This window comes from Myxine glutinosa, chromosome 14 (genome assembly GCF_964187855.1).
Source record: "Myxine glutinosa chromosome 14, kmMyxGlut1.1, whole genome shotgun sequence".
Classification (NCBI taxonomy): domain Eukaryota; kingdom Metazoa; phylum Chordata; class Myxini; order Myxiniformes; family Myxinidae; genus Myxine; species Myxine glutinosa.
In genome coordinates, this window is record NC_136274.1 from 48,529,985 (window position 1) to 48,651,880 (window position 121,896).

At 44.4% G+C, this 121,896-nt stretch overlaps 1 protein-coding gene across 5 annotated transcripts; it reads right to left on the reverse strand.

Annotated features, from left to right (window-relative positions):
• Positions 1-57,643: 57,643 nt before the first annotated feature.
• Positions 57,644-119,900, reverse strand: NUP62 (nucleoporin 62). 5 transcript variants are annotated; one of them, XM_078768423.1, is made up of 13 exons: positions 119,329-119,370; positions 119,135-119,178; positions 116,242-116,859; positions 112,038-112,156; positions 100,445-100,552; positions 96,334-96,573; positions 95,866-96,121; positions 94,630-94,771; positions 67,614-67,663; positions 67,387-67,521; positions 66,926-67,037; positions 58,510-58,576; positions 57,644-58,404 (listed from the first exon to the last, which is right to left on the reverse strand). In XM_078768423.1, the coding sequence occupies exons 3-13, from the start codon at positions 116,832-116,834 to the stop codon at positions 58,319-58,321; spliced, it is 1,908 nt and encodes a 635-aa protein (XP_078624549.1). In that variant the 5' UTR covers positions 116,835-116,859; positions 119,135-119,178; positions 119,329-119,370; the 3' UTR covers positions 57,644-58,318. The 5 variants fall into 5 exon arrangements, with proteins under 5 accessions (XP_078624549.1, XP_067991794.2, XP_067991796.2 ...); XM_068135693.2 differs by lacking the exons at positions 119,135-119,178; positions 119,329-119,370 and adding an exon at positions 119,806-119,900; XM_068135695.2 differs by lacking the exons at positions 119,135-119,178; positions 119,329-119,370 and adding an exon at positions 119,806-119,888 and having other exon boundaries at positions 100,445-100,549.
• Positions 119,901-121,896: the final 1,996 nt, after the last annotated feature.

Here is a 121,896-nt window from a genome sequence, read left to right on the forward strand (position 1 = left end):
ACTGGTACCCCTCGCTTCGTCCCTCATTACCCCCATTTGGCCCTCTAATCGCTCACCCTGAGCATCCATCCGGTTCCCCATTTGTCCCATACTGCTTTTCAAACCTCTAATTTGGTCTCCCAATTGCTCACCCATTTGTTCCATAAGGGCCCTCATTTGCAACATAAAAAGGTTCGGATCCACCAGGGGCGCTGCCACGGTCGCGGGCGTGGACGCCGTGGCCACCTCGTGCGTGACAACGCTATTTTGCGAACCTGCCGCCCTCACTGCTTCGCTCTCCTCTTGTCCCTCAATTTGGTCCTGGATCGACCCTACCTCACTCTCCTTTACCGGACCCCAGCCGTCTTGATCCGCCATAGCGCGACTTGCAAAATTCGAGTTTCGTAAAACAAAACAAATTTCGGCCGCTCCAAATTTTGACCAAATTTTTTTTTTTCTCTATTCGTTTTTTTTTTTTCTTCAAAATTTGGTCGGGCCTCGAATCTCACTCCCGACACCAATTGTTACAGACACGACTTTGATGTTAAAGTGGGCCGAGCGGAATGGCCGTCGTGTCCGCACAAATTACCCGACTATACTCGACGTTGACGAAGCCGCGCCACGCTGGCTCAATAAGAAAAAGAAGACACCCGGCTGGATTACAATCACACAATACGACACCAACGTTTCGATTCTCAAGTATATTCGTACGGAAAAAGGTTAGATTACAGGGGCTAGAGGTATATTACAGGAAGACAGGCACTTAGACACACTCTTATATTAACCCCGGACAGACGACAGACACACGGGACAAAATGCTGACTCACACGGGGGTTGATGAAAAGGAAAGGCAGGTCGCGATGGCTCAAGGTGCACTCTTGGCTCAAGGCAGAATCGACTCGGTCCGGTCCAGAGATGCGGGGAGGTATCGTCGCGCTGGGGGTGGCGGTGGCTTCTCTCTCCAGTCTCCAAGCTGAGGCGCATCTCACGTCACGTCCGGCAAGCGGCTGCGTATATCCGGCGGGGAGTGACACGCCCTCGGCTCGTTAGCTCCGCCTCGTGGAATCGGCACGTTGCTTCTCATTGGGTGCGTGCGGGGGGGGTTACTGGCTCCGCCCCTGACGAGGAGCTGACAGCCAGCCCCTTCGGGGTAACCCCGTGGAGCGCATGGTCTGGAGCTAATCGAGCCGGTGTGAGGACGCATCCTCCCCCGCTCCGCCGCCATCTCCTCTGTTGTTGTTGTAATTGTTGTTGTAGTTGTTGTTATTGTTGTTGTTTGGGGAAGAAGATGGGAGGAGGTATGGGAAAGGTCCTAAACTCACTACTGATGCCATATAATCACATTCTGGTGCAACGAAGAGTCATAATTAATGGAGACGAGGCCTTAACTGACATAGAATAAGAATAACTAGGAAGATGTCCGAAAGTTGTCTACGTGTGGTGCGGTGGACCTGGGCACGACATTTAATGGGGGAATAAGGGGAAGGTCGGCTCTACTGATTGTTATTTACATGCAATGGGACTAGGGAATGGGGGATCGGGGAAAGTTGGGGAGTATTGGAGAAAATAGGGGAATATTTACAAGCGGATATGGAGGCCAAATTCCATATTCGCAACAATATATATATATATATATATATATATATATATATATATATATATATATATATATATATATATATATATATATAGTGTGGTAACTGTCCAAGTTTCAACATTCTCAAATTTGTATGTAAAAAGTTATAAGGCTTCAAAGTTCTTTCATTTCAATGCGGACACCCTGTACTATAGCAAAGGGGAAGGTTATTGATGTTGTCGGTACAATGTGTCTCCAATTTTGAACGGTACTAAAGAGTCTCTTCGACCGCTAGGAGTACTAAACCACTTTTTGGGAAAAAAATTATTTAATACTATCGAAAGGACCCTTCGGTTAAGACCAGGGACCGCGGATGGACCAGAACGGATTTACTTGAGGTGACGACCAAACACGGATTCGGCTACAAAACGCGGGAGGAAGAAGGAAAGTGGAAGCTGTGGTAAAAGCGCTTACCTGGAGCGCGCTGACTGCAGCTTCGATCCTGCAGGGAATTAATGAGCTCACGAACGACAAGATTTAATGTACAAAAATAGCGATTTATTCACGGAACCCGAGACAATGAAACGCGACGGTAATCAAATAAAGGGCCTAAATTGGGATCCCACACACCTCACTTCAGAAACGAGACACAGGAATGTGAATTAACAAAATAAATCGTCATGTAAGTGTAAATGTGGGGCGTGAGTGCAGTCTTATCTTGTCTGTAGTGCAGTGTCCATTCAACGCGGCCCCGTCCGGCTCCATGCTCCAATCCACCCACACTCTGCTAGGCCCGAGCCAACGCCCTCTCCGTTCGCACACGAGGGCCCGCCCGTTCACAGCACCGAGCCCCGCTCCCGCACAGGCACCGAGCTCCACTCCAAGCACAAGCACCGCTCCAAGCACCACGCAGATGGCGAGCCAACGACCACCAGGACCTCTCAAGACCAAGAAGAAACGCCAGAGCTTCAAGCACGTCCAGACAGCCAGAGAGCCAGAGAGCACCAGGGCTAGAGCTGCTGAAGAGCGAAAATGTCGTTCGGCGCGCCCTTATATAACCTGGGTTACGAGTCAGCCTTGGCGCGCCACCCAATCAGCGCCTTCCACCGAACCTCCTTCTTAGTTGTGTCTTCGCACCTCCAATCACAGGCCTCCTGGGCATGTTGCTATGCAAGTTCGTGATGCGACTGGCGGCAGCCATCATCGGCGGTGACCTGGCCTGGTTTCCTGTCCGTTTTTTTCCAATGTCCTTGTCAGGGAAGGGAATTTAATTACTGTGTGCACTACGGGGCCTGTCTAAGTGTTTATATGGGTATGCATTGCCACAAGGGACAAAGATTTGGCTACCAGGTTTGACACACAGGGGTTTATCTTAATCCCTATACAATCTAACACCCGAACATCCTGGTATATTCACAGGTATATTCTTACCCGACAAACTGGACGAAACATGGAACTTACTACAGGTAGATTCCCTATCGCGACAGACGAAGCATGTTACCTATTCAGATCTACCTGACTCTAGATATTGCTCTACCCTACCGACAAAACAATACTGTACTTCTTTTATTTAATTTTTTCTTTCTGCACTCATCACTTCAAATTTCCAAACTGTATCAGTTTCTGAGCTATATCTTGGAGCCGATAGGGTCTTTTGGAATGAAATTTTGCGTCAATAATGTGAATAGAAAGAATGCGGGGTTGACCTAATATTTTTGACCTTGGCCTATTTTTAAGGTCAAGGCCTAATTATTGATATTTTAACATTTTTCACCAAAACTCGACTAAGGTTTGCCCGATCAGAACGGAATTGCCCTCTAGATCCGCTAGGTCGTAGTGCAAGGCGCATTTACACTTGATTTACATCATACCCTTCCAGGTTAAAGGTCAAGGTCAAATGGCGCTTTGAATAAATAATGCGTTTTTCGTCATCAAGCAATTTTGCCAATGCGCAATTATAAAGACCGCTTGCCCTTCCATGATGTTCTTGCATCATAATAGTATAGCTGAACTGATGTTGTGCACCTGCTATATGATTTGTGTGCTTGGCCTACTTATTTTGGATTGTGACATAATTAACAAAAAACACCTTTTTGATCATAATTTGAATGGCATATGGTGGTTCAAAAAAAACATGGCCAGCATGGGATCACGGGTCAATGGTAAGTCAGAGGCTTCCCCACTCATACCCTTGGCGACCGCTTTGTGATCGCAGATATCTAGCCTGAGTCGCAGCTGTGGTTGGTCAATTTCCTACTGAGTGCAGACATTTGAAAAATCTCGTTTGTAATTTTCCGGAGCTGCTCTCCACTTTGTCATCGCCCATCAATCGCTTGTACGAGCAAAAAAGTTTGACTAACGAGATACTTACAATAGTTCACGACACATCCAGAATAAGTGCATCTCATCTGTACAGAACATTTTGAATGCCCCTCATAGGTTGTCTTGGCACTTAAACCTTTCCACCCCTAACTCTTCTGCAATGTTATTGCAAGTTTTCTTGTGGATGACTCCACATCGGCCTGCATATTCCAGTTGGCTGAAACTATCAACAGTCCTTTGAAATCCTCATGACAGGCCATTATCTTTCATAAGTTACCATTTCATGCTCTCGGCAAAGAAGCAGGAACCACAAAGCACGTCATAACGTCGGATGGTAATACCAGGGGAAGGACCCACCTCAGTGTTGAAGGTATACGCATGGTAGGACCACAATTCCCATGACCTCTGCCATACCAAGGAATCATAATTTAGAGCTGCCGAGGGACAGGATAGCACTCTCGTCTCCGTGCTCATGATGTAGAGCTTTTTGTGGGTGTCCATGTGGTCTGGTAGTTTAGGAGTTCTAATAACAACCCGATCTATTAGCTCCAACATCAGCTAGTGAAAACCAAATGTCTTGTGAAAATCAAAGTACCTCTAATATGAGATTTTCGAGACTCCGAAACTTCGAAACTCACGAACCAATTGCATAATCAATCTCTGCATAAACTCACAACAAACATTCTCCCTCTTAAAAAATCCAGGTTGATCAATTTACTAAGAGGATGGAAGTTGCGGAGTATCTCAGGGGTCAGTACTTGGACCATTATTATTCATAATTTACATCAATGATTTGGATAGGGGGGGGGGGGGGGGGAAAGAGTGGGCTTTCCAAATTATCAGATGACACTAAACGTGAAGGTAAGGTGTAGAGAGGGTGGTGATCAGATTCAGGAAAGTATTGATACTTGCATAGATTGGGGAAAAAATTACATGATGCAAGGGCCAACTTGGAGCGTGTCACACAGGACAACAATCTGGGGTGAGGTAAGAGATACGAGGAGCTAAGCAGACAGGACAATGCCGGTTGCTGTCGGTAAACCAGAGGGTTTTAGGGTGTATTCACAGGGGGATGGATTATAAATCAAAAGAGGTGGTTTTAACGCTATACAGCAATTTAGTGAGGGCCTCAACTAGAATATTGTGTTCCGTTTTGGTCACCACAAATCAGGGAGGACAATAACTACCAATAGGGAGGGTTCAATAATGAGGAGCGGCTAAAGGAGACAGCGCTTTATACATTAGAAAGGAGGCAGTTACGAGGCGATATGATGGAGATGTTTCAGATAATGGAGGGTATAAATAAAATAAGTGAAGAATAATTATTTAGCACAATAGACATCGATAGGACCAGAGGACGTAGCCTGAGAGTAAAGAAGAAGAGTGTTAAGACGGTATTAAGGCATGGGTCTTTCACACAAATTAGTGAATGCAAGGAATTGTCCCCTTGAAAAGGTGGTGGCACCGAAAGGGGCCCGGTGATGACGCGCGCTGAAAGGGAGTACTCAGTAGTTTTCACTCCGGTTTCTTTCTTGTTTGTTTGTCCGGGCGATATCTCAGCCATCTTTTGCACGAGGAAGCTGAAATTTGGGCACAATAGTGAGCAAGTACTTTGGCAAAAACAGTAATTTTTGTTTTTTGATTAATCAATTAATTGATTAATTAAGCACTTATTTATTTCCTTTCTCTTCTGGGCATTATCTCAGGCACCTTTTGAGTTAGGAAGCCGATACTTGGACAAATCACAATAACCAAGTGATTTGGCTGAAAAGGCCATTTTTGATTTATTGATCAATTAATCTATGAATTATTTAATTATTTGATTAATGACTTAATAATTTATTTTTTTTAAGTTACATATTCGGATGAAACGGTGGTGGTTTAGGTATTCCATTAGCCATTTGATTAATTACTTAATCAATCTATGATCATTATTTATTTCTTTTCATTATTAATCATTTATTTATTTTCTTTCTCATCTGGGCAATATCTCAGGCACCTTTTGAGTTAGGAAGCTGATATTTGGACATGAGAGCGACCAAGTCATGTGGCTATGAAGCGTATTTTTTGATTTGATTCATCAATTGATCGATTGATTATGTGATCAATCAATTAATCAATTAGTTATAGATTTTTTTCGATTAATTCATTCTTTAGTTAATTTTTCAAAACGTTACAGTTTCAGACGAAACACTGGTGGTTTAGGTATGCTATTAGCCAATTGATTAACAAATTAATAATATTTCGATTAATTAATTATTTCGTTAATTCTTCAAAAAGTTAGTTTCAGACGAAATACTGGTGGTTTAGGTATGCTATTAGCCAATTGATTAACAAATTGATAATTTTGCGATTAATTATTTATTTATTTTACAATTAATCAATCAATTATTGTGCACCACTCCCTCCCAATACCGTATCTTATGTGCTGCACGGCAGCAATGCTGCGCGCTGGAGGATATGTTATTTATTAATTTGGCATGGGAGGGGAGGTGTACTTTGAATGTATCGCTACTTATGATATCTACTTAATGATTGGGGATTTCCAATATAAATTGCAGACCTAATGCAACTTTTAAACAGCAATAGGAAATCAACAGTACGCACCAATCATGAGACGGTATTTGTTAACGAGTCAGACCGGGCTGTGCCTCGTCCCCACACTTGTCTAATATCTCAGTTGAAAATATCACGTGATATGCACTAGATGAGTTTGAGGGAGGTATTAATATTTGAAGGACAAAGATTAAATGGTGTTATGCAGACGATACAACACTGTTAGGGATTACTAGTCTGGAACTCGAAAACCTCATTGAAAGAGCGACAGTGGCAAATTAAGAAGCAAGTCAATAATTGAATGTTAAGATAATTCATGGCAATTAGGAACCTCGGACAGATGACAGGCTGAGTGAACCCACCTGGTGTTAATTCAATGGCACAACAAGGCCTTGAACTGAAGACCCTAACATCTCAAGCCAGCCACCTAAGCTAACGGTTAAGCCAACACGGTACCCTGAACTAATCACATATTAATAACCAAGTCACCTTGAATAAAGCGTCAGGCCAGGAGAGCCGGTTCAAGAAAGACTGGGAGCAAAAATATTTCCTGGCCCATCCCACAAGAATGTGGGAATTATTGGGGCCAAAAAAGGTGGTAGTGGTGGGAGTAGTAGTAGTCCATTTAATGGTGTCGGCAGAAGAATTTCATGGAAGGGCTGGATTATTTGGCCGAAGGACCTTTAAGAGTATCCCTCAGAGTAAATTTATTGCAAGAACCTTTTTGGTAAAATATAACCAGGATCTCAGCAACAATTGTCTCCCAGTTTTTTTTTTTTTTTTTTGTTTTTTTTTGTATACAAGATCGAGGCTCGTGAAAGAGCGAACATTAATCACACAGAAAGACAAACAGACACATAAAACAAATAACATCGGGAGCGGTAGACAAGATGGGGAGAGAGGAGGAAGGACACAAACACAACATTTGAGAGCAGGGACCGAGAGACATGGAGACATCGAGAGATCTGTGGGAGGGAGAGGGCTTTGGGGGGGGAGGCATGTGAAAGGGGGGAGGCATGTGAAGGGGGGGAGGCATGTGAAGGGGGGGGGGGGGGGGTGGGAGAGGTATAAACATATGGACACTGCCAGGATTTCCAGGAAATAAGTTGGAATTTCAAACAAGGTGGATCTGGGGTGAATTAGTGGGGGTAGAAAAGATCAAGGTTATGGATGGGGGAAGATAAGAGATGGTGGTGAACAGCTGTTTTAAAGACCTGGAGGGAGGAGAGGGATTGAAGGGAGTGTGGGAGTTTGTTCCACAGGCGGGAGAAAAGAGGAATGAAAGAGTGAAGGTGAGCAGAGAGCCGAGATTTCGGCAGTTTAACCATCAGAGGGTTGCTGGCAGATCTTGTGCGACCTGTAGGAATATTTGGGGGACAGAGCACAGAGAGAGCTGGGGGAGCAAGGCTGGAGAGGAGTCGGTAGAAGACAGAAAGACCACCTACCTGCCTGCGGTGAGTGAGTGAAAGGCCCTCAGAGATAGCTTCATCGCGGGAGATTCCAATGATTTTGAAAGCTTTGGATTCAACAGCGTGAAGCCGAGCCAGGTGTGAGGCAGGAGCACCAGCCCATAGGGGAGAACAGTATTCCATTGAGCTGCGGATGAAAGCCTTGTAAGTGGTGAGGAGCTCAGGTGTGCCGAGGAAGGACTTCGCACGACGGAGGATGCCCAGTCGGCGACTGGCTTTGGAGGCCAGCTTGGAAATGTGGTTTTCCCAAGAAAGATCATGGCAGATAGTGAGACCCAAAAGCTTGAGTGACAGAACTTCTTGGAGAGGATTGTTGAGAAAGTAGATGGGAGGGTTGTCCAGTCGATCTTTTCGGAGAGACATAGTAAGAGAGTGAGATTTGGCAGGATTGAAAGACATGTTCCACTTGTTTGACCAGTCTGTGATTTTGTCCAGGTCTTCAGAGAGTGAGGAGGCTGCAGACTGCCGATCTGAGGGAAGAGGAATGGAGCGGCAGAGAGTGGAGTCATCAGCAAAGAGATGGTGGTTGTGCATTATATCGGCTTTTTAAATTATTTGCTGCGATTCATTTATTTTGGCCTGCGAGTTGCAACACAGCAGCTTTGTGGATGCAAATCATGCACAGTTCTCGATGTTTTGACTTCGCTCTCAAGCTTGGCACATCGACCTTGTCATCTTTCAGGAAAATAATTCTAGATACAAAATGGCAGCACCGTCAGCAATTACATATCTAAAACGGAATGGTTAAAATAAAGGAGTGCAACCTATGTATTTCCGGTGTCATTTGTAAATGTACGCAAGCCTCAATTTCACTCTTAATTTCACAATTTCATTCCTTGGTATTTAAAATTATTCTTACTTAAAAAGATAGGCCTTATGCTATCCTTAAGATAACTCGATTTTAAAAGACATCTTATATGTTAGAAAAGGGTTTTGTGACACTTAAAACAGAATAGACGAGAACAGCACTCAGTAGACCGCACACCTTCGCCAGGCTGAACAGTTTACGTTTTGTATCCACTGATAGGCCAGATCTGGATTCGGACCTGAACCAAAATCTGATGGGCTTGTTCTTGTCGCCAAAGCCATCCACAAAGTTTTGTCTTAGGTTGTCCATAACTTTTTGAAATATCATCCTATATATTTTTGGCCCCATCACTCAATAGTCAAGAATCACTTAAAAATAAAAATACAATTCTCATATCCGGATCCGTATTCGAATCTTCACCAAAACCGAATCGATTTGGCCTCGTCACACACCCAACCTGTCCACCAGGTTTCGTCCGAATCCATCCACAACTCTTGAGATATCCTGTTCACAGACAGACAAACCACATTTCCAAGCTGGCCTCCAAAGCCAGTCGCCGACTGGGCATCCTCCGTCGTGCGAAGTCCTTCCTTGGCACACCTGAACTCCTCACCACATACAAGGCTTTCATCCGCAGCTCAATTGAATACTGCTCTCCCCTCTGGGCTGGTGCTCCTGCCTCACACCTGGCCCGGCTTCACGCTGTTGAAACAAAAGCTTTCAGAATCATTGGAATCTCCCGCGATGAAGCCAACTCCGAGGGCCTTTCACTCACTCACCGCAGGCAGGTTCGTGGTCTTTCTGTCTTCTGCAGACTCATCTCCGGCCTTGCTCCTGCTGCTCTGTATGTGCTCTGCCCCCCAAATATTCCTACAGGTCGCACAAGATCTGCCAGCAACCTTCTTCTGGTGAAATTGCCAAAATCAAGACTCTCTGCTCACCTTCACTCCTTCATTCCCTCTTTACTCCCGCCTGTGGAATAAACTCCCTCACTCTCTACAATCCCACTCCTCCCTCCAGGTCTTTAAAACAGCTGTTCACCACCATCTCTTATCTTCCCCCATCCAAAACCTTGATCTTTTCTACCCCCGCTAATTCACCCCAGATCCACATCTTTAAATCTCCGACTTCATTCCTGAAATTCCTTGTAGTGTCAATTTCATTTGTACCATGAACCGTTCCCTTCCCCCCAACCTCCCCCACCCCCCAGCCCTCTCCTTTCAAACATATCTCCCGATGTCCCTGTTCTCTGTTGTTGTGCTTGTGTGCTTCCCTCTCTCTCCCCATCTGGTCTCCCCCTCACTTATTGTTTTATGTGTCCGTTTATGTTTTTTGTGTTTTATGTGCTCATATGTGTTTGCTGTGCTAGCTCTTACACGAGCCTCGATCTTGTATACACAAAAAAAGAAAAGGAAAAAAAGAAAAGACAAACACAGACAGGGGTGAAAACATAACCTTCGGTGGCGGTGGTAAAGAGATTGTAGCCGATAATGTGCGACTGACTCTATTCTCCGGATAATGCCAACAAAGAGGTTTTCTTGAGAACAATGTATTAGCACTTTGTGTGTAAATCTTCTTCTTAATCAAAATAGATTGATGCAGGAAATGCATTTGCCAATTGTTTTTTGTTTTTTTTACTTCCTTACAAGGAAAAAGCCATTAGGCCCATCAAGCCTGTGCAACAGTTATACCAACCTATCCTTTTCGATGGCTGAGCATCAAGCAGCACGTACGGTGCCAATTTTAAAGTTTTTGGTATGACTCGACCGGTTTATGCAATTGTATTTTTTTTATTGTATGATTTGTTGTTTTTTGGAATTTTTATTTTATTTTTTTGTAATTTATGTAATTATCTATTTATAATTAAATAAATTCATGTAATATAATTATGATTTATGTATTTATATTGTTGCAGTTTTTCGAACCTTCACATGAAATTTAGTATTAAATTTCCTTATTAAAAAACCCCTGTGTACATTTCCCCCTAATTGGCTGTTAATTGAAATGAGTGCACCTTAGTTAGTCCATCGCACCACGTAGCGAACCATAGGATCTCTCCATAGTTATATCATTATTCTGTGTTTCAGTTAAGGCTATGTTCCCACTAGTCGATCTTACGTTGCACCAAATCAAATAAGATAGATCCCCTTTTCAATAGCCCCAAAACTACATTGCCAGCAGCGTTCGCCTACATTACCAGCAGCATTCGCCGCCATTACGTACATGGTCAAGCCGGAGAAGAAGGGCGTGGCCCCCCACCTCGTCATCAAGGGTGGAGTCAGCCAGCCCTTGCCGACCAACCAAGGCTCAGTGGGTATGGCTTGAGAGGGCGTGAACAGAAAGATCGTGAAGGTTCCAAGGCGTGGCCATATAACCCGTCGCACCAGCAGATTCTGTGGAAGGAGGTGCTTGGAAGTGAGGAGTCCTCCTGTGGAGAGGTGAGCTTGCGGTTCTGTTGAGAGAGGACGCATGAGGCAGAGGACATACGAGGCCTGAGAGAGACGCGCAACCTGCAGAGGTACGGGGGAGAGACGCTGTTTCAAACAGCCCCTGCCACGTGAAGCCCTGACGCGCTGCTGCGAGCAAACCTGCTGTGTGAACCCGAGTGCGGGAAGTCGGCGGCCGCTCGCATCCAATCCTGCCGTCCTGCACGGACCCTTCTTCTCCCTCCAGCCATTCCTACCTGCAATTCCCTATTCGTGTGAGTCTGTTTGTGTTGTCCTGTGGGGTATAAGTAAGCCTGTATAAGTTAAGAATTGCCCTGTGTATCTGCTTCTTCCTCTTCAGTGTAAATTACCTTTGTTCCTTCTCTTCCTTTGGGTTTTCGTGCACATAATAATAAATCCCTGTTATTTCTTACCCATTTGGTTTCCTTCTCGTCCGATCGCTTTAGTGATTTCCCCATTGAGTTCCTGTGGTGCGATTTCAGCCAACGCTTAGAATCGGGTTAGTAATTGTTAATGGCTCGAACTTCGGGTTGCTAAAACCGCTCGGCAACTAATCCATCTAAAACCGTGGTTCGAGCAGAAGTTATTCCCTCGTTCCCGGCTGGCGGTAGTAATTAGGTAAGTAGCGAACCCCTAGGCCTAACAAACCCTACCTACCGTCGGTCCGAGAAGGATGTTGTAGCTTCGAGGACTCACGTCGGTCAGTGACAGACAAGGGGACCAACCCCCCTTGGTAAGGGGAAAAGGCCGACGTTGAGATCCGTAACAATATATCTATATATATAAAACACAGTTTGTGTGTGTGTGTGTGTGTGTGTGTGTGTGTGTGTGTGTGTGTGTAATGTTACCGATAGACTCCTAAACGGAAAGGCTCACGTGCTTGATATTTGGCAGACATGGCCATTGAGCCTGGGAAGAACATGGCCGACCTAAAAAAAATTATTTCATAATATTTTTTTACCATATTTTTACCTCAGCGCATTTCAGCGAGGGATATTATGCACGGAAGCTGAGGCGGTGGCAGAGCAGCGCGCTGATTTGCTCAGAGTGATCACATGATGTTCCTTGCCGCCATAAACTCAGTTACGCGTTCGCACGTATTTCAGAGCGAAAAGCAATTGCGTTTTTTCACATTTCAGCGAGGAACATTTCCATTCACACCACATAGGTTTTTTTTTCTTTCATCTTTACGAGATCCATATTTTTTATTCATATTTACCTCAGCGCATTTCAGCGAGGAATATTATACACGGAATCTGAGCAGGTGGCAGAGCAGCACGCTGATTCGCTCAGAGCGATCACGTGATGTTCCTTGCCACCATAAACTCACAGTTACGCGTTCGCACGTAATTCACACGTTCAAAACAAACGAGATCCGCGAAGCGAGTTGGTCGAGTCGTGCTAACCAAGATGGTGACACGGCGGCTTCACTTTTCACGGAGTATGAGCGTTCTATATATTTTCAATTCAGTGTGCCCGACTCGCTCACGTACTTGATTTGTGGCATAGACATGGCCATTGGGCCTTCACGGTGTAATTTGTGCGAGGCTTTTGTCCGAGTGAGCTTGAGTCGAGAGGGCGAATGTACGGGTTGGGAATGTATGGGTCTCCCTTCCCCCACCCGGCAACGCCGGTACTGGAGGGCGTCACAGGATCGGTGAGTCTCCAAAATCCGCTTCGTGCTGTTGCGAAGATGCAGGACGATGTCGCGATTGTTGTGCTGCTCTCCGACCATGAGAACTGCAACGTCATTGTTGACTGGCCCTCCCCTTCCCTCCCCCTTCCCCCCTCTGTCCTCCCTTCCCCCTCCACCCTACCCCTCCCCTCCCCTCCCCCTCCCGTTCCCCTCCCCCTCCCGTTCCCCTCCCCTCCCCTCTCTTCTCCCCTCCCCCCTCTTCTCCCCTCCCCCCCATTCCCCTCCCCTCCCCCTCCCCCCTCTTCTCCCCTCCCCCCCTCTTCTCCCCTCCCTCTTCTCCCCTCCCCACCTCTCCTCCCCTCCGTTCCCCTCCCCTCCCCTTCCCCCTCCCCGGCAATGCCGGGTACTTCTGCTAGTATTATATATATTTATTAATTGTATTATTTATTTTAATTATATTTATATTGTATAAATTCTTTTATTATTTATTCATTATATCTATTTTATTATTTATATTGTATATTTATATTGTATAAATTATTCTATTATTATTCATTATATTTTATAATTGCCGCTTTGCCTCCTCAACCTTGGCCTCGTGCTCATCTCTTCGCTCCTGTCTGCCCTCTGCATGGTCCCGGCTCTGCTCCTGGCTTCACCTGCTCGGCTCCTTCGCTGTTTCCTCGGGCCCACTCCCGTGGGTTGTGTCGATTGTTTCGCCTCCTCACCCTTGGCCTCGTGCTCGTCCCTTCGCTCCTGCTGGCATGGCTCTGCGGTACTCCGCCGCAAGGCTTCTCCTGCTTAAAACCCGCTCCACCCCATCATGCATCTCTGCAATCAAATCGAATGGACTCCTGCGTCGACCCAGGTACATTCACCGTGGCTCCGGTCGTAAGTTTGTTTATTTACAATCAGGTCACTCCATCCCCATCCTCTGGTCGGCTCAGCGCACTCCCACTCATCGTCCCAACACACCTGGTCACAACAACGCACAAAATCGCACCTCCTGTCTGCGAACCCTGGCCAAATCACCTGGATTCATACCCGCCGTACAAAACAACATCAAGCTCACCCTGTTCAATACCCGGTCCCTCAACAACAAATGCCTCATCCTGAACGACTACATCCTGGAAAATAAACTGGACTTTCTCTGTCTCACTGAGACCTGGCAACAACCACTGGACTACTACACGCTCAACCTCACCACACCCAATGGATATTCTTACATCAATAAACCACGCTCGGAGGGCCGAGGTGGTGGAATTGCCGTTATTCACCGACAAGACATCAAGACCAACCTCATCTCCATCTCATCTGCTCCATCATTTGAACACCTGGCTTTTAAACTCTCTGGTCACACACAGTCAGTCATGGCTGTTGTCTACCACCCTCCCAAACCACACCCATCATTCCTGTCTGACTTCTCCTACTTTCTGACCCAGCTATGTTCCCTCTCCCCCTCAATCCTCCTCCTTGGTGATTTCAATATCCACATGGACTCCACTGACTCCACGCTAACCACTGACTTCACTGATTTACTCACCTGCTTTAACCTCACTCAACATGTCAACTTTCCTACCCATAACCGTGGTCACATTTTGGACCTTGTCTGCTCTACTGGACTAATTTTGCACCATCTCTCTGGCTCCGACCTCACTTTCTCTGACCACCTAGCCATCACTCTGACCATCAACATCCCCACCCCAGCACCAAGGCATTATCGCACTATCAACTTCCGTAAGCTAAACGCTCTTTCACCTGCCTCATTCTCATCGACCCTCTCTGAAAAAATGTCCACTTCTCCCTTCGTTGACCTCCACACCCCTTCTGACCTCACTGACTACTACAACCACACTCTCTCCTCCTGCCTTGACCAACTTGCGCCTATAAAAACCAAAACAGTTTCTTTCACCCATTCTGCTCCCTGGTTTACCCCTGAACTCCGCCTGATGAAAACTCGTGCTCGCCAACTTGAAAGACTCCGCAATAAAACAGGTCTCACAGTTCACTCCCAGGCCTACAAGGACCACATACAACACTATAAAGATGCCCTCTCCCGCGCCCGCTCCGCCTACTACTCTCAAATTATCCACTCTGGCTCCGGAAACCCAAAAGCACTCTTCTCTACAATAAACAAACTCCTCAGCCCCCTGAACACCACCGCCCAGTCATTCACAATAGACAACTGCATCTCCTTCCTTTCATTCTTCCAACGCAAAATTGAAAACATCTACAACAGCTTGACCACCGCCGCACCCGCTCCCCCTCAAACCACCTGCCCCCCCTTATCCTGCCATCCCCTGTCTCAATTCTCCCCAGTCTCCCCTACTGACCTCTCTGAACTCCTCATCGGAATGAAAACTGCCACCTGCACTCTTGACCCCATCCCCTCCAGCTTTGTCAAGGCCTCCCTTCCTGCTCTCTCTCCACTTATCATTGCAACAATAAACTCCTCCCTGTCTACAGGCATCGTCCCACCATCCCTCAAAATTGCTGCTGTTACCCCCATTCTGAAAAAACCTGGACTAAACCCTGACACCCTAAATAACTTCAGACCCATCTCCAACCTACCCTTTCTGTCAAAGGTTTTGGAACGCGCTGTAGCCACTCAACTCAAACATCACCTCTCTGCCAATAACCTGTATGAAACATTCCAATCCGGATTCCGCTCCAACCACAGTACTGAAACTGCTCTCCTCAAAATCACCAACGACCTTCTCCTCTCCTCTGACGCTGGCAACCTCAACATTCTCATCCTCCTCGACCTCAGCGCCGCCTTTGACACCATCGATCACACCATCCTCCTCACCCGACTTGAAACCACCTTTAACATTACCGGCACTGCCCTCTCTTGGATTAAATCATACCTCTCTGACAGACGTCAGTTCATCTCCATCAATAACTGCAAATCCCCCACTGCTCCCCTCCCCCAAGGTGTCCCCCAAGGTTCAGTTCTTGGCCCCCTCCTCTTCATCCTTTACCTGTCCCCCCTCGGTCACTTAATCCGCCGTCATGGTCTCCAATTCCACTGCTTCGCCGATGACATCCAGCTTTTCATCTCCACCAAGTCCATCTCCACCGCCACCCACTCTATCCTGACAAACTGCATCACTGAAATAAAATCCTGGCTTCAAATCAACTTCCTCAAACTTAACTGTGATAAATCTGAAATAATCATCATTGGCCCAAAAACGCTCACCAAGTCCACCCATAACTTTGCCCTCAACATCGACGGTTTCCCAGTATCCACCTCCCCTCACATCCGGAATCTTGGCATCATCTTTGACCAAACCCTCTCCTTCGACAAATACACTAAACAGATCACAAAGACAGCCTTCTTTCACCTGAAAAACATCGCCCGTCTCCGTCCATCCCTCTCCTCCGTGGCTGCAGAAACCCTCATCCACGCCTTCATCACTTCCCGTCTGGACTACTGCAATAGCCTCCTTTATGGTTCACCCTCAACAATCACCAATAAACTCCAATACATTCAGAACTCCGCTGCCCGTCTACTCACCCATTCCCGGACCCGTGACCACATCACCCCCGTCCTTTACAAGCTTCACTGGCTCCCCATCTCCCAGAGAATCCAGTACAAAATCCTCCTCTTGACCTACAAAGCCCTCCATAACCTGGCCCCATCCTACCTGGCTGACCTCCTCTCCAGACACACTCCCACCCGCAACCTCCGCTCTGCTGGTACCAACCTCCTGACCCCCCCCATCCGGACCAAATTTAGATCCTGGGGGGACAGGGCCTTCTCCATCGCTGCTCCCACCCTCTGGAACTCGCTACCTCACACCATCAGAGACTCCTCCTCACTCACCACATTCAAAACATCACTCAAGACCCACCTGTTCAACACTGCATTCAACATTTAACCCACAGCATCTAACCCCTGACTATCTCCTCTCCTTCTCCCTCCTTTGTGCTTTGAATATTTCCCTATTGATTCTTCTTTTTTTGCAATTGTCTTTATGTTTTGCTATGCATTATGTTTTGCACTCTGTCAAAGCGTCTTTGGGCTTCCTGAAAAGCGCTATATAAAATAAATGCATTATTATTATTATTATTATTTATATTGTATGGCTTTTATTTATTTTATGATTTACATATTTATTTATTTTATTTGTTTTGTTTTTTTCTTTATGTAGAATTTATGTACTGTATTTATAAATTTCTATAATATAAATATTTATAATTATATTTATGTATATAATTTATGCATTTTTTATTATTTATTAATTTTTGTAATTTATGTAATTATATATTTATAATTAAATAAACTCATGTAATATAATTATGATTTATGTATTTATATTTATTATATATATTTATTAATTGTATTATTTATTTTAATTATATTTATATTGTATAAATTATTTTATTATTTATTCATGATATCTATTTTATCATTATATCTATTCATTCATGAATGATTGAATGGAATGATTGAATGGCCTTAAAACGATCATTCATTCATTTCATTCATTATATCTATTTTATTATTTATATTGTATATTTATATTGTATAAATTATTATATTATTATTCATTATATTATTTATATTGTATGGCTTTTATTTATTTTATGATTTAAATATTTATTTATTTTATTTGTTTTTTTTTTTTCTTTATGTAGAATTTATGTACTGTATTTATAAATTTCTATAATTTATATAATATAAATATTTATAATTATATTTATGTATATAATTTATGTAATTTTTATTATTTATGAATTTTTGTAATTTATGTAATTATATATTTATAATTAAATAAACTCATGTAATATAATTATGATTTATGTATTTATATTTATTATATATATTTATTAATTGTATTATTTATTTTAATTATATTTATATTGTATAAATTATTTTATTATTTATTCATTATATCTTTTTTATCATTATATCTATTTATTCATGAATGAATGAAATGATTGAATGGCCTTAAAACGATCATTCATTCATTTCATTCATTATATCTTTTATTATTTATATTGTATATTTATATTGTATAAATTATTATATTATTATTCATTATATTATTTATATTGTATGGCTTTTATTTATTTTATGATTTATATATATATATATATATATATATATATATATATTTCTTTAGTTTAGTTTCTTTAGTAGAAAAGCGGGAAGGCCGACGGGAGCTGTGGGAGATATGTTGAAGGCAGCAGGAAGTTGGGGTTTGAAGAGAATGACAGAGATCTGTAATCTGGTAGTGAAACAAGGCCGCATTCCAGTGGATTGGGAACTGAGTACCCTCGTCCCTCTATACAAGGGGAAAGGTGACCCTCTGGAGTGTGGCTCGTACCGAGCGATAAAGTTATTGGAGCATGGAATGAAGGTATTGGAAAGGGTGTTGGAGAGGAGGATAAGGAAGAAGGTGAAGATCGACGAAATGCAGTTTGGATTTATGCCAGGAGGAGGAACGACAGACGCGCTCTTTATTGTGAGGCAGTTGCAGGAGAAGTACATGGAGAGGAGGAAGAAGTTGTTTCTTGGGTTTGTTGATCTGGAGAAAGAATTCGATAGGGTTCCACGCGAAGTATTGACATGGGCATTGAGGAAGTTAGGAGTGGAGGAATGGTTGATCAGAGTAGTGATGGCAATGTACAAAAGAGCGCGCACAGCTGTAAGGACGAAGGACGGGAACAGTGGTGAGTTTGAGGTGAAGGTGGGAGTGCATCAGCGGTCGGTACTAAGTCCACGACTATTTGTAGCTGTGATGGAGGTGCTGGCTCAGAACGTAAAGGATGGGTTTACCGTGGGAGTTGTTGCATGCAGATGATCTGGTGTTGATTGTGGAAAGTATGGATGGACTGAAGGAAAAGATGAACAAGTGGAAGGAATGTATGGAGACAAAAGGTCTGAAGGTGAATATCGGAAAGACTAAGGTGATGGCAAGTGGTAAAGCATGTGGTGAGGTGGAAAGAACTGGGAAGTGGCCATGTGCTGTGTGCAGGAAGGGTGTCGGAGTGAACTCCATTCAATGTACAATGTGCGCTGAGTGGGTTCATCAAAAGAGCAGTGCTCTGAGAGGGTCATTAACCAGTGTGGCAGCTACATTCAAATGTAATGTGTGCACAGAGGGAGCTGCAGATGGAGGAAATGTTGAGTTGGATCATGGAGACGGCATGAAGCTGGAAGGTGTGAAAACATTTTGCTACCTCGGAGACATGCTGAATGGAGAAGGTGGATCAGACTCGGCAACGGTTGCTCGAGTGAGATGTGCATGGAAGAAGTTTCGGGAACTGAGTGGTGTGCTGATGTGGAGGGGAGTGTCGTTGAAGCTGAAGGGAAAGGTGTATGCTGCATGTGTGAGAAGTGTTATGAATTATGATTTATGGGAGCGAGACATGGGTAATGAACGTAGAGCAGCAACGAAGGCTGGAAAGGGTGGAAACGCGAATGGTTCGGTGGATGTGCGGAGTATCGTTGAGAGAGATGAAGACAAATGATGAATTGCGAAAGATGATTGGAATAGAGCCTGTGATTGATGCTGTGAAGAGAAACAGGTTGAGATGGTTTGGTCATGTGTTGTGGAAGGATGAAAGTGACTGGTTGAGAAGAGTGATGGAAATGAATGTGGAAGGAAGTAGAGGACGGGGAAGACCGAGAAAGACTTGGCTAAAGATGGTGGAAGAAGAAATGCGGGCAAGGGGGGTTAACAAGGGGAGATGCAGAAAATAGGGCAAAATGGAGAACATTATCATGGGGACCGCAAGGCTAACCCCCGCTCTTGCAGGGAAAATGGCCTTAAAATGCCTGTTGTGTTGTTGTTGTTTTTTTCTTTATGTAGAATTTATGTACTGTATTTATAAATTTCTATAATTTATTTAATATAAATATTTATAATTATATTTATGTATATAATTTATGTAATTTTTATTATTTATTAATTTTTGTAATTTATGTAATTGTAATTTTTTTGTAATTGTAATTTTAAAAATGTATTTGTTATTGTTTTTTGTAATTGTGTAATTGTATCGGGAATTGTAATCTGAGGCCGCCAGAGATTAACTACCAAGACGCCGAGCAGAGACGTTCTGCACAAGTGGTGACTGCGGTGCGTTGTGGTTAGGATTAACTAATTGAACCGCGTGATGGTTTTGGCACACTCATTCGAACTGCTGACCGCCTCGACTCGGAGCGGACGCTCTACACCTCCGAATCAGGTACTGGAAAAGGAATACTGTATATTCAACTCGAAAGGTTAAAATGGGAAGGGGAGAAGGCAGAGGGTTAAAAGATCTGTCTGGAAAGTCTATCATTCATAAATGTTTATTGATATGGGTTCCAAATACCCGAAAACAAACATGTTATTGATCAAGTGTCATGGCTCAGTGACCAACTCCATTAGAAAAAGCATTCGACGCTCGCACAAAAATAAGTCACATTGGGCAGACAGTGCCACAAAATGGAAACCATGCTGTGACCAAGAAGTGTTTTGTGATCATTACCTCCTCAGCAGGATTGCGATATGAGCCTGGCATCACCCGATTACAATGCAGAAACTCAGCAAGTGCAGCCAACCCAGAAACACCATCGACAGGTAGCAGGTGAGCATGCCGGAAGCCACGTGACACTCGAATAATGGTGTGACCCAGAGAAAGATTGTACTTGCTTCAGTTGGCGTGATCGCACGTGGATTACAAAACATCGAGCTCTATTTGAAACGGCTTTGATCAACAAGTGATGACTGGTAAAAACCGGAACTCCCTCACCTGCACCATCGACGAGGTTCCTACAATCCTACGGCCTAGCGGACACCGCCACGGACACCGACGACAACAGAAATGTTCGGAAACGACAAAACCACTGCCAATGTGGATCACATTCCTTTTGTCCACCACAATGCACCTTGCCACATCACGCTGGTATTCCTGGCCTTAGGATCAGCATCACTCACTACCATTACTTTACAGCAAACCTGGTGCGTCGTCGTCTGCAGTGTTTGGCACAAAGTAGGGAAGCAATGATTGTGCCGTTGGACGTACAACAGGGCAAGTAGGTGATCTGTCGACGGCACCATGAACAAATTAATAATACCTGCCCTGACCTACGGGGGCCACTGCATCAGTGGCACAGCTGCGCACTCAGCAATGATGCAACCAGAAGTCACCGGCTGCATACAGAATGAAAATGAAATCCCTTTTTTAAGGCCTATTTATCTATGTTTGTCCCGTCTTGACCATTCGCAGTTCACTTTTCTCTACCTGGTACACACAGAACCTTGAAGCTTAGAGGAAACTTCAAGTAATGCAAAACAGGAAATAACTAGAACAGCACTTGGTAGAAAGCATATCTACGCCATGTTGAACAGTTTACATTTTGTATCTCACCAATAGGCTGCACCTGGATTCGGGCCTAAACCAAAATCGAATCGGCTTGTTCTTGTCGCTTACCCACCTTATCCACAAAGTTTTGTCATAATCCGTCCACAACTTTTTGAGCTATCCTGATATATATCCTGATATATGTGATTAATTGATTGATATCGTTTTTGTCCCATCAATCAATGGTGAAAAATCACTTTTTTAAATCCTAGTTTGCAGATCCGGATTAAGATCTTCGCCAAAATCTAATTGATTCGTCCTTGTCCACCAAGTTTTGTTCGAATCCGTCCACAACTCAGATATCCTGCTCACAGACAAGCAGACAGACAAACAAGAAGACATCAGGCGGAGCACGATACTTGCAAAATCCGCCCCCCACCCCCAAGAAAAAAATTCCATTGATACAGCAAATTGCCCATTTCATCAAGATTAAAATTGACAATCTTGATCAAAGCTCGGGTCAACAGGAAGAAAAGTGACGAGTTTTCAGATGAAAAATGATGATTTTGGAAGGTTGACCTTGAGTTGACCTTTTGACCTCAAAAATAATTAGTTTCCCTATTTAGTGAGGCAATACAAAAATGCTGTTCAATTTTCAAGTCAATCGGATTTAAAACGGCGATTTTAGGAATTTGACCTCCAGATGACCTTTGACCTCAAAATCAATAGGCTTCTCAATTGGAACGACCTAAACAACTTGGTGAAGTTTCATGACGATCGGTTTAGAATTGTGACCTATAGGCCGGTGACAAACAGACAAACAGACAGAACCACAAACACAACCGACCAATATACTTGAAAAATCTTCGATTTTGCAACTAAAAATCACTCATAGAGAGGAGACACTTTAGTGGGGCTGCTTAACTGATGAATTGTGCCTTTTCCCTTAAAAGCATGAAACTTGCTTGGCAAAGAGAACAATGTAGATTGGCACTCAGTAGAGCATCCTTTTGACCTCACAAGTAATTGGTGGTTGAATTCAGTTAGCTGATATGAAAATCTTCAAATTTAAAATTAACCGGATGAAAATTGACAATTTTAGAAATTTGGCATATGTTGACCTTTTGGCCTATGTTGACCTCAACAAATAGTTGGTGGTAGGTTTCAGTAACCTGATATGAAAATGCTTTTCAAATTTCAAGCCATTCGGATGAAAATTGACAATTTTAGAAATTTGGCATATGTTGACCTTTTGGCCTATGTTGTCCTCAAAAAATAGTTGGTGGTTGGTTTCATTAAGCTGATATGCAAATCCTATTCAGATTTCAAGTCATTCAGATGAAAATTGAGGATTTTAGAAATGTGAGAAAAAGTGGTTGACCTTTGGCCTATGTTGACCTTTTGGCCTATGTTGTCCTCAAAAAATAGTTGGTGGTTGGTTTCATTAAGCTGATATGCAAATCCTATTCAGATTTGAAGTCATTCGGATGAAAATTGAGGATTTTAGAAATGTGAGAAAAAGTGGTTGACCTTTGGCCTATGTTGACCTTTTGGCCTATGTTGTCCTCAAAAAATAGTTGGTGGTTGGTTTCATTAAGCTGATATGCAAATCCTATTCAGATTTCAAGTCATTCAGATGAAAATTGAGGATTTTAGAAATGTGAGAAAAAGTGGTTGACCTTTGGCCTATGTTGTCCTCAAAAAATAGTTGGTGGTTGGTTTCATTAAGCTGATATGCAAATCCTATTCAGATTTCAAGTCATTCAGATGAAAATTGAGGATTTTAGAAATGTGAGAAAAAGTGGTTGACCTTTGGCCTATGTTGACCTTTTGGCCTATGTTGTCCTCAAAAAATAGTTGGTGGATGGTTTCATTAACCAAGGCATTATCGCACTATCAACTTCCGTAAGCTAAACGCTCTTTCACCTACCTCATTCTCATCGACCCTCTCTGAAAAAATGTCCACTTCTCCCTTCGTTGACCTCCACACCCCTTCTGACCTCACTGACTACTACAACCACACTCTCTCCTCCTGCCTTGACCAACTTGCGCCTATAAAAACCAAAACAGTTTCTTTCACCCATTCTGCTCCCTGGTTTACCCCTGAACTCCGCCTGATGAAAACTCGTGCTCGCCAACTTGAAAGACTCCGCAATAAAACAGGTCTCACAGTTCACTCCCAGGCCTACAAGGACCACCTTCAACACTACAAAGATGCCCTCTCCCGTGCCCGCTCCGCCTACTACTCTCAAATTATCCACTCTGGCTCCGGAAACCCAAAAGCACTCTTCTCTACAATAAACAAACTCCTCAGCCCCCTGAACACCACCACCCAGTCATTCACAATAGACAACTGCATCTCCTTCCTTTCATTCTTCCAACGCAAAATTGAAAACATCTACAACAGCTTGACCACCGCCGCACCCGCTCCCCCTCAAACCACCTGCCCCCCCTTATCCTGCCATCCCCTGTCTCAATTCTCCCCAGTCTCCCCTACTGACCTCTCTGAACTCCTCATCGGAATGAAAACTGCCACCTGCACTCTTGACCCCATCCCCTCCAGCTTTGTCAAGGCCTCCCTTCCTGCTCTCTCTCCACTTATCATTGCAACAATAAACTCCTCCCTGTCTACAGGCATCGTCCCACCATCCCTCAAAATTTCTGCTGTTACCCCCATTCTAAAAAAACCTGGACTAAACCCTGACACCCTAAATAACTTCAGACCCATCTCCAACCTACCCTTTCTGTCAAAGGTTTTGGAACGCGCTGTAGCCACTCAACTCAAACATCACCTCTCTGCCAATAACCTGTATGAAACATTCCAATCCGGATTCCGCTCCAACCACAGTACTGAAACTGCTCTCCTCAAAATCACCAACGACCTTCTCCTCTCCTCTGACGCTGGCAACCTCAACATTCTCATCCTCCTCGACCTCAGCGCCGCCTTTGACACCATCGATCACACCATCCTCCTCACCCGACTTGAAACCACCTTTAACATTACCGGCACTGCCCTCTCTTGGATTAAATCATACCTCTCTGACAGACGTCAGTTCATCTTCATCAATAACTGCAAATCCCCCACTGCTCCCCTCCCCCAAGGTGTCCCCCAAGGTTCAGTTCTTGGCCCCCTCCTCTTCATCCTTTACCTGTCCCCTCTCGGTCACTTAATCCGCCGTCATGGTCTCCAATTCCACTGCTTCGCCGATGACATCCCGCTTTTCATCTCCACCAAGTCCATCTCCACCGACACCTACTCTATCCTGACAAACTGCATCACTGAAATAAAATCCTGGCTTCAAATCAACTTCCTCAAACTTAACTGTGATAAATCTGAAATAATCATCATTGGCCCAAAAACGCTCACCAAGTCCACCCATAACTTTGCCCTCAACATCGACTGTTTCCCAGTATCCACCTCCCCTCACATCCGGAATCTTGGCATCATCTTTGACCAAACCCTCTCCTTCGACAAATACACTAAACAGATCACAAAGACAGCCTTCTTTCACCTGAAAAACATCGCCCGTCTCCGTCCATCCCTCTCCTCCGTGGCTGCAGAAACCCTCATCCACGCCTTCATCACTTCCCGTCTGGACTACTGCAATAGCCTCCTTTATGGTTCACCCTCAACAATCACCAATAAACTCCAATACATTCAGAACTCCGCTGCCCGTCTACTCACCCATTCCCGGACCCGTGACCACATCACCCCCGTCTTTTACAAGCTTCACTGGCTCCCCATCTCCCAGAGAATCCAGTACAAAATCCTCCTCTTGACCTACAAAGCCCTCCATAACCTGGCCCCATCCTACCTGGCTGACCTCCTCTCCAGACACACTCCCACCCGCAACCTCCGCTCTGCTGGTACCAACCTCCTGACCCCCCCCCATCCGGACCAAATTTAGATCCTGGGGGGACAGGGCCTTCTCCATCGCTGCTCCCACCCTCTGGAACTCGCTACCTCACACCATCAGAGACTCCTCCTCACTCACCACATTCAAAACATCACTCAAGACCCACCTGTTCAACACTGCATTCAACATTTAACCCACAGCATCTAACCCCTGACTATCTCCTCTCCTTCTCCCTCCTTTGTGCTTTGAATATTTCCCTATTGATTCTTCTTTTTTTGCAATTGTTTTTATGTTTTGCTATGCATTATGTTTTGCACTCTGTCAAAGCGTCTTTGGGCTTCCTGAAAAGCGCTATATAAAATAAATGCATTATTATTATTATTATTATTATTATTATTATTAAGCTGATATGCAAATCCTATTCAGATTTCAAGTCATTCGGATGAAAATTGAGGATTTTAGAAATGTGAGAAAAAGTGGTTGATCTTTCGCTTATGTTGACCTTTTGGCCGATGTTGTCCTCAAAAAATAGTTGGTGGTTGGTTTCATTAAGCTGATATGCAAATCCTATTCAGATTTGAAGTCATTCGGATGAAAATTGAGGATTTTAGAAATGTGAGAAAAAGTGGTTGACCTTTGGCCTATGTTGACCTTTTGGCCGATGTTGATCTCAAAAATAGTTGGTGGTTGAATTCAGTTAACCGATATGTAAATCCTATTCAAATTTCAAGTCAATCGGATGAAAATTGAGGATTTTAGAAATCTGAAGAAAAGTGGTTGACCTTAGGCCTATGTTGACCTTTTGACCTAAAAAAAAAATAGGATTCTGTCTGACCACCAACTCTGCAGTTTGGTGAAGGTTTGCAAAGATCGGTTTAAAATTGTGACCTATAGGTAAGCATAAGTGAGCGGACAAACAAACACACAAACACACAAACCGGAGTGATCCACATACTTGTCCAAATATTTTTTTGCCAAGTAACAAACAGGGATGAATACAATTACCTCCACCCACCTTTGGTGACGTGTGTAATAATAACAAATAGTTTGTACAACACCACAAAAAGCATACAGGTCCACGATCCTCCTCTTTCCATATGTAGCTGAATCCCCCCCCCTCGTGACGATCTCATCACACACAAGTGGCCCCCTTTTGCCGTGCACCGCACCAACAAAATGCAACTCAATAAACAGAACACCTGAAGGGGTCGAACCAGCCACCAGTGGGGATGAAACACAAATTGCAAAGTTTTCTTTTTTTTTGTCCCATTCAGGAAGAGAGGTGTTGGCGGAACACCAGCGGGGAGGTTTATAGCTGGATTGAGTTTCAAACCCAAGCTAGACAGTCGAGAGAGGAGGGCAAACACCTCCCTGTTAATCCTGTTATACTGGCTGCGAGCAGTGGTCGTTAAAAATATTAACATAGACAAATCAAAACAAGTCACCATCGTCATGACATCACTGGCTCAGATATGTGGTGTGCATGTGTGACGGTGATTGGTTCATTATCTGTGACTTTTGAGGCAAAAACAACCCAGAAATTGGCCGGTTGCTAGAGGGCCGGCATGGCTGGAAGCTCAACATTTTCCATCTAGGTCACCGACCTGCGCAGAGCATGCTGAGCCTTGAACCTGCGGCACACATCTCTAGTACTGCCAGGGGCTTTGCAAGAGGCACTGTGGCCTTCCAGCTCATATAAAAACGGGTTGATGACACCCACGAACTTGGCATTGCTTATTAATTAAAGAAGCATCCTGGTTTCCTCAAAGCAAAACTGGCACAAACCAACACCCGGAATAACCCAAAACATCAAACTCGAATTTGAGAAGCATCGTTTGCTTTGTTTGTAGTTCTCTCTGCACTACTAAACTGCTGGGTGCAATGAGTTCGACACTGGGGGTTGCATAGCTCCTTACGTCATTCAAAACCAGAAAAAGTGCCCGGCATTGCCGAGTCGCTTTAGGCCGGAACTATGAAGGGTGGGGCGGAGGGGGTGGGGGAAGAGAGGAAAGGAGGAAGGGGAGGGAAAATGAGGAGAAGGCAAGGGATGGTAGAGAGAGGAAGGGAAGGAAAGAGAGGGGAGAAGAGAGGGAGGAAAGGAGAGGGGCAGTGTTATATGGGGAAGAGGAGGAAGGGAGAGGAGAGAGAGGAAGGAAAGGGGAGAGGAGAGGGAGGGAGAAAAGGTGAGAGGAGAGGGAGGTGGGAGAGGGGAGGGAGGGAGGAAAGGGGAGAGGGGAGGGAGGAAAGGAGGGGAGGGAGGAAAGGAGGGGAGGGGAGGGAGGGAGGAAAGGAGTGGATGGGGGAGAGGGAGAGGATGGGGGAGAGGAGAAGGAGGGAGGAAATGGGAGGGGAGAGGAAAGGAGGAAAGGGGAGGGAAAAGGAGGAGAAGGCCAGGGAGGGTAAAGAGAGGAACGGAAGGAAAGAGAGGGGAGAAGAGAGGGAGCAAAGGAGAGGGGCAGTGTTATATGGGGAAGAGGAGGAAGGGAGAGGAGAGAGAGGGAGGAAAGGGGAGAGGAGAGGGAGGGAGAAAAGGGGAGAGGGGAGGGAGGGAGGCGAGAGGAGAGGGAGGGAGGAAAGGGGAGAGGAGAGGGAGGAAGGAAAGGAGAGAGGAGAGGGAGGGTGGAAAGGGGAGGGGAGAGGAGAGTGAGGGAGGGAGGAAATGGGAGGGGACAGGGGAGGAGGAGGAGGGTGGAAGGGGAGAGGGGAGGGAGGAGAGAGGCGAGAGGAGAGAGGAGAGGGGAGAGGAGGGGAGAGGAGGGGAGAGAAGCAGACAGGGGGAGGGGGATGAGATGGGGTAGGGGCAGAGGAGTGGAGTGGGAGGGGATGGGGGAGAGGAAAAGAGGAAAGGGGAGGGAAAAGGAGGGGAAGGTCAGGGAGGGTAGAGAGAGGAAGGGAAGGAAGGAGAGGGGAGAAGAGAGGGAGGAAAGGAGAGGGGCAGTGTTGTATGGGGAAGAGGAGGAAGGGAGAGGAGAGAAGGGGAGAGGAGAGGGAGGGAGGAAAGGGGAGAGGAGAGGGAAGGAGGAAAGGGGAGAGGGGAGGGAAGGAGGAAAGGGGAGGGGACAGGGGAGGAGGAGGATGGAAGGGGAGAGGGGATGGAGGAGAGAGGAGAGGAGGAGGGGAGAGAAGCAGACAGGGGGAGGGGGATGAGATGGGGTAGGGGCAGAGGAGTGGAGTGGGAGGGGATGGGGAAGAGGAGAGGGATGTCTACGATCACACTCGTAGATGCACGTGATGCCTTTTTACAATGCAAGCTAGACGATAAGAGCAGTTACATGACAACATTTTGGACTCCCTGGGGCAGGAAACGGTGGCTCAAACTGCCTTTTGGAGTCTCCGTAGCACCAGAGGTGTACCAACGCAAGCAGCATGAGCTATTGGCTGGGCTAGATGGAGTAGAGCCTATTGCAGATGACATCCTCATTGTTGGCTGCGGGGATACAGATGACGAGGCAGATAATGACCATGATGCAAAGTTACTGGCGCTGATGGACCGCTGCAGGCACGTTAAACTAAGACTTGGCCTGAAGAAGCTGCAGTTCAAGGTAGCAAAGGTCCGTTTCCATGGACACGTCCCATCTTCAAATGGCCTGACGGCTGATCCTGAAAAGGTGAGAGCCATTCTGGAAGTGTCACACCCAACAGATGGGAAGGCGGTCCAGCGTTTCATTGGCTTTGTGCCCTACCTTGCCAAATTCATGCCACACCTTTCTGAGGTTTGTGAGCCGTTGAGGAGACTGCTGGACAAGGATGCGATATGGCATTGGCTACCGAAACACGATGCTGCAGTGCAGGAAATAAAGTGCCTGGTCACCATGATGCCTGTATTAAGGTACTATGACATCTCAAAGCCAGTCACTATACAAAGTGACTCAAGCCAAAATGGACTGGGGTGCTGTCTCATGCAAGAGGGACAACCGGTTGCATTTGCATCAAGGGCGCTAACGCTGACGGAACAAAACTATGCACAAATCGAAAAAGAATGCCTGAGCATAGTGTTTACCTGTCAACGCTTCCATCACTATCTGTATGGCCGGGAAGTGATCACGGCAGAGACTGATCACAAGCCGCTCATTGCCATTTTCAGCAAGCCTCTCCTAAGCGCACCTAAGCGACTCCAGAGCATGCTGCTCACACTCCAGAACTACAGCCTCAGGGTTGTGTACAAGCCTGGGCCTAAAATGTATATCAGCGACATGCTCAGCAGGGCAACAGCAGCGGTCAGTACTTCCAATGTGGAACATGAGCGACACACAGTTTGTAGCATGCAGCAGGAGCAGTATGATGTGGAGCAGATCAATCAGGCAGATTACCTGAACGTCACTGATCGACGCCTGCTTCAGATCAGACAGCACACAGACGGAGATGAATACCTGCAAGCACTAAAAGCTGTTGTCTTGGCCGGGTGGCCTGACCAGAGAGAGGAGACATCTCTTGTTGTTAGAGATTATTGGCTATGCAGAGATGAAATCAGTGTGCAGAATGGTGTGCTGTTCAATGGTCAGAGAGTTATCATACCGAAGTCTTTGCGCCCAGAGATGCTGGCACGAATCCACTCCAGCCACATTGGAGGGGAAGCATGCTACACTGCTACAGGCAAGCACGCGATACTCTCTTCTGGCCAAACATGCAAGCAGAGATCAAAGACTTTGTCAGTAAATGTTCCGTGTGCAATGAATATGCACATGAGCAGCAAAAGGAGGCGATGATGTCGCACGAGTTGCCCACACGGCCCTGGCAGATCATCAGCATGGACTTATTCAAGTACATTGGGAAAGACTTCCTCATGATGGTCGATCTCGTCTCTTCAAAGCTGTCCATGCGCGCTCGCTTTCGAAGTTAAGTAACTTTTCACAATTGTGTTTTTGTCGAAACTGTATCTTTCTCTTGGTGTATGTAACTATTGGTGTGTCTTTAATAGTATTCTTGATGTTGGTTTTTCATACCTGTGTACAGAATCGTCGGTCTTTCGTATCGCGTATTCTGAGGCCTAAGTGTAGTACTAGGCTACCGTGTCCGACCTTGGCTTGAGGCTTTGTTTTTGTCTCAGCGGTTCTTCGATCGCGCTGCAATTACTTTCTGGTCTCTGATTTTCCCGGTCTTTTCACCCCATACTTCCTTGTTTTAAAATCTCCTCAAAAAAAAAAAAAAACCAAAAATTTTTTTCCTTCTGTTCTTATTCGTTCATTCGTTCTTATTTGTTCGTTCGTTCTTCGACCACGTTGTTTGTGATCACGTGATCACATTGTTAAAAAATGTCTAATCTGTCCCCTGAATCTGTCCAAATGAATCTGTATTCTGTCATATTCTATAACACCTTTTTCTTCTTCTTCCATAAAAGGATGCTTTTGACTTGCTCACCAAATCTATTCATTCCAAAAAAAAATTCCATCTCTTATAGTGCATCTTTCATTCATTCCCTAAACTCTCCAGCACTCCACCCATCCTTCAGCGTCCTCAAACGTATTTTTGACTCGAATGTCTCAAGAAACTCATTTTGCAAGAAATGTTCGTTTCCCATTAATCGTACACTTTTCAAAATCCAATCTCACCCCTCCCCTCCAAATCTTCCCCATCACCTCTCCCCTCCAAATCTTCCCCATCACCCCTTCCCTCCAAAACTTCCCCATCACCCCTTCACTCCAAATCTTCCCCATCACCCCTCCCCTTCAAAACTTCCCCATCACCCCTCCCCTCCAAATCTACCCCTTTGCCCCTCCCCTCCAAATCTTCCCCATCACCCATCTCTTTCAAATTTTCCCCCTTGCCCCTCCCCTCCAAATCTTCCCCATCACCCATCCCTTTCAAATCTTCCCCCTTGCCCCTCCCCTCCAAATCTTCCCCATCACCCCTTCCCTCCAAATCTTCCCCATCACCCCTCCCCTCCAAAACATCCCCATCACCCCTCCCCTCTAAATATACCCCCTTGCCCCTCCCCTCCAAATCATCCCCATCACCCATCTCTTTCAAATCTTCCCCCTTGCCCCTCCCCTCCAAATCTTCCCAATCACCCATTCCTTTCAAATCTCCCCCCACACCCCGCCCCTCCGAGACTCTCCCTCGCTCCTCCCCTCCTAGACTCCCATCTCACCCCTCCTCCTCAAAGCGTCCTCCCCGCTTCTTCCCCCTTCCAACTTTCACCTTCATCTCCCTCAACCTTCTGCCTCGCTCTTCCCCCTCGTCAAATAACACCTCACTGCACCTCTCCCAATCACCATCAAACCTTTTGTCCGCCCCATTCTTCCCTTTCTCCAAGCTATTCTGTAATCTCCGACACACCTTCAACAGCTCTCCCTACCTCTTCCTCCACTCCCACATCTTACCCGACCGCTCCCCCCCCCCCCTGTTCTGTATCCGATGCTCCCCCTTCCTCTTCCTTAACAGTATGGACCTCAAACATCCGGGGCCTTCGCTCAAACTTGTCTGATCTCTCCATACAGGTTGCTTCTGACAAACCAGACGTGATCTGCTTAACAGAAACTTTCCTCCTTCAGGATGTCTCTGATTCCTTGGTATCTCTCCCAGGTTACTCCCTCCTCCGGTATGATAGACCTGAGCCTCGTCCTGGAGGTGGGGTTGCTATCTTTATAAAAAAAACTCTTCCTCACTCGCCCTGCACTGCCCTCTCTCCACCTCACCCCCAGGAATACCTTTGGCTACGGGTTCCCCTTCGCTCCCACCTTTTGTTCATATGTGTGTTGTACCGTCCACCAAACAGTGATGACTCCATCTACATCTCGCTGTCTGAGAATATGGACCAACTTCTATCGACCCATCCCAACTCTCTCTTCCTCATATGTGGTGATTTCAACTGTCACCATGCCAGTTGGCTGGGTGCGGGTACCGCTCTCACCAGCCATGGCTCTTCAGCAAAGGACTTCTGTGACTCACTGGGACTGATACAATCTGTCAATTTCCCGACCCGGATTTCAGTTAACGGAGCATCTTCTCTTCTGGACTTGGTTATGATTAACTTCCCTGAAAATGTCTGCTGCTCTTCTTCTGCTCCAATCGGCTTTTCTGATCATGTGCTCGTTAAAGTGGACATCTCTCTGACCATTCTCAGAGAGCCTCCTCAGCGTCGACGAATCTGGCATTTCACTCAGGCCAACTGGCACGGTCATCAAGCACCCATCAATCATCTGGACTGGTCTCCCATCGCTACCGCCTCTACCGCCTCTGACATCAACTCATCCTGGGAATTCTTCCAAAGTAAATTGCTCTCTCTCATGCACAGATTTATCCCATCTCGTCTTCAGTTGTCATACCCTTCCTCCCGTCCATGGTACATGGAATCTTGTGGTGAGGCTATTGCCCAGAAACAACTTGCTTTCGTCTCCTGGAAAGCAAATCCAACGGAAGGAAATCTCATTTCCTTTCACAAAGCCCGAAACAAGTGTGTGTCCACCCTCAGGAGAGCCAGGAAACAATATCTCACCATTCTCAAGACCGAACTCTCTTATCTGTCTCCCTCTTCCAAATCCTGGTGGCGTCTGGTCAAATCTGTTTCTGGTGTTTGTTCCCCCTCCATCCCCTCCCTCACCTCAAATGGCCACACGGCTGACTCCGCACGTGAAAAAGCTGAATGCCTCAACTCTGTGTTTGCCTCTAAATCTTGTGTCCCAAACCCATCCCTCTCTGTACCCACCGTACCCAGTCGTACCCAGCTGCTCCTCGACTCTGTGTCCTTTCCTCCTGACAAGGTGGAAAAGTTTCTGTCAACCCTCGACTCGGATTCTGCAACTGGACCTGACGGCATCAGCCCACGGGTCCTACAATCCTGTTCTTCCGCTCTTTCACTCCCTCTCTCTGTTCTCTTCACCCTCTCTTTTGCTCAAGGTCATCTTCCATCTGCTTGGAAATCTGCCAACATCACCGCTTTGCACAAAAAAGGTGCAAAAACAGATCCCAGCAACTACAGACCAATCAGCCTTCTTCCAATTATCAGCAAAGTCATGGAATCCATCATTGCTTCAGATATGAAATCTTTCCTCTTCTCCAATGGCTTGATCTCTGATCATCAATTTGGTTTCAGACCTGGACACTCTACTCTGGACATGCTGCTTCTGCTTTCTCAACAATGGATGGAGGTCCTCAATGCCAAACAGGAAATTAGAGCAGTCTCCCTTGACATATCACGTGCCTTCGATACGGTCTGGCACCCCACTCTGCTCACCAAACTCTCTTTTGGTATCCATGGAAATCTCCACGCATGGCTAGCGGATTTCCTCTCTAGTCGTAGTCAACGTGTGGCCCTGAATGGGTTTCTCTCATCTCCTCTTCCTGTTCAGGCTGGAGTTCCACAAGGCAGTGTTCTGGGCCCTGTGCTTTTTCTGGTCTTCATCAATGATCTCTCTGACTCTCTTGAAAATCCTCTGTATCTCTTTGCTGATGACTCTACTCTCTGTCGCTCCATTCTTCATCCCTCAGATCGGCAGTCTGCAGCCTCCTCACTCTCTGCAGACCTGGACAAAATCACAGACTGGGCAAACAAGTGGAACATGTCTTTCAATCCTGACAAATCTCACACTCTTACGATGTCTCTCCGAAAAGACCGACTGGACAACCCTCCCATCCACTTTCTGAATAATCCTCTCCAAGAAGTTCTGTCACTCAAGCTTTTGGGTCTCACTATCTGCCATGATCTTTCCTGGGAAAACCACATTTCAAATCTGGCCTCCAAAGCCAGTCGCCGACTGGGCATCCTCCGTCGTGCGAAGTCCTTCCTTGGCACACCTGAGCTCCTCACCACATACAAGGCTTTCATCCGCAGCTCAATGGAATACTGCTCTCCCCTCTGGGCTGGTGCTCCTGCCTCACACCTAGCTCGCCTTCACGCTGTTGAAACCAAAGCATTCAGAATCATTGGAATCTCCCGCGATGAAGCTAACTCCAAGGGCCTCTCACTCACTCACCGCAGGCAGGTTGGTGGTCTTTCCGTCTTCTACCGACTCCTCTCTGGCCTTGCCCCCCCCAGCTCTCTCTGGGCTCTGTCCCGCAAATATTCCTACAGGTCGCACAAGATCTGCCTGCAACCCTCTTATGGTCAAACTGCCAAAATCAAGACTCTCTGCTCACCTTCACTCCTTCATTTCTCTTTTCACCCGCCTCTGGAACAAACTCCCTCACTCTCTTCAATCCCACTCCACCCTCCAGGTCTTTAAAACAGCTGTTCACCACCATCTCTTATCTTCCCCCATCCAAAACCTTGATCTTTTCTACCCCTGCTAATTTCACCCCAATTCCACTTTTTTGAAATACCAACTTCTGTCCTGGAAGTCCTTGGTGTCCTTGTGTTTTATACTTCTCCCTCCCCCCCCCCCCTTCCCACGCCCCTTCCCCCCAAGCCCTCTCCCTTCCACACATCTCCCTGCTCTCAAATGTTGTCGTCCGTGGGCTGAGTAGGGTTTACATGCACCCCCCCCCCCCCACAACTTAACTTCCCGGGTATGTCCATGTACCCCCCACCCTAGGGGTTAGGAAAAACCATGTTAACAGAAAAAAAACTCATTCCCAAGGTACCTCCCACGCATATTTTGATGTTACCCCCCCTGTGTCAGTGATTTCTGAAAATTAGGGGTAGGCGAAATTCAAATGGCCATAACTTTTTACCTAGTCATCCTATGGTTGCATATGACCCCTCAAAATGTTTGTCCTGGGACACTCTTTACAATGATATGTGTTATATGCAAATGAGGTCACTAATGAGGTCACCAGAGGTCAAACTATGAGGGAATGAGTTTTTTTCTGTTAACATGGTTTTTCCTAACCCCGAGGGTGGGGGGGTACATGGACATACCCGGGAAGTTAAGTTGTGGGGGGGGGGGGGGGGGGTGCATGTAAACCCTACTCAGCCCACGGACTATTGTGTTTGTGTGCTTCCCCTTCTCTCCCCATCTTGTCTTCCGCTCCCTCTTTTTGTGTATTTTGTTTGTCTGGTCGATTTGTTTGTGAAGTAAATGTTAGCTCTTTCACGAGCCTCGATTCGGTATACAAAAAAAAAAAAAAAATCAAAAAAAAATCACGATTATGACTTCTGGGAAATTGAGCTGCTCCCAGACCTGTCTGCTGAGACAACAATCCGGCGATGCAAGGCACAATTCGCACGTCACGGTCAACCGGACCGTGTAATCTCTGACAATGGGCCTCAATTTGCAGGCGAGCAATTCAGACGCTTTACCATCGAATGGGAATTGGAGCATCTCACATCCTCTCCACGACACCCAAAAGCCAATGGCAAAGCTGAGTCTGCCGTCAAAATCGTAAAGAACCTGTGCAGGAAAGCTACATGTGATGGCAATGACCCCTGGAAGGCCATACTCCAGTGGAGGAACACACCAACTGAGGGCATGGACAGCAGCCCAGCGCAGCGCTTGATGTCAAGAAGGCTGAAAACACCTTTACCTGTGACCAACAAGTTGCTCGAGCCTTGTGTGGTGCCAGGTGTTTTGGAGAAACTGCGTCAAAAAAAGCAGATATCCAAGCTCGGCTATGACAGGTCAGCCAGAGACTTACCTGAACTAAAAGTTGGTGAGTGCATCCGTATGAAACCACTGCCTGGAGACCGAACTGGTCGCTGGAAAATAGGAACCTGAGTGCAACAGGTTGCCCCACGCTCCTATCTCGTGGATGTGGAGGGTGCCCTGTATCGCCGCAATCGCGTGGACCTGAGAGTAGCTGAGTCAGCACCACCTCCCTGTTATGGACAGCACTCGGATGGGCTGGCGGAGGAAAGGCACAACCAGAGCATCACAAGACCGGATGTGCAAAGTGAAGACAAAACTGCCATTGAGCCTGAGGGCCGCAATGCTAAGAAGAATTTGGTGAGAGTGAGCACACCAGCAGGGAGGACCTGCAGCACACCCTCAACACCGGCCATGGTCAAAGAGCCTCTCTCACACAGGAGCCCTGTTTTCTCCCGCAGTGGAAGACTGTCAAAACCCCCAAACAGACTTTATCTGTGAACTGTTACAAGTAACAGCAAGGACATTTAGTTATTGATTTGATGTCATTGATTGGTGGAAATGTTCAGCTCCTGGCATAATCCTATGTTATAATTTAGCCAGAATATTGTTATGTTGTGTTACCAGTTTACATCTCTTTTCGAAATTTTGGTTGAATAGATTGCATCACATGATATTAGTAATGTTAAAAAAGGGAGATGTTACAGGTGTTAGCTTGTGTTGATAACACCGCCCAGTGTACTGTGCACATGTACTTCCGGAGTCACCTCCGGGCCGGGAGTGCCGGACGCGGACCATGGATTGCTTGAACTACTAACGGCTCCGTGTCCTTTTATACGAGCGTCTGAAAGAGGGGATGGGGGAGAGGGAAGGGATGGGAGAGAGGGAGGGGATGGGGGAGAGGAGAGGAAATGGGAGGGGACAGGGGAGGAGGATGGAAGGGGGAGGGGAAGGGGATGGGGGAGAGGCGAGGAGAGGGAGGGAGGGAGGGAGGAAATGGGAGGGGAGAGGAAAGGAGGAAAGGGGAGGGAAAAGGAGGGGAAGGTCAGGGAGGGTAGAGAGAGGAAGGGAAGGAAGGAGAGGGGAGAAGAGAGGGAGGAAAGGAGAGGGGCAGTGTTGTATGAGGAAGAGGCGGAAGGGAGAGGAGAGAAGGGGAGAGGAGAGGGAGGGAGGAAAGGGGAGAGGAGAGGGAAGGAGGAAAGGGGAGAGGGGAGGGAGAGGGGAGGGAGGGAGGAAAGGGGAGGGGACAGGGGAGGAGGAGGATGGAAGGGGAGAGGGGAGGGAGGGGAGAGGGGAGGGAGGGGAGAGGGGAGGGAGGGGAGAGGGGAGGGAGGAGAGAGGAGAGGAGGAGGGGAGAGAAGCAGACAGGGGGAGGGGGATGAGATGGGGGAGGGGGATGAGATGGGGTAGGGGCAGAGGAGTGGAGTGGGAGGGGATGGGGAAGAGGAGAGGGAGGGGATGGGGGAGAGGGAGGGGATGGGGGAGAGGGAGGGGATGGGGGAGAGGGAGGGGATGGGGGAGTGGGAGGGGATGGGGGAGAGGAGAGGAAATGGGAGGGGACAGGGGAGGAGGAGGAGGAGGATGGAAGGGGGAGGGGAAGGGGTAGAGGAGAGGGTTGTACTGAACATTGAAATGGTCATCATTTCCCATGTTAAATCCTCAAAATTTGTAAGTTGTCAAATGTTTTCGGATTTTGACCAAATTTGTTGTAGTCAAGTGGTCAACCACACCAGCGACTACCAAAACCAAAAACAGAAATCGAATCAGAGTTAAAATAAACCCGTGAGGCCACTCGAAGCAAAACCTGCGTTTTCCCCAAAGGAATTCCTTTACAGTCATACATAATTCACAATTCATAACCCATCCATCACCCATCCGAGCATCATCTGAAAGATTATATTATCACTTCTGGCATGTAATGGTATTCACAGCATTAACGAAATCCTTCATTTAGACAACTTTATTCGCTGTAAACCGCACGTCCTAACATCTAGCCAAGACCGCCTCGGCCTTTCGCCCACATTTTATAACGTGAATAAATCAAAAACCATAAGTGTTACAAACACAAGACTTACCTTATTCTTCCCCGGACACACTTGTCTTTTCAAATATCCACCCGTATCCACAGCTAGCACACAGGAAACCTGCCTCACGACGGTCTAAACACAACTCACGTTCCCTGTTTGTGGGTAAACAATAGGCCAAAAGAAAATGGCGGCTTAAGAACAGCGATGTGACATGCTGAAAAAGATGGCGGATCGCTATTTTGGTAAGGCTTTTAATGTTTTTTTTTCTGTTATGAGCAAGCACCTTGTTATGAGCTTTATTTTTGTTATGAGCTCGACCTGGGGAGCACCTTGTTAATCATCTTCAAGTTTGATAAGTACTGATGCAAAGTTTGGGCCCACTAGGTTTCATGGTTTTGGAGTAACGGACGGACGGACGGACGCACGCACGCACGCATGCACACACACATTTTTATTATTATAGATAATATCAAAGGTCTCTGAAAACAGGGTAACATACCTTGGAGTACTCGCCCACCACTTAGGATTTTCTCCCTGATTTCTGCTAATGTCGAAGCTGTATCTCGGAGCCAGCTGGGACCCTCGGAATGAAATTTAGCATCAATAATGGGAATAAAAAGTGTGGGTTTGACATAACTTTTGACTTTGACCTGATTTTTAAGGTCATGAACCAAATACAGACATTAATACATTTTCAACACAACTCAACTAAGGATTGTCCAATTGAATTGGACAACTAAATTGCCAACTAAGGACAACTAAATTGCCCTCTCTAGATAGCCCAGAGTAAGGTGTATTATTCTTAATTTACATCATACCCCTCCGAGTTAAAGGTCAAGGTCAAGGTCAAATCGCGGACTATGAAATATGTTTGTTTTTTATCATCGCTATATTTTGCTAATGCGGATTCTCAAAGACCACTTGGCCTTCTAAGGTGTTTTTGCATTATCATAGTGGATCTGCACTGAGGTTGTGCACCTGATATTTGATGAGTGACCTTGACTTACGATTTCTACCCACGCCAGAGGAGAGGGCATTGCATTCGAGTCCGTTTGTCTGTCTGTTTGTCTGTTTGTATGTCTGTCTATTTGTCCGCACAGAATAAATTTGATTTTCTCTGCGACTGTTGGTCCGATTGACAGTAAATTTACACCACAGGTGCACATCCTCCTGTATAATTTGTAATGATAATTATGACGTCATAGGTCACGTGGTATGGGCGCAGTCTTGGAAAAACCGAAAAATTTGCACCTCTATATCTCCGAAAGTGCTGAATAGAAAATATTGAGACATGGCTCATTGTAAAGAACCCTCCATGGGGAATAACATATGTTAATGTGATGTCATAGGTGCCTCCATTATGATGTCTTAATTCGACAAGTACAAAACTTCATCCGATCAAGATGAAAGTTGTTGAGCGGTCATCTAGGGATAAATTGGTGGAGAAAAAAATAAATAATGATGACGTCATCGGTCACGTGGTTTGGCCGCCATATTTGTTTTAACACAAAAGCCTGAAAAACCACTAAAAAGACTCCTGGCGAGGGTCTGCAATCTCTGATTGCTCTTTCTTGTTTCAGATTGTGATGGAATTAACAAAAAACACCTTTGTGAGCACAAGGAATAATTTTCCTCTGATTTTCATGATGTCGAGTTTTATGGATGGGCCTAAAGTAAGAACATTTTCTTAGTCTACACTCTTTCCGTAAATGTTGAAGGTCAAGGTCAAATAGATCTCCAAACAAAATATGGCCATCATTAGATTGCAGGCCAAGGTAACAACTCGTGGGTGATCGCCAAGGGTAAGCCTCGGGCAGCGGAGGCTTCCCCTTGGCGATCGCTTTGTGATCACAGATATGTAGTTCTTTTTCTTTTTGGAAACAGTACGGGGCTGGAGATAGCATAATTTGCTGGGGGTGCACTGCTGATGCATAAAACATAAAATAATTGGCTCGTCCAAATTATTAGTACGGCAGATAGGTGAAATATTTGGGAGAATTGTGACTTTGATGATACAAGCACGAGAGTTGGAACACAGAGTATGCCCTAAGGAAGATATTTGGCTATAGGGCCATTGCAGATTTGTCCTGTGACGACAATGGCGGCCATTTTTCAAAATGGCCTCCATTGCTTGTTATTTTACATATATTTGGTACATTACTGTGTATAAACTGTTGTTGTGGTCATACAAGCTTGACATTTGGCACATAATTAAAGACCCCTAACTGTAGGGTTATCATATATTTGTCCTGTGACAACAATGTTTTTAAAATGGCCGCCATTTATATGGTATATTATGGTATATGGTATATTATGGTATATGGTATACGGTATATTAATTTGTATAAACCGTTGTTTGAATCATACAAGCATGGTATTTGGGACACAGTTAAATATTCTGACTATTAGAGTCATTACAGATGTGTCCAATAAAAATGGCGCCCAATTTTTAGTACGGCAGATAGGTGAAATATTTGGGAGAATTGTGACTTTGATGATACAAGCACGATAGTTGGCATACAGTTAGAGTATGCCCGAAGGAAGATATTTGGCTCTAGGGCCATCGCAGATTTGTCCTGTGACAACAATGGCGGCCATTTTTCAAAAAAAGGACAAATCTGCGATGGCCCTATAGCCAAATATCTTTCTTAGGGCATACTCTGACTGTGCACCAAATGCCATGCTTGTATCATCAAAGGCACCATTCCTGCACCTATCTGCCATACTATGTGCTACACCGTCTTTTACACCACCTTATTTAGCACATTCGTGCCTGTTCTTTGTGTCCTTTATGATATCTCTAAAAAGAGTAGATTTCCTGTTTTAAATGATTTTCTATTTTTTGACCGACAGAAACAGACAGACTGAAGCAATTCCTATTGTGCAAGTGTGCATGCGTGCTCAGGACAAGACTCCGTACAATTTTGCCAAATTCAGAGCCAAAATACGACTAAACTGCAGGTTTGTTCCGATTCTTGTTGATTTGTGTTCAACAGAAACGGTTGAAAATATAAAATTCAATTTAAATTAAGTAATTCTTCGATCATAGACTCACGGACAGAAACAGAGGGAACCAATTGCTTCCCTTTGCTTTGGGTTAGACACACACAGGGTAACGAAGCATTGAAATAGTTAAAAAAGAATAATTTTTTTTTTGCTGAACCACTTAATGTGTCAGTATGCCAAAATGGGGTCATGGGAACAAGAAAAACGAAAAAGGGATTCTCCCGATGGATGTCCAAGTAAAATGAAAACTATTGGGCGCTCAGTGTGGACTAAAGGTCAATCGAGTGCAAGACAAACGGATTTATGAATAATATATGCCACAGTCCATGCTTAGCCCACAAAGCAATCGATGCTTGAATTCAAAGCAAAGCACATTTTCACTCGTCAAGTGCTGTCGTTTTGAGAGAGAGTAGAATTTGTGCTTTTTCGTCATTAGCATATGCGACTTGAACCGCATTAGGCCTCTGCCGAGCCACCTGTCTCATGTCGCATGAAAACAAACGCACTCTCCATGTCATTAAAAAAAAAAATGCTGCTTTCACTTGAAAACGACCGATTGAAGGTCGCTCTGTAATCACAAAGTTGGATCTTTGAGGATAAAAATCACGCTTATACATTTATGGTTTGAAAGTTGCATTGACTTTATAAACCCAATATGTCTCCCAACAAGTGGTTTTCATAAATATTGTATAAACACACCAGGTTTAACTTTCAGTTTAAAATTATTCGTTAATTTTCTTGAACTTCACGAGGGTTAGTGAAGTGTTATGTATAAATCACAACCACATCATCACATTCATCTTAGAATCATTTTCAAGTGTTTGTTACTCTTTCATGGCCGAACCTTAACACCAGGAGGCTCCGAATTTTGTTTGTAGGTACTTCAGAATCTGGGCAAAGTTGCAAGCTTCCAAACGGAGGCTTTATCGGCCCGCAGGCAAGAGATGACCACCATGCGGCCAATAACTCCATAGCTTTTCAATGTCTAACACATCCCGAAACCACCGCCGGGAAAAGCTCACACAGCTGAGCGGCGCCGGGTATCCCCCTTCCCCGGGCAGTGCTGGATAGCCCCCGCTAGTACATAATATGTGGAAAAAGCTCTTTCTAACCACTAACTTACAGTGCATTCAGAAAGTATTCAGACCCCGTCACTTTTTTCACATTTTGTTATGTTGCAGCCTTATGCTGAAATCGTTTAAATTCATTTTTTCCCTCACCAATCTACACTCAATACCCCATAATGACAAAGAGAAAACAGGATTTTAGAAAGTTTTGCAAATTTATTAAAAAGAAAAAACTGAAATATCACATTTACAAAAGTATTCAGACCCTTTGCTATGACACTTGAAATTTAGCTCAGGTGCCTCCCATTTCTCTTGATCATCTTTGAGATGTTTGTACACCTTGATTGGAGTCCACCTGTGGTAAATTCAATTGATTGGACATCATTTGGAAAGGCACACACCTGTCTATATAAGGTCTCACAGCTGACAATGCATATTAGAGCAAAAACCAAGCCATTAGGTCGAAGGAACTGCCTGCAGAGCTCAGAGACAGGATTGTGTCGAGGCACAGATCTGGGGAAGCCGACAAAAAAAAATCTCTGCTGCATTGAAGGTTCTCAAGAGCACAGTCGGCTCCATAATTCTTAAATGGAAGAAGTTTGGAACAACCAGGACTCTTCCGAGAGCTGGCCGCCCGGCCAAACTGAGGCCACAGAATCTTGTTTCTCACAGTCTCAGTCATTTTGGTGCTTTTTTGCAAACTCCAAGCGGGCTTTCATGTGTCTTTCACTGAGGAGAGGCTTCCGTCTAGCCACTCTGCCATAAAGCCCAGATCGGTTGAGTGTTGCAGTGATGGTTGTCCTTCTAGAAGTTTCTCCCATCTCCACACAGGATCTCCGGAGCTCAGCCAGAGTGACCATCGGCTTCTTGGTCACCTCTCTTACCAAGGCCCTTCTCCCCCGATTGCTCAGTTTGGCCGGGCGGCCAGCTCTCGGAAGAGTCCTGGTTGTTCCAAACTTCTTCCATTTAAGAATTATGGAGCCGACTGTGCTCTTGGAAACCTTCAATGCAGCAGAAATTTTTTTGTAGGCTTCCCCAGATCTGTGCCTCGACATAATCCTGTCTCTGAGCTCTGCAGTCAGTTCCTTCGACCTCATGGCTTGGTTTTTGCTCTGATATGCATTGTCAGCTGTGAGACCTTATATAGACAGGTGTGTGCCTTTCCAAATCATGTCCATTCAATTAAATTTACCACAGGTGGACTCCAATCAAGGTGTAGAAACATCTTAAAGATGATCAAGAGAAATGGGAGGCACCTGAGCTAAATTTCAAGTGTCAAGTCTCATAGCAAAGTGTCTGAATACTTATGTCAAGGTGATATTTCAGTTTTTTCTTTTTAATAAACTTGCAAAACTTTCTAAAATCCTGTTTTCTCTTTGTCATTATGGGGTATTGAGTGTAGATTGATGAGGGAAAAATGAATTTAAACGATTTCAGCATAAGGCTGCAACATAACAAAATGTGAAAAAAGTAAAGGGGTCTGAATACTTTCTGAATGCACTGTATGCACTCACTGAATGACAACTGATATAAATGGTTAGTACTTTCTAGGTGAGCTGGAAGGTTGATTTTTTTTAAATACTTACCGAGTTCAAAAAGACAATTCCAGAAAAAACTAGAAAGCATCTCAAAAAAATGCAAAGCCTGGCAGCATCCGCTCTATATTCAAAGTAAATTTAACGAAAACAACAGCTACATTTGTTTAATTAATTGGTGTTCTCCATATTCTCAGAAGGTTCAGTGAAAATGTGATGCCATAAGCTCAAAATGGGGAAAAATATGTTATGGCCTGGGATATACACTGAGACACACACACACCACACACCACACACACCACACACACCACACACACCTTGGAAGGCTGGCTCACAGTAGGTAACATCTTCCTCATCCCAAAGTCTGAAGAGACCCAACTACCTCAAGTATAGATCAATAAACTGTCTGCCAACAACGTAAAAACTCCTGATGGGAATTGTCACAGAAATTCTATACAATCACCGAACAGAAGGGATGTAAAAAAAAAAAGAGGATGCTACAGAACGATAGACCACCTCCAACTAACCGAGACCATACTCGAAAATTGCAAAACAAGAAGAATAAAATTATCCACACCATGGATGGACAACAAATAAGTTTTTGATAGTGTCCCACATTCATGAATGATACAATGCATGCAATTGCACAACATCAACTGGCAAATAATTAATCAAACTGACAGAGAAAGCAATGAAGCTTTGGAATACCACATTTATATTACAGCATTCGGAAAAAAAGAGAACCATGACAATTACAACTACATGTGGGCAGGGTACAGCCCGAAGGGGAGATCGGTTTCTGACGTTTGGGACATGGAATGGAGGGACAATGACAGGAAGATCAGAAGTGGTGGAAGTATTGGTCAGAAGAAGAGTGGACATATGTTGTGTGCAGGAGACGAGATGGAAGGGAAGTGGTGTGAGAATGGTGAAGGGTAGGCAGGGACAGAAATAAAAGTTTGTGTGGCAAGCGTGCCCGGAAGGCATGCATGGTGTTGGTGTCCTGTTTTCAGAGGAGTTTGTAGAGAGTGTGGTGAGTGTGACTGGAGTAAGTGAAAGGTTGATGGTGAAAATGATGATTGGAAATCTCTTGGTGAACGTCATCTCGGGATATGCTCCGCAGGTCGGTCGGAGCGATGAAGAGAAGGACAAGTTCTGGTGTGCAATAGAGAAGCTGATGGAAAACGTGAAAGATGAATAAGTTGTTGTGGTAGGTGGAGACCAAAATGGACATGTGGGAAGGAGTATAGACGGTTTTCAGGGAGTTCATGGGGGTTATGGATATGGTGTGAGGAATGGAGATGGTGAAAGGATTTTGGAGTTTGCTGATGGAGCTGGTTTGTTGATTTGTAATACTCAGTTCCAGAAAGAGGATAATAAGCTTGTTACATACACGTCAGGTGGGTCGACGACAACCGTTGACTACCTGATGGTGCGTAGGCGAGATAGGGGGCACCTCCGAGACACAAAGGTGATCCCGGGGGAGGAGGCTGTTTCACAGCACCACTTGGTTGTCTGCGACGTAAGGGTGAAAGGTGCGAGGAGAGCTCGGCGTGTGAAGTACCAACCGAGAATGAAGGTGTGGAGGTTGAAAGAGGTGACAGTAAGGGAGGCATTAAAAGAGAGGCTGAGTATGGTCGAGGATGATGTGGTTGAGCTTGAAAGTGGTTGGATGTCAATGAAAGCTAGTCTGTTGGGAGCCGTTGGTGAGGTATGTGGATGGACAAAAGGACCACCGAGGCACTCGGAAACATGGTGGTGGGATGATGAAGTTGGAAAGAGGATTGACGAGAAGAGGAAGAAGTTCAAGGAGTGGCAGAAGGCGAAGGGTACGGGAGCAGAAACAGCAGAGCATGAAAGTTATAAGGCAGCCAGGAAGGCTGCAAAGAAAGAGGTAGCAAAGGCGCAGGAGGCATGTAGGAAAATGTTCGGAGAACGCTTGGATTCGGAAGAGGGTCAGAAAGCAGTATTCAGGATTGCAAAGCAGAGGGCGAAAGAGAGGTGTGATGTGATGGGGGTGAGCTGCTTGAAGGATGAAGTGGGACAAATCGTTGTCGACCCAGATGGAATTAAAGGAAGATGGAAAAGATATATGGAAATGCTGTTGAATACAGAGAATGAATGGGATGGCAACATAGAGAGTAACCCAGTTTTAGGACCGGCAGAGAAGATAACTGAGAAGGAAGTTGAGGAAGCGATAAAAGCAATGAAGGGTAGAAAAGCGGGAGGGCCGACGGGAGTTGTGGGAGATATGTTGAAGGCAGCAGGAAGTTGGGGTGTGAAGAGAATGACAGAGATCTGTAATCTGGTGGTGAAAGAAGGCCGCATTCCAGTGGATTTGGAACTGAGTACCCTCGTCACTCTATACAAGGGGAAAGGTGACCCTCTGGAGTGTGGCTCGTACCGAGCGATAAAGTTATTGGAGCATGGAATGAAGGTATTGGAAAGGGTGTTGGAGAGGAGGATAAGGAAGAAAGTGAAGATCGACGAAATGTAGTTTGGATTTATGCCAGGAAGAGGAACGACAGACGCGCTTTTCATTGTGAGGCAGTTGCAGGAGAAGTACATGGAGAAGAGGAAGAAGTTGTTTCTTGGGTTTGTTGATCTGGAGAAAGCATTCGATCGGGTTCCACGCAAAGTATTGACATGGGCATTGAGGAAGTTAGGAGTGGAGGAATGGTTGATCAGAGTAGTGATGGCAATGTACAAAAGAGCGCGCACAGCTGTAAGGACGAAGGACGGGAACAGTGGTGAGTTTGAGGTGAAGGTGGGAGTGCATCAGGGGTCGGTACTAAGTCCACTACTATTTGTAGCTGTGATGGAGGTGCTGGCTCAGAACGTAAAGGAGGGTTTACCATGGGAGTTGTTGTATGCAGATGATCTGGTGTTGATTGCGGAAAGTATGGATGGACTGAAGGAAAAGATGAACACGTGGAAGGAATGTATGGAGACAAAAGGTCTGAAGGTGAATATCGGAAAGACGAAGGTGATGGCAAGTGGTAAAGCATGTGGTGAGGTGGAAAGAACTGGGAAGTGGCCCTGTGCTGTGTGTAGGAAGGGTGTCGGAGTGAACTCCATTCAGTGTACAATGTGCGCTGAGTGGGTTCATCAAAAATGTAGTGGTCTGAGAGGGTCATTAACCAGTGTGGCAGCTACATTCAAATGTAAGGTGTGCACAGAGGGAGCTGCAGATGGAGGAAATGTTGAGTTGGATCTTGGAGACGGCGTGAAGCTGGAAGGTGTGAAAACATTTTGCTACCTCGGAGACATGCTGAATGGAGAAGGTGGATCAGACTCGGCAATGGTTGCTCGAGTGAGATGTGCATGGAAGAAGTTTCGAGAATTGAGTGGCGTGCTGATGATGAGGGGTGTCGTTGAAGCTGAAGGGAAAGGTGTATGCTGCATGTGTGAGAAGTGTGATGATTTATGGGAGCGAGACATGGGTAATGAACGTAGAGCAGCAACGAAGGTTGGAAAGGGTGGAAATGCGAATGGTTCGACGGATGTGCGGAGTATCGTTGAGAGAGAGGAAGACAAATGATGAATTGCGAAAGATGATGGGAATAGAGCCTGTGATTGATGCTGTGAAGAGGAACAGGTTGAGATGGTTTGGTCATGTGTTGAGGAAGGATGAAAGTGACTGGTTGAGAAGAGTGATGGAAATGAATGTAGAAGGAAGTAGACGATGGGGAAGACCGAGAAAGACTTGGCTAAAGATGGTGGAAGAAGAAATGCGGGCAAGGGGGTTAACAAGGAGAGATGCAGAAAATAGGGCAAAATGGAGAAGATTGTCATGGGGACCGCAAGGCTAACCCCCGCTCTAGCAGGGAAAATGGCCTTTAAAATGCATGTTGTTGTTGTTGTATTCGGAAGGAAAGATCGAAATACCAGGAGTGAAGATACGTCGTGGAATCCTCCAGGGAGACAGACTTTCACCCCTCCTGTTTTGTCTGGTCCTGGACCCGCTGAGCAACCTCATTAATGAGCAAGAACATGGATACACCCTGACATCAAATAAGAGAATGCTCAAAGAGGCAAAAAAGGTGACACTTCTACTTTACACGGATGATTTAAAACTCTTTGCACCAAACGACCAAATATTGGCAACAACAACAACAACAGGCATTTTAAGGCCATTTTCCCTGCAAGAGTGGGGGTTAGCCTTGCGGTCCCCATGACAATGTTCTCCATTTTTCCCTATTTTCTGCATCTCCCCTTGTTAACCCCCTTGCCCGCATTTCTTCTTCGACCATCTTTAGTCGTCTTTCTCGGTCTTCCCCGTCCTCTACTTCCTTCTACATTCATTCCCATCACTCTTTTCAACCAGTCACTTTCATCCTTCCTCAACACATGACCAAACCATCTCAACCTGTTTCTCTTCACAGCATCAATCACAGGCTCTATTCCCATCATCTTTCGCAATTCATCATTTGTCTTCCTCTCTCTCAACGATACTCCGCACATCCGTCGAACCATTCGCATTTCCACCCTTTCCAGCCTTCGTTGCTGCTCCATGTTCATTACCCATGTCTCACTCCCATAAATCATAACACTTCTCACACATGCAGCATACACCTTTCCCTTCAGCTTCAATGACACTCCCCTCCTCGTCAGCACGCCACTCTCCCGAAACTCCTTCCATGCACATCTCACTCGAGCAACCGTTGCCGAGTCTGATCCACCTTCTCCATTCAGCATGTATCCAACGTAACAAAATGTTTTCACACCTTCCAGCTTCAGGCCATCTCCAAGATCCAACTCAACATTTCCTCCATCTGCAGCTCCCTCTGTGCACACCTTACACTTGAATGTAGCTGCCACACTGGTTAATGACCCTCTCAAACCACTACATTTTTGATGAACCCACTCAGCGCACATTGTACATTGAATAGTTCACTCCGACACCCTTCTTGCACACAGCACAGGGCCACTTCCCAGTTCTTTCCACCCTACCACATGCCTTCCCACTTGCCATCACCTTCGTTTTTCCGATATTCACCTTCAGACCTTTTGTCTCCATACATTCCTTCCACTTGTTCATCTTCTCCTTCAGTCCATCCATACTTTCTGCAATCGACCAAATATTGGCAGAACAACTCAAATTAGTGAAACAGTACTCCGACGACATTCATATGGAATTTGGCCTGGATAAGTGTGCCAAGTTCACATTCATGTGACATAAATACAACAATGTTGCCTGCTGTTGGCTTTTCGGTTAGGGTGTGGGCTTGGGATCCTGGGTTCGAATCTCGGTCGATCGCTAAATTAACACCAGGGGGGTTGACTCAGCCTGTCATCCTTCCGAGGTCGGCAAATTGAGTACCAGCTTGCTGGGATGAATGATCCCGGTGTGTAGCCCGGTTTAGAATAGGTACACTGTATCCCTGCACATCGTAAGAGGCGACTAAGGGTTGGCGTCAGGAAGGGCATCCGGCCATAAAAACATTGCCTCAAACAGGGAACCATGATTGTCATGGGGCCCGCAAGGCTAACCCCTGCTCTAGCGGGGAAAATGGCCTTAAAACGATCATTCATTTTTCATAAAATGATCACAACAATACAGGAGCCAGAAAATGAAGCATCATACAAATACCTCGGAGTAGAAGAGGGCCACCAAATATGTCACAAACAAATGCACAAAACAATTACCAAAGAATACCTGCGTGGAACGAGGCTGATCCTGAAAACATAACAATCTCCAAGGAACAAAATCAAAGCCAACCAACTACCAGTACCAGTATTCCAGTACAGTTGAAGAATCATAATCTGGCCACAATCAGAAATCGATAAACTGTATATCAAAACAAGGAAACTCACCATCCACAAAATGTTTTACAAAATTTAATACATTCCGAGAATGTACCTGCTAAGACAGGGAGGTAGTGGACTGACGGAGCTCAATCAAGTGCACAGAATGACAACGGTAGGTTTGGCCGAATACGTAAAAAGTGCAACAGACTACCAAATCCAATTTGTAAGCAAACCCAAAGACAACAAACAAGAGAAGGTCTAACTAGCAAAAAAATTGATTTAGCAAATTGAACCCACCTAGCAAAAAAAACTATAAAGACAGGGGCGAATGGAACATGTCACCAAAGAAACCGAAACTACGAGTAACAATTTCAAAAAAGAAGAAAGAAAAATATAAAACGAAATATCAACAGATATACACCGACAACTGGGAAGACAATAAAAGAACAGCAAGGCATAAAAAAGATTTGGACAGATAGGGAGTAGACAAAGAAGACTGTTTGGAATGGCTAAGAAGGGGTCAGTTCAACTGGGATGGAGAACGAATCATTATAAATGCCCAAGATCAAGGACATGACACCAATGGTTTTAAGAAAATGGTGGGACTGAGTCAATCAGACAAGTGTAGGTTCTACAAGGTAGAATCAGTACGAGCCATCTCCTATCAGGATGTAAAAAACTCATGTCACAGCAGATGTAACTTAAATGGAGGTGGATACTTCGAGACCCGGGAGGACTCTGTCCCACCTTCTGAACCCCGCTTATGGATTATAACAACCTAACAACACCAACACCAACACCAACACACACACACCCGAAACAATGCAGAAATCAAGAAAATGACCAAATATCAAGCCCTCAAAAATGAAGTGAAAAGATCCTGGAAGATGAAGGGCGCTGAAATTGTACCAGTAATAATTGGGGCAACGGGAACGATAAAGAAGAACCTGACAGAGATCTTAAAAACCACCCCTGGGAACATTACCACAAGCAAACTACAGTTGGAGGCTGTACGGGGCTCAGTGACGATCCTGAAAAGAGACGTAGGAACAAAACTCTGAGAACAACACAACTTAGCCCATGAATGGCAACCCTTCACCGAAACTGGGGGGATACTTCGATTCCTGGGAGGACTCCATTCCACCTTCTAAAACCCAAATGATGGAGATAACAAGTAACGACACAACCCCATTTCCCACTGCACAGAGGACAAGCTAATAATCACAATTGTCCATAAATGAATATATTCGGAAACAAAAGTCGGCTGCTAGAGCCTCGCTCTCTCATCCGGGAGAGGAGTAGAGCTTGTGCTGTTTGTTTTATGTCTGCACAGAGGATTCCCCCTAATATAGCAAATATTACAGTGGATTGCAGGGTCAAAATACCACCAGCATGATCCTCAGATTCTGAAAGCTTTGGTTTCAACAGCGTGAAGCTGAGCTAGGTGTGAGACAGGAGCACGAGCCCAGATGGGAAAACAGTATTCCATTGAGCTGCGAAGGAAAGTCTTGTATGTGGCGAGGAGCTCAGGTGTGCCAAGGAAGGACTTCGCATGGTGGAGGATGCCCAGTCGGCGACTGGCTTTGGAGGCCAGCTTGGAAATGTGGTTTTCCCAGGAAAGATCATGGCAGATGGTGAGACCCAAAAGTTTGAGTGACAGAACATGTTGGAGAGGATTGTTCAAAAAGTAGATGGGAGGTTGTCCAGTCGGTCTTTTCGGAGAGACATGGTGAGAGTGTGAGATTTGTCAGGGTTGAAAGACATGTTCCACTTGTTTGACCAGTCTGTGATTTTGTCCAGGTCTGCAGAGAGTGATGAGGCTGCACACTGCCAATCTGAGGGATGAGGTATGGAGCTGCAGTGAGTGGAGTCATCAGCAAAGAGATAGAGAGGATTTTCCAGAGAGTCAGAGAGATCCTCGATGAAGACCAGAAAAAGCACAGGGCCCTGAACACTGCCTTGGAGAACTCCAGCCTGAACAGGAAGGGGAGATGAGAGAAATCCATTCAGGGCCACACGTTGACTATGACCAGAGAGGAAGTCTGCAAGCCATGCATGTACATTTCCATGGATACCATAGGAGGATAGTTTGGTGAGCAAAGCGGGATGCCAGGCCGTATCGAAGGCACGTGATATGTCAAGGGAGACAGCCCTGTTTCCTGTTTGGCATTGAGGACCTCGATCCATTGTTGAGACAGCAGAAGCAGCATGTCCAGAGTCGAGTGACCTGGTTTGAAACCAAATGGATGATCAGAGATCAAGCCATTGGAGAAGAGGAAGGATTTGATATCCGAAGCAATGATGGATTCCATGGCTTTGCTGATAATTGGGAGCAGGCTGATTGGCCTGTAGTTGCAAGGATCTGTTTTTGCACCTTTTTTGTGTAAAGCGGTAATGTTTGCTGATTTCCAAGCTGATGGCAGATGACCTTGAGCAAAAGAGAGGGTGAAGAGAACAGAGATAGGGTGTAAAGAGCGGCAGAGCAGGATTTTTGGGCCCGTAGGCTGATGGAGTCTGGTCCAGTTGCTGAATCAGAGTCGAGGATTGACAGAAACTTCTCCATCTTGTCAGGAGAGTAGGACACAGAGTCCAGGAGGAGCTGGGTACGACTGGGTACAGAGAGAGACGGGTTTGGGACACAAGATTTTGAGGCAAACACAGAGTTGAGGCATTCAGCTTTTTCACGTGCGAGTCAGCTGTGTAGCCGTTTGAGGTAAGGGAGGGGATGGAGGGGGAACAAACACCAGAAACAGATTTGACCAGACGTGAGCAGGATTTGGAAGAGGGAGACAGGTTTGAGAGTTCAGTCTTGAGAATAGAGATATATTGTTTCCTGGATCTCCTGAAGGTGGACACACACTTGTTCCGAGCTTTGTGAAAGGAACTGAGATTGCCTTCCGTTGGATTTGCCTTCCAGGAGGTGAAGGCAAGTTGTTTGAGGGCAACTGCCTCACCACAAGATTCCGTGTACCATGGGCGGGAGGAAGGGTATGACCACTGAAGACGAGATGGGATAAATCTGTGCATGAGAAAGAGCAGTTTACTTTGGAAGAATTCCCAGGATGAGTTGATGTCAGAGGCGGTAGAGATGGGAGACTAGTCCAGATGATTGATGGCTGCTTGAAAATCGTGCCAGTTTGCCCGAGTGAAATGCCAGACTCGTCAACGCTGAGGAGGCTCTCTGACTTTGGCCAGAGAGATGTCCACTTTATGGTCAGATGAACCGATTGGAGCAGAAGAAGAGCAGCAGACATTTGCAGGGAAGTTTGGCATAACCAAGTCTAGAAGAGATGATGCTCCGTTGACTGAGATCCGAGTCGGGAAATTGACAGATTGTGTCAGTCCCAGTTGGTCGCAGAAGTCCTTTGCTGAGGTGCCATGGCTGGTGTGAGAGGTACCCACACCCAGCCAGCTGGCATGACAACAGTTGAAATCACCACATATGAGGAAGAGAGAGTTGGGTTGAGTAGATAGAAGTTGGTCCATGTTATCAGACAGCGAGATGTAGATGGAGTCATCATTGTTTGGTGGATGGTACAACACACATATGAACAAAAGGTGGGAGCGAAGGGGAAGCCGTAGCCAGAGGTACTCCTGGGGGTGGGGTGGATGGAGGTCAGTGCAAGGAGAGTGAGGAAGAGAGTTTTTGATAAAGATGGCAACCTCACCACCCAGATGAGGCTCAGGTCTATCATACCGGGGGAGGGAGTAACCAGGGAGAGATATTAAGGAATCAGAGACATCTTGAAGGAGGAAAGTTTCTGTTAAGCAGATTAAGTCTGGTTTGTCAGAATCAACCTGTATGGAGAGATCAGTCAAGTTTGAGCGAAGGCCCCGGATGTTTGAGGTCCATACCGTTAATGAAGAGGAAGGGGGAGCATCGGATACAGGACAGGGGGGGGAGGGATAGGGTAAGATGAGGAAGAGGAGGAGGAGGTAGTGAGAGCTGTTGATAGTGTGTGGGAGATTTCAGAAGAGCTCGGAGAAAGGGAAGGATGAGGAGGACAAAAGGTTTGATGGTGATTGGGTGAGGCACAGTGAGGTGTTGTTTGATGGGGGGAGGGAGGGAGGCAGAGTGAGACAGAAGGTTGGAGGAGATGGAGGTGAGAGTTGAAGGTAGAGGAAGCGGGGAGACGCTTTGATGATGGGGGGCGGCGGGAGAATTGGAGAAAAAAGGAGGGTGGGGAGATTTGAAGGGGAGGTGGGAGGGGGGAGTTTAGGAGGGGAGGGGCAAGGGGGGAGTTTAGGAGGGGAGGACGAGGGGGGAGATTTGAAGTGGAAGGGTTAGGGGGAGTTCAGGAGGGGAGGGGTGAGTTCAGGAGGGGAGGGGTGAGGAGGGAGTTTCGGAGGAGATGGGCGAGGGGAGAGTTTAGAAGGGGAGGGATGAGGGGGGTGTTTATGAGGGGAGGGGCAAGGCGGGAGAATTGAAAGGGATGGGTGAGGGAGGAGTTTTGGAGTGGAGGGGTGAGTTTGGATATTAGAAAGTGTTGGACGATTAATGAAAAACGAACATTTATTGCAAAATGAGTTTCTTGTGATTTTCGAGTCAGAGATCCATTTGAAAACGTTGGAGGACGGGTGGAATGCAGGTGGGTTTAGGGAATATAGAAAGAAAACTGAGAAATTGAATTTTTATTTCAAATGAAGAGATTTGGTGAGCAAATCGAAGACAACCTTTTGAAGAAGAAGTAGAAAAGTGTGGTAATAACATACAACAGAATACAAGACGTCAGGGGAAAGTTTAATCATTTTTAAACGAAACCGTGAAAACTATCGATGCGAAATTGTACAAATGTCATCTAACACCATCGTTGCATATAGTGTGAAAATGATGACGTCATTGGTCACGTGGTTTGGCAGCCATATTGGATTTTTTAAAAACGAACCTTATCCGATCAACACGAAACTTCACAAAAGCGATCCCCTATCCATACATGTGCAGAGTGTACATTTTTGATGTCATATGTCACGTGATTTGGCAGCCATATTAGCTTGAAAGCCAATATATATATAAAAAAATCCCTTCTTCAAAAACACTTCACCGATTGATGTGAAACCTGTCCTGTGGTAAAAATGTGATACTTCAAAACAGCTGAAGGTTTTTAAACCAAACTTGTTTATTTTTAGGACAGTGAACAAGGGCATTTGCCCATTGTCATGGGCGCATTGGGCGGGGACTACGTGGAGGCATATTGAAGACACAGTCGCATTGCTTTCGCTTCATTGATTCTTCACCATTGAGAGATAGGGCCAAAAACGATACACATGGACAGATTATGACAAAACTTGGTGGATGAGTTAGTTAGGTGACAATAACAAGCAGATTCGATTTTGGTTCAAATCCAGCCTATCAGTAGGATATAATATGTCAACTGTTCAGCAAAGCAAAGGTATATGCGCTCCACCGAGTGTCGTTCTGGCTTGGTATGCAGCACATGGCTGTGGGCAGCATCATTTGCTGGGGGTGCTGCTGTGCCACTGATGCAGTACCACTTGTAGATTAGAGCAGGATTTTGTAATTTGTTCAGACAGGTGCTGGCAATAATTCAGGTCTACTCTTCACGAAAGACACGGTGGGATATTTTAACGAGATTCCCAGTTTAATGCCCATCTGGGGGGGGGGGGGGGGGGGGGGGGAGCTCACACATTGCTAAATCATCCTCCAAACGAAAAATCAGGGTGGCAGTTTATAGCTGGGTATGGAGATTCAGACCCAGGCTGGACAAATGAAAGGCGAGTGTTTTATACGAGTGATAATCGATATAATCAAATAAGGAGAACGTTGATTGAGGTTTGGGAAACCACCATGGGAAGCGAGGAGGTGAGGTTTCGGGCATTAACTCTTAGGAGCAAAAACCTTCCGAAGAAGAGTTATCACCTGAAAAGTCCGTTTCTCCTTGCTTCCCACCGAGCCATTATGGGGCACACTTCAATCAACGTTCTGTCGCTTCCATGGATGCATTGCACAGTCCTCTAGTTTATCCAAACAACAAGCCATCAATATTATTTATGGGCTTTTCTGATATTTAAATTTAGTGCCAATTCTAGCATTTTATTAAGCCGTCATGTTTCAACACAGCCGCCAAATTATTAATATCAGCTGGATAAAATCCGATGTCCTATTTAATTGTTATATCCTCTGGATCTTGATTTAAATTAAGCTGATGGTGAAAATTTCAAATGAGATTTAAGCATGGTATAAATCATGGTATAAACAGACGGTATTAGTTGGTGGACGTCAAAGATCCCACGGTGTCATTCGCGAAGAGTAGGCGAGCTATCTCCGGCACCCTGAACAAATTACAAATTCCTGCTGTAACCTTAGTCGAACGGCAGGCCTTGACAGCCGGTTCTTGAAAGACTTGGGACAAGCTTCCCACAGCCAACCCCCCAATAACGTGGGAATAATTGTGGCTGTTCCAGAAGAAAAAGAAGTTTAAGATGACAGAATTTCTGCTTCTTTTCCAAGAGCACAAGGGGGTGCACTTGGAGCAGCAAGTGAAAGAGAGAAATAGAATGGCACTCTTCGACATCGAGCCATATGTCTCTGCTCATATCATTACCATCATGATACATACATACTTGTACCAGGTTTGATTTAAATCCATTGAGCTGTTGTCAAGTATCACATTTTACCTGACATGCCCTATGACACCGAAATCTAAATCAGTTCATCTTTCTATCATAATATTTGATTTATTTATATTAATATTAATCATAATATTGATTTCTATCATAATATCATAATATTTGGGCCAAAATGGCCTTAAAATGCATGTTGTTGTTGTTGTTTCTATCATAATATTTACTTGTACAAAGTTTAGTCAAAATCACATCACTGGTTCACAAGTTTTACCTAATCGGACCACTGACCTTTAACCTCTTACTTTGGCCCCATAAACCCATAATCTGACCTTTGGCCCCATAATCTAATCTGGTTATCTTTACATTATTATACATACTTGTACCAAGTTTCACTTCCCTTCAGCCGTTCTTAAATTATCGTGGTAATGAAAACCTATGACAGACGGGGCAATGGACAGGTTCGGACCTTTGACCCCAAGATCAAATCAGTTCATCCTTACGTCATAATACATACTTGTACCAACTTTGGTCAAAATCCCATCACTGGTTCACAAGTTATCTCGGTAACATAAATTTTACCTAACATGATCTCTGACCTCAAGTGTCTGAAATAGGTTTTTGTTACCTTGATCTAATTATATCTCTGAAACCGCTTACCCTATCGATGGAAAATTTTACAAAAGTCATCGAACACCATTGGTGCATATAGTTTGAAAATGATGACGTTTTTCAGTCACATGGTTTGGCAGTCATCTTGGATAGAAAACGAACCTTATCCGATCAACACGAAAATTCACAAATGTGATCTCTCCCCATACATATGCAGAGTGCATTTTAAATGTCATGTCACGTGGTTTCGCGGCTGCAAAACCAGTGATGGTGCAAAATGGTGGCTGCAAAACCAGACACAGGAATTTCTGCAACACCATTTATTGATTGGATAATTCAATGATGTGAATGCGTAATTATTTGGTGAGGGATTGTATAAAGAGAAAGAAAAATATATAAATAAAAGCATATTAGCTTGAAAGCCGATATAAAAAAAAAATAAAAAAAATCCCTTCTCCAAAAACGCTTCAGCGATCGATGTGAAACCTGTCCTGTGGTAAAAATGTGATACTTCAAAACGGCTGGAGGGATTTAAACCAAACTTGTTTAATTTTAAGACAGTGAACGAGGGCATTTACCCATTGTCACGGGCGGAGACTACGCATAGGCATATTGGCGACACAGTCGCATTGCTTTAGTTTTAAAATATTATGCAATATATCGTGTTTGGCCCTTTTACTAAATGGTGAAGAATCACTTAAAAATTCTCAAATCCAGATCCGAAACCGGAACTTCACCAAAATCGAATCATTTCGTCCTTGTCACAAACCCAACCTGTCCATCACATTTCATCCGAACCTGTCCACAACTTGAACCATCTTGTCCACAACCAAACAGACAGGGGTGAAAACATAACCTGCATCCACCTTCGGTGGCGGAGGTAATAAAGCCATGTACCACATTTCAGTTGAATATGTTAAAGGGTAAGGGGTAAACGTCTGGTAAACTGACCCATAGATAATGTGATATTTTCTAAGTCAAAAAAGGGTATAACTGTGGAAAATTGCCGAAATGCCTCAAACGTGTGCTGCAGGTTATCATAATAAAGGCATGTACCAAGTTTCACTTGAATATGTTGAAGGGTATGGGAAAAAAGTCTGGAAAACCACAGGTGGAATGGACAGACAGAGAGCAAATCTACAGTACCCTCCAGTGAAACCGGTAGGGGACTAAAAGTGCTTAGCATGCTTTCTGGAGTTGGTCCCCCAGGTACAGTAGTTACTTTCACATGACGCGAGTTTTCCCAACAATCACCTCGCCTTCTGTCCTCACCGTGCCTTAAAGGTAATCAGGAATCTGAGTATGTATTCTATGGTATCTCTCCCTCCCTACTCATCACTGATGGCCATAAGGAAAAGCAACATCTCACTTGCTCTACAGCTACACAGAGAGGCAGACTTACTGCCAAATATTTTAAAATTGCAATAAAGTTGTTTTGCTTGAAACAAAAGACCGACAATGGTGGACTGGATGTACTCATTCGAATGTTCAAGTTATAATCACTAGTTGCGGGGTGGAAAATATAACAGGGACATCATGGAATTATAGGTACTAGAACACAACGGTTCACATTATTCGAATATAATTTGTAACATTTTTTTAGTACTCGCAGCTTCGTTTCGAGAGCTACTACGAACAAGTTACAGTCACAGGCATTTCTGCAACACCATTTATTGATTGGATTATTCAATGATGTGAATGTGTAATTATTTGGCGAGGGATTGTATAAAGAGAAAGAAAAAAATATAAATAAAAGCAGACAGGCAAAATATGTTGGTAGACAACCCATCACAATGTCAGAATATGGTCACCTTCATCTGGAACCTCAATGTCTGGAAAAAGTAATACAAAAAGAAGAAGAAGACAAAATGCCTGTAGAGTATTGGCATCAGAATTGCTCTTTAGATTAACAAGAATAAACACCAATATTCCAGACCAAGAAAAGGCCAATTGCGGACTGAGGGCAAAATAGTGTCCCTGATTAGAAAACTGTACTTTAAGAAATGAGAAAAGTTACCATTGCCATTAGAGTACAACAGAAAAAGGATTTGAGGCTCCAATGCAATAACAAAACAAAACAAAACAAAACAAACAAAAAAAAAAAAACAAAAAAAACAACAGTATGGAGAAGTTTATTTGATTCATTAATTGCTAGTCCAGTTCTGAACGTCACGTTCAGACAATGCCAACACATTAAATCCCCCACCCCTCACCCAAACGAGCATTCCCTACACCAGCCCAGTTAAAAATTAACACTCGGATGGAGTTTTCATCGTACTATCCATCTATTAGCCATTACAACATTGCCGGAAGGAGCTCAAGTGCCTCCATTAGAAAGGCAGCTGTTCGGCTTCACTCTCGCTCCGCCGTGCCTCGTACAGCTTCGCCACTTCGTCCACCTTCTTCTGGAGATACACTGCGGAAATGAGCAAAGTGTAGTCAGAATTAACAAGGCACGGCACCCAATAAGCACGTCTCAATATACTACGTCGGCCAACAGAGCTTTCTCAGCTTGCAGTACCGGCATTTTGATCGATCCACTGTAAGGAGCCCATGTGTGCGTTGAGGATTTTACAGATCTGCTGCAGCTGTTGGTGTGCAAGAAAAAAGGGCAGGAAATTGCAATGGGGTGTTAGAAACGATACACAAGTACACCTCAATGGGAAATGGCCGGGGTTGTCACAATATTGTGATGGCTATTAACTATTAAGCAATGCCTTGATCATTGTTGGTACGTCGTTTTTCCGACAAACAAATAACCAATGAGGAAAATCTGATATTTGCTATTGAAAGATACTTCGTGGAGAAGGCAAAAATATGTCACTCAGCGAGTGTTTACATGACGAATCAGGAATTATGTCATTCAAGAATGATGTTCCAATTTGAAATGTCCAACTGCTGCACACCCATGAACCAACTTGAGGAGACAGCGATTTTGAGGCCAGAGATTGGAATTAATAATAACTAAAACTGCCACTTTATAACTGCAGAACGTGATGACCGGTTTCCACTGCCTTCCCGCTTTCATGAAACCCAGCTTTCACATTATTTTTTTTTCTCCATCAATTTATCCCGAGATGATGCTCAAGAAATTTCATCCTGATCGGATAACGTTTTTTACGTGTCGAATTATGACGTCATAATGGAGGCGCCTATGACATCATCATTTACAGGAGTTTTTCTCCATGGATAGTTCTTTACAATGAGCCATGTCTCCATTTTTTCTATTCAGCGCTTTCGGAGATATAGAGGTGCAAAGTTTTTCGGTTTTTCCAAGATGGCGCCCATATCATGTGACATGTGACGTCATAATTACCATTAAAATATTCTGCAGGCCGAGGCACTCCTATGGTGAAAATTTCCTGTCAATTGGTCTAACAACTGCAGAGAAAATGACTCTTCAAAGGAAATAAATCCGAAAAATGGCAATGGCACAATCAGTTGGAGGGCCTGAGAAGAAAAAGTGTTATGTTTCTTCTTCTTCCAACAATAACGACTTCTGGCTTCGACCGTAGAACAAATCATGTTGAAATTTTAAACACTTATTCCCCATGATCACAACTACTTTACATTAAAATTTCAGGTCAACCAATGCAGCGGTTCAAGAGATGGAAGGTTTTTAAGAATGCCATTCAATTATTGCGGCCACACCATGTGACTAATCGCAACTTCCCAAGTAACGTTTTAACTTCCCGACATGTGGAACATACGTATAAAGTTTTCACTCGATATCTTCAAAAATGAGGGAGAAGATCGATAGGTTTTAAAGTTTATGCTTAAATACGTAATAATTCCGAAACCATGTCATGCATGACGTCATCAACCCGGAACCTTTTGTTCGTCATGGGTATGCGATTATTTATGCATGCCAAGTTTGGGCTCGATTTGTTCAGCCGTTGCGGAGAAAAAGTGTTTTTAGTGTTTGTCACGAAAAACAATATGGCGGCCGAACCATGTGACGTATGACATCAAAAATTTTTGGATTCTGATTTTTTTCACTTCGGTCATGCACAAAAATATCATATTTGTGGGACCCCGGGTTCTATTTGTCGCATTCTAACCTCGTAATGTTAGCACTTTTAATATCCTAAATAAACATATTTTTGGTCCCATTACAGAGTACTTTAGAATGAGCCATAACTCAATTTTTTCCATTGAGCCGTTTCAGAGATTTACAGGGGAAAAGTTGAAGGGGTTTTTTTTTTTCCCAAGATGGCACCCACACCATGTGACACATGAAATCATAATTAGCAGTAAAAAAATTTTTTTTACTAGTCTAGCCAATCACTTGGTGAAAATTTTGTGCCAATCAGACCAATGGTTGAAGAGAACATTGATTTTAAAGTTTTCGGACATGAAAAACGGGCAGAAGAAAAAGGAGAAGAAGAAGCCGAGGAAAACAATAGGTATTCCTCTACATTTCATGTCCAAAAAACATTTCATGTAGAGAAAACCTAATTAGAGAAATTACAGTTCATGATCACGCAAAGAATGCAAGTGCGGTAAGCATATCGTCGCCAGTCGTGCCGTAGTGAGTAGTAGCAACATGCTTGGCCAGCACATGTAGCGTAGGTCTATATGGTTCGCAACTACAGTGTTGTACTTCAGCATTCACAATTCAACCTAAAATATGCTTAGTTACTTGAATCCGGTTTCAAAAGCAGAGGAAGTTCAACGTTTCGCTAAACCTGTAAGCTTGGTTAAAGCAGGGCTTGATGCACCGTATGTTGGTGCTGCTAACGAAATATTGAAAATTGGTACGGGAAAAAGTCCTGTACCAACATGCGAAGACAGTGATGCCGAGGCCGGAGATCGGAATTAATAAAAATACCCAATGCTCCTGGAGACCATAAATTTACTAATACCTGCATTCAGTTAACTATCGATTTGACGTGCTTTACTGTACTTTTCCGTCGTATTTTGCAATCCGTATTTCATTGGTATTGTACACTGCTTCATTGGTTCCATACGATTTACACCAGGTTCGTAAATCATAGTTTATAATGAAGTATGTTTTGATGCCTGTTTCTCTTCACTTCCGGTTACAATGCGTTTCTTTTCACTTCTGGTTACAATGCCAGTTATTTTCTCCATATGTAAATGTTCCCTGGGGTTTCACATTGTTACCATTGTGGAGATTGTCATGTGTGTTGTGCCAGCTCTACCAAATTAAAAAACAAAACTCGTAAACACGTTTACATGTTGTTTAGTGTGAAAAATTCCGCTTCAACAGACTTGTTTGTAAAATCAGTGAGTGCTGTAAATCGCTCTCCTGCATTTTTATTTTGTGAGAGTGATTGTATTTTGTACGGTACTTACATAGCTATACATTATACTTCGGCATGAGTAAACATGCGTATTCTCTACCTTCAAATTAGTACGCATATCAAAAGTTATTTTTGCTGCTCTTCAACGGCCACTATTATCTCACCTTGTGGGGTTGGCCCTGGGGAAGCTTGGCCCAAGATTTTTACGAATTGGCTTGGCCAGGCCTGACGTTCACCTAGTTAGGGCAGGAATTTGGAATTTGGCCATCGGGCCGGCGATAATAATCGCCGACTCTTTGCGAAGGACACAATGGGATCCTTAAAGTCCCCCAACCCATGCTGGCAGACGAGACTCCTGGTTTAACGTCCATCTGAGGGACGGCACACACATTGATGAATCACCCTGCCTGTGAAACACCAAACTGACAGTTTATAGCTGGGTCAGGATTCAAAACCAGGCTAGACAGCTTAGAGGCGAGTGTGCGTACATCTAGGCCATCCTGTCAGCCCTACTCATATCAAAAGTACCCACTATAAATAGCTGACTGGTCATGCAAAATTAAAGTGGAAAAGGAGGGTTTTCCATACCAATTCTCACCAGCTTTCAGTAGTGAACATGACCAAGTTACAAGCTTTAAAAAATTTGCAAACTTCTCCAAACTGAGGTTTTGCAACCTCGTCCCAGCACAAGGGCTGCTGATGCAGTGCCCCCTGTAGGTTAGAGTAGGAATTTGCAATTTGTTGAGGATGCCGGCTATAGCTCGTCTACTATTCGCAATGGGTACTGTGGGGTCTTTAGAGCATGCACCATCTATTGCAGGCAGACGGGACATCCGGCTTAAAGTCCATCCGAAGGACGACCCATTGATCAATATCTTGCTCTGCCTGCGGAACACCAGTGTGACGGTTTATATGTCGGCAGAGTTGAACTAGATAGCTCAGATTAGAGTGTGGATACCACCTTCTTCAATACCTATTGATGCATATTGATACTGTATTATATGAATTCTCCTTGGTAGAAAGTGTCATGACCAGTATAGGCTTACTTTACATATCATTTTACAATAGTGGAAAATAATTATTGTATCACTCGTTCTGCCTTAGCAAGGCAGTGCATACCCATATGGATATACAGTGCATTCAGAAAGTATTCAGACCCCTTCACTTTTTTCACATTTTGTTATGTTGCAGCCTTATGCTGAAATCGTTTAAATTCATTTTTTCCCTCATCAAGCTACACTCAATATCCCATAATGACAAAGAGAAAACAGGATTTAGAAAGTTTTTGCAAATTTATTAAAAAGAAAAAACTGAAATATCACATTGACATAAGTATGCAGACCCTTAACTCAGTACTTGGTTGAAGCACCCTTGGCAGCGATTACAGCCTCGAGTCTTCTTGGGTATGACGCGACAAGTTTTGCACACCTGGATTTGGGGATTTTCTGCCATTCTTCTCTGCAGATCCTCTCAAGCTCTGTCAGGTTGGATGGGGACCATGGGTGGACAGCCATTTTCAGGTCTCTCCAGAGATGTTCGATTGGGTTCAAGTCAGGGCTCTGGCTGGGCCACTCAAGGACCTTCACAGAGTTGTCCCTAAGCCACTCCTACGTTGTCTTGGCTGTGTGCTTAGGGTCATTGTCCTGTTGGAAGGTGAACCTTCGGCCCAGTCTGAGGTCCTGAGCGCTCTGTTTCAGGTTTTCATTAAGGATATCTCTGTACTTTGCTCCGTTCATTGTTCCCTCAACCCTGACCAGTCCCTGCTGGTGAAAAACACCCCCACAGCATGACCCTGCCACCACCATGCTTCACCGTTGGGATGGTATTGGGCAGGTGATGAGCGGTGCCTGGTTTCCTCCAAACATGACGCTTGGAATTGAGGCCAAACAGTTCAATCTTGGTTTCATCAGACCACAGAATCTTGTTTTTCACAGTCTGAGAGTCCTTTAGGTGCTTCTTTGCAAACTCCGAGCCGGCTTTCATGTGTCTTTCACTGAGGAGGGGCTTCCGTCTGGCCACTCTGCCATAAAGACCAGATCGGTGGAGTGTTGCAGTGATGGTTGTCCTTCTGGAAGTTTCTCCCATCTCCACACAGGATCTCTGGAGCTCAGCCAGTGACCATCGGGTTCTTGGTCACCTCTCTTACCAAGGTCCTCCCCCGATTGCTCAGTTTGGCCAGGCGGCCAGCTCTAGCAAGAGTCCTGGTTGTTCCAAACTTCTTCCATTTAAGAATTATGGAGGCCACTGTGCTCTTGGAAACCTTCAATGCAGCAGAAATTTTTTTGTAGGCTTCCCCAAATCTGTGCCTCGACACAATCCTGTCTATGAGCTCTGCAGACAATTCCTTCGACCTCATGGCTTGGTTTTTGCTCTGATATGCAATGTCAGCTGTGAGACCTTATATAGACAGGTGTGTGTGCCTTTCCAAATCATGTCCAATCAATTGAATTTACCACAGGTGGACTCCAATCAAGGTGTAGAAACATCTCAAAGATGATCAAGAGAAAAGGGAGGCACCTGAGCTAAATTTCAAGCGTCATAGCAAAGGGTCTGAACACTTATGTCAATGTGATATTTCAGTTTTTTCTTTTTAATAAATTTTCAAAACTTTCTAAAATCCTGTTTTCTCTTTGTCATTATGGGGTATTGAGTGTAGATTGATGAGGGGAAAAAATGAATTTAAACGATTTCAGCATAAGGCTGCAACATAACAAAATGTGAAAAAAGTGAAGGGGTCTGAATACTTTCTGAATGCACTGTATGGAGAATAGAAAGCCCAAGAGGACAAGCGTTACGCCTAGGTCCCCCGTCGGGGAAGTGATGTGAGTTGACAAAGTGGAAGACGCAGAAAACATGCAATGATATGATATTTCGCTCAAGGTTCAGACATACATGGAGGTGGCCATCTTGGATTTTGACGTGGCGACCCAATTTTCAATAGCGTTCTTCCTTATGCGCAGATACACCCACACACCAGATTAGAAGTTAGTAGTTCGTTTCTTTTTCAAGATATTTCGCTCACAAGGTTCAGACATATATATGGTGGTGGCCATCTTGTATTTTGACGTGGCGACCCAATTTTCAATAGGGTTCTTCCTTATGCCTACATACACCCACACACCAGATTAGAAGCTGGTACTTCGCTTATTTTTCAAGATATTTCGTTCATAGGGTTCAGACATATATATGGTGGCGGCCATCTTGGATTTTGACATGGCGACCCAATTTTCAATAGCGTTCTTCCTAATGCCTAGATACACCCACACACCAGATTAGAAGTTGGTACATCGCTTATTTTTCAAGATATTTCGCTCACAAGGTTCAGACATATATACTGAAACGCAAAATAAACTTACCACCTTTGAAACCTTTAAATATCAACAATAACACTGCGTGTAGTAAATGTGTGAACTTATTTGTGGACAATAGTGTCCTCACTGTCAGACAAAACGGTCACGGATGGTCACTTGAACCTTCAATGGTCACTTCATAGCACAGCTGTTGAACAGCCGTTTTGACTGTCAGTGATTAGCCAAGGGGTACGGGATGATTTTAATGAGCTGCACGTGATGTCTTGATATTGGCTTTAAAAAGGCCAGTGCAAAATGGGCATTTCAATCAACATGCCACGATTGTCAAGGGATCAACGGCAGCGTGCCCTGGGCATGCTGCAAGGCGGACTGAGCTACCGTGAGGTGGCACGTCGCCTTGGCTGTTCACACCAGACGGTATCGGCCCTGGTGGACAGAGACACCCTCCACAACTCTGCAGATGACAGACGTTGATCAGGGAGGCCAAGAGTCACCACTGCAAGGCAGGACAGGCAGATGGTCTGAAGTCACCTGCGGGATCGATTCCGTCCAGCATCCTGCACTGCAGCAGAAACTCCGGGGCGTGCAAACCCACGGATCTCCAATGATACTGCACGAAGACGACTGCATGACTATGGTCTGACTGCCAGAAGACCATACAGAGGCCCCGTGATGACGGCTGCCCATCGCCGCAACCGACAGAGATGGTGCCAGCAGCAACAGCGGTGGACCTTGGCACAGTGGAACGAGGTCGCTTTCAGCGATGAGTCAAGGTTCTGTGTGGACAGTCCTGATGGGCGTGAGCGTGTCTGGAGAAGAACTGGCGAGCGATATGCCGATTGTTGCGTGCGTCAAGCCAACAGGTGGGGTGGCCCAAGTGTGATGGTGTGGGCCGCCATATCAGGCCGGTACAGGACGCCACTGGTGGTTGTGGATGGGAATCTTAACGCCCAGCGGTATGTGGATAACATCCTGCGACCTCATCTGCTGCCATTCCTGCTAGATCACCCAGAACTGAGAACCTTTCAGCATGACAACGCTCGTCCCCATGCTGCTCGCTTTACCACTGCATTTCTCCAAGGCGAGAAATCAACACCATGCAGTGGCCTGCGCTCTCCCCTGACCTGAATCCCATAGAGCACCTGTGGGATGAGCTTGGGAGACGTGTAGTTGGCAGGGCCAGGACACGGGCAGAGCTGCTTCAGACATTGAGGACTGAGTGGGACAGAATCCAGCAACAATCCATCCAAAGACTGGTAGGCAGTATACGCCGACGATGCACTGCCTGTATCCAAAACAATGGTGGCCACACACGCTATTGAAAGGGGACTGACATTGCACCCTGTGCTGTTCTGTACTGTAGAACAAACTGATGAGATGGTGTATCTTGGTCAAAAACTTGACATGTCATCAATAAAATGCCAATGTTTCAATTAGCAATTGTTGGTTTGATTTATTTTGAACTGTTACAATTTTATTACATTTCAAACAAGTGGTAAGTTTATTTTGCGTTTCAGTATATATATGGTGGCGGCCATCTTGTATTTTGACGTGGCGACCCAATTTTCAATAGCGTTCTTCCTTGCGCCTAGATACACCCACACACCAGATTAGAAGTTGGTACTTCGCTTATTTTTCAAGATATTCAGCTCACAAGGTTCAGACATACATGGCGGCGGCCATCTTGGATTTTGACGTGGCGACCCAATTTTCAATAGGGTTCTTCCTTATGCCTGGATACACCCACACACCAGATTAGAAGTTGGTACTTCGCTTATTTTTCAAGATATTCCACTCAAGGTTCAGACATACATGGCGGTGGCCATCTTGGGTTTTGACGTGGGTTGCACCCACACACCAAATTCGAATGCGGTCCTTCGCTTACGCACGCACGCACACACAGACAGACGGACGAAGGGGAAAACCAGAGTCCCCCTTTCACCCTTCCGCGGTGCGACGGGGGACAAAAAACCAACATGGGCAATGAGACCAAGCATTCATCCTCGATAATAACTGCTACAAATGCTCACAAAACAGGTTCCATCTCACCTACAGATGCAAACAGGGAAGATTGAATTAAGGAAAAAAAAAAAGCAAGCTAAATATGAAGAGTAAAAGGATGGATGGGTAGGTCCCAGGACGTAAGAATAAAGGAAAGGAAAAAAAGATGTATGGGACATGGGACGCACAGGGGGAGATCAAAGAATCCTGCAATTTGGTGCAATAGCAAGTACATGTACATGCCCTTGATCTACGTCGTTATACAAGGACAACCAAATGTTTTCCAGGATGAAAAATAAAAGCATCATTGATCAACAACATGCTACTTCAGTGCAAAGTAAAAGGGATCAAAGCATACCGGGTCTGCAGTTTCTCCTGGGCCACTGGAAGTGTTCAGGTGATCGATGACTTCCTTCAGGTCCTGGGACATGCGCTTCAGCTGTGCATCTATATTCTCTGCCAACTTGTACCTGTGAAAAATGTTCATGTAGAGCAAAACATGGCAAATTTTTTGGAGGTAAGCAATGGAGAAAGCAAAATGTAACAAGGATTCATCCCTCCAAGATTCAATCGTGCTATTCCCTCCAGGGATTCAAAGTAAGTGCGGTGCGCCACCACCTACACGTCATCCCCCAAACCCCAATGCACAATGTTTTGTACCGCCATTAACCCAACCTAATTTCCCCCCTGCCATTTCACTCTTCCATGAGTCTCAATTTTGTATACAAAAAAAAGGAGAGGTAAAGGATCCTGCAAATGGAAGAGAGAATAGTGAGAATGTTATGAAGCGAGTGCGATAAGGTATGGGGTACAACGTACGTGCGCTCCCTTTCCTCATTAGTAGGTTGCAGGTATATCGAGGAACTCTGCTCTTTGACCGCATCCTCCAATGGATTGAGCAGCTCCTCGAGCTCCCGCTGCTGTCCCAAGATAAAATCCAGCTCCTGGTCCAGCCTGGAAACACAGGAGGTGCTCGTTGGTAGCCCCCACGTCACAAATAGAGTTTCAACAATGTTGGATAAATTACATAATGATAATAAAAATACCGTTTTTGGTCCAACTTCACTTTTTCAACCTCTTTGTGTAAAGCTGTAATCTAAAAACGAAGGCATAACAGGACAAATTAAAACTATTTATACAAATTCAAACAATCATCAACCATTATGAATATAATTACATTTTCCTTTCTTCCTTGCAACCTCTAATTAGAAGATAATTTTCCAAGGGAAGACTTCCTTTTATGCCGCTGTATGCAAAGGAATGATTTCAGTGCATGCAGGGCAAATTAAATTCATCAAAATAGGCAATAATGTTGCAAATGTAATGAACACACACACATTTAGATAGACAGAGACAGAGGGCACAGACAGAGACAAACGGGCACAGAAAGAAAGACGCGCGCGCGCCCACACACCACACACCACACACACGTCAAAAGCATGGATCAGTTACAAGAAGCCACTTCATCATGTCCCACAGATGGAGATAATAAAGTGTGTGGAGATGTACAAAAGTGACCCAGAAACAACAGATTTTGCCCTCATATGCCTCATCGAACATTTTCAACCATGCCCAAAGTTTGAAAAATGACAAAGCAAGATAATGTTTATACATGTTTATGCCAAAAAATGCAATTCCAAGATATGTCGAGGTCAAAAAGCAGAAATAAGTGGTGAGAAGTTGGTTTGGCCCTTATGAGTATGCGTGGTGTCAAATGTATGAGCACATTAACAAATCAATGCATGGCCAAAGAGGAAATTACCTTTCATTACGAGGGTTATATGAAAAGGACAGCAAGCGTACTTACAAATTTTAAAGCAAAATATCTGGGTGATTGCAAAAATCACATGCATAGTCTCATTATTTACTGATTTGTCTGATATTCGACATGCCTCAATACCTGTATTTATATACTTTGTGAATAAAGATTATCACTATTTATATCAGGAATATACTAGAGCAATGCGACTGCATCGCCAACATGCCTCCGCGTCCATGCCCATGACAATAGGTAGATGCCCTCGTTGACTGTCCTAAAAATGAAGAAGTTTGATTTAAATTCCTTCAGCTGTTCTCAAGTGTCACATTTGTACCAGACTAGGGCATTGCCCGTACTATATCTATATCTAAAATTATATCCCCCCCCCTCTATTTACATGAAATGGTTTGGTCCAAAGCGAACGGCTTGCGAGTGGTGACAATCCCCCCCCTCTATTTACATGCAATGGTTTGGTCCAAAGCGAACGGCTTCCGGAGTTTGGTAAAGAAATCGCCATCGCGTGCACAAACGCGCAGGAAAGCGAATGAATCGCAAATTCGTTTTTATTAGTTGTAAAACATAGTTTAACGCCAACATAGTTTGCAAACGTGAAATAAATGAATACGCTCTCAAATGTGCCGTCCGAGGCAGAGTGTGCCCGCCACGTTCGGCACACGCGATAGTTCGCTGCTCTCTGATTGGTTGAATCGTTTTTTGGACATAGCTCGGTAAGTAATTGTCCGATTAATATGAAACCTTGAAAAGGCACATCCTCGGGTCCCCAGCAATATACCTGGCAAGTTAAAAGTATATCGGACCCGTGGTTGTCGAGAAACAGCGGTCACAGACAAACGTACAGACAGAGATTACTGGAATTATAGATAGATGTAAGAGGTTTCACATCGATCGGTGAAGCAGTTTCAGAGACGTTTTTAAATATTGGCTCTCAAGCTAATATGGCTGCCAAACCACGTGACATATGACATTAAAAATGTACACTCTGCATATGTATGGGGAGGGGATCACGTTTGTGAAGTTTCATGTTGACCAGATAAGGTTTGTTATTCTATACAAGATGGCTGCCAAACCATGTGAGCTACGACATCATTTTCAAACTATATGCAGCAATTGTGTCAGATGACATTCTTCATCTGCAATTGGTGATGATTGTAAAGTTTCGCATCGATAGGGTAAGTGGTTTCTGAGATATAATTATTTAATATTTTACTTCAATCAAGTATGGCTGCCACACCATGCGACCAATGGTTTTCGTGATCAACTTTTAATTACCATGCCCAGTCGATGACACACGTAAAATTTGGAGTCGATCGCTTTGGTGGTTTGGGAGAAGATGTTTTTTTAAGGTTTAAGTACAAATGTGTCATAGATCATGTGTATGCAATTTCGGATTTTTAGGATACGGCATTTGACGGGGGATTGTGGGTAAGGTGGAGTGGGGGAGGGGTGTGGGTGGTCATGGGTATTGTTAACTAGGGTGAAGGTTGATGGGGGATTGTGGGTAAGGTGGAGTGGGGGAGGGGTGTGGGGTGGTCGTGGGTATTGTTAACTAGGGTGAAAGTTGACGGGGGATGGGGTGATGCGGTCACCACGTCACATAATTGCGCGCTCTCAACCAATCAGCATCGCGGATCGCCACTCGGGTGTGCGGTGTTTATGGTTTCGCTTTCGATATCATTTGTCAACGTTTTACTGTTTTTTGTTGAATAAATGACTGAAAATTTGTGAAATGCTGTGTATTATTCACGTGGAGGACCGGGCCCGGGGAGATGACAAACTGAAGGAATTTAACCAAAACAGTTGGGGTAGAGTGCGGAATTTTGCTGAAAAATAGATGGAAATTGTTGACGAGGGCCAACGAGAATTCAAAGCGACAAAGCCGCACCAGTTCCAAGCATTAATGAAAGAAGGTAGGTTGGCTTACAAGTTAATTACAAGATAGTTCACTGAACATTCGTCAGGTGAATAACCTAGGTACCTTGTTTTCCTGTTACCTTTGCATGCATAAACTTCTCAAATCTGTTGACGGCTTTGAGAATGAATTTTGGAATGTCGGTTCTGAGTAAAAGCTTAGGTTCCACTATTATTCCAGCAGATATGTGAAATGTATGAAGGTATTGTGTACTTGATGATAAAAGCATGAAATTTGGAAGGTGACTAGGGCATGTTCAGAGTAAGAAAACTGGCTATAGGGCCATTGCAAATTTTCTCCATGATGGCTGTGACAACCACTTTCCCAAAAAGGCAGGAACACGCCTTATGAAGTATTTCCAGGTGTCATGATAATGTAATAAAATGAGTATAATCATGGTATTTTGTGTTGTTTTCCCATCTGTATGTATGTATGGCCTGGAATGATGCTTACATACTGTTTATTCTGCTTGCAGGTGCTGGCCCAAACTCATTTGCTACGTCAATCTACATTGTGAACTCTGGTGTTGGTCCAACATTTACACTACTCACAATAAGTTAGGGATATTGTGGGAGTGAGTTAATTTTTTTTAATAGGGGTTAGGGTTATGGTATTGAAATAAAGAATGCTGTGTTTTTTCACACTCATTAATAACCATAGAATTAGGACCAACAACTTTTTTCAACATAATTAATACACAAAATCAACCACACCAAAGAACCTGCCAATATCCCTAACTTATTGTGAGTAGTGTAATTTGGTGGTGGTGTTTGTTGGTGGTCAAACTAAATATCCTGGCTAACAATGGCAAAGGCACACAAGATCATGGATCCTCAGCAATCCTCAAAAACTGGATGATGGTGATGGAATTGAGGCAACACTGCAACATCATAAGGCCAAGTTTCATGACTCTTGCAGGCTGAAATTCCACAAAACAAGCTGAATTGTGCAGAGAAAAGAAAATCATCAGCCAAAGAAAGTACTTGTACAGAAGTGAGCAAGAATTTCACCCATCTGATTATGGGGCAGTCTTCAGCTTTTACTACAAAATGTTTCTTCTGTAGTGAATTTGAGGCTGCAGAGACATTGCATGAAGCGTCAACATTTGACCTCGATGCTCAGGTCAGGAAATGTGCGCTTAAACGAGAAGACAAGTATGTGCTGGCCAAATTGAGTGCTGGTGACTTGATTGCACAGGAAGCCAAGTACCACGTCAAATGCGTGGTCTCTCTGTATAACAGAGCACGAGAAAAAGTCATCCAACGAGACTGACGTTGATTCCGTCAACCATGGCATTGCATTAGCTGGACTGATTTCCTATATTGAGGAAGTTCACATGGACAGTGGAGTGGCAGCAGTATTCCAGATGTCAGACCTGGTCAAACTGCATACAAGCAGACTGGAACAGCTTGGTACTACTGAGCTCACTGGACGTGTTAACTCCACCAGGCTTAAGAATCAAATCTTGGCCTATTTTCCAGACATAATAGCAGTAACAAAAGGCCGAGAGGTTGCACTTATTTGCAATGAGGATGTTGGTCCTGCTTTACAAAAAGCATGTGAATATGATGCTGACAGTGATGCCGTTATTCTTGCAAGAGCTGCTAACATAGTTCAGAGACACAACACACAACAACATGCATTTTAAGGCCATTTTCCCTGCTAGAGCGGGGGTTAGCCTTGCGGTCCCCATGACAATCTTCTCCATCTTGCCCTATTTTCTGCATCTCTCCTTGTTAACCCCCTTGCCCGCATTTCTTCTTCCACCATCTTCAGCCAAGTCTTTCTTGGTCTTCCTCGTCCTCTACTTCCTTCTACATTCATTTCCATCACTCTTCTCAACCAGTCACTTTCATCCTTCCTCAACACATGACCAAACCATCTCAACCTGTTCCTCTTCACAGTATCAATCACAGGCTCCATTCCCATCATTTTTCGCAATTCATCATTTGTCTTCCTCTCTCTCAACGATACTCCGCACATCCATCGAACCATTCGCATTTCCACCCTTTCCAACCTTCGTTGCTGCTCTAAGTTCATTACCCATGTCTCACTCCCATAAATCACAACACTTCTCACACATGCAGCATACACCTTTCCCTTCAGGTTCAACGACACTCCCCTCCTCATCAGCACGCCACTCAGTTCCCAAAACTTCTTCCATGCACATCTCACTCGAGCAACCGTTGCCGAGTCTGATCCACCTTCTCCATTCAGCATGTCTCCGAGGTAGCAAAATGTTTTCACACCTTCCAGCTTCACGCCGTCTCCAAGATCCAACTCAACATTTCCTCCATGTGCAGCTCCCTCTGTGCACACCTTACATTTGAATGTAGCTGCCACAGTGGTTAATGACCTCTCAGACCACAACATTTTTGATGAACCCACTCAGCGCACATTGTACATTGAATGGAGTTCACTCCGACACCCTTCCTGCACACAGCACAGGGCCACTTCCCAGTTCTTTCCACCTCACCACTTGCCATCACCCTCGTCTTTCCGACATTCACCTTCAGACCTTTTGTCTCCATACATTCCTTCCACTTGTTCATCTTTTCCTTCAGTCCATCCATACTTTCCGCAATCAACACCAGATCATCTGCATACAACAACTCCCATGGTAAACCCTACTTTACGTTCTGAGCCAGCACCTCCATTACAGCTACAAATAGTCGTGGACTTAGTACCGGCCCCTGATGCACTCCCACCTTCACCTCAAACTCACCACTGTTCCCGTCCTTCGTCCTTACAGCTGTGCGTGCTCTTTTGTACATTGCCATCACTACTCTGATCAACCATTCCTCCACTCCTAACTTCCTCATTGCCCATGTCAATACTTTGCGTGGAACCCTATCGAATGCTTTCTCCAGATCAACAAACCCAAGAAACAACTTCTTCCTCTTCTCCATGTACTTCTCCTGCAACTGCCTCACAATAAAAAGCTTGTCTGTCGTTCCTCTTCCTGGCATAAATCCAAACTGCATTTCGTCGATCTTCACTTTGTTCCTTATCCTCCTCTCCAACACCCTTTCCAATACCTTCATTCCATGCTCCAATAACTTTATCGCTCGGTACGAGCCACACTCTAGAGCAGGGGTCGGCAACCTTTTTGACATGAAGTGCCAGTTTGAAATGTTCTTGTTAATTAGTGTGCCATATCAACATTAAGTTTAACATTAAGTTTAATTTTGACACCACATCAAAAAAATATTTCCAACAGACATGGAATTTTATTCCATCCATATCGGCTACATGCATAGCAACAACATTTTAAAGAAACATTTACCGAACATCTACCGAACCTGAACCGCTTCACTGCAATTCCTGTGGGAAATGTGAGCGGGAGGCCGTGCCGTCAATCAAACTAAACAAGCATTCTGAGTATTGCGCTGCAATACATGTCCCCTACCGGCATTGGGTAGCACCGTCATAGAAGACAGCATTATGACTCACCGCACTCCAAATTATAGTCCGGAAAACTGTTGGGGAAATTCCCAAAGTTCAAAGTGCCATAACTTTGTCAAAAATGATCGAAACGTCATGAAGTTGGAACTTGATCTGTAACTTGTCATGACGAAACCATGTACCAAGTTTGAAATCATTAGCATGAAGAGTTTAGGGAAAAAAAGTCCGGAAAGCTGTTCTTTGCGTGACGGACTGACGGATCGACAGACTGACAGACGGAGGGACGGAGTGCAAACCTATAGTCCCCTACGGTGTACACCGACCGGTAGGGGACTAATAAGACAGGCCACGTGTTACGAGAAAAACTACTACCCCCATTTTCCTCACTACTACCCCATAAAAAACTCAAAATAATGACGAGATCAATATTAAAACGCAGAAGGCAGCCTGAATGCTAACAAAGAGTGGAGATGCAACCGCTGACCACCGGATGTTAACAGCACAGCCGCTCTTACAGCACCTCAGGTTGCCGCGAACGGCATATTGGAAGGCACCAAGCCTGCATCTCCTGTTTTATATCTGCGATTATTATACAATTCAGAATAATGATGATTAATAATATTAAAACTCAGAAACCAGTCCAAATAATAATAATGAGTGGAGATGTAGCCTCGGACCATCTGCTGTGAACAACACCACTGTTCTTACAGCACATCCGGTTGCCGCGAATATTGTGTTTGAATGCGCCAGGCCGGCATCTCTTGTTGTGCATCTTTGATTATTATTCCAGTAATAGAATTTGGAATTGGAATGGTGACTGCTCTGATCCATCTACCTCATCACCCTGCACAATCACACGGGAATACTGTTATAGTGCAACACGTGCAACAGCCAATGGCTGTTCAATAGGTGATTTGGCATGCAGCGGAGAGGGCACTGCTTTCGCGAGTGTGCCAATGACTACGCTGCCGCGTGCGAATGGTGGCACGCGTGCCTAAGGTTGCCGACCCCTGCTCTAGAGGGTCACCTTTCCCCTTGTATAGAGGGACGAGGGTACTCAGTTCCCAATCCACTGGAATGCGGCCTTCTTTCACCGCCAGATTACAGATCTCTGTCATTCTCTTCACACCCCAACTTCCTGCTGCCTTCAACATATCTCCCACAACTCCCGTCGGCCCTCCCACTTTTCTACTCTTCATTGCTTTTATCACTTCCTCAACTTCCTTCTCAGTTATCTTCTCTGCTGGTCCTAAAACTGGGTTACTCTCTATGTTGCCATCCCATTCATTCTCTGTATTCAACAGCATTTCCATATATCTTTTCCATCTTCCTTTAATTCCATCTGGGACCACAACGATTTGTCCCACTTCATCCTTCAAGCAACTCACCCCCATCACATCACACTTCTTTCGCTATCTGCTTTGCAATCCTGAATACTGCTCTCTGACCCTCTTCCGAATCCAAGCGTTCTCCGAACATTTTCCTACATGCCTCCTGTGCCTTTGCTACCTCTTTCTTTGCAGCCTTCTGGACTGCCTTATAACTTTCATGCTCTGCTGTTTCTGCTCCCGTACCCTTCGACTTCTGCCACTCCTTGAACTTCTTCCTCTTCTCGTCAATCCTCTTTCCAACTTCATCATCCCACCACGTTTCCGAGTGCCTCGGTGGTCCTTTTGTCCATCCACAGACCTCACCAACGGCTCCCAACAGACTAGCTTTCATTGACATCCAACCACTTTCAAGCTCAACCACATCATCCTCTACCCTACTCAGCCTCTCTTTTAATGCCTCCCTTACTGTCACCTCTTTCAACCTCCACACCTTCATTATCGGTTGGTACTTCACCCGCCGAGCTCTCCTCGCACCTTTCACCCTTATGTCGCAGACAACCAAGTGGTGCTGTGAAACAGCCTCCTCCCCCGGGATCACCTTTGTGTCCCGGAGGTGCCCCTTTTCTCGCCTATGCACCATCAGGTAGTCAACGGTTGCCGTCGACCCACCTGACGTGTATGTAACAAGCTTATTATCCTCTTTCTGGAACTGAGTATTACAAATCAACAAATCAGCTCCATCAGCAAACTCCAAAATCCTTTCACCTTCTCCATTTCTCACACCATATCCGTAACCCCCATGAACTCCCTCAAAACCATCCATACTCCTTCCCACATGTCCATTTAGGTCTCCTCCTACCACAACAACTTCCTCATCTTTCACGTTTTCCATCAGCTTCTCTATCGCACACCAGAACTTGTCCTCTTCATCGCTCCGACCAACCTGCGGAGCATATCCCAAAATGACGTTCACCAAGAACTTTCCAATCATCATTTTCACCATCATCAACCTATCACTCACTCTAGTCACACTCACCACACTCTACAAACTCCTCAGAAAACAGGACACCAACACCATTCATGCCCTCCAGGCACCCTTGCCACACAAACTTGTATTTCTGTCCCTGCCTACCCTTCACCATTCTCACACCACTTCCCTTCCATCTCGTCTCTTGCACACAACATATGTCCACTCTTCTGACCAATTATACTTCCACCACTTCTCCTGATCTCCCTGTCATTGTCCCTACATTCCATGTCCCAAACCTCAGAAACCGATCTCCACTTCAGGCTGTACCCTGCCCATATGTAGTTGTAATTGTCATGGTTCTCTTCAGATAGATATGCTGAAAATGAAAACAAGATCCAGTGGTTCATTTGGTGATCAGTGTCAAGAGGAATCGTTACCAAGTTCCTTTTCTGCACTAGTATTTATGATCCTGAACGGGTCAAATATCAAAACACAAGCAAGTTTCACATCAGTGCCTCAACCAGTACTTACCATCACACAGCTGTTGATGTTCAACACTTTTGTGTGCCATCAGGAGACCTCTACTGCAGCAACACACAGTCAACAAAGAGAGACACCTCTGCCAGTCTATCTAGGAGTGATGGTTCACACAAAGACATGCAAGCGTGATCTTGTAGACACTCTGTTCAACTTAGGACTATCTATCTCATATGACAGAGTGCTGAACATATCCATTGATCTAGGAAACAAGATTTGTCAACACGATGAGACTGAGAAAGCAGTCTGCCCTCCTCATCTGAGAGGTGGTCTCTTCACAACTGCTGCAGTTGATAAGATAGACCACAACCCAAGCTCGACAACTGCTCATGATTCATTCCATGTAACAGGCATATCCTTGTTTCAGCATCCAAATTCTGACACCGGTGAAGTGAAATGGGCCATGCAGGGTTGTGATGATACCCAGACTGCCTCCACTAAGACCTTGGACCAGTTGCCACAATCGTATACCAGTGTGCCTTCAGCCCCAGTGCCCAGAAAGGATCCACCAGTGCCTAAAATAGTTGGGCCAAACAGAGCTGACTGTCGACGTATACTTGAGGCCATGCAGAAAGAATACAGGTAAAGTATAGGAAGTTGTCTTTCATAATCACCTAATTACAGTTGTTCTTTGAAAATGTATACATGTAGTTTTTCTTTGAAAATAAGTTACACTATTGTATTTCTCTTGTGTTTTCAGTTGGCTGGAGCATGTGAAGCAGACAGTCGCTACTGACTCATTCAGTGATGAAGAAACTGTCTCCTAGGCTGCATATCATGCGAGTCAGCAGGCAGTTGGTTCAGAGCCAGAGAGCAGCGTATCACTTACTGCTCTTCTTCCCCTGTTCTATGACCAAGCAAACTCTGTTGCCATGATTCGTCATTCAATGGATGTTGTACAGAAGGCAGTGGAGATACTCATTCCTGGACAAGTGCCCATCATTACTATGGATCAGCTTCTGTTTACACTTGGAAAGCAAATCCAGTGGAGTTGGCCCACAAACTATGGTGAGGACAAATTCATTGTAATGTTCGGTGGACTGCACATTGAAATGGCAGCTCTTAGGACACTTGAAGATCTTCTAGACAATAGTGGATGGACCAGTGTACTGGTAGAAGCAGGTGCGGCCACGTCTGGCAATGCAGATTCATTTCTCAAAGCCACTCATGTTACTCGAACACGGCATGCTCATCAGGTGACAGTCTGTGCTCTGTACCTACTCCTGCAGAATGAATATGACCAGCATGGGCAAAGCCTGCAAGAAGGAGAAAGCATATTGCCTCAAGAAGACTGGCGTTCCAAGCGAGCTGAAGTCAGTCCCCAATTCCAGTTTTGGCTCATCATACTGAATTTGGGGCTCGAGCTAATTATCTATGCAAGAGCAATACGTGAGGCAGACTTCTTGCTGTACGTGGATGCTTTGACCAAGATCACACCCTGGATCTTTGCTCTAGACCACACTAATTATGCCAGGTGTGTTCCTGTCCATTTGCGTGACGTGGTAACATTGGAAATGAAACATGCAAAGATATTTGCAAAGTTTCTCAAAGGTAACTTTGTGGTGAAGAAGACAGGTCGAGCATTCTCTGCAATAGCAGTAGATCAGGCCCATGAACAAAACAATGCTGCAGTGAAGGGTGATGGTGGAGCTGTTGGCCTGACTGAGAATCCAGCAGCACTGAGGCGACGGATGGTTTGTGGCCTTGAAATGGCACGAGTTATTGAAGAGTTTGAAAGCACAACAGAGAGGAGAAAGAAGTCAGATCACAGGCATCATGATCAGGCACCACACACACAGAAGGCATTTGCTAAAGATGTCAAATCACTGAGAGATACAATAGAAAGACTGGGGAATCCCTTCTGTGAGGATAGCGGTGATCTTCTCATACTGGACAGTAGAGACCTTGTTGATCCTGCTGTCATAGACACTGTACGTCACATTGAGAAGCTTGGACAAGATCAGTACAACACGTATGTCACAGAGCGCCTAGTCAACCAAACAAAACATATTTATGAGCCAATCAAGAGGAACAACCTGCCCCTCTTCAGTCGGCCTCCAGCCCAACAGAAGTCAAAGGGACAACAGCAGCTAACATCACTGAAGAACGACTGCTATTTGTTCTCCAGGCTATACATTGCCTCACAGATACGAGATGGGGACCTCAACGAGTTCTTTCAACATGAGAATCAGGCTTGCCCACCTTCGCTGTCACAGATGAGCAAGTTGAGAACTGGAGTGAAATCACACCTGGTAGGCTGCCTTGAAGAACTCGTTCTTTCACAAACCAGTGCGTCTGCACCAGCTACAGATGTTATTTTTCTTGACGGAGCTGCAGTTGTCAATATGCTGCAACCTGGTCCAGCCAAAACATTTGATGATTATGCAACTGCAGTGTCCCTACCTCACATCAGAGCTCACCTGCAGCAAGCAAGACGTAGACATTGTGTGGGATGAGTACTTTTCAGACAGTCTGAAGGCAGGTACATGGAAGAGAAGAGGGAAAGGAGTTAGACGACGTGTAGCGCCATCCACCCTATTCCCTAGGAATTGGAATTAGTTTCTCAGGATTGATGAGAACAAGGTGGAACTGTTCTCTTTTCTGGCAGTCTGCATTGGCTCAATGGACACCGAAAAAACAAGTCATTACCACACATCAGTCTCACATCCTTTGTTATCAGCATCGAGATGAAGAAGGCCTTGCTCCCTGCAACCACGTGGAAGCTGATACAAGAATAATGCTCCATGTGGAGGGTGCTGTGAAACAAGGGTATACAAAGATCGAAATCCGCACAGTTGATGCTGATGTGTTGGTTCTGGCAGTGACAGCAAAACAGCAACTCGACATTCCTGAGCTGTGGGTTGCGTTTGGAACTGGAAACAATTTTCATATCTTGGCAGCTCACGATATGGCCAATACTCTGGCTCTGGGTCCTGAGAAGTGTGCAGCTCTGCCAGTGTGTCATGCATTCACAGGATGTGACACTGCCTCGTTCGTTGCTGGTCGAGGAAAGAAGACTGCATGGGACACATGGAGGTGCTACATTGAGGTGACATCAGCATTTTGCACATTGAGTGCGACACCAGAGTCTGTAGATGACTCAATGGAGCAACTAGAGTGCTTTGTGATCTTGCTGTATGACCGTACTAGTAGTGAGCAATGTGTCAATCAGGCCTGCAAACAGCTGTTTTCTCAGAAGGGTAGAGCACTCGATGGTCTTCCTCCAACAAAGGCAGCATTAATCCAACACACAAGGAGGACTGCATAAAAAAAAAACCAAAAAAAAAAAACCACCTTTAGAGGCCATTTTTCCCCGCAAGGCGGGGGTTGGCCTTTTTCGGGAACCGTGGTTGTTGTTGTTTTTTGGTCCTCTTTTTGAAGCAATGTTTTACAGCCGGATGCCCTTCCTGACGCCAACCCTTTTTGCCGCCTTTAACGACAAACAGGGAATTACCAGTGAACTGGGACTCAATTAGCCGACCTGGGAAGGATGACAGGCTGAGTCAACCCCCCTGGCGTTAATTCAGCGATCGACCGGGATTTGAACCCAGGATCCTAGGATCCTAAGCCGGCACCCTAGCCGCTAGCCCAACAACAAGGAGGACTGCATACCAAGCTGGTTACTGCTGGGGCCAAATGATGATTGTAGCTCCTCAGCTTCCAAGCCCAAGCGAATGGGGATGGAACAAGGGCGACAATGGGGAATGGGATGCAAGCTGGACAACACTTCCAGAAGCATCAAAGGCCTGCCGGGAACTCTTGAGATGTGGCTGTAAGAAGGGCTGTGTAAATGTGTTAAGGCAGCTCTTCCATATACAGCACTTTGTGAATGTGCAGCTTAAGTATCACAGCAGAGTATTGAGTATCCGCCTACATACTATTTATCAGTAAACAGCAGATCTGTGACATTGGCACCAAATGGATGTGCACCAGACAGCATTTCTTGGTTTTAAAATACCATTACTAACTTTAGAAAAGTGAAATGGTTCAAATAAATCAAAATTGTAATGAGAAGAGATGTCCCAATCCAAGACATATGTGGAAAATGCATGGAAATTGCAGCCATTTTGGAACATGGCTGCCACTGCTGCCACATGACATTTCTGTGATGGCCCGATAGCTAAAAAATCTTCCTTTAGATATGGCCTAACTCTGTTCCAAATTTGATGCTTTTATCATTAAGTGCACAATACTTTCACCTATCTGCTGTACTATATGAACTTGATTCACTTTGATCGATCAAATAAAAGATGGATTCCTTAGCAGTGTGCATCATTTTTAGCTCACCTGGACTGCAATCGAGCTGCAATGGTGAGTATGGTGAGCTGCAATCGAGCAGTATCCCTAGGTAAGTCAGTCAGTCAGTCAACGAGTGAGTGAGTGAGTGAGTGAATGAGTGAATGAGTGAATGAGTGAGGGAGTGAGGGAGTCTGAAAACACTTGTCATTATTGATCACTTGAACCAAAAACACGATTTTGATTAAACTTGGCCACAGACAGGCTACATATATGATGGCGAATGAATGTGTATTGACTGCATCAAAATCTACGCTCATTAAGGTTTTTGACCTCATACAAGGGGGGGGGGGTTCATCCCTCTCCCAACCCCCCCCCCCCCCCCCTCACAAAAAATATAGGTATTTGCTCTCTCCGAAGCTACACGCGATTTCGACGAAACCTGACCACAACCTTCATCACTAGTAATGTATCAATGTTTGTTCATGCCATAAAAATATCAGGGTCTATGGAGGTCGGGGGGGGGGGGGGGGGGGGGTTTGACTCCCACCCCTGCCCCCCTCCAAATAAATAAATAAATAGGTATTTGCTCTCTTCTCCAAAAACACACACAATTTTGACCAAACTTCACGACAACCCAAACCTGACTACAACCAAAACTTTCCAGCTGGCTGGGTGTGGGTACCTCTCGCACCTGCCATGATACCTCAGCAAAGGACTTCTGCGACTCATTGTGACTAACACAATCCTCAATTTCCAGACCAGGATCTCAGTCAGCAGTACATCATCTCTTCTTGACTTGGTTTTAACTAACTTCCTGGCAAATGTCTGCTGTTCTTCTGCTCCAGTGATTCATCTGATCAATTCCTTGTTAAAGTGAACATCTCTCTGGCCGTTCTCAGAGAGCCTCCTCAGTGCCGACGAGTTTGGCATTTATTTCACTCTGGTTGACTGGCTCGTTCTTCAAGCAGCCATCAATCATCTGGACTGGTCTCTCATCTCTACTGTCTCTGACAGCAACTCAACCTGGGAATTTTTCCAAAGAATTTGCTCTCTCTCTCATGCATAGATTTATCCCATCTCATCTTCAGTTGTCACACCCTTCCTCCCGTCCATGGGAGGAATCTTGTGGTGAGACAGTTGTACTGAAACAAATTGCCTTTGCCTCATGGAAGGCAAATCCAACTGAAGCTAATCTCAGTTTCATTCACAAAGCTCGGAACAAGTGTGTCTACCTTCAGGAGAGCCAAGAAACAATATCTCTCTAATCGCAAGACTTAACTCTCAAACTTATCTCCCTCCTCCAAATCCTGGTGGTATCTGGTCAAATCTGTTCAAAACAGATCCTTGTAACTACAGACCAATCAGCCCAATCATCAGCAAGGTCAAACAAACATCATCGCTTCTGACATTAAATCACTCCAATTTAATCACTTTAAATCACAAATCACAATCACAAAGTGACAATTAAATCACTCTACTCCAATGGCTTGATCTCAGATCATCAATTTGGATTCAGAACAGGCCACCACTCTGGACATACTGCTTCTGCTGTCTCCCTCGACATATCATGTGCCTTCGATATTGTCTGGTGCCTCGCCCTGCTCCCCAAACTCTCCTCTTATTGTATCCTTGGAAATCTCCACGCATGGCTTGCGGACTTCCTCACCGGTCGCAGTCAACATGTGGCCCTGAATGGAATTCACTCATCTCTCCTTCCTGTCCAGGCTGGAGTTTCTCAAGGCAGTGTCCTGGGCCCTGTGCTTTTTCTGGTCTTCATTAATGATCTCTCCGACTCTATGGAAAATCCTCTCTATCTTTTTGCTGACTCCACCCTCTGTAGCTCGATATCATATCCCTCAGATCAGCAGGCAGCAGCCTCTTCACTTTCTGCAGACCTGGATAAAATTACAAACTGGTCAAAGAAGTGGAACATGTCTTTCAATCCTGACAAATCTCACTCTCACTATGTCTCTCCGAAACGACCATCTGGACAAGCCTCCCATCTAATTTCTCAACAATCCTCTCGAAGAAGTTCTGTCACTCAAGCTTTTGGGTCTCACTATCTGCCATGATCTTTCCTGGAATAACCACATTTCCAAGCTGGTCTCCAAAGCCAGTCCCCGACTGGGCATCCTCTGTCATGTGAAGTCCTTTCTGGGCACTTCTGAGCGTCTCACCACATACAAAGCTTTCATCCACAGCTCAATGGAATATTTCTCTCCCCTCTCGGCTGGTGCTCCTGCCTCACACCTAGCGCGGCTTCACACTGTTGAAAACAAAGCTTTCAGAATCATTGGTATGTCCCACGATGAAGCCGATTCTGAGGGCCTTTCACTCGCTCACCACCGCAGGCAGGTTGTTGGTCTGTATTCTACAGACTCCTCTCTGGCCTAGCTCTCCCTGCTCTGTCGCCCATATATTCCTCCAGGTCGCACAAGATCTGCCAGCAACTCTCTTATGGTTAAACTGCCAAAATCTAGGCTCTCTGCTCACCTTCACTCTTTCATTCCCCTTTTCTCCCGCCTCTGAAACAAACTCCCACACTCTCTTCAATTCCTCTCCTCGCTCCAGGTCTTTAGAACAGCTGTTCACCACCATCTCTTATCTTCCCCCATCCAAAACCTTCATCTTTTCTACCCCCATTAATATACCCCAAATCTACCTTTTTCAACTTAACCTCCAGACCCTGAATAATATGGGTACCACTTAGTCCAGGGGCCAATACAGATTTTGGTACCATACAAGGTCAGCAAACAATTTTGGTATTTTTGTCTTTCTCCATGTCTCTAGTTTATATTTTGGTATGATAACCCTGCCTATCTAGTAGCTTAATGATAGTTATCACTCTGTGAACAAACCCACCTCCATATAATCTGGAAGTTGAATTTTAGGGGAGAGGGGTAGCATTTTTCCTTATAACTTCAGTTCTTCTGAACATACTTTAACAAATCATAATTCATTGTGAAGCTACATCATATATCTACACAACTGTATTATATTTTCATCCTTAGTTATCAGGTGACTTCCTCAGAGGTCAAAAGGTCATGTTTCAATTGCAAAATCGAAAATTAAGAGTTTTCATTTTCAACTGATCCGATTACTATTTCGTGATATGTAGATGCTGAAATTATTTCATAATGTACAGATAAGACATTGTAGATGATTAAAATAACATATTGTTACGGAACCCAACGTCGGCCTATGGTTCCCCTTTGAGGGGGGATTAGTCCCCTCGTTTGTTACTGACCGACGTGGTCCCTGAAGCTGCAACGTGACCTCTGGAAAGGCCGGTGCACAGCCCCGTTCGCGACCGCGGATAAGATGGTAATTTGCCGAGCGGATGGCAGCCGTGGCACGAACTGTTAACAATGACTAGACCCGATTCTCAAACGTTGGCCAAATCGTGCCACAGGTATTCAATGGGGAAAAGACGAAGACAACGGATGTTAAGAAGAAGAAGAAGACAAAAAGGGGTTTGAAATACGACTATAATTTATTACTACTATTTACAACCAAAAGAAACCAAGGTGGAGGAAGGATAATAAAATAAAGACAGAAGGAATCAAGGAGACAGTGCAACGCTAGCTTACCTACAGTCTTAATTAATACCCCAGGACAAGACACACAAAACGGACGACAATCAAACTCACACGAATGGGGAAATGAAGGCAGGAACGATTGGCTGGAAGGAGGGGAAGGTCCAAGTGGTCCACAGAGCTGGAAGGATGCGGGTCCGGTCCGTGTAAACGGCAAGGCTCGAGGTGAGCGGCCGCCGACCCTCCTCAATCTGGCCCGCACGGCGGCGCTGCCTCGCAGCAGCGGGTCGAAACTGCCGTCAAAGCTCAACTCAACCGTGGTGCTCAGCTGCGGTGGACTCAGCTGCGGTGGACTCAGCTGCGGTGGACTCAACTCATCTGCTTAACTCCCTCATTTACGCATGCGCCCCCGTTTTATATCGCGCCTCCACCTCTTTCCGCGAGCTCTCTGGGCACGCCTACCGGGTCGCTACTGCAGTGCCGGTTGGCTCGCACGGCCTCTTTTGGCTCCGCCCTTGATGATGAGGGGCGGCCAACGCCCTGGATTCGGCGGCTCCTTCCCCCTCTTCTCCGAGCCCACCTCGTGGCTAATGGAGTCGCGGTGAAAACCGCCCAGCAGCTGCGGCGAAAACCCAAGCCCGAAGAAACAGCGGACTGCAGCAAACCGCGCAGAGGAATTTGTAATGCGGCTGACAAAAGGGGATTCCCATGAAGGTTCTGGGGAAATTGAAAGGGGATACTACCTATTTGAATTCGGTGCAATGGAGTATTAGTTAATGGAAGACAAAGCCTTAACCTAATACACAGAATAAGGAAATAACTACCAACAAGCAGGAAATCTATGATTGGCTAACGCGATTGTATATGACCTAACTAAGGGACGCCCTTTGACCTTTATACACAACTGGAGGAAGGAGGGTGATATTTTTACAACAATAAAAAACACAATTCTCATTTCCACAAAACTTCAACAATTAAGCCTATGTTAACCCTTTTTATGCAAGCATTATTTCTTCGATTTCCGAAAATTTTTGTCATTGTCTGTACAAATGTGAAACCTGCTTTAAATAGAGCATTATGATACTAAAAGAATATTGTGACTAGTAAATGCTAAATGAAATATGTCTTATGCCTTGCTTTCCTTGCAGAGGTGTGTGTATATATGCAGTAGATTGGTGAAGAACTAAAATATCTTCAATGGATCTACCAACTTGTGACCAGGATCCTACACCGCAGAAACGTGCAAAAATGAGCTGCATCATTCATTGCACTGACGATGATTCGGAGCTAGCAACGCTGCAAGGTCTTGAATCCTGGAAAACCCTGCTTAGAGCGGCAGAAATAAGAAAACACTCTCCACTCTTGGAGATAGCCAGGGGCCTAGAAGAAAGAAGTACCACAGATTCAGTATCATCGCAAATGTCGCAGTGTATTCACTAAAGACAAAACGCTTCTTGAAGCCATCACAAACCGTAGTATCCAGAACCAAGGTGCTGATGTTAAGGCTAAAGATACTGGTACAAGAAAATCATCTAGAGATGCACCAAGTACTTCAAGAGTATATGAAAGGCTATGTATCTTCTGTAAGAGCTCAGGCAAATACCTGCCAGGAACACGTACACGAGAACGCCTCACACAGTGTTTGGAGTTGAGAGCTGATGCCAAAGTTCGAGAAGCAGCTACTAGGAAATTTGATGAAAAAGTTCTTGCAGCAGTGAGTCAAGACCTTGTTGCAGCAGAGGGACAATACCACAACTCTTGCTATAGATTGTACACAAAAGAAGAGACTACAGCCACATTTAGTACGAGTGAAGCACAGTGGGCTGGAGCCTGGAAATTACCAAAAATGGACTCTTATCAGGCATCAATGGCTCTGAGTGCTTCAGAAACTAGAAAAAAAATCCAGTTTAACAAAAAAAAAAGTAAGTCAAAAGCTCAACTCCAAGAAAAATGGTGAACGTTAGAAGATCGGCAATATTTCAATTTCGCGATAACCTTAGCTCAATGGTTTCGCGGAAACTGTATTTTGCCAATAAATCTGTCAAAGGCTAAGAAAATGACAAAATTATGCCCATTAAACCTAATTCTTTCATACTAAACCATAAATGTACCAAGTTCACTGAATCTAATCAAATATTAGGCTGTACAGCCTTCAAGTGCCAAAAATTTGAGGTTTTCGGTCAAATTTTTTGCCGATTTTTGATTATTTACCCATAAAATCGATGTTTTTTCCACCCAAAATTTGCCGCATATCTAAAAATTTCAAAATGCCACAAGCCAGATTTACTCCAGTGTATATTTTCTGAAAATATAGGTCTCAGTGCCTTAGAAAATGCATATATTGTGAAATCTGACTTGTGGCAATTAGAAAAAATGAATTTCACACAAAAGTCAATTTTCGAAAATCTATTGCAAGCCGTTTCCGGGGCGTCTATTTCCATTTTAACATTTTCTTGAATAATTTGAGTTTGAATCAAGTTCTAGGGCTAAAATTTCACACTGGGAAGTTTTTTGACCTGGGAAATCCAAAAACGCAATCAGATTTACCCCTAAATCAACCCTTTTCATCTTGCCCAAATGCCCAAATATGGTAATTTGGGCCCAGACCCCTCAAAATGAAAATTTAAAAACAAATTTTTTCTCGTTGTAATAAGCTTAGTAATACGCTTCTAACGAGCCCTCAACCACTATCAGGGGATTCTTTTAAGCCAAGATATACCCGAAAATGTGTTTTGAGCCCGAAATGCCCAAATATGGTAATTTGGGCCCAGACCCCTCAAAATCAAAATTTAAAAACAAATTTTTTTCTCGTTGTAATAAGCTTAGTAATACGCTTCTAACGAGCCCTCAACCACTATCAGGGGATTCTTTTAAGCCAAGATATACCCGAAAATGTGTTTTGAGCCCGAAATGCCCAAATATGGTAATTTGGGCCCAGACCCCTCAAAAATCAAAAACACATTTTTTCCCATTGTAATAAGCTTAGTAATACGCTTCTAACGAGCCCTCAACCACTATCAGGGGATTCTTTTAAGCCAAGATATACCCGAAAATGTGTTTTGAGCCCGAAATGCCCAAATATGGTAATTTGGGCCCAGACCCCTCAAAATCAAAATTTAAAAACAAATTTTTTCTCGTTGTAATAAGCTTAGTAATACGCTTCTAACGAGCCCTCAATCACTATCAGGGGATTCTTTTAAGCCAGGATATACCCGAAAATGTGTTTTGAGCCCGAAATGCCCAAATATGGTAATTTGGGCCCAGACCCCTCAAAATCAAAATTTAAAAACAAATTTTTTTCTCGTTGTAATAAGCTTAGTAATACGCTTCTAACGAGCCCTCAACCACTATCAGGGGATTCTTTTAAGCCAAGATATACCCGAAAATGTGTTTTGAGCCCGAAATGCCCAAATATGGTAATTTGGGCCCAGACCCCTCAAAAATCAAAAACACATTTTTTCCCATTGTAATAAGCTTAGTAATACGCTTCTAACGAGCCCTCAACCACTATCAGGGGATTCTTTTAAGCCAAGATATACCCGAAAATGTGTTTTGAGCCCGAAATGCCCAAATATGGTAATTTGGGCCCAGACCCCTCAAAATCAAAATTTAAAAACAAATTTTTTCTCGTTGTAATAAGCTTAGTAATACGCTTCTAACGAGCCCTCAATCACTATCAGGGGATTCTTTTAAGCCAGGATATACCCGAAAATGTGTTTTGAGCCCGAAATGCCCAAATATGGTAATTTGGGCCCAGACCCCTCAAAATCAAAATTTAAAAACAAATTTTTTTCTCGTTGTAATAAGCTTAGTAATACGCTTCTAACGAGCCCTCAACCACTATCAGGGGATTCTTTTAAGCCAAGATATACCCGAAAATGTGTTTTGAGCCCGAAATGCCCAAATATGGTAATTTGGGCCCAGACCCCTCAAAAATCAAAAACACATTTTTTCCCATTGTAATAAGCTTAGTAATACGCTTCTAACGAGCCCTCAACCACTATCAGGGGATTCTTTTAAGCCAAGATATACCCGAAAATGTGTTTTGAGCCCGAAATGCCCAAATATGGTAATTTGGGCCCAGACCCCTCAAAATCAAAATTTAAAAACAAATTTTTTCTCGTTGTAATAAGCTTAGTAATACGCTTCTAACGAGCCCTCAATCACTATCAGGGGATTCTTTTAAGCCAGGATATACCCGAAAATGTGTTTTGAGCCCGAAATGCCCAAATATGGTAATTTGGGCCCAGACCCCTCAAAATCAAAATTTAAAAACAAATTTTTTTCTCGTTGTAATAAGCTTAGTAATACGCTTCTAACGAGCCCTCAACCACTATCAGGGGATTCTTTTAAGCCAAGATATACCCGAAAATGTGTTTTGAGCCCGAAATGCCCAAATATGGTAATTTGGGCCCAGACCCCTCAAAAATCAAAAACACATTTTTTCCCATTGTAATAAGCTTAGTAATACGCTTCTAACGAGCCCTCAACCACTATCAGGGGATTCTTTTAAGCCAAGATATACCCGAAAATGTGTTTTGAGCCCGAAATGCCCAAATATGGTAATTTGGGCCCAGACCCCTCAAAATCAAAATTTAAAAACAAATTTTTTCTCGTTGTAATAAGCTTAGTAATACGCTTCTAACGAGCCCTCAATCACTATCAGGGGATTCTTTTAAGCCAGGATATACCCGAAAATGTGTTTTGAGCCCGAAATGCCCAAATATGGTAATTTGGGCCCAGACCCCTCAAAATCAAAATTTAAAAACAAATTTTTTCTCGTTGTAATAAGCGTAGTAGTACGCTTCTAACGAGCCCTCAACCACTATCAGGGGATTCTTTTAAGCCAAGATATACCCGAAAATGTGTTTTGAGCCCGAAATGCCCAAATATGGTAATTTGGGCCCAGACCCCTCAAAATCAAAATTTAAAAACAAATTTTTTCTCGTTGTAATAAGCTTAGTAATACGCTTCTAACGAGCCCTCAACCACTATCAGGGGATTCTTTTAAGCCAAGATATACCCGAAAATGTGTTTTGAGCCCGAAATGCCCAAATATGGTAATTTGGGCCCAGACCCCTCAAAATCAAAATTTAAAAACAAATTTTTTCTCGTTGTAATAAGCTTAGTAATACGCTTCTAACGAGCCCTCAACCACTATCAGGGGATTCTTTTAAGCCAAGATATACCCGAAAATGTGTTTTGAGCCCGAAATGCCCAAATATGGTAATTTGGGCCCAGACCCCTCAAAATCAAAATTTTAAAACAAATTTTTTCTCGTTGTAATAAGCTTAGTAATACGCTTCTAACGAGCCCTCAACCACTATCAGGGGATTATTTTAACCCAAGATATTGAGATATTTCCAATATTTCACCCTCTCAGCCCACTGTGTGAAGATCTTGAAGAACAAGAGTATGAGAAAGCGGTGGAACAAGCATATGAGCAGCTCATCATGTACATCAGGAATGACCTTTGGCCACATCCTGATGTTTTTCCATTGACGGACCTCACATCAAAGCTTGAAGAATCCCTGAAATCTTTTGGCATTGCACAAATTAAGCCATCGACCAAAAAACACATCCGCCGAAAGTTGGAGTACTTTCACTGGATCACTCCACTTTGTCTCTGATGAAAAGGGTAAGGTTCTTGTCTATCCAGACAGTATATCAATTGGAGCTCTTGTCAAACAAGCCCACAAGTTAAAACAGGATCTCCAGACAGAAAGAGCCGTCACAGAAGAGGATGTCATCACAAAAGCGGCCATGGTGTTAAGAAACAGCATCAAGAAGCAAGATGCACCCCAAACATGGCCACCTGACAGAAAAATGCATTATTCCTGAACCAGCTACTACATTCCTGGAGACACTGCTGACTGGTGAGAATAATTGTGATAATCCTTCACCAAGAGTCCAATGCCTGGTAACTTCATTCGGCAGTGATCTGGTATTTGCTGTCACAAATGGCCTGGCCACAATATACACCAGTGGAGGAAGCTTTTGTGTCACTCTAAAAACAAAACACACCTCATCAGGTTCTTTGTGGAAGAATGGAAAGGTCAACTTGAGAAGATCAAGGACAAAGATCTGTATGTTACCTGTGAGGATGTCTGTTTCAAGCTCAAGGGAATGACGGGAGGAGGTTCCGGAGCTATCAAGTACCCAGGAAGAAGCAGACACCCGTCTTCTACTCCATGCTCTACATGCAGCTGAATCAGGCTACAAGGGTATAGTAGTCACAGCAGAGGACACAGATGTAATGATTATAACCATTGGAGTCAGCAAGAGAATTCCATGTCCCATGTTCCAGAAATGTGGCACCAAGAACCGCACAAGGTTCACTGACATCAGCAAGCTAAGTCATGCACTAGGAGATAATGTCTGTGATGCTCTGATTGGAATGCACTCATTTACGGGCTGTGATACAGTCAGTGCTTTCACTGGGCATGGAAAGTCGGCCATGTTCAAACAACTGAAGACTAACAAGACCTGTCAAGACACATTCAGAGAGTTGGGAAGGTCCTGGGAGGTCTCTGATGAACTATTTGGAAAGCTTCAGGAAGTAACATGTCGGATGTATTTGCCTTCCACAAACACAACTCAAGTCAACAAGCTTTGCTACCAGCTGTTTTGTGCAAGGCGTGGAGAAGTCGACTCCAGTCAGCTTTCCCCTTGTGAAGATTGTCTCTTCATGCATGCCTTACGAGCAAACTATCAGGCTGCAATCTGGCAGAGGTGTTTGGAGTGCAATCCTAGTGTACCTTATCCAATGGCTCATGGATGGAAGATTCATGATGGGGATCTGGCCATTGAGTGGATGCGAGGTACACCTGCACCAGAGGCTGTGTTGGACCTGCTATCCTGCTCATGTGTATGATCATGCAAATTACCAATCTGCACATGCCTTGGAAATGGTCTGAAATGCAGACATGTGTAAGCTGCAAACCTGCAGCAACCAAGCAAATGAACTAGAACAAATAGAGCTGAATGATAGTGATGTGGACGCTTGTGACACAGACTAAGTTTGTCCCAATGACATGAAAGAAACTGTTTGTCGTCTGAACGCACTTCAAATAACAAGACTATAATGTATGAGCATTACCTAGATGGTGTTCACAACAAGTACAATGGCTTATTAGACAATTTGAATATTTTTGTACATTATTGAAACAGAGATAATAAAACTTATTTATTTCTTTTCTGATCGTTTTATCTGCTTATGTTCTTATAAATGTGTAACTTTATACCAATGCTTGCGGGTATGTGAATGATAAAACACATTGAAGACATATTCATTGGTTTTCCAAAAATATTGTCTATAAGTCATAATATATGATATATACAGTCATTTTATATGGGGGTGGGTTTGTTTACAGGCAATGACGAAATTTTTCGGAAATCGAAGAAACAATGCTTGCATAAAAAGGGTTAATATAAAGTTAATTGTTGAAGTTTTGTGAATGCTAGGTTATTAAAATCATCCACAACGTCCTATATATACATTGTGAAATAATTTCAGCATCTACATATCACGAAATAGTAATCAGATCAGTTGAAAACAAAAACACGCTAAATTTTCGATTTTGCAAATGAAACATGACCTTTTGACCTCCGAGGAAGTCACCTGATAATTAAAGGTGTAAATTGGATCGCGGTTGTGTAGATATATGATGTAGCTTCACAATGAATCATAATTTGTCAAAATATTGTTACAGACACGACTTTGATGTTAGGGTGGGCCGAGCGGAATGGCCGCCGTGTCCGCACAAGTTACCCGATTATACTCGAACGTTGCCGAGTCGCGCTACGCTAAATCAATGAAGGAAAAGGACACAACGGCTGGGATTAAAATGACACGACACCAAGGGTTCAGTTCTCAAGACCTCCGGAGGAGGTTATATTAGGGCGGAAGGTCAGATTACAACTACAAGAGGGACAGCATAGAAAGACAGGCACTTAGACACACTTATCTTATTCCCTGACAGACGACAGATAAACAGGACAAAAACTGACTCACACGGGGATTGATGGCAAGGAAAGCGGGTATCGATGGCTCAAGGTGCACTCTTGGCTCAAGGACAAATCGACCCGGTCCGGTCCAATGATGCGGGGAGGTCGCTCTCAGCGCTGGAAGGTCGCGACTTGTCTTCTTCAGTCAGGGGCGCATCTCACGTCACGTCCGGTACGTGGCCGCGTATATCCGGCGGGGAGTGACACGCCCTCGGCTCGTTAGCTCCGCCCCAGATGGAATCGGCCCGTTGCTTCTCATTGGGTGCGTGCGGGGGGGGTTACCTGCTCCGCCCTTGACGAGGGGCTGACAGGGAGCCCCTTCGTGGTAACCCCGTCGGAGCGCACATGGGTAATGGCGGCTAACCGAGCCGGAGTGAGGACGCACACTCCCCGTGCGCGCCGTTGTTGTAGTTGTTGTAGTTGTTGTAGTTGCTGTTGTAGTTGTTGTTGTAGTTGTTGTTTGGGGAAGAAGATGGGAGGAGGTATGGGAAGGTCCTAAACTCACTACTGGTGCCATACGATCACATTCTGGTGCAACGAAGAGTCAGAATTAATGGAAACGAGTCCTTAACTGACATAGATTAAGAATAACTAGCAAGATGTCCGAAAGTTGTCTACGTGAGATGCGGTGGACCTGGGCACGACATTTAATGGGGGAAAAAGGGGAAGGTCGGTTCTACAGAGTGTTATTTACAGGCAATGGGACTAGGGAATGGGGGATTGGGGATAGTTGGGGAGTATTGGGGAAATAGGGGAGTATTTACAAGCGGATATTGAGGCCAAGTCCCATATCCGCAACAATATGTTCAGTAGAACTGAAGTTATAAGCAAAAATGCTACCCCTCTCCCCTAAAATTCAACTTCCAGATTATATGGAGGTGGGTTTGTTTACAGAGTGATAACTATCATGAAGCTACTAGATAGGCAGGGTTATCATACGAAAATATAAACTAGAGACATGTAGGAAGACAAAAATACCAAAATTGTTTGCTGACCTTGGGTGGTACCAATTTGTTAAAATATCAGTATTGGCCCCTGGACTAACTTGAGATGTTGGCTTGAAAACTTGAAATGAATGAATGAATGATCGTTTTAAGGCCATTTTCCCCACTAGAGTGGGGGTTAGCCTTTATTTATAATATATTATAATAAAAAATTATTTTTTGTTTATTATAATATAAAATGTATATATTACATTTTCAAAAATACCACTTGAAAATTTGGCTGAGCAATACAACCCTGATGCAGCCGATACTTTGTCTGACAGTGAGGAAGATGATTAGTATGAAATTTCTCACCAGATGGTGCAATTCATTACATTTGTATTTTCTCGGTACTAAAAGTGATACTTTTATTACGGTTAATACTTTTTATCAGACAGCAATAAATGTCTCTGTCATCGCAAAGATATGTTTCTTCTTGGCCAAAAGCACATTTACTTGACGATTTAGTGTCCCCCCACCCACATACTTTAAAAGTCGAAAACCTCCTCTGCGTGAGGGAATATCGCTTGTGGAAGTTATTTTTTGAAATCAGTGCATCAAAACGTATGGGAAACAACCATTTCCACATAGTTTGCAATTGGGTAGTGCAAAAACCCTTTTGAGGCATTTGTGAAAGCCATAGATTACGGCCTAATCAGCTTGTTGTTGTCACCTAACCAACTCATTCACCTAGTATTGTCATAATCTGTCCATATGTTTTTGAGATACATTTCATGCTATACATTGCGAAATATCGTTTTTGGCCCCATCTCTCAATGGTGAAGAATCACTTTAAAAAATTACCGTATTTGGATTTTCTCCAAAATTGAATCGATTCTTCCTCGTCACACACACACACTTAACCTCTCCACCAAGATTAGACCGAATTTGTCAATTACTTTTTGGAGATTGGGTGCTCTATATCATTTTAACCCGATCACTCAATGGTGAAGAACCACTTACAAAAATTATCGTATCCAGATCTAGATTCAGATCTTCACCAAAATCTAATCAATTTGTCCTTGTCACACACTCAACCAGTCCAACAAAGTTTGCCCAAATCCATCCACAACTTTTTGAGATATCCTGCTCACAAACAAAGAGACAGCCAAACAGGGGTGAAAACATAACTTCTATCCACCTTTGGTGGCAGAGGTATGTAAGTAAAACAATGCAATACAGTACAAATGACTTGGACGTGGCATGAAGTTTCACCAAAGACAAATGAAATCGAACTCTCAAATTCATGGCAATACAGAAAAAATTTCCATGCATTCAGTTTCAAATTGCTGTGCATCACATGATACAATAGCGCATTACTTGTTCCGAGTTGCACGGACCTATCGAGTCTGTCAGGCCACGCACCTTATCCCCATTTTCATGCATTACTCTGTCCCATGCGTTGACTTGCGTTGCTTGCACCAAGAACTGCTTCTCCTGCTCTTCAAGCTCCAGACTCCACTTGTTGATGATTTCCTCGAGCTGTCCATAAGTCATGCTCGCCGCCCTTAAACACCACACGATGTTCAAATACATCATCCATGTGCATCCACTTGAAAGCGAGCTTACATGATGTTTTGTTTTCAAACAAAAATCAAGGTTCATAGAGGATCAAAATAAATAAATAAATAAACCGAGCTCACAGAACACACTTCCCCAGGCAGTTAAAAGGAAATGGGAAGGGTCTTTTAAACTTTAGCTTTGCGTTTCTGAGCACAATCTATTTTTCCCCACAAGCCGCTATTTTGTCCGAATCTTGATATTCCCCAACGCTGAGCGCGAGCGGCACATTTGATTGGTCAAGATGGCGTAACATTTTGTCCAAGTATTGGTAAACTGGAGGTTTTTGGAAGTGCCAAGAAAATGATTTGTGTTCTAGTGTTCAAGTATATAAATGAATTGAAAGAAAATAAAGGTTTTAAAATTTGTCAAAAAAAAAACTTTTTCGGAAGTTTACCGACATTGATGCACCTTCTTTTACACCACCTTATTTAACACATTACATAGTTCTTTGTGTCTGTTGTTTGTGTCCTTTTATGACGTCCAGAAAACATTAAGTTTCCTGTTTGGAATCATTTTTAATTTTGTTTGAAGAGAAAATTACGGGTTCAATCCACCATCTTAGTTGCTGGATACCGTTTAGAGAACTAGCTTTGCTGACTGGGCAGGATCCATATTTACTCATGAAAACATGCCTGAAGTAAAATGCTGCATATCACACAACGTTGTGACCACCAGGAGTACTCCATCCTTACATTTTAACATGTTACCAGCCAATCCTAAAATGCAGAGACTATGAACAAGCACGACCCGAAGAGCGATTTTTGATTCCGCCTGGTCAACTAGTAACGCAAACAGCAGGCCAAGAACAAACCCACTAAGATAGCGTAGGGTTTACCCTTGTGAAAGAGGTATATACACGCTACATCTGAAATGTTTAGTGTTACACCAACAGGTGAATATATGTTACAAATAAAAACGTGATATTCATTCCTACATGCTTCTTCAATCCTCATGAATCATCCCCCATACAACAATAACAACAACAACAGGCATTTTAAGGCTTTTTTCCCTGCTAGCTACTTTCCCTATCACCCATACGTGGTGGTATTGCTGCCTGCAACTGCAGTTGCAGTGGTGGTGCTGGCCGTTGTGGTGACTGCTGGTTTGAAGAGTGACAGAGCAGGTGAAGCTATACTTGTGGCTGTACTGGTAGTGGTTGTAATAGCAGTAGTGCCTAGAGGGCTGGATGTTGTTTTGGCAGCCAGACCAAAGGAAAAGCCACTACCTGCCGAAACGGCAGTGGCTGATTGCTGTAGTGGAGCTGGAACCGCTGCAGTGGAACTCAGAGAGAACCCTGAGAGGCACGCACAAATAAAGGCATGCACACAATGCACTCACAAACCCAACAAATACATCTATGCATTCACTAAAGTCAGACAGATGCTACAATCTACATAATATCAAATTCTTCCGACAAAGCGTCATGTGGTGGTTCAACAAAATAACAAAGCATTTCTGAAGTCATCACAAACCACAGCCTTGGAAAGAGAAGTCAATAAGACATACCTGATGTAGGTGCACTACTATTTACACCGCTTGGCATTGCATTGACTGTGGATGCTGGGGCTTTTGCAAGGCCGAGACCCAGAGGAAATGCAGCAGCAGATGGCAGAATCGAGCCTGAGGTTATGGAGGGGGCACTGGCTGAGGGAAGAGAAAAGGAGAGTGCTGGGGCCACTGTGCTTGCAGCAGCAGATGCTAGACCCAAGCCAGGAACGACGGCAGTTGTTGCGGCAACGGTGGAACCTGTAGATGTCAAACAGGAAAAAAGAAAAACTCACATTCAACCTTCGTTCCCTCAAATCATTAACCCAAACTGTTAAATCTACAGGAAGAAAAACCTCCTTTGAAAAGTTCCACTGTTGGTGTTAACATAGGGAATTTTATTTATTTATTAATTACTTCGTTGGAGATATGTGAGGCAGTGGTCACATTTTCACAGGTCATGCCCATCCCCAGTTTCTCTGAGGGCATGAAGACAACAAGAAGGTTTCGATTGATGTTACATGTAGATTGGACCTTCCCTTAAGGTCATTAACAAGCCAACTGGGTTTTTACTGGTAATCCAACAGTGAATTTACAGTTCTCCTCTTAGACCCTAACCCTAACAACCCTAACCTTAACAACCACCATCTCTTATCTTCCCCCATCCAAAACCTTGATCTTTTCTACCCCCGCTAATTTCACCCCAATTCCACTTTTTTGAAATACCAACTTCTGTCCTGGAAGTCCTTGGTGTCCTTGTGTTTTATACTTCTCCCACCCCTCTGGGAAATCACAACCTCTGGGATACCAGTCAGGCATTTTTACCACTAGGCCACCAGTGCAACTACACCTGTGCAATGGCTTTCCATATTTTCTATTTACAAGAAAGGTTACCAAGGGACCAGCATCATCAGCTGTCCATACTTCCTGAGTAATAATTGCACGTATTAAGATAACAGACAATGAAGAGACAATGACAACTAGTGAAGGCAGGGGCAACTGCATGACCACACATTTGGAACATTCATGAGGATCCTTTCTCTTCTGGTATTCTATGGTACAAGTAAATAGAATCCCATTTAATGACGGAAGAGTTGACACCGAGCAAAAAAGGACAAGCGGCACACACATATCATTTCCAAATCATTCTCAGTGCTCTACACCTCCTAAGTTTTTATTACTTGGGACTCTTCACTAGAAAGTTACAGCTCTTAGATCATTCCAATAATGCCTTTTAGGGGGTGGAAAAAATAAATAATCAAATTAATAAAAAGGCTGAAAATAAAAACAGAACTTGTCCTCCTCCTCCTCCTCCTATCCTCTTCCCTTCACATAGATTGATGTCCAATGGCACCAAGATCCTGCCCTGCCTTGACAATGATACTCCTCCACTCCCTTCTGTCCTCAGCCAACTATCTCCACTCCACAACCAACCCCACACCTTACTGATATCCCACCTTACACAATCCTCCCATCTCAACATAGCCCATCACTCCATCATGCACATCCACGATCTCTTCCACACACACCGATTCATTCCCCATTCTGTTCCTCTCCAGGTCATCATTATTCAATTCCTTCCATACCATTCCTCCTTTCCACAGGGAACAATTCATCCTGGCAGAGGTCTGATGTGCTATGTGCTATTGCACGTCTCATGTGCTATTCTTTCTGCCAACACCAAGATGAACTGAAAAGCACCTGATTAAATTTGATGGTGGTCAACAGATAGAATCGTGGAAATCAAACTCAGGACCAGACTTTTTAGTGCGACACATTGATCTGCATGTGCTTTGTAGGGCAGAGGTGAGCGAGCATGTCCAAAGGATATTGTGGAATGCAGTTTTTTAACCTCCTCAACCAAAAGTCATGGAGGAGGTCATACAGATACAGCATGAAAAAGAATAACCTGAGAACACTAATAAATTTACAGGAACGACAAGAAGAACATTACGAGACAAAAGACAAAGGGTGAGCAAAGTTCATGAAAAGTGAGCCTTTTCAACTCCGTTGAGAAACGGGACCGAGCAAATTGCACTGAGGCTTTAGGGTGAGGCGCTGAGGCCTTTGGATTGCGTCACCACGGCACCAGAAAAACCTGCATGTTAATGTAGGGAAAAGTTATAAGAGCAAAGTAATAGACAAATAAAGTGTAACATTTACCAATGCGGTTTTCATTCGAAAAAAATGGAATTCATGCGATGGTACACTAAAGAAACGTACACCGAGCTTGAGGAAAAGCTAAGTTCAATAGAGTGTCGGGAAGATGGAAGAAATATGATAAGTGGAGGCAAACGTTTTACTTCACACGATATTGCAGGAACACTGTCTGGATGGGACTGGTAATATCACACTTTTTTACCTATCCTTAATCCTTAATCTGTAGCCCCCACCTTTGAGGTGCTTTAAGGCCTTGTGATGGGTGAGCTCCCCACAATCTTTTTAGCAGCATACACAAGTGTCATGTCAAATGCTCACAATGTACCTGCTTTGCCTTTTCATAAATTCAATAATTCCTCCAAATTCTGCCTGTACATCCCTACTGATGGTGCCCTTGCCCCCTCTGTATGTCCTTACTTAAGGTGTCCTTAACCTCTGCATTTCCCGACTTAGGATGTCCATGTCCTGCCTGTACATCTCTAATACTGCCCTCGTCCTCTCTGTACTTATGGTGCCTCTATATGTGTTCCTTCACAGTTCCATCCTCCCTTGTATGTTAATGTATACCAGATTCTTCCTTCCACAGCATCACTACATCATCAACGTAACATCTCCGTCATTCAGCTCTTCCCTGACCCTCAACCTTAGCAAAAAAAAAGAATTTTGTTTTTTGGCAGTTTGAGACATGTGTCACTTCCTCGTTGTTGTGATGACAAAACTCATCAAAATACACTCTGCTAACGAGCTATTCTGCTGGCTGGAAGAAATAGATACAAGCACAAACGTATATAAACAAGCATTCTGAGTATTGCGCTGCAATACATGTCCCCTACCAAAGTTCAAAGTGCCATAACTTTGTCAAAAATGATCGAATATGCAAATTTATGCAGGTTGATGCTGGTTTTCAAACTTGATCTGAGGTATGCTGAGACACATGTGTGTCACGCCTCGCCTCGTTGATAAGCCCGCAAGGTCGCTCCATGGAGCGGCCTGCACGTATTGCACTGTGTGAATTATATAATTACCAAATCACGGTCTGACGTACTAGCGATTCAAGAGTTATCCATTTTTTTATTTTAAATATTTTCGTTTAATTAACGATATCTGCCAAACCACGTGCCCTATCGCAAATTCCAAAAGGACATTTTAGTAGACTGACATGCTGAACAGATCTGTGAAGTTTCTCCTCGATTGGATCAAAAATGAGGGAGGAGCTCGGTTTTAAAGGTTTATGCTTAAAAACATCATAACTCTGAAACCATGCGACGCATGACGTCATACTCAATGACTTTTTTGTTCGTCAAGGGCATGCGATTCTGCATGCAAAGTTTGGCCTCGATCTGTTCAGCCGTTGCAGAGAAAAAGGGGTTTTCGTGTTTTCACGAAAAACAATATGGCGGCCGAACCACGTGACCTGTGAAGTCATAATTACCATGAAAATATTCTGCAGACCAAGTCCCCCCTAAGGTGAAAATTTGATCTCAATCGGTCCTATTATAATTGCAGAGAAAATGGTTTTTAAAGGAAATTAAAACTTAAAATGGCACTGAGTTAAGGATCATCAGAATTATCAGAATTCCCAAAGTTCAAAGTGCCATAACTTTGTCAAAAATGATCGAAACGTCGTGAAGTTCGAACTTGACCTGTAACTTATCATGAGGAAACCATGTACCCAGTTTGAAATCATTAGCATTAAGCATTTAGAAAAAAAGGCCAGAAAACTGTTCTTTGACTGACGGACAGACGGACAGACAGACAGACAGACGGACAGACAGACAGACAGACGGACAGACGGACAGACGGACAGACGGACAGACAGACGGACAGACGGATGGACAGACGGATGGACGGCGTGCAAACCTATAGTCCCCTCCGGTGTACACCGGTAGGGGACTAATAAAGGGAAATACCACTGCATAGAAATCATTTATCTTTAGAAAACAAATAGCACTCAATACAATGAAGAGCTCACCAGGGACAGCCCCTCCTCCAAAGGCAAAGGTAGATGTTGTAACAGCTGCTGTAGCTGCTGTATTGGTTGTTGTGGCTACAGGCAAAGTGTTTCCGAACATGAAGCCTGCTGCAAAACACAATCACCAAATTACCTTTTATCCTGCTTACAATTCCACTTGTACTTACATCTCCTGTTACAATTTTCAGCATGTACGATTTCTGAAAGTTGTGCACAGCTTGCTCTTCCATGAAACTCGCTCATGGAAAAAACAAAACAAAAAATAAACCTCGTGTAAATGCCTCGGTAAAGTATTGCATACAATCAAAATACTTCCCTCAGTGCAAAAAATGTTTTATTTTAGCAAATTCATAGCAAACAATGTCAGCATGCTCTTCCACCATCTTGACCCAACAAAAATATGACCGCTCTTGACATGGTTCAATTGATGCGAGAAAAAAGCGAGCACCAACATGTCGTTTGCAACCATCTTTTGAAACAAATAAATAAAAATAGGGGAACCAGGGAACCACTGGTAGGTGCGGATAACCCACAAAATATTTAACAGAGAAGAAAGTAAATACACCTATTTTGGAGGGCAACCCCCGGTCGTAAACAAACTTTGGTACATCATGGGTGACGAAGGTTGTGGTCAAGTTTTATCAAAATCGTGTGTGGTTTTGAAGAAGAGAACAAATACCTACTTTGGGGAATCGAATCCCGCCAAACCCGCACCGTAAACCCGCTTAATGAGCACGGATTTTGATGCGGTCAATACACTTTCTAAAACATCACAAGCGCTTTGTGAAAGGATTGTCACGTTTGGCATTGATTGCAAGAACTTGTTGGGGGTTTGGCTTTGGGCTTGCTGAGACCGCAAGTATAACCGCCCAGCCGGTTCGTTTATTACGTACGCGGCTAAGCCGTGGAATAACCGCCCAGCCTAGCTCACCTTTCCCATATAATTGTCCGATCCACGCCAACGACACGCGGAGAGCTTGCCTGCCGTCTACCATCTCCTTCATGGTACGAGTCGGGGACCGGAGCGAGCTGTAGACATCATCCCTGGACCTTCAACCCCGACCATCTACATCCCCGTGTGAGTGTGTGTGTGTGCGGGCCCGTTTGTCTGGGAATAAGTATAAGACTGTTATTAAGGCTGCCCTGTGTATTTGGTACTTCTCCTTCTTCCTGTGTAAATAATTAATAAATCAATTGTTCTTCCTGTTTCCTCTTAATTTGACCGTCTTAGTGATTTCTCCATTTGGTAAACGTGGCACGATTAGGAACCGCTTAGAATCGGGTCTAGTCATTGTTAACGGCCCGAATCGCGGCTCGCTATCGCTCGGCGTTTCTAAATTATAACCGTGATTCGGGCGGGAGTTATTTCCTTGCTTCACGGCCGACGTTAGTAATTAGGCAATAATAATTCGGCTTACGACCCTACCTAACGTCGTCCAGAAGGAACGTCATAGCTCCGGATCCCGTCGGCTAGTAAAAGACAAGGGGATTAATCCCCCCATGGTAATGGGAAGGCCGACGTTTTGAGATCCGCAACAATATATATATATATATATATATATATATATATATATATATATATATATATATATATATATATATATATATATCTACAATTAATACAAAGTTATGAATTACGTCCGATTAATTATTTTCTAACTAATAATACAGTCCAAGAAATAAGACTTTCACTGGGAAGGATACGCGGTGAGGGGTAACAATTTGTCAACAAACTTGTCAAAACGTGGCATATTGCTATGAAAGCGTTGTAACTTTAGCATGCCCACATCCCCTAACAGGAGGGTAAAGCAATCTTTATCATTCCGCCCCTTCCCACACCAACAGGAGGGTAAGGTCATCTTTAGCATCCAGACAGACACACACATGAAGATGGACACTAAGAGTCTAAGACCTTGTAGGTCTCTGTTCCACATCCCGTTGGTCAACCAACCCATCAATGCAAGACCACTAACCAAACTTTATTCGCTAGAGGATTTAATGTATTATCATATATTGATAACTCTCCTCACACATTCCATGCTATGATAATACATTAAATCATGCACATTTTACCTTAAATATAACATGTCCACCAACCAACATGAACACATCACTTACCCTTGGATCAAACTGTATTTCAATTATTCAAACAGTCACTTATAACGGTTTTTACATGATGCCGTCTCCGAGCAACCTCTGATTTTTAGCAACATTGTATTATACTTACTAGCAACGGTACCCGCCCTACGGGTGGGCGGGGCTTCATTTGGGAAGCCCAAATGAAAAGGCAAAATATCAGAAATTGAAGGCTTTTTTTATTTTAAACGAATCATATAAACATTCGTTGAATCATATCAGTTATCACACACAAATCATCAAAATCTAAACAGTACATGGCGCCCATTTTGAAAAAAGATTGAATTCTGCAAAACGGAAGTGGCTGCTACACGCCTTTCTCAGTCGCACGTTTATGTGTGAAGAGTGTGCGCCGAATCTGTAACACGGAAACGGCCGCTACACCTGTTTCTCAGTCGCTTTGTACACCCTGCCGTGTTACTTCGGAGCCGCACGTTTATATAGGAAGAGATCGTCAGGAGTCGATCTACTCTCTTCTGGTACGTAGAATTTCAACAAAAGCCACATCACTCACTGTTCATATCGGTAAATATTATTCTATCGTGTTTGGAAAAACTAGAAAATTGGAAAATTTGGAAAAACAATATAGCCTATTTTATTCCAGGGTGTCTTAGGATTACCCACCCAAAATATCGTTGCGATCGGTTCAGACGTTTTTGCGGTACCTTCGAACGGACATTTGGTGAATTATAGTAAGATTTCTCATAATGTACTGTATTTATTTGCTAATAATGTAGTTGTTAGTTTATTCTTGCACATGTTCTGGACCCTTGTGCATGTGCAAAAACAAATTTGCAAAGAAAGGGGCCGGATCTGAACACATGGGTATCCCATCCCCATTGTCTGCTGGAGTATTTTGGGATCGGAACCCATGGGTATCCCCACTGTCTGCTGGAGTATGTTGGGATCTGAACCCATGGGTATCCCCACTGTCTGCTGGAGTAGCTTGTTGCCAAATGTAAAGAAACTATTGTCTAGGAGAAATCGAATACTTTAAGTTTACTTTTTGAAAAACTGCATGAATATTGATTTTCCTTTTCAGACCAGTGTGCTCTTTTTTGATATACTGTAATGTATACTTTACTACCGCCTGCAAATGCTTTATCTACCGTTCTGTCCAATGCGGTTACGAGCTTGTCATGTGGAATGTTTGTGTACAATGTGGAAAAATCAAAAGTTGATAAACATTTAGCCTGACCCTTGTTATTAATGTTGTGGATATTGTCGATTACCGGTTTAGAATTGTCAATGATCCAGAATTTCATAATATCAGAATAAAACTTCACTTTTTCATGGTAGTTTTTTAAGCATTTATAGATTAGTTTCATCACCGCTGTAATACTATCCGACAAAGGTTTCAAACTACATTCTCTACTTGTGATGATGAACCTCATCTTACCAGGGTGTTTGTGCATTTTTGGTATCCAGGAAATGAATGGTAATTTATGGTGTTTATCCAGAACTAACAAACAGTCTTCTTCCTTTTGAGTGATTTATATGGTGTTGTATAAAGTCTATTTTGTTTTCGCTACTTATTTTGTAGGTCTTTGAAATTCCCGTGTCTAAGTTAAATTCTTCCAAAAGTGTTTGAATGGAGAATGTTTTACATACAAATGCAATATTATTATTTATCTATCTATAATTCCATTAATCTCTGTGTGTATGTGTGTATGTGTGTTTGTATGTGTGTATGTGTGTATGTTTGTCTGTGACCGCTGTTTCTCGACAACTACCGGTCCGATATACTTGAAACTTGCCAGGTATATTGCTGGGGACCCGAGGATGTGCCTTTTCAAGGTTTGAAATTAATCGGACAAGTAGTTACCGAGCTATGGCGATTTCTTTACCAAACACCGCAAGCCGTTTTTTTGGACCAAACCATTTCATGTAAATAGAGGGGGGGGGTTCTGTGGTCGTTGCGAATGGACCAAACCATTCATGTAAATAGAGGGGGGGGTTCTGTGGTCGTTACTGCCACGTGGTTTCAAAGTTTTTTTTTGTTGTTGTTTGCACGCATGTTTTTTTGCACCCACGTACGGGCACGCCCTAGGATGTTTACACACACACACCCCTACACAAATTTTTTTTTTTTTTTTTTTTGGCAAGGAACGGGCACCCACGTACGGGCACGTCCTAGCTTATATATAGTACGGGCATGCCCTAGTTTTATCAATTGGAACAATCTATTTTATAATAGGCGAAGGTGATTCTGTCTGTCTGGGGGCTTAGTCCGTTTACAGAGTAGCTCCACCCATTCTTGGAGAGGCTTCATGTAAACAAATATCCACCATTTTATTAACTCGAATAGCTTTGAGGTCTGTTTAGATAGGCCCGTGCTGTCTTTCTCTCTCACACAGGTTTATTTCAAGTTCAACTCTAATTCGATATATCATTTCATTTTTAACAGTCGCTAACATAGTTAACATACTCAGTTGAAAAAAAACGGAAAGAGAATCCCATGAAAGTTTCCGTTTATAGAACGAAATGAATTCTCAAAGGCCTGTAAAATAAAGCCCATTCATTGAGTCACCCTCGTGATTTTATCTCGAATTCACCAACCGATTTAATTTTTATCGATGGTTTTAGACTCGGTGTCAGAAATAATTGAGAACATTCACGCACACACGGGAAAATGCAGATATATATTTTTAAAATCGCACCACGATGATACACGAACATACACCGCCTAAAATAACAGTCGGGGAAAATGACGACATATATTAAAAATTCGCTTTTTCTTTTCCGTTAAGATATATTACTTTTACTTTTGATGACAGTCGTCACAAAAACGACATATATTTCTTCGTTCTTATTTCATTCAACATTATTATCCGGAAGTAAAATATGTTTCAGGAAATTACCGAGAGATATTTCTTCGTTTTTTTTTTATTAGTTACGTGCACATACACTTTAAATAGGTTTCATTTGAAATCTTCAATTTTCACAATGTAATTTACTTGCCATTTGTCATTTGATGATTACGAGACACTTCCTCTTGAGGATCATGACAATTTATGCGTTGCATGGAAACTTCCATTTCCAAAATGAATGAGACGGTCGATGAAGAACGCAGACTTAAACAGGATGCAGCAATAAAAATAACGAGACGGGAGAACGGGACCCTCGACGAACGTGATGACAGACTCGCACAGGATGCTGCTGCAACAATGATGGAGGGAGAACGAGACAGTCGAGGAACGTGAACACAGATTCGCACAGGATGCTGCTGCAACAACGATGAGGAGGGTTGGAGAGGAGCGAGGGGTTGGAGAGTGAGGAGCGAAGGGTTGGAGAGTGAGGAGCGAGGGGTTGGAGAGTGAGGAGCGAGGGGTTGGAGAGTGAGGAGCGAGGGGTTGGAGAGTGAGGAGCGAGGGGTTGGAGAGTGAGGAGCGAGGGGTTGGAGAGTGAGGAGCGAGGGGTTGGAGAGTGAGGAGCGAGGGGTTGGAGAGTGAGGAGCGAGGGGTTGGAGAGTGAGGAGCGAGGGGTTGGAGAGTGAGGAGCGAGGGGTTGGAGAGTGAGGAGCGATGATTGGAGAGTGAGGAGCGAGGGGTTGGAGAGTGAGGAGCGAGGGGTTGGAGAGTGAGGAGCTAGGGGTTGGAGAGTGAGGAGCTAGGGGTTGGAGAGTGAGGAGCTAGGGGTTGGAGAGTGAGGAGCTAGGGGTTGGAGAGTGAGGAGCTAGGGGTTGGAGAGTGAGGAGCTAGGGGTTGGAGAGTGAGGAGCTAGGGGTTGGAGAGTGAGGAGCTAGGGGTTGGAGAGTGAGGAGCTAGGGGTTGGAGAGTGAGGAGCTAGGGGTTGGAGAGTGAGGAGCTAGGGGTTGGAGAGTGAGGAGCTAGGGGTTGGAGAGGGGCTAGGGGTTGGAGAGGGGCTAGGGGTTGGAGAGGGGCTAGGGGTTGGAGAGGGGCTAGGGGTTGGAGAGGGGCTAGGGGTTGGAGAGGGGCTAGGGGTTGGAGAGGGGCTAGGGGTTGGAGAGGGGCTAGGGGTTGGAGAGGGGCTAGGGGTTGGAGAGGAGCTAGGGGTTGGAGAGGGGCTAGGGGTTGGAGAGGGGCTAGGGGTTGGAGAGGGGCTAGGGGTTGGAGAGGAGCGAGGCGTTGGAGAGAGGGCCGATTGGAGAGGAGAATGAGGAGAGATTGGAGAGGCGAGTGAGGCGCGATTGGAGAGGCGAGTGAGGAGCGATTGGAGAGGAGAGTGAGGAGCGATTGGAGAGGAGAGTGAGGAGCGATTGGAGAGGAGAGTGAGGAGCGATTGGAGAGGAGAGTGAGGAGCGATTGGAGAGGAGAGTGAGGAGCGATTGGAGAGGAGAGTGAGGAGTGATTGGAGAGGAGAGTGAGGAGCGATTGGAGAGGCGAGTGAGGCGCGATTGGAGGGGAGTATGAGGAATTGAAGAGAGGCATTGGAGAGGAGTGTGAGGCATTGGAGAGGAGTGTGAGGGATTGGAGAGAGGCATTGGAGAGGAGTGTGAGGGATTGGAGAGGAGTGTGAGGGATTGGAGAGGAGTGTGAGGGATTGGAGAGGAGTGTGAGGGATTGGAGAGGAGTGTGAGGGATTGGAGAGGAGTGTGAGGGATTGGAGAGGGGTGTGAGGGATTGGAGAGGAGTGTGAGGGATTGGAGAGGAGTGTGAGGGATTGGAGAGGAGTGTGAGGGATTGGAGAGGAGTGTGAGGGATTGGAGAGGAGTGTGAGGGATTGGAGAGGAGTGTGAGGGATTGGAGAGGAGTGTGAGGGATTGGAGAGGAGTGAGGGGTTGGAGAGGAGTGAGGGGTTGGAGAGGAGTGAGGGGTTGGAGAGGAGTGAGGGGTTGGAGAGGAGTGAGGGGTTGGAGAGGAGTGAGGGGTTGGAGAGGAGCGAGGGATTGGAGAGGAGTGTGAGGGATTGGAGAGGAGTGTGAGGGGTTGGAGAGGAGTGCGAGGGGTTGGAGAGGGAGGTCCGATTGAAGTGGAGAGTGAGGAGCGATTGGAGAGGCGAGTGAGGAGCGATTGGAGAGGTGAGTGAGGAGCGAATGGAGGGGAGTGTGAGGTATTGGAGAGGAGTGTGAGGTATTGGAGAGGAGTGTGAGGAGGTATTGGAGAGGAGTGTGAGGAGGTATTGGAGAGGAGTGTGAGGAGGAGTGGGATTGGAGAGGCGTGAGGGTGGAGAGAGGAGAGTGTCAGGTGGAGAGGAGTGAGGAGTCACATATTATGTGAAATAAATAAATTGTGTTCATTACACCATTTCTGGATCTGATGAATTGCCAGTAACCATTTTGTAAAATTGAATGTGCAGCATCTAACTCAATATGTCGAAATGTCACACACGTCCATGCCCGTGGGATTCCCACGGGTGACCCCACTAGTAACATATATTGTGTTTGAAGCTGTTTTAAACAATCACGTGTCTCCGGATTGTTTAAAATTACCTTTGGATTATTGATTCAAACTTTTCTTTTCAAATCAACAACTCCTTTTCACATGTTCCAACCATAAAACCATTTGTGTGTTTGGTATTTCATCTTTATCAATTTGTTCTCTCATCCATTCGTTCACTCAACCCTGGTGTTGGGCTAGCAGCTAGGGTGCCGGCTTAGGATCCTAGGATCCTGGGTTCGAATCCCGGTCGATCGCTGAATTAACGCCAGGGGGGTTGACTCAGCCTGTCATCCTTCCGAGGTCGGCTAATTGAGTACCAGTTCACTGGTAATTCCCTGCTTGTCGTTAAAGGCGGCAAAAAGGGTTGGCGGCAGGAAGGGCATCCGGCCGTAAAACATTGCTTCAAAAAGGGCACCAAAAAACAACAACCACGGTTCCCGAGGCTAACCCCCGCTCTCGCGGGGAAAAATGGCCTTAAAACGATCATTCATTCATTCATTCATCCATTCGTTCACTCTCATCATTGTAGGTTCCATTGCTTTATTCCAGTTAATCTTTTAATTCTCTCTCAAATTTGGTCCTTTTGTAAGTAATGAATGATCGTTTTAAGGCCATTTTCCCCGCTAGAGCGGGGGTTAGCCTTGCGGGCCCCATGACAATCATGGTTCCCTGTTTGAGGCAATGTTTTTATGGCCGGATGCCCTTCCTGATGCACATAATTTTTTATATTTCACTATTCTGAGATCACCTGTGATAATGTGTTTATGATGTGGATCTTTAAATATGGAATGTTCACACTTGTAATGATGTGTGCTATTTAACTAACCATTCCTCTACGTCTATAGATTTCACAGTTTCCTTATAGTTGAAGCTTTTTCCCCGAATATAATTTTCCAAATGTACATAACTCTTGGTCGCTCTCTCTGTTGTATTGTTTCTGGAAGTTTACTCCACACTTCTTTCTGTTGTAGTATTTTCTCTATATTGATCATTTCCACCCCTTTGTCATCTATATATATATATATAGAGATATAAAAGAAAGTTTTTGTTTGTTTGTTTTTGTTTGTTTGTCTGCGCACGCTAATCTCCTGAACGGTGAAAGATAGGAGGAAACCTCTTATACAAAAAATGTCGAGACGGGCCCCGGGAAGGTTTTAGGCGAGGTGGCGAGGCTGGTCGAGGCCCACCTCTGCCGGGCTGGGCCCATTTCGCAATTAAAAGCTGAGCTGAATTATAGTAGTCAATCTTCTACGGCCACGAGTAAAAGCTGAATTATAGTAGTAAATTCATTCAAAAAGAACTGAAAATGTCGGGACGGGCCCCGGGAAGGTTATAGGCTAGGTGGTGAGGCCGGTTGAGGCCGCCTCGGCTGGGCTGGGCCCATTTCGCAATTAAAAGCTGAGCTGAATTATAGTAGTCGATCTTCTACAGCCGCGAGTAAAAGCTGAATTATAGTAGTAAATGCATTCAAAAAGAAACCGGGCAAGGCCGGGTGCTTTCGGCTAGTCAAACAATTTTGATGCTATCATTGTCTTTTCTACGATTAGCTTCTTTAGGTTTCTCTTTGTACATTTCATGGCCAATCGTGTCCATAATTGCTTCCATGTGTTGGATTGGGAGTTCCTCTTGATCATCCTCTTCCATTAATCTGTTCATGATTTGCCAAACTTCTTTCAGTTGTTTTTTTAAAGTATTGATCTTATTTCTGCTGCTGTTAAGTAATGTACAGATATTTGATTTGTTAAGATCTAACCATTCATTTACAATTTGTTGTGGCGTGTCTGTAACTGGACACTCACGTCCATAGTTATGTAATCTGTGTCTCTGAGAGTCTCGTGGTAAGGTGATAAAAACAGAGGTGATTATGTTTTGTTCATTATGTTGTGTGTGTGTATATATATATATATATATATATATATATATATATATATATATATATATATATATATATATATATATATATATATGTCATTAATTCTTTAATTTAATCCATAAGGGTAAGCAGTTCTTATTTCTTTAATCCAGAAAAGTTCTCTACGTTTATGCAATTGTGTGATCGTTTTATCTCCCATCGCATCCTTCTTTTACTAAATAATATGCTCATCCCTTCATTTGGGCAGTGGAAAATGCCATAGATCACTGCCAAGATCGTCCTGAAAAAGCAAATAAATACCTCTATAAAAAACCTGGGTTAGATCTCTAGTCTGGGCGTGTAATTTCCTCCACACGTCAATTAATATTTAACATTTCAAAGTCAACCACAAGCATGTAAATAACAAGAAATTATTCAATAAATAGGTCAATAAATTACAAATAAGTATACTCGGTATACAGATATCAGAAAAAACACATTAAAATAAAACATTTAAGAGATTTAAGAGATCACTATATACCAGACATTAAAAAGTTGAAAACATTCAATAATAGAAAATAGAAGATGTGAAATATAGTATATAACGTTGCAGAGCAGATTGAAGACAATGAGGGCTTTGGGCAAAGCAATAGTATTGCACCTTATTATTCTATTGGGAATTTAACAGTTGGACCAAAGTAAGAATACTCAATCGTTTGCATCTCTGAGTTCTCATTTGGGGATGTGGATGTGGTGCGAGTTTCTCAACCGCATTTGGAATAATTATTGGCGTCTAGGAGGGAGTAAATTACGATGACAGGTAGAAATAAGGAGCGATTTCGCAAATTTGGTGAGGTCAGTTCTCTTTGCAGTAAGGGAGGTGATATTACAAGCCAGAAGTAGATGGACGTAGTGATGTTGCTCCATACAGGGGAACCAAATTCAAAAGGGGGAGGGGGGAGGAGCGGATGCAAGTAGTGTAAACACCAAATCGGCGGTAGCGATTACATTTTTCTTGAGTTTACACAAAGTGTAGAGGCGTCGGAAGGCACGTGAAATTATGTGCTGAACTTGAGAATCCACTTGAGATTCGACTGGATTGTAATCCGACATAATCATAGTTATTTAGCATTTACCTGAGACAATTCAAATTGCACTGGGCATGGACTGACTGCCAAGGCTTAACACCTGAGGCCTCACAAAATGGTGGCACATTATTTTGATTTGGGCGGAGTCAGGCGAGCTGTTCAACCATTGGGGCAAAGGCAGTCGTGACATCACTTCTATGAATGTGAGGGCACTTCCTCAGTGACCAAAGATCAATACACAGGGCATTTATATATACCATGGGACCCCACTATCCACGGGGGATATGTTCCTGGGAAATGCTGCGAATTGCGAAACCGCTATTGGGGTGGGGGGGGGGGAGGCATTGTTTCAATGGAAAAAGGGGGGATTCGTTCCTGAATCGTGAAAATCCACGAATAGCGAGGAACAAACCGCGAATGTTGAGGCAAATCCTGAGAATGTCGACGATAATCCGAGAAGGTCGATGAAAGCCCCGGAAATGGCAAGACAAAACCCGCGAATGTTGGCAATAATTCAGAACGTCGGCAATAATTCACGAAGGTCAATGAAAATCCACGAATGCATGCCGTGCCATTGTTTCAATGGGGAAAAGGAAGAAAGCTAATTGCACTAATAGATACTGTGGAGTGTTTTCATTCTGTACCGTAACTTGCAGGGATGATGTGTTATGCAGCTGGTGGGATATCCCGCAAAACATTGTTTACCTGTGAATGGTGGAATGTCACGTGAAGTTATTCAGTGTGAAAGATGGGATATCGCATGAAGCTGTTCAGTGTGAATGATGGGATAACCCACGAAAGCCATGAAAATGCGAAATACACGCAGCAAATGCAGGAGCAGGTCATGCTCGTGGCTCGTAGAAGATGATTTTTTTGCGTAGGTCCAGTTGCTTTATGCATGGCTGGTGAAAGATGTGTTTTATAAATGTGTCAAGCTCGCGGCTCGTGAATTATTTTTTTTTTGCGGCCCTGAAAAACCGCAAATTCGTGGGACAAGGCTGCGAATCGAAAAAACCCCCGCGAATTTACGGGACATTTTTCCGCGAATAGAGAAACAGGTCGTATTTTATCAACCGCAAATACACGGATTCTGCGAATAGCGGATCCGTGAATAGCGGGGTCCGACTGTATAGATAACTCAAAATGACAAAATATTACAACGCAAAATAAAATACCTGTGGTGGTCACAGGATTGACAAAAGAGAAGTTGGATTTCGGAGCAGCCGATCCATCTGTTGCGGTACCAAAAGAGAATTTTGTTCCTGTTCCTGTTCCTGTGGCAGCTTGTGGATTCCTGAAAGCAAAGCAAAAGGTAACAGAGGGAAAATGAACTCCACAAAGTTTGCGGAATTCACCTTCAACGAAAAGGAGCAGCGTCCATCCAGGCGAATCCGTCACTATATTCTAAAGGGATCCTGTTGTCATAGACAGCGAGAATTGCTTGGCAATACATGTCCCCTACCGATGTAATTTTTCAAAGTACAAAAAGAGCATAACTGAAAAATTGACGAAACGCTCTGAAACTCGAACTTGTTCTGTACCTTATCATAACTACATGGTGTTCATAGAATACTTACCATGCGCAGTCAACTTGGTGCGAGCCCACTCTTCTGTTTTTATGTCTCCGCCGACTAAGTCGCCGGAGGCATTATGTTTTCAGGTTGTCCGTCCGTCCGTCCGTCCGTGATAGGTTTTCGTTACTGCGATAACATGAGAATGGCTAAAGGGGTCTGAGTCAAACTTGGTGCAGGTATGTATAATGAGGTAAAGATGAACTGATTAGATGTTGGGGTCATGAGATCAAAGGCCAAAGGTCATGTTAGGTAAAAATACTGTTCACAGTGTAAATATTGTGAACTTGTAAACCAGTGAACGATACCTGTGAACGATAACTGTGAACGATAACTTCTGAACCAAATTTTGGATTGGGATTCTGACCAAATTTGGTACACTTATGTAGAATGACGTAAAGATGAACCGATTCGATTTTGGGGTCAATAAGTCAAAGGACAAAGTCTGTAATAGGTCTATAACTTGAGAACGGCTGAAGTGATCCAATTCAAACTTAGTACAGGCATGTATAATGATGTAAAGATTAACTTATTAGATTTTGGGTTCAAAGGTCAAAGGTCAAATCTGTAAAAGGTCGACAACTTTAGAACGGCTGAAGTGATCTAATTCAAACTTGGTGCAGGTATTATAATATTGTAAAGATTAAGTGATTAGATTTTGGGGTTAAAGGTCAAATCTGTAATAGGTCTATAACTTGAGAATGGCTGAAGTGATCCAATTCAAACTTCGTGCAGGTATGTATAATATTGTAAAGATAAAGTGATTCGATTTTGGGGTCAAAGGTCAAATCTGTAATAGGTCTATAACTTGAGAGCAGCTGAAGTGATCCAATTCAAACTTGGTACAGGTATGTATTATGTTGTAAAGATTAAATTAGATTTTGGGGTCAAAGGTCAAATCTGTAATAGGTCTATAACTTGAGAACGAGAACGACTGAAGTGCTCATTCAAACTTGGTGCAGGTATAATATTGTAAAGATTAAGTGATTACATTTTTAAGGTCAAAGGTCAAATTTGTAATCGGTCTATAACTTGAGAACAGCTGAAGTGATGTAATTCAAACTTGGTACAGGTATGTATAATATTGTAACGATCAGGTGATTAGATTTTGGGGTCAAAGGTCAAATCTGTAATAGGTCTATAACTTGAAAACAGCTGAAGTGATCGGATTTAAACTTGGTACAGGTATGTATAATATTGTAATGATTAAGTGATTACATTTTGGGGTAAAAGGTCAAAGGTCAAATCTGTAATAGGTCTATAACTTGAGAATGGCTGAAGTGATGTGATTCAATCTTGGTACAGATATGTATAATGATGTAAATATTAACTGATTAGATTTTGGGGTCCCAAGGTCAAAGGCCAAAGGTCATGTCAGGTAAAAATGTGAGAACTTGTGAACAGCTGAAGGGATTTAAATTAAAAATCGTTTTCTTTGATCCAATATGGCTGCCAAACCACGTGTGGACATCATAAATGTATATTCTCTAATATAATTGTTGCGTAGATCATGCTCAATAAATTTCGAACTGATCAGACTAAGCGTTGTCCCTGTCGAATTATGACGTCATAATTACAGCACCAATGACGTCTTCGGTTTTTCCCGATCTCTCAATGGTGAAAAATCACTAAAGAAATTGAGCCGGATCCGGATCTTGAACAAAATAAAATCGATTCGTCCTTGTCACACACCCAACATGCCCGAGTTTCGTCGAAATCAGTCCACAATTTAGATATCCTGTTCACAGACAAACAAACAGACAGACACACCAACACGGTTGAAAACATAACCTCCATCCTCCTTAGATGGCAGAGGTAAAAGTAATGGAAACTTTCAAATTAAATTGCACTAAAACCAGGTCTGTATAATATTTTTGAAATGCCACAATCACAGCAGTACGCCAAAATCGCAGGTAGGCCGGTGGCCTATCGGCTCCGGTCTAGCTCCTTCTATTCGCACCGCCTTTTAACCATCCCATCTCCTTCAAGATGTATAATTTCTTCCAGTAACCCCCTTACTGGTTAAATTCCCACCACCCACATCCACTTGGTTGCATTCATTTTGCACCTGCCTTCCTGAGGCTGTTCTATCCCACTCTTCCCGAAAGTGTTTCAACTTGATAGCACATCACCATTGCATGTCAGTCCCCATCCTTACCTACAATCGTTTCTACCCCCATTAACCCCGTCTAAACCAACCCTCTTACATGCAGGATTCTGTATTTCTTTCCATCCTTGTTCATTGCCTTGTTTATTGCATACCAATGTTACTCCCACAATCTCATTGTCATTTTCTATCATCCATCACCTCACTCTTCACTGAGCCTCAATCTTTTAAATAAATTAAAAAAACTAGGACTACTGGACCTATAGCTTATCTGGGCCCTGGTCTAATAGTGTAACCCAAATTTGGTAGCATTCTGACTGGTGGGTCTGAAGAAGATGTTTGAAGGAATTTACGTGATTTTCCCAAAAATTCACTAAGTCGGCCATTTTGACACACTTCTGGTCAGGTGATCGACATGACCTCCGTAATGTAGCATCCCTAACCGAGCCTAAATTTATAACCCAAATTTGGTAGCATTCTGACTGGTGGGTCTGGAGAGGGGGGTTTTTTTTTTAAGGTATTTACTAAGTCCACCATTTTGACCTACTTAAAGTTACATGACCGGAACGAGCTTTGTAATTCCCATTACCAGTCAGGAGTGGAACTTTGCTGGCAAATTTCAGCCAGATCGGCCCAGCAGTTTGACTAGAAAAGTCAAAATAGGGGACGGAGAGATGAAAGGACAGATCGACAGACAGACAGACGGGCAGACAGATAGGTAGATGAACGGACGGTCAGACAGAGGGTCAGACAGAGTTAGACAGAGGGTCAGACAGACGGACGGGCGGGCAGACAGACGGGCGGGAGATGGGCGGGCAGACAGACGGGCGGGAGACGGGCGGGCAGACAGTCAGACGGGCGGGCAGACAGTCAGACGGGCGGGCAGACAGTCAGACGGGCGGGCAGACAGTCAGACGGGCGGGCAGACAGTCAGACGGGCGGGCAGACAGTCAGACGGGCGGGCAGACAGTCAGACGGGCGGGCAGACAGTCAGACGGGCGGGCAGACAGTCAGACGGGCGGGCAGACAGTCAGACGGGCGGGCAGACAGTCAGACGGGCGGGCAGACAGTCAGACGGGCGGGCAGACAGTCAGACGGGCAGACAGTCAGACGGGCGGGCAGACAGTCAGACGGGCGGGCAGACAGTCAGACGGGCGGGCAGACAGTCAGACGGGCGGGCAGACAGTCAGACGGGCGGGCAGACAGTCAGACGGGCGGGCAGACAGTCAGACGGGCGGGCAGACAGTCAGACGGGCGGGCAGACAGTCAGACGGGCGGGCAGACAGTCAGACGGGCGGGCAGACAGTCAGACGGGCGGGCAGACAGTCAGACGGACGGGCAGACGAACGGACGGGCAGACGAACGGACGGGCAGACGAACGGACGGGCAGACGGACGGACGGGCAGACGGACGGACAGGCAGACGGACGGACGGGCAGACGGACGGACGGGCAGACGGACGGACGGGCAGACGGGGGGGGGGGGGGTGGGGGGCGGGCGGATGGACGGACGGGCGGGCGGACGGACAGGCGGACGGGCAGACAGTGTATGATGACATTACCTTATATCTGGAATTCCAATTCCAGATAAGCTGATAAATTAGAAAGTAACATTGAGTCCCTTTGGAAACCCATGAGAAACCCTTTGGAAAAGCATTACAAGTCCATGCCTAACAAAATCGCACAAAAAATGTCAGACATACCCAAATGAAAATCCACCAAGTTGAGCAGGCTGGGATGTTGCTGGTGGTTGTGGTGCTGACACTGCTGCTGCTGTAACAGCTGCTGCTCCCAAAGGGTTGGTGGTATTGCTAGCTAAAGTAGAACTGGCAGCAAAACCCAAAGCTGGGGTAGTTGCATCTCCAAACAATCCCAAAGGGTTGGCGGCGTTGCCAGCTACAGTAGAATTGGCAGCAATACCCAAAGCTGGGGTAGTTGCATTTCCAAACAATCCCATAGGCTGTGCAGTAGGAGCAACAGGTGCTGGAGTACCAAAAGAAAATGGAGTTGACATTGCAGCAGCAGCAGCAGTAGCAGTGCCTGTTGGAACAGGTTGGGCGGACACGGCTCCAGGTGTATTGAACGAAAATCCTCCTGACGCGGCTCCAAACTGAGACTTCACGCCAAACGTTGACGGGGTCGGTGTCATTCCAAAAGAGAAAGTGCTTGCGGGTGCGGTTTGCCCAGAGCTCAATCCAGGTGTGCCGCCAAAGTTGAACATTGGAGCAGTTGTTGTGGTGGGAGCTGGGTTTGTGGCACCGAATGCGAAATTTGGTTTTCCAAAAGTGAAACTCATAATTGCATTAAAACGTGGAGAATGCCTGAAAAATAAATACAAGATAGTACCAAAGGCAGCAGTACAAAATAGTCATATACGAAGGGAAAGTCAATGAACAAATTGAATTTTCATCTCACTAATAGTGCATGTGCGCAATACAATGGTATTATGTGCAATACTGCAATGGTAGGTAGGAGTCATTTGGTGACCACTTGGTACCCGACTTCTCTGGGTGTCGTGCTTGCAACCATGCAGTAAAGATGGCTGCCCGACTACAGGAGTGCACCGTTATGGAGCAGCGAGGAGTCTTCAGGCTGTTGCTTTGTGAAGGTGTCAAACCGTGACATCGTTCGGAGATCGAATGCACAACGTGGTACGAACTGTATGTCACTGAATAATGTGTACAAATGGTGTGAAACGTTGTGAAAAGGCCGGACGAGTGTGGGCGATTAACCGTGGTTTAGGTGACAATTATCTGCTGCCACAGAGAATTTGTCCATTGTTTTCAAACCGGTGACTACACACATTTCCACAAAATACTTTTTGTACCATGTTGTGTGGTCATTCTCTAAAGAATGTCACAGTTTGTTTGACACCTTCACAAAGTAGCAACCTGATGACTTATTGCTGCACCATATGATGGATGTCCTCTTGTAATGGGGCAGCCATCTTTACAGCTCGATTACTTACTTGTGCTACACATGGAAAAGTAGAGTATGAAGTGGTCAACAAATGACTCACACTTGCCCATAATAGTCGTTTTTTTGTTTTTTTTGTATACAAGATCGAGGCTCGTGAAAGAGCTAACATTAATCACACAAAAAGTCAAACCGACACATAAAACACAAAATAAGGTGAGTGGTAGACAAGATGGGGCGAGAGGACACAAACACAACATTTGAGAGCAGGGACATCGAGAAAAATGCGGGAGGGAGAGGGCTTGGGGGGAGGTGGGAGAGGTATAAAACATATGAACACTGCAAGGACTTCCAGGAAAGAAGTTGGAATTTCAAAAAAGTGTATCTGGGGTGAATTAGCTGGGATAGAAAAGATCAAGGTTTTAGATGGGGAAGATAAGAGATGGTGGTGAACAGCTGTTTTAAAGACCTGGCGGGAGGAGTGGGATTGAAGGGAGTGGGGGAGTTTGTTCCAGAGGCGGGAGAAAAGGGGAATGAAAGAGTGAAGGTGAGCAGAGAGCCTAGATTTTGACAGTTTAACCATACTGGCTGTGTGTCAGTTACTGGCTGTGTGTCAGATACTGGCTGTGTGTCAGATACTGGCTGTGTGTCAGATACTGGCTGTGTGTCAGATACTGGCTGTGTGTCAGATACTGGCTGTGTGTCAGATACTGGCTGTGTGTCAGATACTGGCTGTGTGTCAGATACTGGCTGTGTGTCAGATACTGGCTGTGTGTCAGATACTGGCTGTGTGTCAGATACTGGCTGTGTGTCAGATACTGGCTGTGTGTCAGATACTGGCTGTGTGTCAGATACTGGCTGTGTGTCAGATACTGGCTGTGTGTCAGATACTGGCTGTGTGTCAGATACTGGCTGTGTGTCAGATACTGGCTGTGTGTCAGATACTGGCTGTGTGTCAGATACTGGCTGTGTGTCAGATACTGGCTGTGTGTCAGATACTGGCTGTGTGTCAGATACTGGCTGTGTGTCAGATACTGGCTGTGTGTCAGATACTGGCTGTGTGTCAGATACTGGCTGTGTGTCAGATACTGGCTGTGTGTCAGATACTGGCTGTGTGTCAGATACTGGCTGTGTGTCAGATACTGGCTGTGTGTCAGATACTGGCTGTGTGTCAGATACTGGCTGTGTGTCAGATACTGGCTGTGTGTCAGATACTGGCTGTGTGTCAGATACTGGCTGTGTGTCAGATACTGGCTGTGTGTCAGATACTGGCTGTGTGTCAGATACTGGCTGTGTGTCAGATACTGGCTGTGTGTCAGATACTGGCTGTGTGTCAGATACTGGCTGTGTGTCAGTTACTGGCTGTGTGTCAGTTACTGGCTGTCTGTTTCTGTGTGTCAGTTACTGTCTGTTTCTGTGTGTCAGTGTGCGTGTGCCTGTTATGTTTGTGTGTGCGTGTTTATATATCTACCTCAATATAGATCGCTCATTTTCAGATCTACTGCAATGGTAAAGGCCGTCTTTTTATAACTTATTTGGTACAAACTGATGGGAAAAGAAAATCTTTTTAAAGTCAGAGCTTACAATATGCAATATGAATCGTGTCACACATCTTCAATCATCGAACAAATGTAACAAGTTGTCAATCAGGAAAAAAAAAAGATGTACTAAAATGTATACCATTGGATCTGCAATACGATATATTCTTTTCATCGAACCCAAATCTGCGAGCAAGGCACGGGAACAACGTTTACACAAATTCAAACTTTACACATAAAAACAGATACAAGGATACGAACTACTTTTAAGAGAATGTCCATTGCCATGAGCAGAAAACACGTCAAGATTCCGGAAAATAACTTGATGCGACTCACAATGAATCACTTTAACCTCGTCTCAGAGTACTTTGTTGACAGTGCCTGAAAATACGGAGATTGGAGTTTTCGTTTGAGCAGATTCGCCACAAACGCAAAGAGTTGCTGTAATGCTCCGGATCGAGGTCGTGTCATGGGTAATGCACACAAGATCGAAGCTCCAAGATTGGCAGACCAATATCGACCCTATGGTACGGTATTTTTCCGATTTATGTAAAGGGACATCGCAGATATAATGCGAAGGCCCATATCAGTATCAGTAACATCGCTTAGTTTAGTAATAATATAATGGCTAATGCGAAGGCCCATCGGCATATCAGTAACATCGCTTAGTTTAGTACTAGGCCTCCATCAGTGCATACAAACTGCAGTTTTTAATTCCGTTAGATTAAATCGGGAAATGTAAAAGAGCAAAAAAAACGTGTTTATTGAGAAAAACATTTCAATTTTACCACTTCGACTTCCTTATTGTCATACCTCAAAAGACGTCAAGTTGGGTTGGGCGAAAATAACCGAAAGCCGAAACTCCTCCGGCTTCCTTTCCTTCCCTCTTCCGTTTAGCCGATTACAGTTCGAAATGAACACTTGTGCTACTTATTATTTATATTTCATGGACTAAGAGTAGTGCAATAATTTTGGGAGAAGGTTATTAGCCTATTTATAGAACTCGGCAAAAAGAGTTCATGCATGAGATACCGTCGCTAACTATACCATTGAAGCCAACATAAATTGGATAAAAACGAAAACCAACGAGAATCACCGATTTATGTGTTGATCATTACGACTACAGCCTAGCATACTCGTATTATGGAATAGTAAAAGAAGATGATTGTTTAGTTTAAAAAGAGAAAATAGTTCAAATGTAATTATTAATATCTAATTACGTACCGCACTGAAATATATAACTTTCTATATTTTTATATTAGTGACGTTTATTTTGCGTGAGTGTGCATGGGGGATTGGGAGGTGATAGAATAAAAATAGAGTAGAAGAAAGAGGGGTCATGAGTGAGGAAAAATAAGGTAGAGGAATGGGTTAAAGGGAATTAAATAATTTCTTTTGCCAGTATGAGTAATGGGACGGAATGGTCGCATAGGTGGACTGGTGGAGCGTCCGCGGTCCGTGCGACGGGGAGGGGGAAGGGAAGGAAAGGGGCGGGGCGTGGGGTGAGGAAGGAAAGTGAGTGGAGGACCACTGAGAAGCGCGTTGTGATTCGGTCGGTCTGTTATTTCTGCTTACGTAATAAATAGCCCCATAGTTTGGACATGCAGTTTACTTCAAATGGAGTTTGCACGTTAATTATTTCCTGAATAAAGTATATGCTGGATTGAAATAAAACCTGATGATATCAGATGTCATCCGTGCACATTGCGCTAAGCTATGCTATGCTATGTGCAAGAGTTAAGTGGTCCCAGAATGGTACGTGTCATGTATGAAGGTGCAAACATTCCCCGTTTTCTCCCGACACCGTGACCGCGGGTTTATTTCCGTTTCCGGGAGTTAAGGCTCATCTCGGACGGCGCTGGGTGAAACGTGTCTGGATCTGGAGAGTCAATAAATGTGCAACAATCGATCGTAGTCTGTCGAGATACCTTACATGGCGGCGAGGATAAACATCTAGATTCTAGAGCATGACTTCTTTCGGCCATATCGATGAATTTGACCCTCATGAGGAGGATTTTGACCCTCATGAGGGGGATTTTGATCCTCATGAGGGGGATTTTGACCCTCATGAGGGGGATTTTGACACGTATTCTGAGTGGTTGTCTTTCTACTTCGAGGAGAACGGCATCGCGACCGAAGCCTGGATGAAGATTGAAGGCCGTCTTCCTGTCCGTTTGCGGGGGAGAGACCTTCACACTCGTTAAAAACCCGATTCGTCCTCGGACAATCCAGGAGCTCACGTATGCACAGCTCAAGACCGCTTGTAAGGAACATTGTAATCCATCTCCTCCAGTCATCCTGTGTCGGTTTAATTTTTACATGTGCAGACAGCAGCAAGGTCAGTCGATCGCAGACTTCATTGCACACCTCAAAAAATTGTCACATCTGTGTGAGTTTTGGGACACGATTGACGACATGCTCCGTGATTTGCTGGTGGTTGGCATGTCCGATGACCGTACTCGTAGACGCCTGCTTGCTGAGAGAAGACTGACATTCCAAAATGCCAGAGACACCGCCATTTCCATGGAAAGTGCTGAACACAACGCTGCAAGCATCGGTTTTCCTCGCTCGTCTGGTACCAGCCCTGCTGTGAATCGGTTGGATCATGATCAGCCAAAACGTTGGAACAAGGCTCCTCGTCAGAAGCCAGTGCAGTCTCAAACGCACAACAAATGTTTTCGGTGCAACGGAAAGCACCCTCCGGAGACGTGTTGGTTCAAAGATGCCACCTGCCATTTCTGTTCGAAAACTGGCCATATTGCTCCAGCTTGCATCACTCGCAAATGGGGAAAAGAGAAAGCTGTTGACAAGAAGATTCATCAGTTTATCGGTTCGGAGGAACCTGAGCTTGACCAGGTGAGCTCTGTTTCCGACAACTCAGAATCGCATGACCTGTTTCGTATT

Bases quoted from the DNA above. Each gene is read 5' to 3' on its own strand.
- NUP62 (XM_068135693.2), bottom strand. From the start codon at position 116,834: ATGAGTTTCACTTTTGGAAAACCAAATTTCGCATTCGGTGCCACAAAC. The intron at 94,772-95,865 runs GTATGGGTGATA...GTGGTGTTTAAG, and splicing joins GCAGGCAGCAATACCACCAC to GGCGGCGAGCATGACTTATG. The intron at 67,664-94,629 runs GTGCGTGGCCTG...CTTCGTTTTTAG, and splicing joins TGCATGAAAATGGGGATAAG to ATTACAGCTTTACACAAAGA.